We start from the raw sequence: 118,118 nt of genomic DNA on the forward strand, positions 1-118,118 counted from the left end.
ATCCTGTATAAGGCGCATAGTAAATGACTAAGAATTGATGAGGCCTATGAGATTAATAGATTAGAGAGATGTGCGTTAGTCAGCCTTCCCTCTCGCTTTCACAAAAAGAGTTGCAATATCTTGCTTTGTCGCGTTAATGCTTTTGATGTGCTGTGATATTGCCCTGTACACGTGTTCGGTTCAGCGATATAACCACTGATTGTCTATTGGTTGTTTCTGCTGTTTCCGCTCGCTCGGTATATATTATCGGTTCGAGCGAAAATAAAATCAGTTGAAAGTAGCGCTGTGTCCTTGTCTGTTTTCTTTCTTCGTCCCTGTCTAGTCGCGCTTACCACTCTTCATGGTGGATTACAGGCGTACCTTTTTTGTGTGCACGCTACAGCGACGTGCTGCCCAAGAATGGGTAACGCCCGCGGAATCTCAATATGAGCGATCAGTCATGTTTGCACCCCCAACTCTTCACGCAGCCAGACATCTTCACTTAAAATAAATGTTCGGGTTCGGGACATCGGAGAAGCAGCACGACGCCATGTCTTACTCAAGAAATTTACGTCCTTCCTCCTGGCAGTGGGGTAGAGGGGTGGTGGCTGGTCATAAAACGCTTGCCACTTGACGGCTGCTCCACCAACAACGGTTCAACAGCGGTTCGGTGCTTTCAACACCTTTGAAACTGATTGGGAGGGGGGGTAAAGACGGGACCTCGGAAGATGAGTACGCGTTTCGGCCTCTGCGGCCACCCTTTGTTAGTAAGTGGCTGTTACTTCCCCTCGTTCGGGCTCCCGGCATCGGTGGGCGGGCGCCCTTCAACATTCAGTCGGGAGCCATCGGGGAAAAACGCACCCGAATCAGATTCCACGGCGATGCCACAATGAGGAAGCAGCTGTCCTGTGATTCTTCGGACCTGATTGTTTTTACTTTTGACGAGCCATCCGCAGACGAGCACCAATGTGTTCTGACAACTCGCAAGCTTTCCGCCGGATTTTTTGTGTTGGTATCGTGTTCAGTAAGTCGTTTCTTTCCTTCATTGCATGTTACTTCCTGTGTTTTGCGTATGTGAAATATGTGCCGCGTTTATTGATGTCTACATTACCACGTATTTTCTTTCTATTTCTTCGTTTCTGAATACCCATGTGGTTGGATTTGTTGTGCGCGTCGATATAGGTTAGTTAAGTCCTCGCCCTTTGCGAAGTTGTCAGCATTTGCCGGTGTTATCTTCTTTTTCTGTCTCGTTTTGTCGTACCCAACTAAACATCTTCTTTTTCATTTGCTCTTCGCCGTTCGTTTGCGAAAGGATTGTAGTATCTTTACCATAGGTATACATGGAGAATAACTTGTGAAGAATACGTGCAGAATAAGCGAGGAATTGCAAAAGCATGCATTATGGCATACCTGTCAAGGTCCTGCCATGACCAGGTTGTGAGATTTTTGGTAACCGAGTTAACCGACTTAAGGCAGCAGGCTTTCCTGACCAGCAGGCTTTCCTGACTTCTTAAAGATTTGAAGCAGGGAAAGAATGCAAAACACCCACAACTCAGGACGAGCCCAAGCAGAAAGTTTCCGCCATATCTTATGTGCACAAGGTTTCGTGCTGCTTAAAACTATTGATGAAAAAGCAGGGGCGAAAGTTGTTTTCATGGTACGAAACAAGCTAGGGTTCCTATGCAAAGAGTGAACTCCGAATGTTCTTAAACTCTTGGGTCTAATATGAAGCATGCAAAAATGTTTGCAGAATGTATTATAGGAGCTGTGTGTTGCACTTATTTATCGTGTAGTTGATGCTACATCGGTCTGACGGGCGTTGTCTGAACGATTGCCTCAGGGAGCATGCAAATCTCATGCGCGGATCAGTGGGCAGTCACTTGGCAAGTCACTGTGTCAAGTGTGCGTGCACCCCCATGTTTTTATGATTGCCAAGTAATGGCAAGATATAGGGACAAGAGGTCACGTGAAATTTATGAAGCTTTTTTTTTATTCGTAAGGTAGGAACTGAGTGTGTAAGTGCCCCGTCTATCAACTTGTTGGACGACGATTACGAGTATATTCTTAGTTAAATATGATTTCAAGATGTGAAGAAGGTGTAGCACGTGCCTCCTCGCCCTCATGATTGTATAAGTTTTCGCGCCATCTGAGCAATAAACTGGTTGTAAGTGTGCGCTCTGTCCTATCGGACTTCTTTTCTCAAACGTTTTGCGCACACAGAACGTATTTTTCTTCTGAGAAAAAAAACGGTACATCGCTGTGCGGCGTCGGCCAGATGCTTGCGCTAGATCGTACTACTTCTGCGAAGGACGGAGTGCCACACCCCGTTCACACTGTCGGCGAACGTGGACTGGGAACTCGAACTCGCAGAGAGCAGAGAGTTCGCAATCTGTTTCACTCTGCCTTCAAGAAAAGAGTGGGCTTCGCAGTCAACTCTGCACTAGTTATAGAGCTGCTGTACTCTTGTAGCACTGACTCTTTTTGTGAGTGCATTGAATCTTACAAATCAATGAGCATTAGCCAGCATACACATGTGCTGACACTGATTCTGACAGCAAATGTATGACTCTAGTTACCGATTCAGGGCCACGCAACTGACGCTGTGATGCTCTCAGCCATGACGCCAAATATTTTGTAGCCTTTGGTTTACTTTGGGTTCGCCTTTGGTTTTCGCCTTTGGACCCTTGGTTTACTACATTATATGTATTGCAACTACCTTTTCATTGTAGAAGATGCTAAGAGAGCGAGTAATTTCAGAGATAAGAAAACACGCGCGCGCGTAAGTTCTCCAATTGTCAAATCCATTGCGTATAGTGTCCCCACAAGCAGCGCAAGCTACAGAGACGGGGAGAAGGAGAAAGACAAATTATCGCGAATGAGGGCTTCGGAGCCACGAACAACAGCGCCCGTAGGTGAAGGAGACGTTCGCGTACTCATTACAATAAACACCACGGCGTCTTGTACACATAAACAAGGACACATCTCACTCGGTGACTTCTAGCATTTGATTTCCCAGTGCTGGGGTCAAGGGGTCGCGAATCAAGCCCTTTTACGCGCAAGCGCTAACGCCAAATTAAATTTGTTAGGTCACCGCCGTGAAGCGCATGAAAGCTGTCCTAGTTAACGTAAAGTTGCATTCTATGCGCAACTGTCAAGGGTATAGAGCCAATTTTGTCGCGCGGCGCTTGCGTTCATGGGTTTAAACGTCACCGAATAGAGTTACACGTCACGTCACTTGTCGAAGTATATTTCAGTGCGTTACGTGCTACGTCTGCTGACCATGTTGTATTGCCTACAAGTGCAACGTGTCAAATTTCCCGGAATGTTCTCAATGGCTTTTAATATTCAGATAAAAATCACACATGCGTTTTTCTCATGGGGGCTTGTTTTTCTCTTTGTCGCGTCGGTCGCACATTCCAGGCTTTTTATCAAGCGAAACCACTTCTCATTCATCTAATGATGATCAAGGCACACGTATATATTTATACTATGGCTGCCCTAAGCAGTCGTTGTGAAAATAAAACTAATATACAGAGTGTTACGCGTAAATTAGTTTACATATAAGCGGCTAAAACGCGTCAAAATGTGCACGTTTCTATATGGATAATAATCTGCTATCAGCATCGAGTTCAGTTTCATGTTATAGCATATTCTGAATAAAATGCTTTAAAATATTCCATATTTTAAAGCATTCTACTTCAGTGAAGCGTAAATTCTGGTTGGACATATGATAGCTTCCAAAGACTGTGGAACAGCATTTATGGTATAAAAATAGTAATATATAGCTGGTAACTCGGTTTCCTTAATATTTACCAGACAGAGCAATCATATCGCGCGAAAACGAAGTAGTACATAGCAGAAAGAAAAATGTACATGCTCTTTGAAGGATGCGGGACTAAATGAAGATATTCGCAACCTCGTCGGTTTCTTTCTTTTTCGCCTTCGCGTGGGTTCGCTGTTTTATGACGAACCTCTACCAACTCGCCCAAACCACTACATCGGTCCAAATAAAAGAAGCTCTTAACGAACCCATAGCCAGCTTAAGAATCGCGCCCTGTTCATGGAGTAATTATGTAAAGTGCTTCGCGAACATCTTTTTTCTTACCTATGATTTTGAACTGACACAATGACACTTCCGGCCTTCCAATGCGCAGTAACCGTAAAGGTAACCCAGAACCTGGCAGTAAAAATCGCATGGACTCCTTGTTCTTGGACACCTGGAATCTGAAAATGAGCGATTGCAGATGTAGGGGCTCATAATAATAAGTAACAGCTCCTATTTTTTCACTGCGCTCTAAAGCTGTGTTTTGTAATCTACAGCCACACGTCTCGTGCTGCCTAATCAGCTGCACGTAATAAAATAGCTCTAAAACTAGCAATAATGTTAGTCGCCGCAATGAATTTTCTATAAATACCATTCATCATCGTTGTTGTACTATGCCGCTGCTTTAAATTAGTTTTAGTGTACAGGTTTATACAATACGAGTAGTCGAAGCTCGCATAGATGATTCTCATCGAGCCAAAAGTAATCTATCCATCTTGTGCGTGAGCGGCTTCGTTTTCTCTGACAGTTCACGTTTGCTAACATTAATTTGATTTCTACTCAAATCCAGGGGCCTTCATATCCTACGCCCGCACAACAGCTCAAAAGAACGTAGCTTTTTTTTAACGTCAACGTCTTGTATGTGTATGTTGTCATGCGTACTTTATATTTGAATATACTAAGAACCCGGAGGGCACAACATGGATGCGGGGGGGGGGGGGTGTAGGTTCGCGACGGACTGAAGAATATGTAGCGCACTAGTGCGGACTACAAGAATCCGACCAGGAAAGACGACGACTGCAAAGCTACCAGCACGAGACAGTCGCACGTGTTCTGTTCGTGCTGTGTAAAATGGTTCCACGCGAAATATATATTTTGTGGCCTCACAACATCATCTGTCTGCCTGTTCCCACAAATACATACAAAATTCAGCATAGAGCAAGTGAAATAACTACCACATATAAAATGCAAACATGAAAAGAAAGTATTATAATTCTAACAAGGACAGTACAACACCACATTTTTTTTCGAAGTTATACGCAACATTCCCCCTCCCTCCCCCAGCACACACATGATAACATGAAGAGGATAACCTTTAGGTTTGTTCGGCTTCTGAAGCGAGCGCAAACATCACATGCAGTAACAAATACAGTGAAGTTAATTATTAAAAGCACCATCTAATCGTCTATGGGGTGTGCAAATTCCAATATACGTCTTTACTCAGTCGGACATTTCACGGAACTTAGTAAGTAAGCGCGTAACGAGAGAGTGAAGACGGATACCACAGTCGTCACTCTCTTGACGCGCTTTACTGCTCGGCGCTGACCTCGCTTTAACTTGCATGTTACTTATAAATGACGCCCACTCTTCTACAAACATAGGCATGTGCACGAGGGGGTCGCCTCTCCTAATCATCTAAAAGGGGTCATCAATTCCGCTCCATGCATTTACTCGTCGGACCTTTTACTCTATTTTTATGCGATAGCAATTATATGGACACTCTCGGCTTCTTTTTGTCGTCGCCGTCACCGTCATGTCCTCGATGTGTATATGTATGTTATATAAATAAAAGCGACAAAGAAAAGTAAATTAGAAGAAAAAAGATAGTTGATCCCTCCGTCATGGGAATCGGAATAAAACGAAAGGAAAGCGTGCCCTTACAGAAGTAACTGAATGTTTACTGTACATTGACATAAGAGAGCTTGCACAATGTATATTTATGTCTAGCAGCTATAGCACCGTTTAACGTGGATGCACCCACTTTGATGATTGGTGGTACACCTCCATCCCGACGACTAACATCCATGTTAAATGATTACACAAACCTTGTGGTAGCTGTAGTAGTTAATGGTGAAAGCGTAATCAGAGAACGAGATGTGATAGCCAGAAGAGCGTCACATATTGGACGCAGACCTTGGTCGCCATCCTGCGGCATGTCAAGATGTGATTGAACACCACGGCCGCACTAGAGGGAAACGCAGAGCGCGTCGTGCCGCGCCGATAGCCCGGCCGCAATTTTTCTCGGGGCGAGCGCGTAGGCAGAGAACGCGGTGAGGCTGGCGCGCGTCGCAGAGCTGTTTATGGTTTGATTAGCGTGATGCTATGAGCGGGGCTGACGCTTTTACGACGCTTGCGTTAAGGTAGCGACCTCGCGGTGCGTTAAGGCATTCACAAAATTGCACTTCTATCGAAACGCGCCGAATGGGACGAACATGTAACGCGTTGCTGGTACTAATCGCGGAGGCCACAGTAATTATGAATTAGTTTACTTTGCCGTTCAGAGGTCAACACCACCCCGCCGACCGGGAGAGTGGTAGATAAAAAACGCGTTTGTTAAGCCCCTAGAGTCTGCGACCGTGGCGCAGTGGATAGCGTGCCCGGCATCTGTTGTTGCGGACCGAGCGGTCGTGGGTTCGATGCCCATTGACGGAACATTTTTCCTTGCCATCTAATCGTGTAAATTTCTTCGACGTCATTTCCGTGACGGAAATACGTCACTGAAGTCTTGGTGCACTCCAGCATAAACATTTTCGTGTTAAAATTCCGAAGCGCGCCACCGGGATTCGAACCTGCGACTCCTCACTCTGCAGTGCGCTGCCTTAAGCAATACGGCCACGCCCCACCGGCTGTTTAGCTAAACAACGGGAGCTATTATATACGCAATGTAACGCTAACGGCACGCAGAGCTCGGAGGTGCTTCAGTCTGTGTAGTATCACCTGCGAGATAGCCAGAAGGGTGCGCTTTAAAACAACGCTTCTGCATTTCCCTTCAGTTTAAAAGCTGCCCTTGAGACGTGCACTAAAAAGTAGCCCATTTCTGCACCCACTGACGATGTTGAACGCCGAGTAAACAATGCGTCGAACGCCACCGCGTGGCAGCAGCCAGGGAGGGGTTACTTCAAGCCCCGCCGTATTAAGGGCCCCACCGTATTAGTGCGTATATGAAGGAAATTATAGGAGCCTTGAAAGTGCGCCCTTCGGGCAATCTCGCGGGTGATCATAGACATACTGAAGCACCTCCGAGCTCTGTGTGCCGTTAGCGGTAAATGGTGTACATAAATAGCACGGCGTTGTTTTGCTGAACAGCCGGTTGCACGTGGCCGAGTTTTTAAAGCAGCGCGCTGCGGAGATCGGGGTCGAAGATTCGAATCCCGGTGGTGCGCTTCGTAGGTTTCTTTCTTTTGAGTTATTTTTTCTTCGTGTTTTTTATTTATATACATACATAACATATCTGGGACATGACGGCGGTGGCGATTGCAAAAACCAGCCGAAAGTGTCCATATAATAGTCACTTGCTACGTGTTGCTTAAAAAACGGAAAATGTGATCCTGGTGGCGTGCTTCGGAGTTTTTTTTTGCTAATTATTTTTTCTTTGTCTCTTTCTTATATGTACATATATATACTATCCGGGAAATAATGGCAACGGCGACGGCAAAAAGCAGCCGAGAGTGTCCATATAATTGCTATCTCAAAATAATACTGCTTTAATTTCTGAAGGAATGATTGTTAATTAACAAATATTATTCAACTATTCCAAAAAAATTCACATTATCCACGGGTGAATGATGAAGAGCTTGGGCGAAGCTCCTGAAGCAATCATGGTTACGCCGTGACATGTTCAGTGGTTTCGCCCAGTAATCAGTTATACGCCGCTTCGATGATTTTTCATTTTCCCTTTTTTCCTCTTTTTTTATTTTTTTATTATTTTTTATTTTTTTGTATTTTTTATTTTTATTATTTTATTTTATAACTTTTTCTATCTATGGGACCGCGCCATCTAGTATAGCGTCACCCAACTGCAGTTTGCATGCATCTCTATGGGACAGCACCATATATTGAATGATACGGGAGACGCGACGGCGGGGACACGCCGGATGGAGCGACGACCGACCAGGTGATGCTATAAGGAGCTCCGCTCCTATTATTCCCAAGCCCACGCTGGGTACGTGCCGCTGTGTCATGCCGCAGCATTTCATGCAATGCTTAATACGACTGGAATAGCTCCAAGTCGGCGCCCACATTTCTTTTTCTGTATTCTGTAGCAAATGAGTTTGGAACTCCTACACATTAGAAAACGCGCAACTCTCAGGAGGAAGAGTAGTTTTTCTAAATAAATACATTCCTTTAAATAACAGTATGCGTGAAGCTACTTACGAAGAAGTTCTTCCGATACGCTTGTGGTCGTTGTACTTAAGGAACCAGCTGCCGTGGCATTCCGAATACTATTCAATGCCGTGCCTGTTGATATTTTTAAGAACAATAATCATGAAGAACAATCTCAAGTTATCACCTACATGAAGCGCCCATATCGTTTACAATTATTAAGGCTCATTAATACATGTTTACGTGCCCAGTAGATAGCACAGCGGCATACGCTGGAGATGAATCACGTATTATATATCTTCTGTTTAAAAATAAGAGCCCCAAGGCACTGCAAATAAATTAACGTGCAATTCACGTTATGATGTGACCTGAAGAAATTGAACTTATTTATTTTAAGATAGCAAGACGCAGCTGAATCTCAGTGTTATGATCGATTCGACTGGCGATCGATCTGGTGTAGTCCTTCTGGTAATTTTTAGAACCCACAATGGAGCGAACACTGTGTGTGTACTTCCGGGCGCATAATCTGCACATTGGGAAAGCTGCCGACTTCTTTGGATACCGGGTCCAGGACGATAGCCGTTTAATAGCTGGAATGCTTGCTGCAAGGTATTCATTCTTGCAGGCGCGCCGGCTTTGTACCTCTCTCGCTCTCTTTATATATATATATATATATATATATATATATATATATATATATATATATATATATATAGACCTGATGAAGATCGGTCTCCGATCGCAACGTCGACAAATGAACAGTTTTTATGAAGCGTATACATTTTTCCTAATTATTGTACGGCAACCGAAGACAGACTCTTCATAATCTACGTATATATATATATATATATATATCTATATTATATATATATATATATATATATATATATATATATATATATACGTAAAGGGCGTTTCGGCACAGCGCCTCTTTAGGAGGAAGCAGTAGAAACCGACACTGCACGTCAAGGAGTAAAAGCAGAGCCGACGGGCGCGTTCCGATGCTTGTTTGTTTGTTTCTCCTCAAAATTATGTCACACACCCACTCTAGGCGAGTGGCCAAGACTGCGTATCATAAGATTTCGATGAAGACTACAATATTGCTTATTATTATAAAAAAGTGAAAAAAGTTAGAGAGAGGGAAATAAAGGAAATAACCGCTAATATAATAACGGAATTCTGCACTTTCGAGCAGACCAGACCGCTTTGTTGGCTAGAATAATCTGGATTCAGTATGTTATATTTAACACATTTTCAAAATTTCTTTACGAATTTTTATTGAGGTAGAGGTTAAAATGAAATACATTCAGTAGCTTGAATATACTTACAAGCCGCATCAAATACATCCATGTGGCATTGTCCCGAAACGGAGGCACCAAAATTTAGTACAATTTCTGTAGGTATACTTAGACCTACCTTCAAAAGCGGAAAAACTAGAAGTCTTTATCTAAGCAACGAATATATGCGGCATGACCAATTGTTCAAGAGTTTTTATTTCTTCGCAGAGTTGATGGAGGGGCGATACCACCAGACCAGCGGTGTGTAAGTATAAGTTTAATGAGGGGACAGGGCACGAAACCTGGTTATGATAACTGCAGATTGTCTAGACTGACACTACTTAGGTTTCATAGAAATTTTAGGTGTTGATATTCCGTCCATTTGGTGGTTGTCTATCTGTGCCAATTGCTAATTTTCTATATCTAATCGCTCCTTGATATTCCACTACTGGAAGTACCGAAACTATTGGGCCATCCAGCGATGCTCGGGCTAAGGAATCCGCCATTTCATTTAAATGTACCAACAGTGACAGTGATCTAACGCGATACGCCGAAACCGCCACCCTCCAGCGGCTACAGCGCGCGATGTTGCCTCCTTCCTGCTACACCGATTCATACTGCATCACGGTTCACCCCAGGAGCTTTTCAGCGATCGAGGCCGTTCTTGTCGGAAGACATCAAAGCCATTCTCAAAGAGTGCCATGCTGTTCACCGCAAAGCTACTGCTTACCACCCACAGACGAATGGCACACATTAGTGGTCGGTTGGTTCGTTGGCGAAACATTTATTTAATGCGATAGCATTAAAAAGCTCGTTTCACAGAAATTCCGGTGTCGTTGTCTGCGACGGCGTCGTTGGTTCTGAGCGAAAAATCATCATCTTGTCCTTGACCGAAAAATCGAGCCAAGATGCAAATATAATAAAAATAAAAATCTTCAGCTTCTAGTTCAAATCAAACCCAGGCCAACTCGTGGCAAGCAGGTGTTCTACTTCAGCGGCACGCTATTTCTTGAAGCTCCTTCGGAAGAAAAAAACACTATATGAAGGTCATGTAGTAGAAGGAGTCTCCTTAACGCATGTATATTGCGGGACAGAAGCGTAGAATCGCGCCACACGTCAAAACATTGTGACTTGCGCAACTAGTGGGCATTTAAAAGCCTACCGATTGTAAAGAGCTCAGACATATATAGTCATCATCATCAGCAGAACCATCAACAATGTGAACAGCTGCATAGGTTCGCATGTTGACTTACGGACGTGTGGTGGGCCCTTCGCTGATTTGCAAAAGGAATAATTATGGCGTAATGGCACTTAACAGCTGTACTTCCCGTAGGCATTCAAAGGATACTTTGAACGGCAAATATTACGAACAGAGTCGTTCCTTTCTTTACGGCATGGTTGAGGCATGCACCGAGAACCGAAGACATACTAGCAATTGAGAAGGCGATGCGCACGGGGCCCGATTGCGCTATCGCGTTGTACGCTTGACGGTGAAGGTCATGCGTCCTCCAAGTTTTTCAGAACGTACGCGACAGGATATTCACGTTATTCTTGTCATGACCATGAATCGCGTTCGTTGCATACACGTGTCCTACTACAGCAACTTTAACAGCGAATCTGTTTAAAGTCATGGTAAGTTGTCTGTCGGAAACAGAAATTATCATCATGCATCGGCACGCGCTCTCTCCATCTTCTTCTTCATTTTCGTTTCCTTCTGCTTCGCTCCCAGAAAAAAAAATCACAGCATATCCACGTGGTGAATGATGATGAGTGGGGCGAAGCGAACTCGCGCTGCAGCACAGCGATGGCATGGCGCGAGCGTGGTCCTTCTTGATGGAAGATATTGTGACTAGATTGTTTGAGAACCACATAATGTCGCACACACCCCAACTACGGGCCGAAACTGTTTTCAAGAAAGTCCCACTGAAGCGCGCGTCGGCGCCTTCGGGCAGAGCCGTCTGATGCGTTTTGCCAGCCACTTCACGTGCTCGCACAGCCGCGGGCTCTGCCTGCCGGTACGCGCGCTTTCTCGACGCTTCATGGTCCTTCCACATTTTGAAGATCCGATTCGCGTCGCAGCCGTGCAGCTTTCGGCCTCGCGGGCCTCGTACGCGGGGGTTTTCGCGCCGCAGCCCTGCAGCTTGTCGAGCAGCTTCGGCTTCGCGGGCTTGAACGGCGGAATCTGCTTCGCGCGGTCGACGTGCAGCTTCGGCCTCGCGGGCTCTCACCTCAGGATTTTGTCTGCGAGCGCGCTGCCGCCGCCTTCCGTGCCCTCCGTTCCGCAGCCTTGTCTTCCATTTTGGCTAATCCGAGCTAAAGAGAAAGCGTGCCAAGAGAAAGCCTCATGGCGCGTTTCTTCTGAAATGTCTTCGGGTGTCGTTGAAAACATGAGATGTAGTAAAGAAGAAAGAATGCCACACAGGCGAACACGCACGAGAGTCTCACTCGCCAACGTCGTCTTCTTCTTTTACTGCATACCAGAACGCGCGCTTCTCACGAGCTAGAGGTGGCTACTACAACGCTACAAACAAACGGAGGATGGACAGACCCACGGCATAAGGAGCTTCGCCCCTAAAATGCGCCGATTTCTCCAGCGTGGCCTGTAATAACCCTGATGGGTGAGAGAACGAGTAAGAGAGAGAGACATAACGTAGGTGATATAAAGAAAGAAAAGTGGATAAATTCTTGGCGAAAAAAAAACTCTTCACGATGCGACATTCGAACCTCGGTGCCCTCGATCCGAAGGTGCGCGTCCTATCCATTCGGCCATACATGCACACTAACGGCACATATCATAGCCTTGTGTAGTATAGTGTAGCAAAGGGGTATGAAAGGGGAGTGAGCGTGAGGAGGAGATATGTGATGGTGAGAAGCGGTGAAGGGAAGAGGGGAGAGCGTTAAAACATAGCATAGGAATAATGAGAAAGAAATAGAGTGGAAGAAATGCAAAGAGAGAAGGAAGGGAAATAGTGAGACACGAACAAAGAGAAAGAAAGAATAGAGTGAGAGATAGAGACAGAAAAGGATAGAAAGAAGGAGGAAGTAAGCGAAAAAGTCGAGAGGAGAGAGAGATATAAATAAATAGAAATAACAGAGAAAAAAGGCACATACAAAAACAGATAAGAGAGCGGCACACGGAAATACAAGTACAAAGACAAGTACAAAGAAAAAGAAACATTTCCAAAGCTTTCAGCTCCGCTGTCTTTTAGCATGGCGCCTCCAGTGCAATATATTAGAGAGTTTGAGGATTGGGGCCCCAGGGAGCTTGGAAACCCACGAAATTTGTGAGCCGCCAGGGCCAATGCGCAGAACCCAAGCCACTCTTGGGCTCTTGCGCTCGCGTTGACCGAACACCCAAATATCAAAAACTAGTGTGTGTTCCCCAAGACGTGTTGGGTCGCCAGCGAGACGACGTAGATGCAGCGCGGGCCAAGACGCAGTATTGCCCGCGTCTCCGATAATTTTAAACTTCGCCACGAGTGGCGCCCCGTGAGTGTGGCCCAGCGCCACCTGCGTTTGACCCACTTCTCAAACTCTGCTGATCCTCGGAACGCAAACGCGCCCTACCCAAGCAGCTTGGGTCCCCAATTTTCAGACTCTCTAATAATATATGTGGTTTTACGTCCCAAAATCACGATATGATTATGAGAGATCCCGTAGTGGAGGGCTCCGGAAATTTTGACCATCTGGTGTTTCTTTAAAGGTGCACCGACATCGCACAGTACATGGGCCTCTAGCATTTCGCCTCCACCGAAATGCAAGCTACGAAAATTTTCGTGTATGCCAAGTTAAGGAGACCGCCATGAGAGCACCCAGACGTAGCGGACTAGATAGATAGATAGATAGATAGATAGATAGATAGATAGATAGATAGATAGATAGATAGATAGATAGATAGATAGATAGATAGATAGATAGATAGATAGATAGATAGAGAAACGGTCAAAGTCCAGCACACTTCATTCTCTTCTCTTCTATCCCTCCTTTTCGTCGTCGCCACCAGCGGCAAAAACGTTGACAGCTGAGCACCAAGCGAGGATACGGCGGCAGCGAACCAGGGAGTGCATCTCCGATGTTGAGGTCTTCCTCGCACCTGCGTGCCTTAAAACACCTGATGTCTTGTAGGTTTCCGCAGGTCCTAAAACCATAGCGAGCGCAGACGGCGACACAGTCGCCGTCTGGGCTTCCATGTCTTGCTGTGTCTTGCCTTTCTGCAATGCCTCGCCGTGCGGCTCTTGCTCTTCTCGTCCTGGGTAACCAGCGCTCCGCCTCCTTTCTCATCATCTGCTTCCGTGTTTTATGGAACCTTGCCTGCGCTCCTTGGACGCCCACAGGACCACGTGCAACGCGATTCTATCCTGCTCCTTTTTCGCCGTCGGTCGGCTCACTACCGTTTCGTCGAGGCCTTCATCTAACTCGTTCTGCTCGTCTGTCTCAACCTGCATTTTTGCGGCGTCAGGAGTGACGTGTGGACTGCCACCGGCGTCACTAGAGACCGGCTTCATCGGATGTTCCGAGCCACCGTGTGCTACTGGCTTCATCGGCATGTGCGGCGGCAGCCATAGCCATTACTACCAACGCGCATTACTACCAGCTACTGGCATCGTCCACCGACAATCATGGAACCTCAAGGACGCACTAGTGAACACCCCAATTATTTCTTCTCCTCCTGTAGTTTCTGCAAACCTTTTCTCAATCCGCGATGTCACGTCGCGCAACGGAGAAGCAAAGCCACTAGCACACAACCTAAGATTACAGTATATAAAAAGGAAACCTAAGATGTCATTCTTCTAATTTGACATATCTAGTTGAGTGCAGGTGTGTCATATGCAATATATAGGCCAAGCCGAAACACCATTTCGGACTCGTTTTAATAATGACAAAGCCCACGCAAAAGCAGCCCAAACTTTAACACACTGGAAATGTATGGATGCCAGACTGCTGTTATGAAAAATTGTTCATATTATTCTTACAAACGCGACTGACACCACCTATACGCGAATCACACAGCGTGAATCACACCTTCTAACAGGTTTAACATCATTGGAAAAGCATAAAATGCGCACCGATACACACTTGCAACAAATAAATCACTATCGAAAAAGCGGTGATTTCACTGCATGTACTTGTAACAGTAATGGCCAATTGAGAGTGTATATTCTAAGAACAGTATTTTAAAGCAATAGCATTAAACAGGTCCTTGCGCAGAAATTGCGGTGTCGGCGTCAGTGTCAGAAATATTTGAAGAGGTCACTGTTGGGCTAGTTGCTTTCTTACATTCAATGAAGCCATAGCGCTAAAAACAGAGCGACCGAGGAAGATGACATGACATACGCTACTCACAACGGAATATTTGTTAAGTATATTGTACTTATACCAAAATGGAAGGCAGCAAAAAGTGCAGTCAAAAGTGCAAGCTAGCATTATCCAGATAGTGTCCCCCTCAATTACTCTGAGCGCAAGGAAATTGCATGACACACTTTTCTATTAAAAAACATGGAAATGTAGGCTGCATTAGAGCCGGCTATCCATCAACATGATAGTAGTAGTGCAGAAAAACATTAAAACAAGAAACTAGAACGAGTAAAAGAATAACAAACAGAAAATAAACAAAACACTAGGTACATATAAGATACGCGGTGTATAAATAATTAGCGAAGTCTAAGGGCTGAGTCCAATACACAGAGGGTGGTCTCATAGATTACCGCGGATAGTCTGTACAGATAACTATCTGTACACTTACGCAAGTCGTGCTTTAAAATATTAATTAAGGATGTTCTATGTTTATTAATAACGCTTCTATAGGTACAACGCGTTTCAGAAATAAAAATTCACTTGTGAGTAGCGCACATCCTGTCCTCTTCCTTGCTCCCTTTGTTTTTAGCGCAATGGCTTCATTGAATGGGTTCGAGGGAGAGTGAGCTATGCTATTGCAGTGGGTCGTAACGCGCCCCCTCCGCGCCCACGGGAAGACGCTGCACCACCGCAGTTCCGCCGCCGCCACCGACGCCATACCACCCACCTGTCGGCCACGCTACACCCTCAGAAGACAACGTTCGCGCGCCGCCGGCACTGCCCCCTCTGCTACCATTGCGGAGAAGCTGGTCACACCTGCCGCAACTGCCACCACTGACAGATTGGACTCGTGCTTTCGCCATCGACGCGCCGTGTGCACAGCGGGGTGACACACCAGCAACACGCAGACTACTCCTAGAACGCAGTGGACACCCCAACAACCTTCCTGATCACCGTCGCCAGGCCGCTACATCCCACAGCAACACCTAGAGTACACCGGCCATACTCGGTGCCAATTCGCGGCATCTATCAGAAAAACTTAGGGCAGCAACCAGGGAGGGTGCAGCTGCTGCAAAACACGATACCGAAGATCCTCCGCCGCCGACTACGCTGCGATGAACTCTTAAGAGCACGCCGCAAGCTGAACGGAACCGTGTCTACGAAACTTCACTGCCGGAAGAAGGCCTTACGACGCCCACGTATAAGGAGTGGAGCAAGACGACGTAGCCGTGATCCGACGCCGCGACCTAATGCCGACTCAAGACGACGAACTAGAGACGTCAACGCTCTCTCCGACGACACAATGTCACCGCTCTGGTCAACACTGGAGTCGAATACTCCGTCGTCAGTGGGCCATTCGCCGCGAAGTTGAATAGAGTTAGGAACCGCCTGGGAAGTCCCCAGAATCGGGACCGCTGGAGGCCATCTAATAAAGCCGTATGGAGTCTGCCCAGTGAGATTCGTCCTCAATAATAACACTTATCCTGAGAGATTCGTAATCCTGCAGCATTGATCCAGGGATGTCATACTTGGCATGGCCTTCTTAAACCATAACGGCGCCGTCATCTACTGCAGAACCAAGTCGATAACTCTAACATCGGATAAAGCTATGCAGCCGGATACGAGCCATGTCACCGTGCCTTAACGTCCTCAAGGATTAAGTAAATATTCAGCCTCGCTCCAGCGTCATAATGTCCGTCCGCAGCAAAAGATCTGAGGACACCGAAGGCGTGATCGAGAGCAATCAGGGTTTGTTCCTGGACCATGCAATTTGCGTCGGAAGTGGTATTATTGCACGGTTGCATATAGAAAAAGAATGAGTGATGCTCACGAACTTCAGCCAAGAATACAGACACCTGTTCCAGGGGGGCGACGATCGCATACATCGAGGAAACTGTGGCTGTCAGCGATGCGTTCGCCTTTTCAAATTCTGACAAAGCTACCACGACGACCCCAATACCTCAACCATGCTTCGATCGTCATCCCAAAGTCCTCCCGCCTGCCAAGAGCAGCAGCGCCGATGCCTTCTGCAGCAATACAAGGACACTTTCTCGTTGTCATTAAGGGTTCGACAAACGTCCCTTGCTAAGCACCGTATCATAAACGAAAAAAAATGCTTAACCACTGCGTCAGAGTCCCTACCAAATTTCGACGCGAGAACCAGAATCTATAAAGTGACAAGTCGACAAAATGCTGGAGGATGACATCATACAACCTTCGGAAGGTCTGTGGGCATGAACAGTAGTTCTGAAGAAGAAGAAGGATGGAACTTGACGTTTCTGTTTCAATTACCGTCACCAAGACAAGATCACGAAGGACGTATACCCACCCCCTCGGATATATGACTCTTTGGATCGACTTTGGAACGTATAGTCATTTTCTTCGATGGACCTCAAGACGGGCTATATGGCAAATGGAAGTCGACAAGAGAAAACCGTGAGAAGACAACCTTTATATGAGTGGACGGCCTGTTGAGTTTTAGGTCATGCCATTTAGTCTTTCCCTGGCGCGCGACGTTCCGGCGCGTTATGAACACAGTGCTGGCTGGCTTCAAGTCGCATACTTGTCTTGTCTACCTGAATAACCTCGTCGTCTTTGCTACCAGCATTGACGAACACCGCCGACGCCTTGGAACAGTTCTTCAGGCAATCGGTCATCAGGTCTAACACCCAAATCAGAAAAAACCGATTCGTGTACGAAGACCTCCTCTTCCGAGCACAACTCATCGGCAACTCTGGAGTCCGCCATGACCCACAGCAGACAGCCGCCATCGCTACATTCCCAGCACTCGCCGACAAAAGGCTGTGCGTCGATTTCTCGGCGTGTGTACCTATTACAGATGGTTTGTCAAAAGCTTTTCACTCATCGTTGAACCTACGAAACTGACAAAGACCGACGTCGAGTTTAAGCTGAAAATGGCGCAAGTTGACGCATTTGAAGGACTAAAACGACGCCTGCAAACACTGGCACATACCCCATTAGACCGCTTATTTTCTGCGTTTATTGCGTAATGCTTATCCGTTCCTTTGTTAAACTATAATGAAATCTAAAGTACTCTTTCGGTGGTATGCGATCAGTAGGGCCGCAGTGGGTGCCGCATAGTCTTACACCGTGCAGTAAAAGGAAACGCGAAAGTTACCGCTTTGTTGTGTACACTGCAAAAAAAAAACAAATAAGCACTGCACAATAGAGGCAAAGATTGAGGGGCGCTGTTGGGTATTTGGGACGAATTACCGTTTTTCCTGACAAAATTCTGCTCGACGCGCCTTTTTCCAAAGTTCGTCACGTGAGCTTTCCGGCATGTACGAACACAGATGACGCATTTCCTGCGCGCCCGGAGCGCTCATTTTCGGTACTGCGTGAATTGGAGCCCTCAATTTTGATTATTATTATCTGAAAATGTGTGTGTTTTTTGAGAGTCTTAAAAATGGGTTTGCTATAAATGGTCACGTCCTACAACTGTTGAATATCAACAACTGCCCTCAATTACTAATTAAAAAGTAATCATGAGTTTTTAGTAATTGCTCACTTCAGTGTATTTAGGTGTGCAAAGTATTCCTCCTCGGTGTATAGTTCGTTTGCAGAGACGACAGAGGCCTGGCAGTCGTATGAATACTGATAAAAAAATCTGCATTGTCTAAAAAAACATCCTGTATTTGATACCTGGCTTATGACAGAACTTTCACTAGCCTGTAGGGTACCAACTGCAGAGATATATTTGAACCACTTCCTATAAACGCCTTAATAGTGTGTGTTATTTGATATTTTTAAAGGAACTTACCATTTTATAGTAGCAATTACATGTGTCTGGGGTCCGGCCACCACACAGGGCAAATAGGCATCGAGTTTTAAGCACAACACATCACATACATGTATTCCTGTCGAACACTTCACTCCTTCAAAAAGGTTTGTGGTGATCACAGGAAAAGATTCGTTAGAGAACAGAGTAACTATTCGCAATTTATGTATTATAAAGGCATTCGACCATCAAAATAAATGATTCTGAGAGACTTCCTCCGGTAGTTACAGTAAAATGTACAGGGGCTGTGCTTTCACGACGTTTTCGTCAAGTGTAATAACCGTTATGTATTGAGTTTTGCTAGCACTGGAGCCTGGTGCATCATAGTCCGAAAAATTGGGCACATCGCTACGGGCACATTTAAGATAGTCCATGGACTCAGCTGAGCAGCTGTCGGTGCACTGATTTATTTATGTTAACGTAGCCCACTAGACTGCACAATATCGATACAGCCACCAAGTATACTAATGCATCACTCTCTGAACTTCTCTCCACATGTAGGCTTTCTTGATTGCGTATGTTCTATACTAACATGTGAGTATTTTCGTCGGGCGTTCAACAGCGTAATGTGTTGTCATTGCGCAACAGTATAGTGGGCAGGGATAATTGATAATATCAATGCAGTATGACGCGCAATCGCCAAGTTTGTCTACCTTGTTTAGAAACGGACACAATGCACTGTTATTAGATTTCGATGATAAATTGGGTTATGTTTTACTAAGCGTTTGTCTTCAGCTTCTGGCCTGTGTAATCTATACTGAATAGGTTGCACACGTTATATAGAATAAGAATCTATTGTCACGCACGATATTCACGTATAATTGTCAAGGTACCACGAGGGATGTCAAGGACGAATGTCTCTAAGCGGCTCGTGTCAAGGAGCCAAAATTCAAGCAAGCGCAAGCTAAGCTTGCGTGGCTACTCCTAACGTTTCGCTCGCATGCTTGGCTGTTTCGTCGTCACCTTGTACTGTTCACACATTGGCCCCAAGTGAATAGGGTAGCCGCCCTGGCCACATAAGGCGTTACCAGTATAGAGGAGGCATAAAAGGGCTTGAGCCGACTCACATGGACGATTTCTCTAATACGACGACATAAGTCTTGGGACGAAGAAAGGGGAAATAGACAACCACCCGTTTGTAGCACGAAGCCACAAGGAGCTTCGTGCTACAAACGGGTGGTTGTCTATTTTCCCTTTCTTAACCCTTCCGCCACCTTGCGCGATTCCGCAGAACTGATTTGCAATAAATCTTGGGACGGTGTCGAAAGCTCAACCTCATAATTGACTGGAGAAGTGCGAGGGAGAACGCGGCAGGGCCGGTGATGTCGGGCCAGCAATTTCTACGAAAGGCCAGGGCTTTTGAACAGAGTCCAAGAAAAAAGAGAGCCACCTGTCGCGGAGAGTAAGGAAAGGTCGGTCGATGTCATGCGACAGCTTCTGTTGGCCTTGGACCTCGGCGGTCAGCGAACGGGCCAATCGTCGGAAATCATGGGCGTACCTGGCAACCTCAGAAATTGCATTGTGTTCACATGAATCAGGCGTGTAGGGAAGCATAGTGTCCAGCGTGCATGATAGGTCGCATCCGTAGACGAAAAAAAAAAAAACAGACGTCACAGTTTCGCTGCAACGGCGAAGCAATGAATGCGATAGCAATAAATTGGAATGTAACGCGGAGAACGGAAAGCAGCTCGAAATTGCCAGCGCGTCGCTCGAGCCCAAAGGACGCACGAAGAGAACGCACACAGGACGAGCGCCAACTAATGCGTCACAGCTCTCGACACTTGAAGCGCACTGCTCAAACATAAAGCAGGACGCACGAAACGAACGAACAGGTACAGACAGGACGAGCGCGAACTGTCACAGTTGTTCCTTATTTCTGTTGAACAGCGCGCTCCTTTCGCAAACGCGGACGCTGCAGCGAGCGAAATGGCCTTCGTACGCTCTGTGACTTCAGCGCGGACATCGCGGGGAAGCACAAGACATATAAACCCCACTCCAACCCCCCGGCCGCCCCCTTCTTTCCTCCAGATAAGCGAAAAGGCGACCACGCCCTGTAGGGCGAAGAGCAACGGTGTTCGCAGGAGCGGGGCGACGATCTTTAAAGCGCGACACGCGCGCACGTCGCGCCATCTATGTGGTGACTAAGAAAGCATGCTGAAATAAATGGTATGTATAAATAGCTCGTCGTTAGCAGGCTGAAAGACGGTACTGTTCATGGCATAACCGTCTAACGCCGCGCGCTGCACAGCGAGAGGTCACCTGTTCGATTCCGCGTGTCGGAAAGCTTTTCTGAATTATTTTTTTTGTGGCTATATATATATATATATATAATATATATATATATTATTATTTATAATATATATATATATATATATATAATATGCAATACGGTGCATGAAGGCGGCGATGGGTACGGCAAAATCAGCCGAGACTGCCCATAATTGCTGTCGCAATAACAAAGAAATTCCCTGTGGTCGAGTGCGTAGCGGTGTTGTACGCGTACGTGATGAATAGAGGGACGATGTCCTAATTGGTCTAGTCCGATGTGGTTTACATTGTCAGCATATCACGGAGAACGCAATTATATCGTTCAGTGAGGTCATTTGTTTGCGGATGATATGCGGCCGTCTTGTGACGAACGATGTTGCACTGAACGAGCAAGGGTCGAATAGTGTCAGACCGAAAAACACGCGCTCTGGCGCTCGAAGTTCACGGAGAGTACCGTGGCGAAGAAAAATGTTGCGTAAGATAAGACACGCCATTCTCTAACGGTTGCTGTGGGCAGTCTCTGCGTAACGCCTGAGGTGGTCCAAGCCGACAGTCATCGACCTCTTTCCAGAGGAAGTCGAGAAAAGCGTTCCGTATAAGTGAATACCGACACGGTCAAATGGACGCTTCGGGCAAAGCAGACGCTGAAGTTTAGCGGCTGGGCTTTCAGGTAGGGTTTTATTCCGCTGACAGGCAGTACAAACACGTAGTACGTACTAGCGCACCAATGTATACATGCCGCGTCAGTAGCATCGGTCACGCAGGCGGTTGTAGGTTTTGAGAGCGCTGGCATGAGCGCTCTCGTGGATCGTTCTGGAAAGCAGCAAAGATTTCCGTTCGCATGTGGCGGGGGATCACTAGAAGCTATCTCCGACCGTCTGGCGCGTAATTCCGCCGATAGAGAAGATCGTCTCGAATTGTGAAATGCGTCGCTTGACGACGCAGAATTCTTGATGCCGGACAAGCTGATACATCAGTCAGAAATTCGGATTTGGGAAATGCAGCCATCGTTGCTTTGCTCCGACATGTCTGCGAAGTCAACTGGCTTCAAGACAGCCGAAGAAGCTGACGCAGAAGCTGCGTCAGCAAGCAGTGGCAAATACAAAAAAGTCGCGTACCATCAAGGTAGAATTTTAAGAAAGAACAGAAAAGTACATAAAAAAAATTCGGCAGATCCGACGTACCGTGGAGTCGATGTTATGCGAAGCATGCGGCGGGAAGGTGACTGTGGCGTAATTTTTTTACTGAGCGACACGTCACAAAATGACGCTAAAGATTTGTATAAATTTTATACCCACACATATTATGTTGAAAGCCGCATATGTGTTATAGTACCAGTTGTTTACGGTTGGGTAACGCTGCCAACGGAAACGTGGGTATTACCAACGTCACAAGCGGTAAGCTGATATGTAGTGCTTTACTTGTCCCTTATGATGGAGAACGCACGCACGTTTCACAATCCCGTGCGCATGTGTGGAAGAAGTTCCTGACATTCTTGAACAAGGTCATCATCACCGTGATCAGTGAGCACCAGCAGCTGGTCATGACTTGATATAGGATTCGGTCGTGATCGCGGTGAGGAGGGTCCATATGTAGTGAAGTATGTGGTATAGTAGAGCTGTTAGAATTCGTGGATGCCTCGGTCATTTCGTCAACAAATTGTGAGTCTATAGATCCGGCGACATGTCGGAACCTGAAACCACCCTTCTCATTGGTGGAATAGGCCGTCGAGGCTGTAAGTCTGGATAGTGCTACGTAGACCAACATCAGTGGATGACGCATGTCGTATTCGTAGACTAGCTCGGCGCATGTGGCCTACGTTGCCTAGTCTACAAAGTGGCTGTCAATTAATCTGGCATCATCCTCGGTCAGCATGAGGCCATCGCCCAGCCTCGTAAGAAATGAAGAGGACACTGCGTCGTTCTGGCGGACGAAGTGCACTTTACGGTGCGGTGATGTGGATATCATATGTAACTTTCGGTAATGTATTCCTCCAGGGTCGAGCACTGCTTCAATATAGCTTGCTGAATCATAGGAATACAAATGTAATGTTTATTAGACTGCTATAAAGCGGAGCCAACCTGAACCACATACGTTAATCTGATATGACGCCTGTATCGTGGGAGTACACATCGCAGCAGTATCATGTAGTGCTCATTGCTTTCTTGTAAGATTAAGCAAGCACCACAAACCACAATTGACGTTGCACCGTTATTACGCCTGCGTAGGCTGTTTTTCCAAACCAGTTTACATACCTGGCGTGGTCAGTGGTACAATACCTGACTGCCACGCAGAATGCTTGGGTTCGATTCTTGCTAGGATCGTAATTTTCATTCTTTCATTTGTTGAGTCAACGCTGCCGATGTTGGTTTTTCTTAACGCTCTTGCATTTAAATTACCACTGTCTCTTCTCGCAGTTCCTGGGTAGATATAAACTGTCAATCACCTGTGGCGCATACCCGTACACTGCGGCCCGTGGCAAACGGGTATGTGCCACACGTGTCTAGTGGAAAGGGTTTCACGACGTACGCGACAGGATTTTCACATTATTCATGTCATGACCCTATAATCATATTCGTCAAATCATCTTACCCCCCCATGCCAATTTTCGTCTACACTGGGTTAAGGAGGCGACCATGAGAGCTCCCAGACGTAGGCGGCTAGATAGATAGATAGATAGATAGATAGATAGATACGTAGATAGAAACGCTCAAAGTGCCAAAGGTTCGCTGAGAAATGCTTCGCATTTAATAAATCTTACTCGATGGTACGCGTCTTTTCATCATTTCAGTAAGCATGTGCCATCTAGCCCCAGAACAAGTTTTGCTAAGCAGCGGCGAGCGGGATAGCGCAGCAAAGGCGCAGTGCTTGCGGTCGGATCGGTACACAACACGAATGCCACATTCCGCAAGGCGGAGTGCCCAAGCCTGAGGCGTTCCGATGGATCTTTCAGCTATGACAGCCAACATACACCATTGCAGTCCGTGACGACTTCGAAAGGGTGGTCATAAACAAGCCTGGCCTCACACCCCGATAAAACTACGGACGAAATTTGTCCAAAGCACAGATTATGGCGGGGCACTCTCTTTCACTGTGGGTAGGAAAAAATCCGGCAGATTCCATGCACTGTGGCAGTCAATGTAATGCGAAGCAGCCAGCAAAGAGGAGCATACATCGCCTTGTCTGTTTTGAGGCAAATGAAGTCATTCATGCCGTGACAGCTAGTTACTATATATCACATGTTTTCCATTATCGCATGCATGCATGTACGCATGTGCAATCTGGTGTATAGCATGCTGATAAAACGTCTATTGTGTCATATAGAATGCATGACCTGTCATTTATGTTCCTCATACAGTCATGCCCTGTCATACTAATTTTCGCATATATCGAGTTAACAACACACCCGGAAGAGCGCCAAAACAGTGTAATATAAATTAAGCCGTACATGACATGCACGTAATGATGTGCATGTTAGGTCCTGTTATTTAGGTTCGTCATACAGTCAGGCCGTGCAATACCAATTTTGATGTATATCAAGCCAGTGAACCGGCCGCGAGTCACCTTGAGCGTGGCATGTAAATCATGCCTAACATCACATGCATACCATTATTTTCATGTTACCACCTGTCATTTATGTCTGTCATACAGTCACGTCACGCAATACCAATCTTGGTGTATCAAGCAATCGAATCGGCCGCGGGCGCTCCGTGAACGTGGCATGTAAATCATGCTGTACATGACATGCATGCCATTATTTCATGTTACCACCGCTCTTCTTCGTCGTACAGTGATGTCGTGCAATACAAGTCTTGGTTTTTATCAAGCTCGTGAACCGGCCGCTAGCCTACTATGACGTGGCATGTAAATGATGCCGTACATAATATATATGCCATAATATTGATGTTACCTGTCATTTATGTTTATACAGTGACGTTACACAATACCACTTTTGGTGTATGTCAAGCTACCGAACCAGTCGCGAGCGCACCGTGAGCATGGCAAGTAAGTCATGCCGTACATCACATGCATGTCAGGATTTTCATGTTACAACTTTTCATTTCTGTTCGTCATACAGTCACGTCACGCAATACCAGTCTTGGTGTATGCAACGCTAGCAAACCGTCCAGGAACGCACCAGGAGCGTTGCAAGAAATCATGCCGTACATGACATGCATGTTATGATTTCTTGTTACCACCTGTCATTTATGTTCGCCATACAGAAATATCTCGTCATACCAGTTTGGTATATGTCCGTTTATAAACCATGTCATGTATACGAAGCTGTTCATGACATTCGTGTCGTGATTTGCCCGTTAGGACCTGTCACTTATGTTCGTCATACACTCTTGTCACGCTTACTAATTGTGGTATAAAGTTAACTAGACGACCACAATAACACAAATACCGTGGCAAGTCAATCATGCCGTTCACGATATGCATGTCATAATTTTCATCTTGTGACCGGACATTTATATGCTGCATAAAGTCACGTTATGCAATACCGATTTCGGTACACATGTCATTGTCGAAAGAGCCAGGAGAGCACAAAGCCGTACGCGGATAGATAGATAGATAGATAGATAGATAGATAGATAGATAGATAGATAGATAGATAGATAGATAGATAGATAGATAGATAGATAGATAGATAGATATATATATAGATAGATAGATAGATAGATAGATAGAATGCTTCCCATTAAAGAAAACATTTTGTAGAAGACGGTTACACTCGTAAAGGTAATGCAGAGACAAGCCACTGAAAGCTGTTATGATGCAGTACAGCAATTATTTCTTTATATTGCGACTTCAAACAACAAGCTGCCGCTAAAGAAGGTGAGAAGCCGCAACCGAGGTGGCGCTGCCAGCCTAATGAATATCATAAAACATTGCTTTCTTTTGTAGCGCCTATGTGTGTAGCAACACATAAAAGAACTCGAGGAAAGTACATCTAGGTACTCAAATTTCCAGCGATACTATTTCGTTAAAGATAACACCTGCCTGCGTGGTGTAATCTATGTATTTTACGTCTAACAGTTATGTAGAACACCAATAGAGTGACTGACACGTTTTGAGAAGGTATTTTGCGAAGCGTAAAGAAAGCAGAGGGTAGAATGTGAGACTCGCTCGCTTGATAATGCTCAAGTTTCAACAATGTACATAACTAGTATAATTAAGAGTCAGTTAATAAATGCTTTGTAATTACTGATACCGTTGTTGCACATCCTATTCCGAAGTCATTGACGTTCTCTCATTAGAAAAATATCATCTTAACGTGTGATCTTCTACATAAAAGTCGAAGTGCCTGATATTGCTAAAGAGCATCAGCCACTTGTTCCAAAGGTGTAACTAGTATCTTAAGATACACGATTGTTCGTACGATGTACCGGAAATACAAATGAAATACCGGAAATACAAAGTGATACGGACTACGGACCACTGCTTCTCTTGTGCTTTCCTTGCATTTATCTTCAGTTTACCTGCTTTTTCCTGTTCTTTGTGTTGTTTTCTTGTATTTACTTGATTTTTTCTGCCCGTTTCAGTTCTTTACATGTGGTTGTGCGATACTTTATATCCTCTTCTGTTTCTTTTTTCTGATTATCATAGTTTTTTTGCGATTGTCTATTTTCTGTTAATTCGGCTCCTTTTTTCTACTGTTTACTGCTGCGAGCGCGGTGCTTCCAACTCCCGGTGCTGGCGTTTCACCTGCGTTTTTCTCTTCCGTATATCTTTGTCTTACTCCCGACGCTGGCGTTTCGCAGTCGCTTCGCCGGCTCGGATAGACGAATTAGCTCTTTGGCGGCCCTGCCCCTCACAGCAAAAGTGCGCTGGGGTTGCAAACGCGCAGCGTGCTCGGCTTACGTGTTTCACACTTGGGACCTGCGTGACGCCAACGTGAGGCATGAGACCATGACTGGGCGGACCCTTAAACTGCTCTGCTGTTAGAAACCACTTCATGAGTGCACGAACTGCCAAAACTCTGGGGTCAATAACAACACAAGTGAGTGAAAGAATCGCAACGTCCCTCGAACTAGCGCATTTTAAAAATTAATGTCAAATATTGGCTTCAAAGTTAGGCCCAGAAGACCACGGCGAACACTAAACCGGCCACTTCCACTTGCTCGGTGTCTGTATGCACCACATGCTACTCTTTAAAATAGGCTGTCGTCCTTAGCTACCCTCCCTCTCCCCCCCCCCCCCCACGCCCCCGGCGGGCAATCGCATTTCACAGCATCCCCCAACTTCTGTACTGGGTACCTCCTCCCTCTTCCGGGATTTGCATCTCCTACCGCTAGATGGCCTCTACTCATCGTCCCCATGTCCGTAAGCGCTTGCCCTGCTTTCTGCCATGCATGAATAGAACTAAATGCGACCACGCAAGTAATTATATTACATTCCCTCGTACTTCCCACGTTCAAAAGAGCAAATTGCGTGGTATGTTTTGAGTGTCGCAAATTTAATATACTTTTCTATGTGGAGCAGTTCCATTACGCACAAGCTCAACGTACGCGAGAAGTTTCTATAAGATACAGGAAACGCTATGATATCACGCAAATACTGTTCCAAAAAAAGTCATGCTTCAAATATCCTAATGGATCTCAGAAAAAATTGCGGACACTCATGTACGTAACTGCAATAATGAAGTATCATTATCATTAGCAGTAATACAGTTGATGCAGTGACAGTCAGCAAAGAAATATTCTTACTCACCAGGAAAAGTTACTTTTTCCAGGCCATTTCTTTTAAGAAAATTGTTCTTTAAAAGACCTTTTTTCAGTTCTGCGGAAAAATGAAGCTTCAAAGTAAGCGTAATGATACAGCACTTAGACATATTCTGCACAAAAGGCACGGTTATGCCGCAAGTTCTAAGCAATTAATTCGATGGCCAGAAATTGGAATTGCGATGGCTAGAATTCGAAATTAGAATTGGAACCGCCGGTGTTCTAGAGGCTAAGGTGCTCGACTGCTGACCTGCAGGTCACGGGATCGAATTCTGGGCGCGGCGGCCGCATTTTCGATGGAGGCGAAAATGCTAGAGGCCCGTGTACTTAGATTTAGGCGCGCGTTAAAGAACCCCTGGGGGTCAAAACTTCCGGAGCCCTCCCCTAGGTCTCTCATAATCGTATCCTGGTTTTGGGACGTTAAGCCCAACGATTATTATTATTATTATTATTATTATTATTATTATTATTATTATTATTATTATTATATATTATATATTGAAATTACAATGTACATAAAGAAAGGCGCAGCTCATTCCTCTAGCAAACACTGCCGCTGCAACAAGCGAAGTGACGGTCTTGTGGTATACGGTTTCAATGCAATTTGCGCCATGCAAGCACAACACGCACGAAGCTAAGAGCCTTCTGTCGAATTCCCTTAAGAGATATGCGCGCGAGCACGGGCGACAACACCCTGTAGGTAAAAGTAGAGGACCGGAGGCGCGCATCCCAACTCCGGCGAAAGACGAGTGCGGCGACGCCCTCTAAAACACGCCCTTCGGCATTTCGCGCCATCTCGCTACTGCTACTGAATACGCCTCTGCCACCCTAAAGCACCTCACAGATGTGCGTACAATCAACGAAAAAAATGGCCGCCATCACGCCTTGGGAAAGTCCAGCGAAGGTGTACAAACACCACACATGCTGATGGGGAGGGGATATGTTTTATTACTACTTAGAGTAATGGTATGATAATCGCTTTGCAGTCGCTGTGGTAGACCGTGATTGGTTCTGTGAGCATTTTCAGCAAGACGAATTACAGCGAAAGCTGTTATGAGATCATTTCACCGGCCGTTTTTGGCGCAGTAGTTGTCCGCCGCCGCGCCGCCGCGCCGCCGCCGCCGCCGCCGGTGTCCGTAACCAGTATCGCTCGAAATAAGAAAAAAAAACGAAATAAGAAAAAAAAATCACAGCATATCCACGGGGTGAATGATGAGTGGGGCGAAGCTACGGAGGGAATCATCTGTAAACCGTGAAATTCTTCCGTGAAATGCGCCCAGTACATAATATAAGAGTGTGAAACATCGTGTATATATTAAACATCAACTTTTATTGTACTGTTGGTTTACGTGGTCCCTTCATTATCACTTGTGATCGGTGAAATGCAAGGAAGAAGTCCGCTCCCGAGCGAAAGAGCGCCAAGAGCGACCGCATTCCCCGCTCGCCCGTGCGAATTAAAGGCAAGGCTAGAGGGAAGACAGGACGCGCGTTCCACGACGCGAGGTCGGTAGCATGCCCAACGAAAGCCAACGGAACGCGATCGTGCAAGTGCTCCGGCTTCGCATCGCCTCATGGTTCCATTTAGCGTCCCAAAACCAAACATATTGCTCAAGGTGTGCCTTGCGTTTTTCGTAGAAATAATTTCTTTATCATGTACATTAAGACGAAAAGTTGAAAGCTCACTAGAGTGTATCGCCCGCAAGTATGTCTTTTAGTGTGATTTAACTCTCGTACGGCAGGGTCCTCGCGCCGTTGCCGGTCCACCTCGCCCGTTGACGATCGGGCGAGGTGGCTACATGCAACTACTACTACTACACTTAAGAAAACATCTGGCGTTCTTTCGTTCTGCTTTTACAAACATCTGGCGTCTTTCGTTGGTTTATTTCATCAATCAACGGCGTTTTGAACAAAATTTTTATTGTTTAATCACGCACAGGAGAAATCTCACCAGGCACTACCTTGGAGGTAAACAATGGCTGCTAATGGCAATGAGAGACAGAAGAAGTCGGCTTTTAGCTAACACTTACACTTCTACTTCTACTAACGTTTCCTACTGGAACATGCCAATGGCTGCTAATGGGGAATGAGAGACAGAAGAATTCGGCTTTTAGTTAACGCGCACGCTGCGAATTTTTTATTGTTCAACAACGCACAGGAGAAATCTCCCACCGGCACCACCTTGGAGGTCAAAGCGTAAGACTTGTTACTCACTACTACGACCACGACGACTACGAGGGACGAACGGGTGCCGCCTTAAGGAGCTTCGCCCCTAAAACTCCAGGATGGACGAGGTTCGAACCTGGGCCCTCTGCGTGGGAGCCCAGTATTCAACCTCTGAGCCATGCCGGTGCTTGAAACTGCTTTGCAAAAAGGTCCTATACAGGCTTCATGTCGGAAAGGAACCACATTAGCATATGCAATATAGCGTGGTAGAAGAGTAAAATAAGCACCAAGTGTCGCACAACGCGAATTCTGTAACCAGGCGTTACACAATGCGAATTGCGCAACGAGTAGGTTGTTGAATGCTTCCAACCCATTACAAAGGACTCTGCCATAATTCTTCATCGTCATCAGGCACAGCATCAACAAAGTGCGCATAATGCCTTACATGCGTATAGCAGGTACCAACGCTCTCCGTAGAATGACGAAAAATGGCACAGTGCCTGCTGCCCTACATCTCAAAAATTACAATGATATAGCGTAGTGGGTTCCTCACAAGTGCACTTGTATTGGTTGCCAAGGAAGCCTATAAGCGCATGATCCACTTCCTCGGGGTCTCAGTAAAATTACACTGATTTATAGCGTAGTGGGTTCCTCGCAAATGCGCTTGTATTGGTTGCCAAGGAAGCCCATAAGCGCATGATCCATTTCCTCGGGGTCTCAGTAAAGTTCTTCGCCCCCCCCCCCCGTCTCTCTCCCACGTCAACGTATGTTATACAGCATGACGGGAGAGGGAAATAGTGACCGGGCGTCACCCAATGCAAATTACATAACTGGTGGGCCGTTTAAAGATCCAACCCATTGCAAAGGGCTGAGCCATAATTCTTCATCGTCATCAATCGTCGCGTCAACAAAGTGCACATGATGCCTTACTGACGTGTAGCTGGTGCCTCGCTTCTCCGCAGAATGACGAATAATGGCTTAGTAGGTGCTTCCCAACTTCACAAAAATTGTGATTTATGGCGTAGTGGGTACCTTTCTAGTGTACTTGTTTTGTAGCCCCAAGAGAGCTTAACGGGCTCTAGAAACGCTGCTCTTCCAGCTTTCGCTGTTACTGTGCTGCGGTTTCAGCGCAGGCCTGGCGTTTTTTGTTTCTTTCGAGCAGCATTGTATTCACGCTGTTCTTCTGGTCTCTTGAATTTCCGTGGTCTAACCATGACATGCTTAGGATTATCTGACTGTGGTGCTATACGGGCCACCCTTTATATGTGAGAGCGGGAAACACACGCGGGGATAAGGAAGGGCCGTTTGACGTCATTCGAAGTCCTCGAGTGAAGAGCGAAGCAGCTGTGATCTAATCTTTACGGGAATGCTTGGAAGAGTGTTCCATTGTACAGGCGGCTTACCATCCAGCACGCGGTTTTGATGCTTGTTTTGGGGTTTCCATTGTTGAAACGAATACTGACCTCTATGCTGTATGCCTGATTGCAACTAAAGATATGCGGTTTGCCTTGAATTGTTAAGGGCCCCTAAACAACCCAGAGGTCGTAATTCAGTTGTGGCTCTGCAGTTGTGCACAAGTCTACAGCGAACGCGTTCGACGGCTCGCCCCCACTCTCCGAATGCCTTTCTTCAGTATCCGAGGTGAAAACGCAAGGAGCACGCTAGCAGAGGAGCACGCGAGCGCGAGCGCCTGTTGGTCGTTTAGGGGTCTGGCGTTTCGCCGTAATGTTCTATATTGTGCCGAGAAACAACACATAGACACAACGCCTGTTCATAGGCCGGCTGTTCTTATTCTGAACCTTTCGTCTTTCTCTACTTCGCTCTCGATTCCGCGCGCCGGAGCCTCGGCGCCGCTCTTCATCATCACACTCGGCCATGACTGCAAGCATTGTCGGCTGGGCTGCCGACAATGTTTCTGGTGGGCGGTGCTGGCTGCATCGCGGTGGTCGGTCTGGGCCACGCTGCGACTTGGCTCGTGAATCTGTCATAAGTATGTCTGGTGGGCGGCACTGACTATTTCGGAGTGGCCTGGGTCGGCGATGCTCGAACTTCAGTTGGAAGTTTGCCAAGTATGATTCCGGCGGCCGACATTGGCTATGTCGCAGCGGTCGCAGGTCTCGGGCGCGGTGCAGTCTGGCTTGCAATACTGCCGATGACGATGGCTCTGGTTGATGGCGCTGACTGTATTGTTGTGGTCGCACGTTTACGCTGGCCGTATGCCATTTGCGGTGGCACGTATCATCTACTTTGTCTTCTTCCGGGCTTCCGTCTTGAGTCGGTAATGATGGCTCGACGAAGGATGCGAACGAGGTATCATTCAATAGATGGCGCTGTCCCATAGAGATGCATGCAAACTGCAGTTGGGTGACGATATAGTAGATTGCGCTGCCCCATATAGATGTGTGCAATATGTGTGCAAAAAAATTAAAAAAAAACAAAAAAAAGAAGAAAGAAAAAAGAAAAGAGAAAAGCAGCGGCACCCTGCACGCTAGATGGCGTGCAGTAATCAAAGCGGCGTATCACTTTGATTACTGCTGGGCGAAACCACTGAACATTTCACTGTGTAACCATGATTGCTTCAGGAGCTTCGCCCAAGCTCTTCATCATTCACCCGTGGATATGCTGTAATTTTTGCTTTATTGCCTGTTCTCAGACATGAACATCAAACAAGACCATGAAAGTAATGACAATTGTGTCAGTCCTAATGGAGGGACCCAATTTTAAAATTCATTGAGTGCTATCAAAGATTCTACCCTCGACACCCACTCAGGTACAAACTCCTGAGCTGTCTAGTTCCACAAACTTGGTCATATTCCGTCGTCCTCCACCTTCACCTGAGGCAGCGCCCTTCCAGCCACCGCCCGCTGCCGTGCCTTGGTGGCAACGGGATTCTGCGAGACGACCACCAGTTCGCAGAACCGACTAGTGGCGAACGGCTGACCGTCGACCCATCTGCTTCCATTACAGGGAACCAGGCCACATTTCGCTCTACTGCCATCATCGAGATGCTGGGTTTGGCAACTTTTCTCGTCCCGCTTCTTTTCGCTTTGAAGACCGTGCCGCCCATGATGGTGATCGCTTGTCGACCAGCCAAATAGCTTCACCAAGGAGTCGTTGGCAATCTCCGTCACCTGTGCCTCACACTTCCCCGAACCGCCAGAGCTACGCTGACGTCGCCAGAGGCCGTTCCCCTAGCCCGCGCCGGAGAAACTAACTGCTGCGACCTCCGTGGGCAAGGTTGCCAATCGTCCAGACGCCGAAAAGTCTCCACTACCACCGCAAGAAGACGATATGAAGACGACTACGACGACGACGGTCATGACGACGACGAATACCAATACTTGAACAGTTGTACGTGCCGATCTCAGCGTTGTCATAGACGGACATCACATGACAGCACTTGTTGACAGAGGCGCGGACTTCTCGATTATGCGGCTAGAACTCGCCAACCGCCTTCGGAAGGTCAAAATGCGGTGGACAGGGCAGCACATATGAAGTGCTGATGATCAGCTAATGACTCCAACGGCTAAATGCACCGCTCGGCTTGTAATCGGCGATTCCAGCTTCGTCGCCACTTTGGTCCTTTTAGCAGAATGTTGCAAAAAGCTCATTTTAGGCATGGATTTTCTGCGAGAGTACGACGCTGGCATCAACATTCTGGACCGTATGGGGACGTTTTCCGCACATCCGTATGTCGACACCACCACGACCAGCACTGACGACTGACACGAGCGTTTGCGAGTAGCCGACAATGTGACGCCCCCCGCCGAGATCCTGCTGCCTTGTGTCTGTATCATGTGAGAGGCCGTGTCATAAGGATTTGATAGCGGAGCAATTAGCTACGCTATTGCTTACGCAAGGTGTTTCCGTCGCGGGAGGCGTTCTGGCACTAGCTGACGGTCAGGCAGAAGTACTCCTCACCAGCATCAGCAACGAGCGCAGTCACATCCAGAAGGGTACCGCGATTGCCTACTACGACGGCATAGACCAAGCGAGGGATTGTTTCGTATTGTAACCTCACGACACGACCACGTTTGCCTTGACGCCTATGTCTGTCGACATCTGCTCTACCCTGTCCCCCTCTGCTAGGCGGCGCCTACTGGAACTGATACACCAATTCGAAGATTGTTTTGTGTACATCAAAGCTCAAACACCATTGACCAAGCACCGAATAGTTGTTGAAGATAACACGAGACCGATCCGACAAAATCTCTACCGTGTGGTTCCGAAAGAACGCGACGAGATCCAAAAGCAAGTACAGGAAATGCTCGAGGATGACGTCATGCAGCCTTCAAAATGTCCTTGGGCATCCCCCGTGGTATTGTGCAAAAAGCAAGAGGGCAGCTTGCGCTTCTGTATAGATTACCGCAAGTTAAACCAAGTCACGAAGAAAGACGTCTACCCGCTGCCACGCATAGACGATTCTCTTGATAGACTGCGGCATGCACGCTATTTCTCATCAATGGAACTGCCAAGCGGTGGCAGTTAAAAGTCGACGAGAGATATCGTCAGACAACTGCCTTCGTGACGCCCGACGGTGTTTATGAATTTAAAGTGCTTCCATTCGGCTTTTGCTCAGCGCCAGCCACTTTTCAGCGTTGAATGGACACCATGCTATCAGGCCTGAAATGGCAAACATGCTTGGTATATCTAGACGACGTTATTGTCTTCTCTGCTACATTTGAAGAACATCTAAGCCTGTTATTCACAGTTCCCCAAGCTATACGTTCGGCTGGCCTGTCGTTAAAACCAGAAAAAAATGCCATTTCGGTTTCAGTGAGCTTTGCTTCCTAGGCCACGTCGTAAGTCACGAAGGTGTTCGCCGTGACCCAGACAAAATAGACGCGGTTGCAAATTTTCCTGCACCACACGACAAAAAAATCACACCATCTCCCTGTAAAGGGGACCATGAGGCGATGCGAAGCAGCATTTCGGCATGTGGAGCGCTTCTCAGAGGGGGAGTGGAGAGGAGGTGTGTGGAGAGGGTTTGTGCATGCGCAGTAGGATGGTCATGCCGCACACCAGCATCACCGGTTTGAACTCCACCATAAGATGCGTCGCTTCTAAAAGCAGTGAGGCGCTTCTTAGAACTATGTGCTTATTACCGACGATTCATCGCGTACTTTTCGTCTGTTGTGGCACCTTTGACACAACTCACAAGAGAAGATGTTCTCTTTCTATGAGGCGAAAAGGAACAAATGGCATTTAACGGTTTATGTGAGCGCCTCCAAACACCTTCACTTTTTGCGCACTTTGACCAGAAGCGCCAAAGCACTTCACACGAACGCCAGCAATGTAGGCCTGGGCGCCGTACGGTACAGTGGCAAGACGGCACTGAAAAAGTGATAGCCTATGCCAGCAGAGCTCTCTCTCGCACCGAGGAGAACTATTCGAATAGCGAGAAGGATTGTCTCGCCGTGGTGTGGGCAGTTATCAAATTTTGTCCATATTTGTACGGCCGCTCATTCAAGTCGTCAGCGATCACCACTCGCCCTGCTGGCTCACTATCCTGAAAGACCAGTCTGGCCGTTTGGCGCGCTGTAGCCTTGGCTTCAAGAATTTGATATGACCGCAACTTATTCATCAGGAAAGAGGCATACTGACTCCGACTGCCTCTCGCGAGCGCCCGTGGAAGCCGGCCGCTATTTATGACGCATTCACGGGCGCCGCATTCTTGGGAGTCGTCAACACGGCCACTATTTCACAAGAGCAGTGAGGCGACCTAAAGCTGCTTCCGCTCATCACTTCTTGGAAGGATGACGTAAAGACGTGCCGCGAATTTTCGCCAGAGGACTGCCGTGTTTTGTTTATGGAACGACGTTCTCTACAAGAAGAACTTCCCTCCAACCGGCAGCGCGTACTTGCTCGTCGTGCCTTCATCGCTGCGAAAAGAAATTCTGGAAGCCTGCCATGATGAATCCACTTCCGGTCATCTAGGATTGTCCCGACTGCGACGCAAGTACTACTGGCCAAAAAATACCTGCTGCTGTAAAACATCACGTCCAGACTTGTGCTGACTGCCAAAGACGCAAAGTGCCCCCCCCCCCCCCAGTAAAACAGCAGGCCTATTACATTCTGTCGACGTACCAGCAAGGCCATTCGCCCAAATTAGAATGAATTTCCAGGGCCAATTCCCAACCTATACCAAGGGAACCGATGGATAATTGTAGCCACTGATTACCTGTCTCGCTACGCGGAGAATAAAGCTATGCAGAGGGCACAGCAGCAGAAGCGGCTCACTTCTTTATTGAAAACGTCGTCCTTTGGCACAGCGCCCGAAGAGTGGTCATCACAGACAGAGGAACGGCCTTCACGGCGGAACTTTCGGAGTCGGTTCTCAGGCTCAGCGGTACAGCTCACCGAAGGAGAACTGCGTTCCATCCCCCAAAAAACCGACTGACATGCTCTGCATATATATCGTCACGGAGCAGTCGACTACGTTTACAATAAAAACAGTTGTGGGTCTGCGCTCGTCTGTCACTTTCGTACTTTCTTTGTGTCCCGTCTGCTGCGCAGTATGCTAGAAGATGAAACCTTACCAACTCGCCCAGCTTCGACGCTTGTTACACATACTTCTTTAACGCTATCGCGTTAGAAGCGAAAGGTGGGAAATATTGTGTTCAGTGAGAAAATTGCCAGACCTTCGGTTAAGGAAGCAATGAGTCTTGGCCTAGTGCTGTTGTCAGTCACCGCCGACGTAGCGGAATTGTCGTGAAGAGGATCTTCGCCACGCGCTCACATGGCCCACAAACGTTGTGGTTGACTGTACATATGTAATATTATTTCGTTTTGCAACCCTGACTGACATTGCCCCGACATGACGCTCGTAATGGGCTCTTTATCGACGCCGCTTAAAGGATTGGCGTGGCTCTGTGGGAAATTATTCATCATCATCATCATCATCAGCAGCAGCAGCAGCAGCAGCATTACTGCGCGCACTTAAGGACAAAGGCCTAGCTCTCCTATGTTCCGCCCATCAACCCGGTCCTGTGCTTGCTGCGACCACGTTAAACCCGCAAACTTCCTAGTCTCATCTTCTCGCCCAACTATTTGTCTCTTCCTCTCCCGTTTGCTTCAATTGCGATCCAGTATGTTACGCTTAATCACCAGCGGCTATCCTGCCTACGGGCTACATGAGCTATTCATGCCCATTTCTTCTTGATTTCGACAAAGATATCCTTAAGCGCGTTGGTTCCCAGACCCGCCCTGCTTTCTTCTTGTCCCTTAAAGTTACACCTTTCATTTTCCTTGTCACTGCTCGCTGCATCATCCTCAATCTAAGTTGAACTCTCTTTGTAAGCCTCCAGGTTTCTGCTCCTTAGGTAAGTAGCGGTAAGATGTAGTTGTTTTATGCTTTCGTCTTAAGCGGCAGTGGTAAACTACCATTAATGATTTGAGGGTGCCTACCGAATGTGCTCACCCCATTCTTCTTGTTCTATTTACTACAGTCTCAAGGTTCGGCTCCGCGGTGACTACCTGTCCAAATTACACGTATTTCTGTACCATTTCCAGTACCCCGCTACCGATCCCAAAGCGCTGTTCTCTTGCGAGACTGTTGCACATTACATTACTTTCCTGTATTACAATAGTTTTCTGGACTTTCCTTTTCCAAATAACTAGACATGAGTTGCAATTCGTGCCCCGTGCGAATTGCATAGATCTTCCCAATCTAGGGCCATGTAAACCTCCAGTAAGCACGCGGCGAAGAGCATATCGTGTCTCCCTGCCTTGAACCCTTCTTTATTGGAATTGTGTTGCTTTTTTATGGAAGACTATGGTGGCTGTGGAGCCACCCTAATTTCTTCCAGTATTTTTATATATGGTTCCTCGACGCCGTCATTCCGCAGTGCCTGCATAACTGCTGACATCTTGACTGAATCAAATGCATTTTAACAATCGATGAAGGCTATATGTAGGGGTTAGTTACATCCCGCGCATTTCCCTATCACGTACAAAAAAGTTGTGTCTCTCTCTTTCTCCCCATCACCTGATTGATAGTGTGAATATGGTCTCTTGTCGAGCAGCCTTTACGAACTCCTGCTTGGACCTTTGGTTGGTTGAATTCGAAGGCGGTCTTAATTCTGTTAGCTCTTATCTTTGTAACTAGTTTGTAGACATCTGAGAGTAAGCATATCAGCCTGTTTTCTTTTTCAAGTCCTTGACGTCCCCTTATGGATTAAGATGACGTTAGCATTCTTCCAAGTAGCCTCACCGTCAAGAGACGCTTTGTATAGAGAGTGGCCAGGTTCTCTAGCATAATAAGTCCACTGTCTTTAAACAGATCTCATGTTATCTGATACTCAACAGCAGATTTGCTTTTTTATATGTCATCTAAGGCTTTATTTACTTCCGATGTCGTTACTGGTGCGATGTCCACTTCCATTGAGCTACTACTTCTTCTTACATTATCGTCCTGGTTGACCCCGGCTACTGTACAGATATCTGTAAAACTCGATGGCTAATTTAACTACCCTATCCATATTGGTAGTGTCGTTTCCTTATATTCCCTCAGTGCGTGCATCTCGTTTTCGCCTGTGCCCAACTTCCTCTTCATCGCTTTGAGGCTTCGTTTGTTCTTTAGAGAATGTTCAATTCTCTACTTGTCATAGCTTCTTATGTTGGCTACCTTACGCATATTGATTAACTTCGAAAGTTCTGCCTGTTTTATTTGGTTTGCTGCGTTTAAGGCTTTCATGCTCTGACCTTTCTAAATGAGGTTTTGTGTCCCATGAGAGAGCTTGTCAGTAGACTGTACCTCCAACCTGTCCTGTAAATATACTCTGTAACTCTGTCCTGTAAATGACTCTGTAAATATACTCGTCAGATTATCATTTATTGCGTCCACGGTAAGTTCGGTTTCCTTGGTTAGAGCCGAGTATCTATTGTGGAGCGACATGTTGAATTCCTGCACTTTCCCTCAACACTAGCTGATTATTTGGTTTTTGCATAACCGTTTCTCCCATTCCTTCCTCAAGCCTAGGCGAATTGGAAACCTTACCATCATATGGTCAATGCATCGTATCCTGTCCACCACTTCCACATCCTGCAACTTGCCAGGGTGTGCGCACATTACGAAGTGTATCTCTACCTTCTGAACATCTAAATAGCGCGAACTTCAGGGACGAAAGACAGGAGAATGCGACTCACACAAGCGCTCTATCTTCGTTTCGCCATTAGGGCTCCTCCACGTGCACTTGCGGTTCGCTTGTTTTCGGTGGAAGGTATTCAAGGTCACTAAGTCATTGCATTCTGGGAACTAGGCTAATAACACCCCACTCGCATTTCTCGAACCGATGCCATATACCCCCCCCTCTCCTGCCTGGTCTACAACCTGCTTCTTGCCTATCATGACATTACAGTCACCCGCCAGTACAGCATACTGTCTTGCTACTTTACTCATTACTGACTCCACGTCCTCAGAAAAGTTTTCAACTGAATTATCAGCAGGGCTTGTGTAGGTACCTAGGCCTGTAAATACTTCAATGACACGCTAAATGCCTGCACGAGGACGAGGAAAAGAAGCACCAACAGTCAGAATAGAGCGGGAGGCGCAACAACGGGCTCTCTCTATCTCTTTATTGTACACCCCCTCATATTATAATTATCTGAGCGTGTACACGCAAAAACTTCCCCAGTGCTCCAAAACACAATTTCCACTCAATTTCAGCGTCCTAATACATCAATGAATTCATAAATGATCTCCTATACACATCTACAGAAATAACAGTTTGATTCTTGTCTATGCATTGGTCATTATTGAAAATAGGGAAAATGCCGCCTTGTCTTTTATAGAGGAGAAGCTTAGGCTCGTTGGTTGATTGAAGTCTTTTTCTGTTAGTACGTGTTCACTACGCTGGTAAATACGACAATCTGTCAAACGTCCGACACAAAGCGGCACACTAGTAAAATGGCTGTGTATGTCATTCACATTGGTTAACAATTTTTCAGGCTATTTTTGGGATTGTTCATAATGCGTGTGTGTGTGTGCAGTATGTACGAAACAACGGAAATTATCGAGGGACTCGTTTCTATCTCACACACAGCCAACTCAGTACAACAATCATATTTATGCCACAGAAAACCTAGCGGACAGGAATTGTTGCCTTTACCTATACGGTAATAGATATGACGTAAATTTGAAGGAAGTGGGCGAAAAATCACCCTTTCCGCCGGTGGGATCAGAGCCCACAACATTCAAACTACGCGTCAGATGATCTACGACAGGGTTACCAGGTTGGCTGCATTGCGCCAATTTGGCTACTTTTATTGGCTGGTGGAGCAAGAGGAACGTCTGGCCTACTTGGCGACTTTCTGGCCCCTTTTTTGTTCCCTCGATTTGAGCTAAATTATCAATTTCTGGTAAAGTCGCAGGCACTGGCGTTCGAGTGTGCGGTGGGAAAACACGGCGACAAAGACACGTTTCCAGCTTTAAAAATAGAATTCGGCACTTGCATTAAACAAAACGAAAGGCTTTTGCATATGTCATTGGTATTGCGAAAATTTCTGCATGCGGCTGCATTCTGCTGACTACCAATACTGATGTACACGGCCTTAAATTGAATATATTTTATGGCAATGCCCATCCTACCAGACCTGACAACGTGCTCTAGGAGCCAAACTCGATCGTCTTGGTGTAAGACCGCTATCCGGAAAGAAGATCCTGGTACCCTGGCCCACGGTTTATTATTTTTTGTGCATGCACAAAGCCACGAAAGCCCTACTGAGCTAACTGAAGGCGACCGCGCTTCACAAGCGTCTGTGAGCTACCAGCGCGAGTTCTTATGTGTATTCGCACTAATTTTTCATTTACTTTTTTTTCTTTCTCATGTTCTTGGTTCAGTACATTATCTATTGTTCCACCACCCCACGTGTATGGTAGCCAGCCGAGCCAAGCCCGGTTAACCTCCCTGCTTTTCTGCTTCGTTCGTTCCTTGCTCTCTCTTCAACCCTAATTCGAAGTGAAGAAGACAATCGAAATAGCTGTGCATTTATCGACATTCCAAATCAGATATGCATTAAACTGCCTGTGTCATTTTCTAGGATTAGCTACTCATTGTGATTTAACAGTATTGACTGATGGGACTTTAACAACTGGGTCATTCCGAGTGAAACGTCCCAGCCCAAAATTAGATCACCAGCGATTCCATTGAAAAAAACTGAGCTAGAAGATAACTGTGTGAGAGTGATTTCGGCAAAGTATTTTCGTTTCAGAAAACTTATCTGCTCACGTGATGGCCCTTTGAATATTTCGGCGAGAAGGAAAAGTTGGGTGGGAATATATTATGCGTATTCACCCAAGAAACTGGGTACATTGGTACATTGTGTTCTAAACCATTACATGGTCATTGTTCTTTCACGTGACGTCACAAGTAAAACCATACCTCTGTCTATAAATGACATTTTTCTATCCGATGATGGTGTGCTGTCACTGTTGTTAAAATTGGACACAAAGAAAACGCCTGGAATTGACGGCATACCCAACACTCTTTTAGTCAGGTATGCTGAATGGTGCTCCAAGTACTTATGTTTATTATTTAACAAATCGCTATCAGAAGCTCAATTGCCAACAGAATGGAAGTACAGTAAAATTATTCCGATACCGAAAGTGGCGGCTCGCGCCAAGTAACTTGTTATAGGCCGATCTCCCTACTGTGTTCTTGTTTGAAGATACTGGAACACATAATTTTCACGCATATATCGACATTTCTTGAAAAGAACAACCTAATTGATAATAGGCAACATGGTTTTCGCCAAGCCAACAGAGACGGCACTCCTCGAAACGGTCCATGATTTTGCTGCTGCTATTGATGCTCACTCTCAAATAGACGTGATTTTCTTGGACTTCCACAAGGCGTTTGACTGTGTTTCGCATTCAAAACTGTTATTAAAGTTAGGACAATACTAAAAATACTGCATTAGTGTCATAGATAGAGGCCTACTTGTACCACAGGCAGCAATGTGTATCAGTTGATAATGTTTGCTCAACTCCTGCAGCTCTCGGGTCGGGCGTTCCACAAGGGTCGGTGTTGGGGCCGTTATTTTTCCTAATATTTATAAATGATATCGTTAATGCAATGTCTGTCAAAATTAAACTATTCGCAGACGACTGCGTAATTGATCACCGAATTGACAACCTTCACGACCACGACGAACTAAAAGAAGCTCTTCAACACGTTGAAAAATGGTGCGAAACCTGGCAGATGAAAATTAACCCCCAAAAGACAGTTCTTATGAGGATAACTAGAAAGCATTCACCAGTACAGCTTAGCTACTGCTTAAATGGAAACGTCGTGTCAGAAGTAAAATCTTTTAAATAATAGGTGTCATACTCACATCCGATCTTCGGTGGAACGAGCACGTGCCTTACATAAAGAAAAAAAACAATGATAAACTAGGATACTTAAGACGAACTTTGCGCCAAGCTCCTCAAGATATTAAGCTATTAGCTTATAAAACGTTTATCCGACCAACAATCGAATACGCATCAGTAGTACGGGACCCGCACACGAAAACAAACATTGCCCACTTAGAAAGCGTCCAAAGAAAATCGGTACGCTTTGTTTTTAATATCTACAGCTGGCACACATCGGCAAGTATGCTAGTGGAAAGGGCTGAACTGGAACCCCTGAAATTCCGGCGTCACACAGAAAGACTCGTGTACCTATACAAGATTTTTCACAACAAAATAGGAATAGAAAATGACCAGTTCATTCATCCTGTAAATGAGCGAGTTACACACTCTCATCACTAAAAAAACTACGGGACTATAACTGCCGAACAAAGGTATTTCAGAACACATTTTTCCCACGAGCGGTAAGGGAATGGAATCAGCTCCCAGCCTATGTCGTGGAACGCACGACCACGGCAGATTTCACTCATTTGTCGACTGTTTATATATTTGAATCTACTGATTTCTTCTATCAATGTCCGCTTGTGTATTTCTATCTGTATGTTATTTTTTTTCTGGTTTTTCTTTTCTTCTTTTGACGATACATAAATTCAGTATCAGTTACCTTACATGCGACAAAATGCGCATATTCTTTCATGCCATGTGCACTATGCCTTAGTAGTATTTCGAATATAATGGTTACAGTGCAGTTATGTAGTATTGTGATTATCGATGCAAGTGATGATATTATTGCTGTAAAAAGGTACTCAGTGTGTAGAATGGCGCTATCACTTTCTTGTTCGTTGCGTAGTATGTATGTATTCTTTTTGTATGTATTTGTATGTATTCATTTTTGTATCCCCACTCCTGCTTACAGCCTTCTTAGGCTAGCAGTACTTTACAAATAAATAAATAAATAAATAAATATATTATTTTCCGGCTTAAAGAGGCTTAGTAAAGAAGCAAGAAAATGTGCCAATTCTGACAATTTTTGTAAAGCCGGTGGCTATGTTACAGCCGCAAACTTTTTTAGCTATTTTAGCAGTCAACGTAGTATCTGCTAAAAATATTTTCAACGTTTGTAAACAAGCGTGTATTGTAAAAAATGCTTGCAATGTTGACAAAAATCATTTTCTGGCGAGATTCACTCGTAAATTAAGCATTTATGCCCTCGCGATAAAAAATATGTGAGTGTTTTTTATATTCTCCAACGTCTTATCTTGTGATGTGGAACTATTCATTCCTGTAAACTTTTTTTCAAGCGAAAACATAATTTTTAATGTTAACAACCAATGTCACTTGGAGGCCCTGGCAAACAGGAGCGTTTTCCGTGATTTTAGGTAAATTATTGCGATTGATTCTTTGTTAGTTCTGAAGTTCATAATATTGTAGACATCGTAAGCTTATTTGCACTGGTTTTCAGCATCACCAGCCTTGCTTTAGGTCTGTATTGACCACTGCGGGACCATGAGGCATCAGACATTAGATAGATGACAAGCCGGGCCCCTGAAGGTCTACACACCTAAAACTGAAATAACTTTTTGAACCTTTGCTACCACGAGGAGGACCACAACCTACCAGCAGAATGGAACTTCTTTGCCACTTCACATGACAAAAGCGCATGCCACGATGTTGGCGGCCCACGTTGGCCAACGACTGGCAGCAAGAGCAAGTCTAAGGAGGCCATAAAGATGGTCAGATTCCGACCCCACATGATTTATTTCGCTGGACGAAAATTAATGTAAAGGGCGTTACAGTGATTTGGGTGCCACATTCCACAATTCAAGAAAAGAGAAACCAGCTCATTCAGAGATTCGCCATGGTGTCCGAGGGACGCGAGAACTGTAGCATTGCAAACCGTCTACTCTTTGAGCACTGTCCGCCGAGGTGGTGTAGTGGTTACGGTGCTCGGCTTCTCAACCAAAGGTCGAGGGTTTGATCCCGGCCGCAGCGGTGGCGTTTCGATGGAGGCAAAATGCTAGAGGGCATGTACTGAGTGATGTCAGTGCATGTTAAAGAATACTAGACGGTTGCAATTTCCGGAGCCCTCCACTATGGCATGTCTCATAATCATGTCTTGGTTTTTGCACGTAAAACCCCAGATGCTGTTATCACTCTTTCAGCACTTCATGTTGGGATTACATTATTCTCTAACACTCATGAACTTTAACTGAGGAAGCAGGTGTGAATGACAAGGTAGCTTACGTTGACATTAATGATTAGGGTGTAGAAAATGTGATTAGAGGATGGCACATCGGAAAGCAAAATGCCATAATGACAAAAAATTTACGTGTTGAAGCCATAATTTACGTGTTGAAACCATGAAACGCTGTTCTTGTGCTAGTATGAAACACCCGAGAGCAAGGAATCATGTTATTCAAACATCCGTGTGGCATAAAATGAAGCAAAGTCAGCCACTGCCAAATGCTTATGCCCATGGTGTGCTCGTCTGCCTGACTTCCCCTAGTGCCAAGAAAGTCAGTCATGAAGGCACAAAAGTAAGCTACTTCCGATATATATATATATATATATATATATATATATATATATATATATATATACTGATGCGAAATCACGTTGCCAGAGTTTGCTTGAAAAACTAACTGAGTCGTCATGCAAGCCCAAAAAATCACCGAGAAAAAGCACGCGTTCTGAAGTAAAGACAGATATCGGTAGTGCCTACCGGTGACATTGGTTGTGGAAATCAAAAATCATTTTTCGCTTTAAAGAAAATTTACACGAATAAAAAATTTCCACACCACAAGAGAAGACGTTGGAGCATATGAAGATTCCGCTGCTATATTAAGCAAAGGGCCTCAATGCCTAATTTACGAGTGAATCTCCCCAAAACTAATTTTTTGTCAAATTTGCAAGCATTTTTCTCAATAAGCGTTTGTTTACATAGGTAGGAAATATTTTTTGCAGATGCTACGTTGACTGGTTAAAGAGCTATAAAATTTTTGCGGCTGAAACATAGCCGCTGGTTTTACGAAAATTGTCGGAATATGCACGTTTTCTTGTTTCTTTGCTAAGCTTATTTAAGCCGGAAAATTAATATAAGGTTTTACTTGTCACGTCACGTGGAAGAACAATCATAACAGAATTCTTTGCCCCGCCACGGTGGTCTAGTGGTTATGGCGCTCGACTGCTGACCCGAAGGTCGCGGGATCGAATCCCGGCCGCGGCGGCTGCATTTTCGATGGAGGCGAGAATGTTTGAGGCCCGTGTACTTAGATTTAGGTGCACGTTAAAGAACCCCAGGTGCTCGAAATTTCCGGAGCCCTCCACTACGGCATCTCTCATAATCATATCATGGTTTTGGGACGTTAAACCCCAGTTATTATTATTATTATAACAGAATTCTTTAAAACACAATGTGCCATTGTACCCATTTTCAAGGATGAATACGCATAATTTATTCCCACCTCACTTTGCCTTCTCGCCGGAACATTCAAGGGCGGCCACGTGACTAAATAATGTTTTTGACCGAAGATACTTTACCAAAATCGTTCTCACACAGTTACCTTCTAGCTCACGTTTTCTTCAATAGAATCGCTGGTGGTCGAATTTTGGGCTGGGACGTATCACTTGGAATGACCCAATAACAATAACCGGATTTTTGCGTGCCCATACCACAAGATTGTCAAGGGGTCGTGACGTCGATGAAAACAGCATTCGACGTGTTGAAGATGAAACTCTTTATATGGCCGAACTTGTGGCCGGGTAATGAAAACTCAAACTGCAGCAATACACGTTGTACACTGATAGTGGCGAACAGGGCGTCGACCATCGATAAAACTGCTCATGGCTGCGACGCGCCGTCTTTTATATATCACGCATCGCACTTTCCAGTCTTATTATTGGTGGTCCCGCAAACTCTGGAATAATCTAGACTATTCGCGTCCTGCGTGCAATCTTAACAAAGTGATCTACTACAATCGTGAAGCTTCTCGAACACTGAGGCGCGGTCAGCGTCCAGCGTTGCTAACCGTCCTTGCTGGCTAAACCCGACTACATCAAAATAAAGCAAGAAGGGGGCGTGCTAATATGAGTTCCAGGTACGCCCTAGTGGAGGGCTCCAAAAATGTCGTGTTCTAACTTCATTATCACACCCGAAATTACTGCTAAAATTGGTTAAACCTATACTTCCATCAAAGTTACTGTGATGTTGAGCACATTCATGTCGTATTCGTTATTATAGTAACCACAATGCTGTCACTTCTGGTCCCATTGAAAAGGTCCCCATACACGCGAAGAGGTCCATTTTTGCAACAGCGCTATGAGCTACGTCATCTAACGCATTATTACCGCTAAGGTGAACAATTTATGATTGAATCTGAGCAACTATGATTATTTTAAATGATTAATTATGTGCTTATTTACATTAACGCTGCAAGGCCGTTTTACATATAATTAAAAGCGTCTCAGTTCTTTTCACGCACCCGTGGGTACTTTTGGCTACTTTTACTGCCCTTGGCTCAAGTTGGCTACATTATGGTTAGTGTTTCCAATTGTTTGGGTCTGTCTTTTTCCCCGAACTCGCAACCCTGCTCCATGAATTGAGCTACGACGGATGGCTCATCCACGTCCTTTTCGTTGGACATTCATGCAAGTAAGTATAATCCCTGGGATTATTAGCCAGCGCCGCTCGTAGCCAAGGCAGTGTGTAATGAACACACTTTTTCCCGTAGCATGTGATCTTGGTATGAGGCGGCAGTTGGCCAGCAAACCCTCGCATGGTTACCTGAGCCACTGAGTCTGCCGGGGTGAAGCCCTCGCTATGAACGAACGACACGAGGGGAATTTATCGAGCCTAGTTTGGAAGCTCGGGCACAGTTAGTAGGTAAGCTACAAAGCCGCAGGCCTTCCAAGGAAACAGGCTACTAATAGTGACATGGCCCCAGTCATTGCATGAGCGCCTGCGTTGCAGAGGTGCGGATCCCCTTAAGACAGAACGACCGTCACGCGTTGCATTAGTTGAAAGAACTACCCGACCTGGTAATTTTCACATGCCTACACCATCGTTCTGAAAAAGAAAACCTTTTGTGCTACAGGTCACAAACACAGGGCTAGACTTGAACGTGTGTGAAGTTCTGCTCGCTTGATGTTCTACTTTGTAATGCCTACTGAGAGCGATCAAAACAAGCTTGGTTGAAGTGCGGCAATGCTGTATTCCTTTCTTATTTAGAGGGCTCAACCAGAGGCAAAAAAGACAGTAAAATGGGCTTTTGTGTTAAGAAATATTAAAAATTTACTAATTTCTTACCTACTTTGTCGAAACAGCGGCAACCGCCATTTTCTGTATTACCATTGCAGTAGCCAAAGACACTCCCATTAGATTTGCATAACAAGTTGCACATTGTGCTGTGACTCGGACAGCCCCAGTCTAAAGGAAATTTGACAGAAAATAGTTCACAGATAAGCACGGTCCTACAGTTCCTTGCTGGAGCAAATTTAAATATTGTGCCTAAGCAAAATACGCTTGCAAATCACCACATATCGAAGGTAACTTGTGTCACACTATTCAAAATTTAGCAGTTTATCTCGAAATCACAGCGTATCGACGGGGTGAATGATGATGAGTGGGGCGAAGCTCCGGAGGGAATCATCGGTAAACCGTGAAACTCTTCCGTGAAATTCGCCCGGTACATCATATAAAGAGTGTGAAGCACCATGTATATATTAAACATCAAACTTTTATTGTACTGTTGGTTTACGTGGTCCCTTCATTATCACCGCTTTGTGATCTGTGAAATGCAGGGAAGGTGCCCGCTCCCGAGCGAAAGAGAAAGCGCGCCAAGAGCGAGCGCCTTGTCTGCCTCCATCCGGCGACTCCGAGCGGAAGAGAAAGCGCGCCAAGAGCGAGCGCCTTTTACGATCGCAGGCATCCAAAGACATGCGCCATTCGCATTCTACAAACGCCATCTGTCATCTTTAAACAGCAGCTCTGAGAAATACATGAAACGCCATCTAGTGAGCAATTCCTTAAACTAGAGCTCTGGATGGATGGATGGATGCTATGAGCGTCCCCTTTATAACGGGGCGGTGACATGTCAGCCACCAGGCTCGAAGAAAAAAAGAAAGAAAAAAAACTTCATTCTTTCATGTTGGCCTAATACTTTATCTACATTGATTAAATCTATGTTATTATACGAAAAAAATATAAATTCACGGTCCATCTCTCTGCCTCTTAAGCCAGAATCACCTTATTTTTCCCCATTATTTATTTTTGTACTTTATCTCTACATTTCTGCCACCAATACTCTAACCGTCTCTTACTTATTTTTGTCGCGGACGCGTTCAGCTTTCCATTGTTGTCCCTAAAACCCAAGGCTTCATGTAGACTCGTGCCCACACGTATACCTGGGTGAATATCGCCACATTCAATCAGTACATGTTCCAGCGTTTCCTTAGTTCCCCCGCAGCATGTACATTGTTCTTCTTCGTTACTGAATCTCGCTTTATAACTACGCGTTCTAAGGCAGCCCGACCTTGCTTCAAACAGTCAAGCGCTTCCCCTTGAATTATCATAAAACCTTTCCCTCCTTATTTCGTTTTTTCCTTTTCGGTAGTTACTCAGAGCCGGCTTCTTTTCCATCGCTGCCATCCAATAAGTCCTCTCCGCCTCTCTGACCTTCCGCTTAATGCTCCTTGTTGCCATATCGCCCGCACTGCTAGCCGTATATTCACTGGTGAACCTCCTAGTTCTTTTTCTCCACTGCGTGTCAATGCTTTTTCTATACAAATACCTGAAAACCTTCTGCCCATCTACTCTTCATCATTTTCCTCAGCCTCTCTTCGAATCTCATTTTGCTCTGAGCTTCCCTCATTTCAAGGCCTGTCCATCCCATATCACCCTTTACAGCCTCATTTGTCGTCTTCCCGTGAGCGCCCAACGCGAGGCGGCCCACCGTCCTTTGATTTACATCCATTCCTGATTGTACCTCTGACTTCATGCACACCACTGAGTTCCCAACGTAAGCCCCGAGACCATCACACCCTTCCACAGCCCTCGAAGCACCTCGTACCTATTGTATCCACATAAAGCTCTGTGCTTCATAATTGCAGCATTCCTCTTTCCCTTTGCTACCGATGCTTTCTCTTGTACCTCCATATATCTATCCCCCTCATTTACCCATACTCCGAGGTTCTTGTACTCGCTTACCCTCGGTATTTTTTGGCCCTGCATTAAGACCGCATGGTTTTCGTGATCATTGAATACCATCAATCCACATTTTGTTGCACTAAATCCTAGTCCTAGAGCCTCACATTCCCTTCCGCATATATCTGCCAGTCGCTGTATATCATCTTGACTGTCCGCAAATAAGACAATATCATCAGCATAAGATAGACCTGGAAGCTTCTGCTCAACCATCGTGCCGACCTGTTTGTGTGACAAATTAAAGCCAATGTTGCTACCTTCTAGCGCTCTTTCCATCCTCACCATGTACAGCATGAGTAACAGCGGGGACAAAGGACATCCCTGTCTCAGCCCCTTGCTAGTTTCAATGCTGTCCTTGCTACTTATTCCTTCCCATTCTATACAAACTGTATTTTCTCGGTATATTTCCCTCAAAAGCTGTATACAGTCGTCCCCCATGCCCACTTCTTTTAATATATCCCACAAAAGTTCCTGATTAACGTTGTCATACGCCCCGGTGATATCTAGATAAGCTACGTATAAGGGCCTGTTTTCTATTTGCGATGTTTCTATACACTGGGTAAGAACAAACAGATTATCGTCAAACCGCCTGTCGATTCAAAATGCATTCTGAAGTTCTCCCAAGATATCATTTTGTTCTACCCACGCTTCTATTTTTAATTTTACTGCCTGCATCGCCAACCTGTATAGCACCGATTAATGGTTAGCGGTCTATACGAGCGAATGTTATCATTTTCTCCCCTACCTTTATAGATTAAGTTCATTCTACTTTTTCGCCAACTGTCTGGTATTTCCCTCTCCTGTAGGCACTTTTCTACGGGTTTCAGCAGTGCTTCTTTAGTGTTATGTCCGAGTTCGTTAATGAGGCTGACTGGAACCCCATCTAAGCCGGGAGTAGTGCGCTTAGGAATTTTTCCTTCGGCCTTCTTCCAATTGAAATTCTCTAGTACTACATCTTCGTCGGTTGCACTCCTTTGCGTACTTTTACTCACCGGGGGAATCTCCTGGGCGACCTTTTTAAACGAATCGGCTGTTATCTTTCGGCTGTAACCTAGCGCTTCATACCCTTCCAATTGATTTCCTCCTTCATCTACCAAACGTTGTTGCATTGTGACAGACTTCCTACCCAGCGCTTTTAGGTGGCTCCAAAATATCCTAGGCGCGGCCTTCTTCTTTTCGCGAATCTCTGTCATCCAGCGATCATTTTCACCTTTAATTTTTGCCTCTACTAATTTCTGCACAATGGATTTTTGCTCTAAATATATTTCCCATATTTGGCTGACTTCGTCCTGTGGCCGCTTCTCCTTTTTTGCTTGTCTGTGCTCCCGTGATGCCTCACGTCGCTTCTCGATCGCCTCCCGGATTTCTTTGTTCCACCAACTTTTTGGCTTTCTCTTTCCTTTCCAACAAATAGTTTTCTTCTCTTTTTCCATTTCTTTTGTGATTATATGTAGCAGCTCACTATACTTCCAGTCTTTACCTGGTAGTTCGTCTACTTTTTCCTCAACTCTTGCGGCTATATTTCTTATTTGTTTGTCATTTAGATACAAGCTGCCAAACTTTGATTCTATGTTCGTATTATCAGTTTTATATCCCATTTGTAATATTATGCGTTTATGATCACTACCCAAGCTGTTAATGCCTTCCTCGTCTATTCTCATCTCTCTAAGTTTGTTATAAATTCCTTCTGTCATGAGACAATAATCAATACTCGATTGCCGGTTTCCGACTTCCCACGTGATCTGCCCCTCACACTTAGGCCCCACGTTAACTGTCTCAAGACTATGTTGCTCGCAGAGATCTAGCAATAACTTGCCATTGGTGTCTGAATATCCGTCAAGGTCATGAATGTGAGCGTTCATGTCCCCTAGAAGGATTATTTCGGCATCAGGACCAAATTCTTTAATATCGGTGCTTATGCATTTCACTATCTCCATATTCTTTTCTCTGCAGTTATTCCCCGTCCACAAGTAAGCTACACCTAGCCACGTTTTCTTTCCACCAACTGTGCCCGAAACCCACATGTGCTCTGAACACGTTTGTTTCACTCTATCCAATTTTGTTCTGCTATGAATTAGCATTCCAACACCCCCACCTCTCCTTTCTGAGGTGATCCTGTTACATCCTTCCCAAATATAATTGTCAATATGTGGTGGCTCTCCCAAGTCTCTAAGGTGTGTTTCTGTAACCGCATAAACACCTATCTGTTCCTTGCTTAACTGCTCCTCAATCTCTAACCATTTTGCCTTTTTTCTGCCACCCTGCATGTTTATGTAACTAATTGCAACACGCGCCTTCTACCTTCTTTTACCTTTTCTCTGGTTTTCGCTATACTGCCTGTCAAAGAGTCCCCCTGGTTGTTTTCCTCATTACAAGCTACCGTGGGCACCGAAGGGCCCGCGTGCCCCCCAAAAAAGCTACTGCGCGACCTGCCAGTCGCCAACCCACCTCATGACCAAGCCTCTTATCGAAGTGAATTCTGTCTCTTTGGAAACCGCCCCACCTGTGCACCTCCCTGTTTATATCCACTACCTCGAAGCCCTTCTCACGACTAATTCGCCATATCTCTTTGTTTGCGTCGACAACCGCTCTTTGCAAGTTGATATTCCTCACTGGTACTTCCGGTATTGTGCATACCACTATCTGCACCTGAGGGGAAATGGCGCGCATGTCATCGACCCCTTTCGCCAATGTGGGCGCTAGTTCGGCTGATTCTTCATTCAAGACGTCGTTTAGACCTCCCGCGATTATCACGAGGTTACTTCCATTAGCCTTAGTTGCGAGTTTTGCGCTAGCTTGTCTCATCACTGATCCCAGCCTATGTCCCGGGAACTTCCCTATTAAAACTCGTTTGTCGCCTCTCACCCTTTCCTTGACTGCTTCTTCGCATCTAACTAAATTCGAGTCCCCGGCGATTATCACGTGCTCCGACTCTTCTGCTGGACCGTCCCGCACCTGGCCACTGCCTCGGTTATTATCCCGTGTCACTTCTGCTTTGTCCCCTCCCCGTCCCAAAACTACTTCGCGGAAGCCGGGTCCTGTGACCCTTGCACCTGTCTTTTCCAAACCTGTTTCCCCCTTCGCGTCTACCACTGTGGGGGTCGATGCCCCGCTGTCGCTTGCTTCTTTGTTCACCATTGCTACCTTTGCTAACTTCTCCTCGGCTGACTTAAGCCTTTCCCCCATGGCCATCGTTTTTTCCCGCTCTGTCGCCAACGCAATCTCCAGCTCGGCGATTCTTACCATGAGCTCATTCTGGGCAGCCATCATTATTTCCATTTTCGCCTCTAACTCGCATTGCTTACACTTGGCGTCAGCTCCCTCTGTCTTCTCATCCGTACAAACCTCTATTTTCCATCCCATTCCGCACCCTGTACACTTTACGGTCTTCTTGACCATGGCTAGATCGTTCACACGGCGGATTAGTTACACTTAAAGTCAAATGGTATCACAAAACTCCGCAAGTATGCTATACTTCAAAGCACATGTGTGCCTTTCAGCCACGTGGTGACCGAACAACAAAAAAAAGAGACCCAGGCGACTGTCACACAGGAAACAGTACAAAATTGTAAGCCCTATTAAGCTTCAATCTAGTGGCCTATGTACTCATATAACTAAAAAAAACAAGCTCGAATCATGCAAAAAAAAAACTTATCTGACGCTGTCATTCCGGAGCCCACGAAAAACACGTCCGTCCTCTCCCAAGTCCCAGCGCACCCTCCGACTAAGAAATACATGAAACGCCATCTAGTGAGCAATTCATTAAACTAGAGCTGGCTACATACATACATACTACAGAGGAGGAAGCGACGTACACCCTAAGGAGCTTCGCGCCTAAAGAATCATGGACTGTCCCCTCCGTAATAGGAATCGGTATAACACGAATGGGCAACGTGTCTTCGCAGAAGTAGTTGATTATTGTGCATTGATCTATGAGAGCTTGTAGAATGTAAATTGCGGCTCGGCAGCTATAACATAGTTTCACGTCGATGCACACACATTGACGCCTAGTGGCACGTCTCCATCCCGGCGACTGACGCTCATGATCCTGATTTAACCGCTGTGGTAGCTGAAGTTGTGAATATATACCTAGACACAGATATCGTGAATCCCCCTCAAAGATTGCATCAACAATCACCTAATAACCAGTGGTACCCGATACGCACTCCTTCAAAGCGTCGTTATTCAGGAGATAAATGACAAGGTGCGTGCTCCCCAGTAATAGGGTAACCTAAGCTTGTGCTCACGCATACACTAGCGCTCTGTGCTTCAGGAACACGTGAGGCAGAAGTGCGTAGCTTGAGCCGTGAATGCGCGAAGGCGCTCTGCTTCCGCTGGCACGTGTCTCTCGCTTCATCAAGGCGCGTCATTCGCCCGTCGACGTCGTTGCCTTTCTTCTGAGCTTATTGCAGCAGTTTTATTGGTCGGTGCGTTGGTTCACGTGGAAGCTGTACTACTCCGGCAGTGAGCCGTCACACGCTAACACGAATTGAAAGGCAAAGACCGTGACTGCATCTAGTGTGACTTCGATGCCAGCGCGGCCGGCGCTCCTCGCTGGTATTGAGACGCTCTAACTGCGTCGTCGGTAAACCGGTCTCTATCGGCGCTAGTTAGTGTCATGACGCAGTACTTCGCTTCCCTGTTCACAGACGGCGGCACCGGCCCGCGCGCTTAGCCTCCCCAGCCCAGCACCGTTCGAGAGAGAGTATTTGAGACATATAAAACGCGTTTGTGCAACCGCGTGCATCAGCGTCTTTGCCATAGTCGGTAGAGCAACTGACGCCTATCGTCGCGGACATCGAGGCCCTTGGTTCCATTTCTGGCGGCGTAACTTTTTCTTTAAGCTTATTCGCAATGCCCACGAACTATAGGTGGCGCGCCGTGCTTTTCAAGATGGCGCTAGGAGGAGGGTCAACCCGTTTGTTAGCATAGGAACAGATAGTACGAGCGGATGTACGACCCGTGCCGCTTTCACCGGATGAAGTCATGAGCTGTGCTGAATTGGATATGAGACTAAACTACTTTCCCAAACCATGGAAAGTGCTAAGTACTCGCCACCTAATTATTTGCTGTGGTGTGAAAGGTTATATTTCAGCTCCGTTACCGTGCATAACGATGCTTTGCGAAATCCTGTGCGTGCTATACATAAAACTGCATGAACTAAAATTGACGTATGAGCAGAACGGCACTCCGAGGTAGTACGTACCGAGCCAACGTTTATAGATACGTTGTACCGAGCCTGCTTTACGGATTTGCCGCAGTAGTAGGCCGCCAGCGAGTAGCGCCATCGCTGCTGCACGGGACCGCACGTTTAACGTGGTGATGGTTTGCAAACATAATACGCCGTCGTCATTACTTGTGCAGTCGGGAACGCGAAGTTACGTCTTCAACGGAACACAAGCATTTAACTTCCTATTCAGTAGCGCTGGTGTAGAGCCATGCTGAGACTCTAGCAGTGTGCAATTCACTTCACTCGCATGTTGCAGGCTCGATCAGCACGATCGAAACACGAATATCGAAAAGAATGCACACATATCCTTTTCGCAACGTCGAAGAAGTTAGCCGAGAGGCGTGGATTGTAGCTGTGGCTGCACGTTCAAACGCTTTAAGCATTTCGCTTCTCTGGTCGAGCTCGAGCGTGTTGGCGGCATGCGGCGCTCCATAATATCCACAATAATTGATACATGCAATGCACAAGAGGAACTATGCTTTTATTTTGATCTCGCTCAATGATATTATACATTAAATACAATCAAAGTGACTTACGAGCGTGAAAGAACATTAACGCACGAGGGGACGTGAAGTGCAACTCGCTCCTCGTGAGTTAGCAGCTGATCGTTCACCGTCGCTGTCACTCTCGGTGCGTTCACAGTCTTCTACGTCCAGTGAAAAATCCTCGTCGTCAAGATGGTTTCTTTCAACATCACTGCTGAAAGCAATCTGAAGAATTTCCTCCGCCGAACAACCTCGACCACTCCGCGTCACCACGTTTACAATTACAGAGACGTCTGGGCGCGGAGAACATTTCACTCTCAGATCGGTCAACGAGCAAATCGCTTGCAGTGTGCTGCCACCTATCAACAAACGTACAAAAACAAGCGGCACAGCGCTGGCTATGAAATCAACACACTGGCGAAGGACGGCATGGAAAGCGTTCGCTCCACGAAAGGCGTGGAGCAGACGCGTCCTCGAATGATTGAAACGTCGCTCGCACGATTAGTAACAGCGCTTTGCTGACAAAGGATTGAGGCATATTTTAATGTATCGACAACTTGAGATCGCTCAGTTTTACAAGAGCACATCGCGAGCCGGCGCGACCTCCCGCGCGTACAGTGTTATGGGATTCATGCACTACAACAAACACTGACCAATGCTATATACAAGTAAAACAGGGTGAGCTTCAACTGAGTATGTCAGACGATAACATTTAACTAACCTACATGGCAGAAAGCCTCGCGAAGCAGATAGTATGCGTACGCTGTGGGCTAGCATTGAAAGTGCGAGCCGCCACGTATTTTCACGAAAACTTCGCGCCTCGCAAGAACGAATCAGATTTCTCGTGTTACGGAGGGCCCGGTTTGTTCATTGATGCAGGGAACATGCCAAGTCGTAGTGTTCCTTCCTTGACAACGCGTTAACACTGAGGTTAGCACAGCCGAACAAGGGAGCGACTGCGTAGTGCTGCCATTTTGTCGTCTACTAACCCTCCTCGAGAGGACGCTCCTGAATTCCGCTTGGCGGCGCGACAGTCTATGGGCATTGCGAATAGATGCGACGCATCTCTTGCTCGGGGGTATGTAACGCGGCGTGGTAATCCGCACGCGCCGTTGTATTCCGCACTCACACTACGCATGCGCGCCTCTCCTCCTTCCCTCTCTCCGACAGCTGCGCGTTACTTTCTCCACTTCTCCACCAGCCCCTGCTTGCGCTTCCCCTGCGTTGCCGTTTTTGCTTACGCGGCGCATGCGCTACTCTCTGCGCTCGTCTTGACTACATTGGTGCTTCCGATGAAGCGTAATGTAAGCAACAGTGCCGTCAGTGAGTGGGCTGACGCAAGCACGCGACAGCATCAGCCCAATTGCGTCCACTCAAGACAAAGCTGCGAAGCGAAGGGCACGCGACGCTGAACGCAAACGCTTGAAGCGAGCGGCGGACCCTGAACTTCGTCAGCGCGAAGCAGCTTCGCAGCGTAATGTCGAGCAGCGGATCCTGAGCTTTTAGCACCTAGAGCAGCGTTGGAACTTGAACGTCGAGCAGCAGAACCTGAGGTTCGGGACCGTGACGTTCAACATGAACGTACGAAGCGAGCGGCGGAACCCGACCTTCGAGAACGGGAAGCCGCGTGCAAACGTCAACAACGAGAGGCTGCTCCCGATGCTGCACGCGGCCGCGAGCGCGGCGTCAGCATCAGCCCATTACGTCCACTCAAAACAAAGCTGCGAAGCGAAGGGCACGCGACGCTGAACGCAAACGCTTGAAGCGAGCGGCGGACCCTGAAGTTTTCAGTGCGAAGCAGGCTCGCAGTTAACCGTTTCACCTTCGTCTACAACGTTATTATCACCGTTAATAGCGATCCGAGGTCGGTAGCATGCCCAACGAACGCCAACGGAACGCGATCGTGCAAGTGACCCGGCTTCGCATCGCCTCATGGTCCCCTTTAGCGGGAGTTGGTGTAATTTTTTTTCGTTCTCACGCGTTAGTGTGCATTTTACCAACATGGCATCCGTGACTGATATACGTCAGTGAAGCCTTGATTGACTCCGGCATAAATCACTTTAGTGTTAAAACAACTCAATGAAAGCAAGGCCAGTATTTGCGATAAGGGTCTAAGCTATCTTTCGCCTTAACATAATTCATTTGACAGTATCCCACTGTCAGTAGAACTTGAAGTTATACGGGCTCATTTGATCTGGTAGTTCGTTATTAATTCCGTAAAAATGTACATTGCAGTCATAGCCTGCAAAAATATAATGGCACATATTTGCAAACGGCATGAAATAATTTGGTAGATAAGGTGGAAAACTTCACCCAAGACACATCTTCATTCAACACGAACATATTCGCGTGAGCGTATACATTGCCTCTATGAAAGAGCGCCGAAACCTAAATTGCTTATGCAATGCAGCGTACATAAGGAATTACTGGGGATTCCTATAAAAAGGATGTTACATTATTATAGGATTTGCTGGTCACATAAGCACGTAATTCCAAGCAATTAAAACAACAGCATTGATCTACCTGGTGTCTGGTCAGTCGCAAGCCAAGGCTGATACTCGTACGATATACTCGTCGCCGATGTGTCTAGAAATAGAAAAAAAAATACAGGAATTTCAAAACGCCTTACTTTTACATATTATGAACCTGTGGTGCTAAGCATGTCGCTAAAATATCTAAGGGTCATTGAAATGTAAGTTAATAAATGAAACTTATTATTTTACATAAGTACACTTGTGGGGTTGCTGCGTCGAATACCGTTGCTGTCTCCTTGAAAGCCCTTTGAGAAAGTTAATCAGATAGTGTGCACAAACCAAAAGTACAGTGCGGCGCAAGAAACCAGAGGGACCATAGTATAAGTATTTAAAACAGTGAAGGATGACAGATCTTGTTTACAAAACCAACGTTATTTATTCAAAGTGAACAGACTTGCAGGTATGTGAAGTTCAGGAAGCAGAGCATCAGTACTGCAATAGGCACGCATCATCTATCCCGAATTGTGAAGGAATGAAGATGCACTAGTTCATTTGACATTTTCTAAATTAGCTAGTTTGCGTAACTTCACTCTTAAATGCTTCACTTTAAATGCTTTAAATAAGGGTGAGCAAGGAGCTCCTTCGTTATGATATCGCACTTCCCTCCTGCGCATGCATTGAGACAGTGTTCAATGTAGCAGCTGACCTCTTAACGAGGAAATGTGGAAAAATCGGCGAAAACTTTTAAAAACTACTCCTGTTGCAAGTTAACAACGTGCAGCACTATAAACAGAAGCCACAGTAAGCCTCCCCGCCTCTCAGCAAACCTTCAGCCAGTGCTGGGCAGTATCGAAGATACAGGTATCTTAGATACTATCTTAGGTACTATTTGGGTGTCTTGTATCTGTATCGCGATACGTCTCGCAAAACGTGCATCAGTATCTGTATTTCCGATACATTGAAGCATGTATCGCGCATCTTAAGATACAAGATACTGCGGTCGCAACGCCACAGTGCGAAACAATAAACATTGCTTGAACTCGAATTCTGAAGCTGATATTGCTCGCACTAAACCACCAGATTTAAACTAAAGACAGTGACATTAATTCATCTTTCCGCCAGACTTTTCCAGCGAGGGCAGGCGATGAGTTCCGAGAGTCCCTATTGAGGGAGCAGAGTCACGTGGTGGTGCTCGCGTCGTCTCGGCAGAGAAACGCGCGAACGTCTACACCCCGACGACCTTTTGTTCTCACGGTTTCTTTTTTCTTTGTAATTGTGTCAGTGCTATAACACTTGGAACTTAGCCACTGACGTATGCCGCGTACTCCAATGCGTGCGGTGTCTTTGCACAAATTCTGATGCCGCTGTAGTGTCGTTACCGAAGTTTCTCTCGCGTTGTGCTTCGTTACGAAGACCGAAGATTGCAAGAAAAGGGATTGCTTTGCGTCTCATGGCTTTCACACGTCGGCTATTTGAAGGACCTCGTCAATGAAAGTTTGACTTACATGCAGTGAGATTGGCTCATATGCGAACAAGATTCGAACAGCTATAGGACCACCGGTACCGATGCTGGATCTAAGAGAAGAAGCATTCACATCTTGGCGTACGTCTTTTTTTCTTTTATTCAATCACTTTTCAAAATCATAATTTGATCGTTAGTACAAGTTCTTTCTAAGCTGTTCTTTTTCCATCTCATACATTTTCTAGGTCTCTGTATTGCTTTTTTTCAGGTCTGCTTACGAAAATATGTCTTTAACGTGTTGGCAAGGTAAGCTCTGTGCTTTATTCCTACTTTTAGTTGTCAGCATCTTTTGTGCTACTGTTTACAGGCGTGTACTCCACTTAGGTTTCGGTTCTGTCAAGGCGACGCTGAGAACAAATACATAATAACCTGCGCGTGCTTGGAGTATACAGTAACAAAAATTCTGCTGACTGCTTTTCATGATAATAACGTAATGTATTAGGAGCCATATCAAAGGTGTTAGCAAATGGATTGGAGAAACATTGTTTACAAAGTGCTCCGTTTTTCTAATGAGTGTCCCAACGACCGGTTTACGCTATTTTTCATGGGCACTGAATTTTCTGTGGTCTAACTTAAAGGTCTAATTGTCACAGCTATCAGGGGTTACCCGCCGCGGTGGTCTAGTGGTTATGGCGCTTGTATGCTGACCCGCAGGTCGCAGCGGCCGCATTTCGATGCCCGTGTGCTTATATTTAGGTTTTAGAACACCACGTGGTCGAATTTTCCGCAGCCCTCCAGTACGACATCTATCATTATCATATGTTTCTAGGACCTTAAACGCAACAATTGTTATTAGCTCTTGGGGATGCCGCATGTATCGGGCTTCTATACTTATTCACTGTGGATCATACGGAATCGCTTTTTTATTTTACGTACTTATATTTATTGTCTTCTTTAGTCTTCCCTAAATGCTTTTACTGTTACTAATCACCAAGTAATCGAAGCTATAAGTGGCGATATGGTGTAAATGCCAGCGGCGTCTTGCGACGCTTTGTCCAACTATAGAATACAACTGACACGTTTTCTGGGCGGCAGGTGATATCTCATAGAAGAAAAATTGTTAAAAGATCACGCATTACTGAGTACGTCGCTAACAAACGCTTTTAACCAGCAGATAAGTAGATTATAAAAGTCAATGCAATTTTATGTCCTCTACGTAAATATGGTGCGTCGCCAAGAATATCAATACTAGCGTTCCTGCTGATGTACACCTGTCCGGTGATCGGGTAATGCAAAATCCGTCGTACGTTTACGGTCAAGGTAGAACTCCACAGCGGTATTTGCACCATTTTGTGGAGGCTTCTTGCTGAAGTTCTTGTGATAAGACGGCAACCAGCTAGCTGGTCGGCAAGCATAGTGCCGACTCCACTCAATTACAACAGCGACAAGCAAAAACCGCTATCAGGGAAGTGTATAAAGAGCTGTCATGATAAGCAGCTAAAGCAACCCCAGTAAGTTGTTTCCGAACGAACGTAATAAAGCTTCAGAAAGAAATACAAAACTTTTGACATACCAACAGACATATCATATAAGTGAAAAAGGAAATGGTTGCATTTATTAAATTTTCAAACGAACAATATTGTGCGTGGGCATTTAGTGCTACAATACCGTATATTCAGATATATAATAACAAATTTCCGAATGTATCGGAGTATCGTAGGATACAATTTGAATGTATCGTATCGGATACAATCAGCGTTGTGGCATCTTGTATTTGTATCTCAAATACTTTTTCCCTGAGTATCTTGTATTGTATCGCGATACAATTTCAAAGTATCTTTGCGCAGCCCTGCCTTCAGCCTTCAGCATACAAGCCGCAGTAGTTCGAGTAAATTTGTGTCCTTGTCTTACGAGAATAAAACTTGGAAGCAGAGTAACGCATGAATAATCGATTGCATTTCTGTAATTGCTCAGTTACTTTCTGAGGCTGTAAATGACCACTGTAATCAATTACATTTTAAAGTAAGTAATTGTAATTGTGATCGGGTACCTATTTTCTGTAACGTCTACAAGTCTGCTTAAGTGCATACATGATTATGCTATGCTTTACTCGCTCCCTTCCTCCTTTCCATCCTCCTCATCCTCACTTTCCTTTACCGCCCCCTTCTATACATGGCTATGTGTTACATGGGTTTGTCAGCCTAACGCCATCCATAGCTGTGGTGTGCTTTACCCTCTCCATTCCTCATTTCCATCCTCCTCATCCTCATATCACTCCTCCTCCCCCTCATTTCCCTTTCCCGCCCTCTTGTTATTCATGGCTATGCTACAAATGGCCATGCTATACACGTGTCATAAACGAGAGCTTAAGTGACGCGCGTCCCCGGTTTAAAACGACGACACGAAATCCCGGCGTCGGCGGTCAGCTGCAATGGAGCGCGCGCAACGATAAAAACAAGTGTCAAGAGACGCCGCGCACGCGTCAGCGCGCCTCCCCCCCTCCCTCTCGAATCGGTCGCCGACAACTAGCAGTGTCGTAAAGTAGATAGGTGGGCGAGTTGGAAATGATGCATTTTGCAAACTTTTTTTAGACATCGATCGTCTTGTGTCCTCTTCTTTGTGATCTATCTTGTTCGCGCTGAAAAGTTTTCAAAATCCAGCAGTGTCGTTTCAGACGCCTGGCAAAGTCTGGAAACATCACGACAGAAAACGTGATGCGACGCCGAGTGACGCCACGGCGAGTGGAACCGGCAAGGAGAATCTAGCCCTGTCCTTAGCTTCGGCTGTGCTGCACACCGAAGAAGGCACCCGAAGAATCTGGAACCCGGGAGCGAGGAGATATAAGCGTGCAGTGACGGGGAGTCGGGGTAGTTGGTCCAGAGATGGTGGAGAAGTTCTGTTGAGTGCGGCTGGGTCAGCCAAAGAAGACGGGTTTTAAGATGTAGTGCCTGCAGTCAGTCGTCGATCTGAAAAAAATGGAGTGATGGCGCTGTGTGAGCGGTCAAAAGTTACGTGAGTGTTTCCTGAAAGAGAAACATTCGCGGCCGACGACGGAAGGGTACAACGACTATCAGCGCTGAAGTTTGCGTGACTGTTTCCTGGAAGAGACGCATTCAAGTTACGTTCCAAGAATTGAGGACTGGACATGTTTGATGAATATTAAAGATTTTAAGTGTTCTTGAATTTCGTGCAATGCATGAGATTGCATTTGTAGCTCGTGATCTGTTTGTTTATATTGTGAGTTGTAATTGATACCAGCCGAGTGTGCATGTTTGTGTGGTGCTTGTACTGCCTTAACTGAGAATATATTTTGTTTCTGTTATCACCTATTGGCTCTGACTCGGTCTTTGGACCACAAATGGCGTTCGCTGGCGCACTAAAAGGGCCTACTCTAAATCGCCCGCGCTTTCGTGGTGTGTTTCGGGGGGCCGATATGTTAGCCCTTGAAATCTGCCCGGCGATTGCCTCCATATTAACGTGACAAGTCACAACGCGGTTTTGCCTGCGTTACACCAAGGAACATGAGACTGCACTAGAAGAGAAACTTGGGCTAGTTGGTGATTCATCACTGTAAAGGAAAAAACAGCGCTACGAATGGACGAGAACCAAAGGAGAAAACACGACACAGGCGCTGAACTAGCAACTGAACTTTATTGGATAACATATGGAGTGTCACGTGACCGAGTCAGCTGCTGTATATATGTGTGCGTGTTTTATCCAATAAAGTTCAGTTGCGAGTTCAGCGCCTGTGTCGTGTTTTCTTCCTTAGTCCTCGTCTATTTGTAGCGTTGTTTTTTCCTTCACAATGAACATGAGACGACGACAACATGCGACAGCACACGACAGCCCAAGCCCCTAAAATCCTCTGCAGTTAAACAGCTCCTCACAAGCCCACATAGCAAATTTTAGTTAGACGCTGGAAGTTGTGCCGAATGAAGAGCATTATGCCGCAAGAATTTTTCATATCGGTTCATTAAGAGCTGAGAAAAACAATCACTTGTAGCGGCGCGACACCATGATATGAGGAGGCGAGCTTGAAACCCTTGCCACTCGCCCCGTGTAGCCTTCGGTAGCCAAATCTCTACCGTGCGTCTTCGGCATCGGAGCCGGAGGGTCACATGACGCATACCCATTAACACGTCATGCGCATGCAAGGCCACGTGCGCATGACGTGCCCGAGCCAGCCCCAGCACGCAAGCGGCGTTGTGTTCTCCGTGGTGTACTGCCTGTTTCTGTGGGACGGCCATGAAAGCTGCGACATTTGTACGGGCACGAGACTAGCGGTCTCAAGAGCGAGTGCCGCATGAACATTTGGGTAGACGCAGGAGGATAAATGAGCCTAGTGAGCGCTGGAGCGAGTCCAAGGGCTTCAAGCCGTGACCTGACGCCATCATGATCGACGGAGAGTGGGACGGTACAGGGGTTAATCCCCTCCTCCCCCCGCCTCGCCCAGACTTTTAATAAAGTTTATTCATTCATTCATTTTTCAGGGCTTGCGTCTGATCGACGCGCAAACCGCGAGAACACGAATGCGTGCGAAACGGAGGCAGATTAGTCCCGCAGCTCGCTGCGACTCGCAGAAAAAAAACAAGAAAAACGCGCACACGTTCCGTTTGTGTGTCATATTGGTTCGCTCAAATTTGATTCATCTATTCAAGCAACAAATTACACAAGCTACACATGTCAAGTTAGATAATTATCGCAGTGTCACATGCGGCTCTGAGGACGTCAGAGCACAGATGCCTATGTAGAGGAGCGACGTCAAAGCACCTACAACCACGTAGGCCCTTCCTTGTTTTCCGTCATCATTCCTTCTCCGGGCGCGCGCCCACGAGACCAAGGGAAAGTGGCCACTCAGCATGAAATAAGACCTATTTCCGCGGCGTGTAGCGTTGCAAATTAAGCCCACGTGATCGTCAACGCCCATTGTATGCATTGCGCTCGTCAGCTAAATATGATCAGACCTGGTGAGGGCCCTTTAGAGCTACTGTTCTCCGCAAAAAACCTCGCCGTGCCGTTGACTAGGAACCCCCGACGCCACAGCTGCGCACCACCTGGCCTCGCCTCGCATCGCTTACGCGCCAGCTGGAGTGACGTCATGCCAAGCCTCACATGCGCCGAAGCCGTAGCAACGGAGAAGCCGCCGGCAAGCCGCGCTCGGCAACGGAACCCGCCGTGCCTGCCTACCGCGACAGCTGATGTGGCGGCATGCTAAGCCGCGCATGCGCTATAGCAACAGCTGCGGAGGAGCCACGTCGAAACTACCGAAATGACTAAGTGGAACCGCGCCAATTTCAAATAAACGAGTTTCCTAGGAACCATTTACGTCAATAAATACGTCATTAATAGACGTACTGCGCATGCGCATATCTTCGTGATCTTTATAAAAGTGGCGCGCCTGGTCTTGCTGAGGTAGTTTGTACGGTTGTAGCCATGGGTCGTCAAATAAACAACCGTACACCTGAACAAGATTCCGCCTATCGCGAGACTCGATGGGCTGCAGAGCGAGAACGAGATGAGCGGCGGCGATCCGACACCCAGTCTACATGAACAAGAAAGCGGCTGACATAAAGATAAATAGGTGGTAGATCCAAGAGCCATAAAAAGCTGAAAAATAGGCTTGCTTAAACGAAGTTTGAAACCTAGCCTTAGCCAAGTGACCTACTAGCATTAGCCGATAATGCCCCCACTTGGTTCGTCAGCTTGGCTGTTATCAGGTCTTGCGCAGTCGAGTGCAGGCTTCTTCATTTGTTAACAGGAAAGTGTTTTATGCCGGGGTTTACCACGGCTCCACTGACATATTTCTGTCACGGATATGACGTCGTAAAATATAAATACTAACAGATGGCAAAGAAAAAGCTAGAAGAAAAAATGCCCCCACCTCCCCGAAGGGAATCGTGAGGAAATGCGAATGCATTTCTTGCGCCGAGAGTACACGGCGTAGTAATTTTAATGGCGTAAAGCTGGACAAATCGACGCGCTCAAGTGTCTCCCTTTTGAGCGCCTCTTTCAACGAACGCTTCCTACGTGCGTTCGTAATCACCTCAGGGATGGTGCCACCGCCTTCAATGCAGCACAAACGCGTTTAGAACGCGCTGTTTTCAGGCTGTGCCAAGGCAGCACAAACGCTACAAACGCGTTTCAAACGCACTGCATTGATGCGTTGGCGCAGGGAGGAGAGAGAGCGAATGGCGAGAGAAGGAGCGGCGAAGCACTGCACCTGCCCTCTCCTACACACTCTCCACACACGCGGGAGCTCGGATGCGAGCGCCCTCACACGCCAGAGCGCGCCCCTTCTCTCCACTCACTCTCCGCTACTCCGTCCGCACCAGCTGCTCCGGTTGCTAGGGGCGAGGATAAGCGCGCGCACCCGCAGCTGTTGCTATGGGAGAGGGAGCGAGAGCGGAGAGGCGCGCGGACAACGCCGGGTGCCTCACATAGCCCGACTTGTTACACGGACAGCCTAAACCTCGGTTAGTATAACTGCGGTTACGCGTAACCGCGGTTCGCTTATGTTACACGGTATGCGAAACCGCGGTTGTACCAAACCGAGCTTGGCGACCTCGGTTTGGCGGCTAACCGAGAAAATGGCGGCCTACATGGAGGACATGTGCACGCCGGCGAGCGTTCGTGAAAAACGAATTGGACTGCAAGAACCACGGAAAGCCTGATTAGGCTTTGGGAAAACAATGTGCATCATCTACGGAGCACCTCAAGGAATGCGAAAGTGGACGCGGCAATAACAGCCGAGTGGAACGCCGGACTGCCGCCAGACGCAGAGCCATTCACGCCAAAACAAGTCCGCTTTAACCGAGGACGCTTGTGCGCTGTGTAACATCGGCGAACCGTGGTTGGCGCTAACCGTGGTTCAACGCGGTCAACCGTGGTTGGTCGTAACTGCCGTTAGCTTGCCTGTGTAACAAGGGTATAAGAAATGCATTCGCATTTAAAGTTCCGCCACCGAGTGTCGAACTTGAGAGTCAAACCGAGAGTCGAAAAGCGTGGGGCGAAACGACTCGGCCACACACGGCACGTTCGTCGCTACACTAACAGCAAGCTATTTATATACACCATTTGCCGGTGGCGGTACTCGGAGATCATTGGTACATAAGCTTGTTTTTGTTATCACTAGTGAGATTGCGCGAATGGCTCGAAGGGCGCGCTTTAAAGATCGTCGCCCACGCGTTGCGATGAGCGCGCGCCTCTACAGGGCGTGGTTGCTCGGCGCGCGCGCTAATGTCGTGATGGCGGTGGTTTGTACGTCTTGTGCTCTCAACACAATTGTACGTCTTGTGCTCTCACCGCAAGTTTGCGATGCAGTTACAGCGAGCACAAAGGTCACTTCGCTCAATGCAGCGGCTGCGTTTGCGAAAGGAGGGTGCTGCTTGCACACAAATAAGTTACAACTGTGACAGTTAGTTCGCGCTCATGCTGTGTATACTTGCGCATTCATTTCATGCGTCTTCTGCATTTAAACAGCGCGCTTTACTGCCGTGGTGCGAAAGTTGTGCATGTTCGTTCCGCGCGTCCTTTGTGCTTGAGCAGCGCGTTGCAAGTTTCGAACTGCTTGCCGTTCTTCACGTGACATTACAACTTGTTGCTATAGCATTAATTCCTTCGCTCTTGCGACGAAACAGTTCACAAAAAACGCTAAACTACGTCTGTAAAGACACGTTTCCCTTTCGTGTGATACCGATTCTTATGACATAGAGATCAGCCACGTTTTTTGGAAGGTCGTTTCAATCTTCCCGATCGACCGCGTCCGCCCCGTGGCTCCGATGAGCTTCGCTATTGGTCCGGTGCTCTCGTCGCTGCAGCTATGTCCACGTGCTCTCCTCAGCACTAGCGTGTTAACGCAGGCGCTCTTTGCACCGTTGTGGATCGACAGTCTTAAATGCGCATCGATTTGGTAGCCTTATATAGCACAAAACTAGTCAAATTGGTTTCATAAGTCATATAAGTATCCCAGATGACTGTACATTTTAATGGTGCTGTCAAGCGATAATGTTGCACCATGCATAATCTTCCTGTACGTCACTTGCTGTACAACTAACTTGTTTTTCTTCCTACGTGTAGCAATATTCTTTTTTTGGCTTGTGTCAACTGCGGTACTTATCGTATTATATGATTAAAGGAAGGGAATTTTGAGGGCTCGTTTCTTCGTTTGACAGAACCTTATTTAAGCCCAGCAGATAATGAGGCCAAGGAAAGTACAGGTGACGTTAACTGTACTGTTTTAAGTGTATTGTAGTAATTGTGGTATAGTTTGTGAAAAAAATTGCACCATTTCCCGCTAACGGGGACCATGAGGCTATGCGAAGCCGGAACACTTGCACGATCGCGTTCCGTTGGCGTTCGCTGGGCATGCTACCGACCTCGCGTCTTGCAACGCGAAGAGGAACGCTACGCGCGTCTTGTCTTCTCTCTAGCCTGACCGTTAATTCTCACAGGGCGAGCGGGGAACGCGGTCGACAGGCGCGCGAAAGGGCGGCAGCGTAGGAGAGGAGAGAGAGGGGGAGGGTACGCACATGCCCTGGTGCTCATCGCGGCGTTGCGCAGGAGAGAATTTCGGCATGTCTAGCCTGCGTTTCAAAGATTGCAGAGGGGAGAGGGGAAACGGGAGAGGGGTAGTGGAGAGGAGATGGGGAGAGGAGGAGTGGAGAGGGAAAGTGGTGAGGGGAAATGGGATAGGGGAAGTTGAGAGGAGGAGTGGAGAGGAGGTGTGTGGTGAGGGTATGCGCATGCGCAGTAAGGGTGGTCACGCCGCACACCACCACCACCACCACCGGATTGAACTCCGCTATAAGATGCTTCACATCTAAAAAGTAAAGTGGACGAAAAGACAACTTTTCGCCGGCAGAAACTGAAACTGCCACCTTCCAATTACTCTTGCCAATTGAGCTACGACGGCGGTCGTCCGCTCTTCCACATTATCGGGTATTTATGTGTACGAAACACATAAATGGGAGTGTTAGTCGGCGCCACTCCTAGCTATGACTTCGAGTGTGGAACACGCTTTGTTTTTGCCAGATGGCGTCACGTAACTCGTGAACCTTTAGCGAGTGGACAGCTGACCAATACCTTTGCATACTAATGAGACCCTACCTATGAATGAGTGAAGGAATGGAATTTCGAGGGCTCGTTTCTTTATATTATATTATAAGTCGTTAGTAAAATATGCTATTAATTTCGCACTTGGACATCTGGCATTGAATTCACTCCGCAGTTAAAAATTAAATATTACAGCATCCTTAACATATTGACATTCTGCAACCCTCATCAGTACCCCGTGGTAAGACACCCGCCGTCGAATCGTCGTGGGTGCCCATGGCGCAAATCCGGCCGCCTGCGAAAATGTTTGTGTTATCAATTTATATTGATATGGTGACAATCGTCTTACATAACAAAAGGACGGATGGACAATTTCATCGAGGAGTCAGCATGCAAATGCTTACGGATTTATAAGTAAGGCGGCATGTGTACAGTTGTATATGAATTTCGCTCGCGTTGACCAATTAGAGGGGGCATTGCGCTGAGTTGATTCCGTTGAGGTTGAAGAAAATGGCGCGATTGTATTTCTCAAAGAAAAACAAAACACTGTAACCAGAAACTGAACATGAAAATTCTATACTAAGAACGGTTAAGTATTCCGAGACCTAAGGCTTAAACGTGGGTGGTTACCGCTGTGTGCCGACTGTATCGGGTACACTCAAGAAGTCCATTTGAAACGCGTATACCAATTGACTGTATTTTATTGAAATATTGATTGAGTCAAGACATTAATTTCTGGTTCTGTGGGTCCTGAAGCTTGATTGAATTATGACATAAAGGTTAAGTTCATCGAGTTTTAAATGCAAAGCATTTCTTAGTAAGCCTAAGGCACACTTACTGCTGGCGCAGTGTGGCTTTTTACACTACATGGATTTTGCACGCCGGAGGTTTGTGGCGGGCCTCTGTGACCCATTGCCTGGGGGCGCGGTAGTTGATCAAAGCTCATAGAACTGGTAGCCGGGCATGAACCGATTACAACCGGCAGGCATCCAAGGAAGAGTACTATTATGGTCGCTCCCGGCTAGTCAAATCCGGGTAGCGACAGGAACTATGCTAAAATGGCCGCGTGATTCTGGTAAGCACCTGTAATCCAACTTCAGGGAGGCCTAGTATGGGATTACATTCCTTGTGAGAGAGTTCAAGTTTCGTACCGCTATGCTTGGGGGAACTTGCGAGCCCCTCTAATCCAGCTAATTGAAGGCCGTGATGCGGAATGGGGACCTCGCTGCTGGTTCGGAGCGTATCCAGCTCCATTCATGATTCATTGGCGTCGGGACGGTGTGGGTCGTAGCGCGCCCATGTAATCCAGCTTGGGTAGAGCCACGGCCTTTGAATCATTGAGCTCTCTCCACCTCCACGTGGTGCGTCATGGGCAACGTGTGGTTGGCTTCGGATGCCCACACGGCTAAGAGGGGGAGCTCACGCTGCGCGGCCGGAAATAGGAGGGTCCGTGGCGAAGTAGGTGGAGGAAACAATGAGTGTACTTGTATGTCCTCGTGGCGCCCAGCCAAAAGCGCGTGGGCGTCTACCCCCGCCTACACTGCCCGTTCTCCCAGAGCCGCCCGCCAGAGACTTACCGGTTCCCGAAGGCCCTTGCACGTTCACGACCTGGACTTCTCACGGACCCTCTGGTCTCGCGATAGCAAAATTCTTGTATATACGCCCCCATCGTTTTTTTTCATTTCGGCTTCATTTCTGCGGGGGGGAGTAATCTGTAGCGTCATCATCATCATCGTCATTTTCCAACCACCGCGCCGCGTCTCTCGCGCAGCTCATGCCTAGCGCTCGAGGCGCGAGCAGTTAAGGAACGAGCTCACGCTCCTGGAGGCGGACGCCGGCAGCCGCTGCTGCTCTGCTAGTACTAGGGCCTTCGAATAAAAGTAGCGAGATTTCGGCACGGCCACGTCGGCCGCCTTCACGTCTACCTCTCTCGCTACAGTTAAGATATTGGGATCTGAGAGCGGAAGACAGGTCAGACACTTCAAGGATTGTCTGATGGTGGCCTGCTCGTCTGTTTCCGAGGGTCATCTCAATGTGAAGGCCTTTCGAGAGTGGCACCGGCAGGGAAATATCATGACTGAGGCTCTGTGGAACGACGTGCGTAGAAAATTGCCGAAGAAGAAGACAGGCGTACCGGAACGACGTCTTGTGATACTAGAAGGTGCAAAGGTGGACAATAGACATCAAGAGGTCCTCAAGTGTGGGTCAAAGTACTGCATGAAACCAACGCTCAGCATCGTCCACAAGTTGGCACTCACAAGAGACATTGCCAGGAGTGTGCATGAGAAAGAAAAGGGACCGTGTGTGGTGGAGTGTGTGGACGTGGTTGCCAAGCTTGAGGTGAGCGGTAGATCTACGGCTGATATTGAGAGGACCGCTAAGTATTTCGTTGATGAAAGACCACGTGCTATGCAGGCGGACAAAGAAGGTTTTCGTGGTTTCACCAAATGAGTGTTATTTAGATAAAGCTGTCCAAGCAGCTCACAAGTGCTTCAAAACAAGTGACATCAAGGTAGAAGATGCGAAAAAGAAGGCTGTTGAGCTACTAAAAAGATGTAACCAAGAAAAGCTCGCGCTAGAAGTAAAGAACTCCAAAGGAATGAAATTGGACATATTTTTTACCGCTAAAACCCACAAGGAATAAATTCCGTTCAGGCCAATTGTGTCGGAGAGATGGTCTTGGCAGGTCCTGGTTGCGGGATTCCTGCACAAAATGTTGAATTCTTTGGTAGTACAGGATCCATTTTTGTTTGACGGGCTTAAGTTTTTGGCATCAGACAGTATAAGCGGCTGCAACTGGGGATTTAGCTAGACGCACAGGACCTCTTCTATTCCTTGCTGCAAGGTCCTGTTATGAGCTCAGTTAACGTCAGCATTACAAAGGACAACGTTGAAGTTGCTTTCCGCAACACGTGTGGGATGACAGTTGAATCCTTCCTAGAACTTTTGCTTTTTTATTTACAGAACACGCACGTAGGATTCTGTGATGGAGAGAGAGAGAGAAGAAAAAAGGAAGGCCGGGAGGTTAACCAGATATTAGCATCTGGTTTGCTACCCAGCACTGAGGTGGGGAAATATGGGCAAGAAAAGGGATGTAGAGGGAGAGAGAAAGAAAAAAAAAGAAAAAAAAATGGACATACACACGCGCAGGATAAAACAACACACACAGGAAGGGCGTTCTGGTTACAGTCGTTCAGAAAGGCCGGTCGATCGCAAGAAGCGCAGTAGCGCTTGTTCGGCCTTCTTCTGCGACGTTGCGTCTTGTCGATGGCATAGAATTCTTTCCTCCGACAAAGGTAGACCATCTAACTTGCTCAGCGCATTGCAAAGAGATAGTCGCTGTGCACTGTACATTGGGCAGTCGCAAAAAATATATCCAATTGTTTCTTCATTGCCACAGTGGTCACAGGCTGCGGTGTCGGCCATCCCAATGCGGGAAGCATAGGCGTTGGTAAGCGCAACGCCCAACCACAGCCTACACAAAAGGGTCGCGTCTGCTCAGAGAAGCCTCGATGGGACTTGAAGACTTAAGTTTGGGTGAAATGAGTGCAATCGGACTTACATACAGGCCAAGGTGCATTGGTTCTAAGGTGGCTTCTATCCATAGCAGCATTTGTCTGGGAAGTATTGACAAAGAGCTCCAAAATGCTTTAGAAGGTATAACATACAATTTATACAGGTATGTTGATGACTATTTGATATTGGGCAGACGAGGGGACAAGGAAGGGTTCAAGAATAAGGTTGCTGATGCCTTCAATTCTCGGGGAAAAGGCTTGACATTTACGTCTGAAGTATCTGCAGGAAGCAAATTGCAGTTTCTTGATATATAGTTAGAATTTGGAATTTAGTGTGCTGGCATTTCTCGCCTAGTGCGGGGAAGCCGCTTTTTCATTTCGCACCTCACCATTCCCGACTTGTGAAGAATGGTATTGTCAGGTCTTGTTTCATATCAGCGTTAACAAAGTCATGTTTTCATAATGTGAACACCATGTTTCTACAGCAAGTTAATCGCTTGCGAGAAGCCGGGTATCCAATCGCCATTATGCAGGCTTCATGCACTAGGCAAATGAAGAAATTAAATAGGAAGAAGACTAATGTGGTGCTAATCCCAGAGAAAATGATCCAATTTCCAAGGTTTCAGTGATTCCCTATGTGCACGGCATGTCACACTGACTTAAAAAGGTGGCCGAAAATTACGTAGTGAAAGTGGTGTTTTCAGCCCATAACAAAATAGGAAAGGTATGTTCCAAGGTGAAAAAGATGTTCCAATGCAAGGAACGAACAAACAAGAATGCAGTATCAAACATCTGAGCAAGAACAAGTTTGTGGATTGCATGACTAATGCAGTGTATAACATTCGTATGACGTGTGGGCACACGTACGTGGGGCTGACTGGACGTTGCTGCAATACTATACTAAGCGAACATTTGTCCAGCCTGAAAGGTCGCCTTAGTACGCATATGGTCATGCACTGTAAAGAATGTGGGTGCATACCTCAGCCTGGAGGCACTGGCATTTTGTTCAAACATCCGAATAAGACTGCGAGAGAAATAGTTGAGGCCCTTTGGATTGATAGACTAAAAGACAAAAGCATCAGCCATCCTTCCGTTGCTTTATTAGATAAGGAGATTTCGCTGCTGTCTGCGTATCTTTAATGATGTTTTCTTTTCAGTTGCTCAGTGTACTTGCCTTTGATGTGTTTTTTTCGTCTGTGTGTATGTGTGTGGACGCCATGATCTGGGGCATTGTTGTCTAGAGTGATTGTTATATGCGCGGATGGTGTGTGCTCTCTGATGGAATAGCGCAGATTACGTTGGAGTTTTAAGCAAACATTTTTTCAAAAATAAATCAGTTCTTAGACTGCGCTTGTCCGTGTGTACACCTTTCTTCGTCCCCGTTTGGTTTCGCGCAAGTGCCACAATGAATGGCTTCTATATATCTACTAGCCGCCTACGTCTTGGCGCTCTCATGGACGTCTCTATAGCTTGGTACATACGAAAACTGGCATAGGAGGACGTGAATGAAGAACTAAGGTGCTTCACACGTGAAGACATGAATAATGTCAATGCACTGTCCCGTATGTCATAAAATCATTTCCATCAATCATGCACGCCAAATATCCCCATAGTGTGCTCGTATGGGCCACAGGTTATTCCCAGTCTGTGCCATCCCAGATTTTCGAAATCTTAATCCAAAAAGGTAAAGGCGCCCGGTCACAGAAAAATGGCTGGCGGGATTCTCAGTTTTGCCGATGGGTTAAATATTCCATTGGAAGCACTGAATTAATATCGCGACTCAAGCTGGAAGCGGCTCGAGCCATGATTTTACAATTACGCTCCTGTACAATTTTACAGTGGCCTGGTAAGACCAGGTCATTGGTCTATTATAAGGTAGCAATGCCTAAAGTTAACAAAATACAACGTATAAAATAATCCCAGCAGGCGGAACAAGGAAAAAGAAAGTACTCACGATGGAGTTGGTACCATGTAAGCCATATTAAGGTTTGGAAATAACGGTAAGTGATAGGATTCACCATGAGCATGTATTCCCACAGTCTCATGTCTCTGAAAGTGGAAATTCTTTACACGTGAATATATTGAACATTTATGGACGGTTAGAACAGCACAAAATATTGCTACTTGGCAAGGATTCATTGTTAGAAAATTAATGTGTGCATACACTGACACAAATTGAAGCATAATAGTAGACTCTGATGTTTCTTCCACCCCGTCTGTCAGCATCGCATTTAATACACGGTCCGTTGTAGGCGCTCTCCTAGCGAACCTTCATAGATGGCATTGTACCCGAAGGGGTTTCCCCTACAATGTCCAAGTGCAAAAAAATTTGCAGTGGCTTAGCTCGGCTATGCCAGGATATACGTAGCGTTAGCAAAGGTTCAGCTGATAATTGTTAGCTTTCCATATTGTCTAGAATTATTAGCCTTCTTCTGTTCATTCTTCGTAGCTGAAGCGCTAATTGCCAGGCAACTACTTTGAGATCCGATGAGATAAGCTTCTCGGCTCTTCTGCACCGTCGAGCAGCATTTGCGCTCTCTTTTCTGCGTGGCGTTACCCACGTGCAAACGCCAGTCAGAGGCGCTAATGAGCGGCCCCAGCGCAGTGTCAGACAGCGACTGCACAGCGAAGTCGAATAGCTGCGCGCGCGCCGCCGCCACTGTGTCTACGACGTCACTCCTCTCGAATGCGGCGCAGACCAACAGCAGCGAGCCGCGCGCGGCGGGGCGGAGTCTGCGCGCGCGCCGGCGCCAGCATGTCTACCGCGCCTACGACGCCACTCCTCCCAAAAGCGCAGACCAGCAGCGGCGAGCCGCGCGCGGCGGTGTCGGAAAGTGCGTGAGATGCCAGCACCGGTGACCCAGCTGCGTGACATCACTGATCCTCGCGCATGCGCAGCACGGCTCATGACCCTACACACGAAATCGGCTCCGGCTAGGCAAGTGTAGCTAACGCTACAATGAAATACTATAGTGCCTCGAGTGCTGAATGCCGTAGAACCAAGCGAAAGTAAAACAGACGGCGCTCCATTTTCTAGGGCACGGTGGAAGGGAATGGCGCTGAACGCCACTAGGTAGGGAAGATGATGGTTGAAGGACGGGCAAGCATCCACGGCACACTGGGGTGGGAGTGGTCATGTAATCGTCTGGCTGTCAGTTAGGCCGGCGTGTTTTCCCTACTCTTATGCGCGGTCGTTGGCTGTGCTCGCACACTATCACTCGTACGTGGAACACTACTCGCGGGCCGATGTTATCGATTTGGACTTTATGCGGAGCATAACGGTGGCGTCGAAAGTGACAGCGACAATGCGCCGGGGGTGTACATATAGTTGATATTACAATAAAAAAGGGTGTGCTACAGCTTCCATGAAATATTCGGCGGCTCAAAGATAATCGAATAGAGGTGATCAGTTTCTTTGTGTCATTGCGCAATTGCACTCATTACGTTTTTTTCAGTTCTGTTTATGCTTTATATTTCACCACCGTTGTGACAGGCAGTGTTTCTGTTATCGGATTGGATTCACTCATGCTTGCCTGCGAGCGAGGACACTGTGCTCGTTCTTTTAATTAGTACCATAATGTTTGCTAGACTGTACGGTACACGTTACATATTGTAATCCACTCCTCTGAATTCAAGATTCGAGTTTGCTTATTGAAATTTTACCTTGAGCAGTACGACCGGGAACACATGAACGCGAGGCGAATAGCCCTAAACCCGATCAACACTTGGATGGCGCTGTTAAAATTACGTGAATAAGGGCAACGCGCTTCCGCGCACTGTGGTCACCATCCACCGCGTGTCTGATTTTAATACACGCGCAACGTTTGATACATGAAACGGCTTCAAATTGCAGCGCCTGCTGTTGTACTCCAGTGCAGCAAAGAGGGGAACTTTGGTTGCCATTTTGCTTTGTCATGATTTTCTGTTGTTTCACATACGTACGCAGACACACACAAGCACGCATACATACGGGTGCTATAACCAACGAGTTCATAAGCATATAAACCGCGGTACTTTGCGAAGAGCTATACTGAGCACATCAGTGCGCTCTGCTTCGTTTTCCGGCCTTGTCATCGACAGAGGCCCGTGACAAGCAATCAGTGGCCGTTTTTTATCACTAGCAAGGCAGATAAGGAGGCCGAGGAAAGGCAAATACGCTATTTCTGCATCCCAGTATTTGGGAGCTAGTCTCAGCGTCTGCAGGGGAATGGGGAGAGGGCCATAAAACTTGAGGAGCAGAGTTGAAGAAGAGGAGATTGACGTCCATGGCCTTGGACCAGGTGGGCGGCTTCTACAGCCGGCTATCCAGTCCAGTGTCCCCCCCCCCCCCCAAAAAAAAAAAAAGTGACGAACCGCCTTGTAGACAAGTGTGTGACAGTGGGCAGGGAACAGGAGGTCCCTCTGTGTACCCGCGAGTAGACCCTGGAGACGGAGCCATTGATCCACATCAATCGTTCTTCACTTCTGTGCATATCGGCAGCCTGACAAAGTTACACGTGACTATGTATCTGGTCTGCGTCACGCGTACATCGGAAGCACCATGTTCGGGCCACCCTTTACGGAAAGGCGCAGGATGTCGCGTAGGATTTCACTATGATACAATTTTAGATTTCAAAGCACCGAACGATCAATTTTACGAACTTACCAATTAAACGAGCTAGTTCGAGTGTGGTCATCACTTCGCTAAATCGAGTTTCTATCGTAATGCTGCGCTAAGGTGATCAAGAGTTATTTATATTGCGGAACGAGACTATAACTACTTGGGCAAACGGATTAGGATGCATAAAGGTATAGGAAGCTTTCCATTCACGTGTTACTAATAATAACGCCTAGAAAGTATGTGTTTACTTTTTGAGCAGGCAACATTCTATTCGAGGAGAGTAACAAGGACGCATTGGAAGCTGGTGAAGAATATTTTTATGGCTGTTTCTGAACATACTTTATGGCTGATAATTGAGGATCATACGTGTTTTGCCCCCGAAAGGTGTAATATTCAATATTGTTACGAAGTGTCACCGCCAGAGGGAAACGAGAGAAGCGGGTGTAGAGTAGAGGACGACGACGCTGCTGCTGCGATCGCCACGGTCTTTTGCGCCTCGGTGCTCATTGAATACCCTTTAAAGGGACACTAAAGGCAAATAACCATTTATGTCAGAGTGAAAGCTCAATATATGACAACGCCTAAAACGGCAGTATTATCAACAGCAGTGCCCTACTTAACGAGAAATTAAGCTAAATGTATCACACGATGAGCGCCATGAGTGGGACATTTTGGAAGCGATCCCGATGACGTGGGGGAGTCTGAATACAAATAATCACAAGCAATCGAACTAGCTGCGATAAAAAAAGAACCTTCCGTACATCAAGAAACGTAACAAAATGTTGCTTGTTCGTTCATGTTTGATTCATGGAAAAAAGAACCTCTTTGGCGTTGCCGTGGGGAATGGCGCGCGTGGTTCAAAAGTTCCGTTTTCGCTGAACTGCGCTTCGCCCAGCGCCCTGCTTCGCTCACGCGGTCGCGTCTAAGTGCTAGTTTCGGTATCGCGTACAGCCGCGTGTATTTTGCACGCTCGTGAAAGTCGCTGTGACAGAAAGTTCGACAAAATACCGCATGCACATGATGTTGCCGGATGCCCGAATGATGCACGCCGCCGCGCAGTAAAGGCGGGCAACGTTGGGCACGGCAGCAGTGACGTAAAAATTACCGCTTTCAGGCGGGTGATTTGAAGTGCTCTAACTTGGTGCGGACCACTCAAACGTGATTTTATTTCAAAATAAGCACTTCCTTGACATAAAAGTAGCACTACGAGGTTTCTGGATTGCTACTTCAACCATCAACGTCGACCTAATATTTGCCTTTAGCGTCCCTTTAAACATTTCCTGTGCATGTAACAGTTTGGTGGAGGTGCTTGGTACGTCGAACCCAAGTACTGAAACACTACTACCCGGATTTCGCCGCAGCCGCAGCCTTGCCGGACTCCCGCCGCCGCCGAATGAGATGTCCGATAACCAGAGCACTGGTCATCGAGCGCGAGACCGATATGTTCCTGACCTTACTATTGAGTTCCGCCGAACTTTGGCGTGACCTCTGCAAATGACGTGCACGAGTGGCTGAAGAAATACAAGAGGCTGAGCAGAAGCAACGGCATGGGACACGTCAGAGCAGCTGAGTCATATTGTATTTTCACTGACTAACACAGCTCTCATGTGGTATGAGAACCACAAAGACATGATCACATCTTGCTATCGTTTTGTAGAGGATGTACAGAAGTGCTTCGGTGGTTCCAACGCGAAGAAGCGGGAAGGCAGAGCAGACATTGGCTCAGAGGGCACAGCTTCCAGGTGAGACGTGTACGACATACACTGAAGAACTTTTGAAGCTGTGCAACATAGTGGTTGCCAGGATGCCTGAAAGAGGTTAAGGCTGGGCACGTTCTGAAGGGGATAGCGGAAGACGTGTACAATTCCTTAATCGAAAAAAGAGCCTGACCTGCGTGTCCGACGTGACGGCACATTGTCGCACATTTGAAACGCTAAAGGTGCAAGGGATAGCGCCAAAATTTGGCCGTCTCTCTAACGTCCCGATGGTGGCTCGTGTCCGCACAATGACGCCCATTGACCTGCCGTCGACAGTACGGCAGAATGTGGGAGAAGAATTGCTTCGATGTCAGCAAATCTCCCATGGCCCAAGCGACGAATCCCGCACGATTCCCGGCTACCCTGACTCCACGGGTACCATCGGTTAATTCGGCAGATTTCGATGAATACAAAGGCACACGGCGTTCCTGGTTCTCGTATCGGCCACCCTCGAATGACGAACGACGTTTGCGGTCACCTCGTTTCCGTCAGCGAAAGTCGGCTGGCTGCGGTGCCCGTGAAAAGCGATGCTCCCATCCTACGCCTTCTCTTAGGGCTGGTTACTGTGAGCATCCGCGTGTGCCTCGACCTCTTCCGGTATGCTACACATGTGGCGTTCCGGGTCACACCTCACGTTTTTGCAACTACCGGCCTTCATGCATGAGAACTACCGCACTTCACGCATAAAAAATGCGTGAAGTTTGCACTAAGCCGCGCAAGGCTTGGAACAACGAAACGCGGACTCGTCGCCGCTCGCTGCGCAACCTATTTCTCTATATATCCGTACAGAGCTGGGCGGCGTTCTTTATTTCTGTTTAGATTTCTCTATCTCTCTGGCTGTCTTTCCTTTTCTCCCTTGTCTCTCTTTTTTCTGTGTGTTTTCCTCTGTTTATCTTTCTTCCTGTTCCTCTCTTGTTCCTTCTCTTTCTGTCTCTTTCTACGTGTCTTTTATACCTTTGCCCGACTCTTTATTTCTCGCTAGCTTATTCTTTCTTTCTCTATATTTGTTCTCGTCTATTTCCACTTCTTTACCTTTTCTCTCTCTTTCTACATTTCTGGATCTCTCTTTCGCTCGTCCTCATTCTTTAAACGTCATGCTTTACTCTCTCAATTCCACTTTTCACTCATTTACCTTCACATCCTCCATCCTCACCATCATTACTTTTTTTACCACCTTGCTATACGATGCTGTGCAAGGCTATACTATGTGGTCAGCGTGCCTGGGTGGACGAGTGGTAAGCCGTTCGCTTTTAGATCATGGGTGATCGGGTTCGAGTTCCGCCGTCTCAAGGAATTTTGTGTCTTTCTGTCTTTCTATTTCTTTCTCTCTTTCATTCTTTGCCATCCGCCTCACCCTCACATCTCTCCTTCGCTTTTTACAGCGCAAGCTGTTATGAGATCATTTCACCGGCCGCTTTTGGCGCCGTAGTTGTCCGCCGCCGCCGCCGGTGTCCGTAACCAGTATCGCTCGAAATAAGAAAAAAAACGAAATAAGAAAAAAATTCCAGGATGGAACGAGGCTTGAACGTGGGCCCTCTGCGTGGGAGCCCAGAATTCAACCTCTGAGCCATGCCGGTGCTTGAAGCTGCTTTGCAAAAAGGTCCTATACAGGCTTCATGTCGGGAAGGAACCACATTAGCATATGCAATATGGCGTGGTAGAAGAGTAAAATAAGTACCAAGCGTCGCACAACGCGAATTCTCTAACCAGGCGTCACACAATGCGAATGGCGCAACGAGTAGGTTGTTGAGTGCTTCCAACCCATTACAAAGGCCTCTGCAATAATTCTTCATCGTCATCAGCCACAGCATCAACAAAGCGCACATAATGCCTTACAGGTGTTTAGCGAGTACTAAGGTTATCCGCGGAATGACGAAAAATTGCATAGTGGCTGCTTCCCTACTTCACAAGAGTTACAATGATTTATAGCGTAGTGGTTTCCTGGAAAGTGCACTTGTATTGGTTGCCAAGGAAGCCCATAAGCGCATGATCCATTTCCTCGGGGTCTCAGTAAAATTACAATGATTCATAGCGTAGTGGGTTCCTCGCAAGTGCACTTGTATTGGTTGCCAAGGAAGCCCATAAGCGCATGATCTATTTCCTTGGGGTCTCAGTAAGTTCTTCGCCCCCCCCCCCCCTTCGTCTCTCTCCCACGTCAACGTATGCTATACAGCATGACGGGAGAGGGAAATAGCGACCGGGCGTCACCCAATGCAAATTACATAACTGGTGGGCCGTTTAAAGCTTCCAACCCATTACAAAGAGCTGAGCCATAATTCTTCATTGCCATCAGTCGTCGCGTCAACAAAGTGCACATAATGCCTTACAGACCTGTAGCGGGTGCCTCGCTTCTCCGCAGAATGATGAATAATGACTTAGTAGGTGCTTCCCAACTTCACAAAAATTGTGATTTATGGAGTAGTGGGTACCTTTCTAGTGTACTTGTATTGTAGCCCCAGAGAGCTTACAACGGGCTCTAGAAACGTCGCTCTTCCAGCTTTCGCTGTGACTGTGCTGCGGTTTCAGCGCAGGCCTGGCGTTTTTTTTCCTTCTCTCTTGCTGTACGCCGAACAAATAGGCGCACGTGTTATGGGAGCTAAGTTGAAGAGAACGAAAGGACAAAGAACGCGTGCGGGTTGATTATGATGGTAATTTGGGGTGACGACACATTACGCCGAGCTAGAACAGCCTTGCTGACAAAATAAAACTCGCCACTCCTGAAATCAGCTTGTGCAATTAGTACTCTATATAACACTTGCCTGCGCGAAAGGTTACACATCGCGTGAACGTTAATGTATGTAAATCACCCGTTTCTAGAGCACACCTGGAACTCAAGAAAGAAAGAACGCACGTATACCACTTCGCAGGAGAATTCTTGGAGTAATGATTAACTGTTTCGGGAACCAAAGACTGCAAGAGAGATAATGAGGAAGACTATTCTTTGGTGAGTCGCTGTTTCTTTGAACGCATCGGCTGCCTCACCCAGTATCGCAGAGACCATTTAGTTTCTTTGGTTTTAACCAAAATTCGTTTCCTCCAGTACGGTATCAAAGAGAAAATGCAACTATGGTTCTACATTTGTCGTTAGTTTATGTCTTCAGCACATAACATATATCAGAATGTACAGAATGAAAGGGCCAGTTATCTCTCGGCCAACGTAATAGCGCGATGAAAGTACTTTCGCACGTAAGAAAACTTGTTCAATAGCCAACGATTTCCACATATAATTTTTTCAGTAAGGTTGTAAAGAGCAAATTGGCTTTCCCATCGAGATACCTTGCTTCCTCTGGGGTGGCCTCTTCTTTCACCCTATTACCGACTTGAGGGGTGGATTAGCCCATTCTACCTGTTCTTCCCATGGTACTTGCACTTATAACATTATGAGAACCACTATTTGCGGTGCGCATTTTCGTCGAGTAATGTATCTTGTTGCATGAGCTTCCGCTGTGGATGACCAAGAATTGCCTGATGTTTAACGTTTGTATACCTAGTTATCACGAGGGAAAGGTAGGTTTTACTGGGTTTCGTAAAGACTATACCCGCCGTGCATAAACAAATTTAAGCTTCTTCTTCTTTTTGTTGTTGTTCATTTAGCTGAACGATGGCGGCGGCTGCAGTAGCTTCGATTCTGGCTCATCACCGCGCTTAGTAAAGTTCTCTGTTACGTGCTAATCTGGTATCCTCTTGCCGCGAAGTTTCAGCATGCAACGTTGTTTTTGCTTGAGATCTTGCAGCCTGCCATCTAGCTGAATCTACTGGATGATCGAATTCAATCTGTCGCTTGCGCTGAACCGCACGCGCAGGTGGCGTAGCCGGCGGTGTGTCCATTTTTTCGCGGTATGTTTGTATGTTTGTCCAGTATGTTTTTACTAGAACTGGGCGTATCTGAAATGTTTGATGCCTCTTTAAAATTGAGCCGGGGTGATTACAGCGGGTATTCTGTTTCCCGACAGGTGCAGAGCACGTTGTTCGCCGCCTCCGAAGCTAAGATGTACATTAGTTTCTCCTAGTGGGCGCAAGTACGCCTAATACACGGATTCACTTCTATTTCCCAAGCCTCCCAGTCTCTTGTCTTCGGACTGCCGTCACTGCTACGTGACAGTATGTAGCCGTCCTCTTATTGTTTGGATGTGTGGTAGCTGTTTGTAGCTATTGAGGGCGCGGATTTGGATAAGGTTATTGGGGACGGCAAAACCTTTGGTTTTGTAGGCAAAGAGCTGTGCAATTTTGCCGAAACAGAACGAAATAGACGTAAAGAGGAGCGCGAAACAGAACGCATTTGGTACATGCAACATGCGTTATCCCTGATGGAACAGGAACGAGAAAGATTAGGCTCATGATTCAGGAAGAGAAAGAGCGCTTGTGATTAGGACAGTGCACAACGCAGTCGGATCACAGCTCAGTCTCTGAGATGCCCAGTCGCCTTAACGACTCTGGCCCATACAAGTTGGTACAGAGGTACCTTGAGTATGTTAAAACATTCGGCCAGAAAATTGAAGGCAGACGAGAGCTTGAGGAATTAGATGTAGTGTATGAAATGTGCAAAGAGCCCCAATGCGCCGAACCGACGAGTGCCGCACAAAAACACAGTAGTTCTGATGCGATTAGCAGGTTTGTAAATGAACGAAATCTGTCAGCTGCTGAAAACGCCGTTGTGGTAGCAGAGGCCACTCAAGGCCACAGTAATGTTGACGAAGGTCTGTGCCGGCGTCGTCCGGTTAATACATAATTGCAATCGGTAAATGACATGTGCGTCGCAATGTTAGCTGGCAGTGAAGTTCGCCTTACTTCCGGCCGGACAAGTTAGAACCCCTGTGACAGCGGGCCACAGCCATGAAGGCATGCAGTGAGCAGCATTGGAGAGATTGTATCTCCTTGTGCGACCACTTTTTCGAACGCGACGTTATTCATCTCTTAGTGGAGAAGCATGGTAGCTGTGGAGTCTTTGTACATGTGAGCTAAGCTGTTTATGGGCGTTCAAAGCTCTGCTTGGTGACAACGCTTCTCAAGGGCGCTGATATCTCATATCAGTCGAATGCCTTTGAGTAGTCTATGAATGTTATACGAAGAAGATTGTCGTAATCACGGAATCTCTCTATTGATTGATTGATCACGTGGCTGTTAGCCGTTGCAGCGTATCCAACCCTGAAGCCGACCTGCTTGCTATGCTGGCTATTATTTTTTGCTGTCTTTTGTTGAGCTTACCTTCATAAAGTTCTTTCGGGACGTCAAACACCAACAATTATTATTCCTACCTTCGTAAAGGGCTGTTACGCCGTCATTAAATGGGCTGTTACGCCGTCATGTCTGGCAGCTTAAAGAATAATAATTGAAAACGGTTAGCAAAGAACAACGTTGTGAAAAATATGCCGAGCGTCCTAAACGGAGCTTCCTTAGGCCCTGGGAACTTGAAGTGCCTTTTATCCCACGTATTGCTAATTGCTTTGTCGTAGTGGGTAACGTTTCTCTATTGCATACTAGAACCCAAAGTTGAAGTTCACTGAAATATTCTCATGTATGTTTATTATGGCGAAAGCCTTATATGTCGCATGGGTTAACAAATTTGGCTTAGTCGGCGTCAACACAAGTTTGTGTAAAGCTACAAAGACGAATGTCAAGTGACTGCATAAATAAGGTCATGTTGTGTTTCAAGATAGCATATGCTTTCGCCTTCGCTCTGTCTAAACTGACTATAAAATTTTTATTATTTCATTGGAAACGACAACTGCGCCGCCACGAACCTCTCAATATTTCTCCTGCAGTTTTGCCGAGCCACCACTTCCAGCTATGCACAAGTCAGCAACCTTTCGTCAATTAAAGAGAATCTTGAGCATCTTGGTAAAGTAGTTCAAAAGCAAACGAAAAACACAAGCAAGAAGGAATCACCGAACAGCGCCTACACAAAACTTAGTTTATTGAACGAACACGCACCACTTGAGACTACAACGCACGCCCACGTACACATGCGTCGTGCTGGCTGTGTTTACTTCCTTCTCTTGCGTTTTGTTTCTTACAGCGCTAACTAACCAAGATGTTCAGGCGATACCACCTTCCTAATTCTTCAGTGAAGATTATTTTGACCGAAGTGTTCTATTGTTGAGACAATGAAGACATATTCGTGAAATTGCACTTTTCTGTGGCCGTAGTATTCTCGCTAAGTTTGCTTTCAATTCCCTATGAAAAGCCAGAAATCAAGGCGTGATTATAAAAATAATCAAAGAAAAAGATGGCGTAGACGTTCTCTGCTCATGTACCCCGTTGTCAGCATGTAGTATACAGACAAGTGCGGAGCGCCATCTTGCTGTCGCTCTCGTCAGAGTGAGGGAAGACCCATCTGATTCAAGCCTGGAGCTTTCCGGAATTATTTCGCATGCATTGAGATCACAAAACTCATATAAAATTTAATTGAATTCTTCAACAACAAAAATGCGTTTCTCCCGTTAACATTTCGCATATATCCAAAACCGAAAGTGGCATAGATATCACCGACAGAAAAAATTATTACATGGTGGATTAATAAAAATGCGCAGAAAGTCCTCCATTACAATTTATATCATTGTGCGTTTATATAGTCTGCATGTTTTCGAGCAAGCCCTAAGTCCACCAGTTCCTCTGCCATATGTGCTATATGGCAAGCTGCATTTTTAGTCGTTACAAGAGCGAAGATGTTAACTCAAAAGTCAAAACTGAAAACTCGCATGAAGAAATGCTTGTAATTTGGTCTACCGAGCTAATATTTATGCCAAGGAGTTATCGTGTGATTCCTGCCAGTAAAGTTTAAATTTATAAGCGCACATATACGTAGTCTAACGTATGGGGTAAATACATCATTATAATGTATACTATCATATGATGTATCCTATCATTACCATTATCATTAAGAATACTATCAATATGACTTACAACTAACCGAAGACTGCCGAGGCTGTATCTGCTTGCGTATTTTAAAATTTGGAGATCATCACAGGAGACGCTTTAGAGAACCAACACTCATATTTCCATTGCCCGGTAGTGTAGAATTTCGGTCAGCGATAGCACCTCATTCTAAAGCTTCACTCAGCTGAAGGATGGCAGTGCAATAAGTGGTTTGAAAAAATCAACAACCGTTAGTGTTAAAAATCCACCAGACAATACTGATCTACAGAGAAAATGGCGTACCTGATATTGCTGACTAGAATGTGCGCCAGAAAGAAACTTGCAGAGAGGAAGCTATACGCAATATATATACGAGCAATATTTCTACCTCAGCAACAATGGGCTCAGAAAACAAGAATACAAAGGTCGCTTTATACTCTGAAACGTAAAAAGAAACGTGCACTACCATTCCATAAAAGACAGATTGTTGCAGAATCAGCGTTTGTGCTTTGTGAACGAACAATAGGTCACAATAAACAGCCATTTGAGGCATCATTCGTTAACACCCCTGGAAGGAAACCTTCCGCGTAAGAGGCATAGCATTATATATTTTAAAACCAGTGCAGTGTAAGCAGACGTATGCGGTTTCAAAATGGAGGGCATATGATTTTGAATAATTAAAAGCACGCACGGATTTTCTTTACCTTGTTTTCATATTTATTCACCTGAAATGAAGTTAATAGACCACACAGGCTTGTTGAAACAGTGTCGATAGTGAGAGTCAATCCTTATAGTGCTATAGAAGGCTTTGCAGAAGAATAAACAATATTCGCAATATTCTTGACTTTTGGCTTCCCCTGAACGAAACTTTTGAAATATTTGATCTCTGCAAATATTTCTTCAGCTGCTGAGCCGGGCAATGGAAGTATGAGCGTTGGTTCTCTAAAGCGTCTCCTGTGATTATCTCCAATTTTACAGCGAAAGCTGTTATGAGATCATTTCACCGGCCGTTTTTGGCGCCGTAGTTGTCCGCCGTCGCCGCCGCCGCCGCCGCCGCCGCCGGTGTCCGTAACCAGTATCGCTCGAAATAAGAAAAAGAAAACGAAATAAGAAAAAAATTGCAGGATGGAACGAGGTTCGAACCTGGGCCCTCTGCGTGGGAGCCCAGTATTCAACCTCTGAGCCATGCCGGTGCTTGAAATGCTTTGCAAAAAGGTCCTATACAGGCTTCATGTAGGGATGGAACCAAATTAGCATATGCAATATAGCGTGGTAGAAGAGTAAAATAAGCACCAAGCGTCGCACAACGCGAATTCTGTAACCAGGCGTCACACAATGCGAATTGCGCAACGAGTAGGTTGTTGAATGCTTCCAACCCATTACAATGGGATCTGCCATAATTCTTCATCGTCATCAGGGAGAGCGTCACCAAAGTGCGCTTAATGCCTTACATGCGTTAAGCAGGTACCACGGCTCTCCGTAGAATGAACAAAAATGTCACGGTGCCTGCTGCCCTACTTCTCAAAAATTACAATGATTTATAGCGTAGTGGGCTCCTCGCAAGTGCACTTGTATTGGTTGCCAAGGAAGCCCATAAGCGCATGATCCATTTCCTCGGGGTCTCAGTAAAGTTCTTCGCCCCCCCCCCGTCTCTCTGCCACGTCAACGTATGTTATACAGCATGACGGGAGGGGGAAATAGCGATCGGGCGTCACCCAATGCAAATTACATAACTGATGGGCCGTTTAAAACTTCCAACCCATTACAAACGGCTGAGCCATAATTCTTCATCGTCATCAGTCGTCGCGTCAACAAAATACACATAATACCTTACAGATGTGTAGCTGGTGTCTCGCTTCTCTGCAGAATGAAGAATAATGGCTTAGTAGGTGCTTCCCAAGTTCACAAAAATTGTGATACATGGCGTAGTGGGTACCTTTCTAGTGTACTTGTATTGTAGCCCCAGGAGAGCTTACAACGGGCTCTAGAAACGCCGCTCTTCCAGCTTTCGCTGTGACTGTGCTGCGGTTTCAGCGCAGGCCTGGCGTTTTTTTTAAATACGCAAGCAGCTGTTGCTCAACTCAACAAGAGAACTGTGTAGTGCGGTTCCGCAGATTGCTGCCGCCACCACCTCGAACGAGTGAACAAAACATCCTCGGAGGCTTCCCGAGCCATGTTGCCAGACTGAATTTTCTAAAGCGTCTATTGCGAGCGCAAATGATTGGTCCGATCCCGTCACGTTAGCTCGCGGTTTGAACACTGCGGGGGTTCTTATAAAATTAGATTGGAATCTCGGCTGTGCTAAGCATTCACGAATTACTTTTGCTTTATTGAATTATCTAGGCCCTATCCAACTGTCACGTGGCTGTGACGGCGAAGAAGGCTGTAGCAAAACTGGAAAATACGCAGCTCTTTATCTGGGCGAACTTATGCCCGAAAAATTAAAAATCAAGGTACAAGCTATTCGCGTTGTACACTAATAGCGGCCACAACAGCCGTTATATAATAGCCACAACAGCCGTACACTAATAAGGCCACAGCAGCAAATTATTATCATTATATGTTAGAGTGCCGGACCGGTTTGCCGTACATGCGTATGCTTTTTACTTCACACATTCACCTGGAAAAATTAACACGAGGGCCTGAAATATTTGCGTCATCGTTGTGCTGCCGTGTGTCTACACGGTTGATCGGCAGTTAGTGTTCTGCAGCACCTTTTTTTACTGCAAGCTTACATGGAATCTGAATATAGCCCGACAATAGCGGCTGATCTTCTCGGACCTGTCATGGCTCTATGAAATATTGCTACGGAGGGAATTCATATGTTTGGCCAGAACGTTACATACGTTTCCAGACGACTACAATGGCTATTTCGGAGCTATGAATATCGCTTCACCTTTTTTTAAACAACGAAAAGGCATTGTCGGAGATGCAAAGTACGCATTTTATTTACAGGCTTTGAGATTTGAGAGCAGTTGGTTGGAGTCCATTTATTGCGCCGAATGTCTCAAGCCCAAAGTAGTCTTCATTTTGCTTAGCTGCACTGAATAATGGGCGTACGCAAGCATTCAGTGCTTGGGTGCACTGAATAATTTAAAAATCTATACGCTACTTGCAGCGAACATGTGCAGTGCTTGCGCAAACAGGTATGGAAGTGTTCGACTTTAAAATGCTAAGTCACCTGCATAGAAAACTGCGTCATAAAGCTTATCGCTAATTTTTGTAATTGCGACTTCAATGCCCGCTCCTGCGGCTCGGAAATATCTACCACGTACTATTAAAATGCCACAGGTCAACGGCATTGTTCAACTCAGACACCCATTTTATTGGACTAATGCTAGTGACGTGTGTGCAATTGCGAATGGCTGTTGACGCAAATGGCGGCGAAAGGGCCAGAGGGTGCCTACAGTAAACTACCCCTTTGTAGATAAATGAAGGCAGCAAAACTTGCAAGATTATTCCCATGGATGTCTATTCTGGGCTCTAGAACAGATACCTTATGTCACAACGATATTGTGACATAATCTTCAATATGCGGAATAAAACGCCCTTGACAATGCCTCTTGTTACTGAGCTCATGAAGACGGTTGGCGTATTATCCTTAAACAAGAAATAAAATAAGGATTTCCTGATTATTTTTCTTCTGTATAGAAACTTGGCGCGTGTAGAGTGTCGACTATTTGCACTTCGTCTCGTTTGTACACCATAATGTAGCAAAGCCTACGCAACCATGCTGTTCATCCCTGTTAGATAATACAGTTGCTCGTTCCCAGCGGTGGTGAACTATCTGCCGAAGTTTTGCTGGCGTGTCCCTCTCGCACTTACCGCCAAATGAAAAACGCCTGTTTTATTTACGTCGATCTATTCTTAAAGAATATCTTGCGAGGATAACAGGACAAGAAGTCTTTAAAGTAAGGTGATGTCTAAGTACAGTCATATCATAAGCAATGCTTCAATCTCCATAGAAAGCAAGTCCGATCAATACCGAACTAGTCTCGCCATGCTCCCAGGGAGCACATTGCAGAAAACTATGCATAGGCTTTCCGAATACCTGTTTCTTGCGCCCTAGCGATAGAAACATTTAAAGAAACACGAAGACACAAATAATGCTCTTGAAATAACTTAAAGTTAAGAAAACTCGAAATTTGATTGCGGCATCACCACCTCGAAGGCTAAATGGAAAGAAGCAGCGAACGGCTTCGATATTTTTCCTGCTAAGCGACAACACCAATATCTTCCGCTATTTGAAATCATCTACTTCTGTACAGCTCATTACAAAAAGATGTTCAGAGCTGCGCGGAGCACATTACACAGTGAATGATTAACCAGGAGGAGCAGCTGCAGGAGCCCGTCGCAAATTGTTTGCTGACTCATTGCAATTACTGAGCACCGAAAAGTAGTCGTTCCTCACGCACCTATTCGGCTTAACACATAACTGTATAGGCTTAAATTTTATGTGAGCTATCTGCACGCGTGGCTAGACAATAAGCAAGCAAATTTATTGCCCTCAATAGTTTGCCTTTCTACAGAAGCCCAAAATACTTTGCCCAAGCCTTCGATCGTACGTGTTAGTTGTCGCCATCACTGCTGGTATTGGGCGTTCTGAACGTTCAGCTATATACAGATTGTGCTAGAGAGAAAAAAAAAAAACACCAGGCCTGCGCGGAAAGCGCAGCACAGGAACAGCGAAAGCTGGAAGAGCGGCATTTCTAGAGCCCGTTGTAAACTCTCTTGCGGCTACTAATACAAGAACATTAGCCACGTACCCACTACGCCACAAATCATAATTTTTGGGAAGTTGGGAAGCACCCACCACGACATTATTCGTTATTCTGCGGAAAAGCGAGGAACCATCCGTGAGGCATTATGTGCACTTTGTTATTGCGGTGGTTGATGACGACGAAGAATTATGGCTGAGCCCTTTATAATGGGTTGAAAGCTTAAACGACCCACTAGTTACGTAATTCATATTGTGTGACGCCAGGTCGTTATTTAACTGTCCCACCACGCTTTGTAACATAAGTTAACCGGAGAAACGGAGAGCGAGAGACAGAAGGAATTAACTTTATTGAGAGCCTGAGGAAATGGATCATGGGAGCCGTATGGGCTTCCTTGGCATGCAATAGAAGTGCACTTGCCAGGAGACCACTACGCTATAAATCATCATACCTTTTGTGAAGTAGGGAAGCAGCCACTATGCAATTTTTCGTCATTCCGCGGAGAACCGTGGTACTCGCTAAACACATGTAAGGCATTATGTGCACTTTGTTGATGCTGTGGCTGATGACGATGAAGAATTATTGCAGAGGCCTTTGTAATGGGTTGGAAGTACTCAACAACCAACTCGTTGCGCAATTTGCATTGTGTGACGGCCGGTTACAGAATTCGCGTTTGTGTGAAGCTTCGTTGTTATTTTACTCTCCTACCACAATACATTACATATGTTAATGTGGTTCCTTCCCGACATCATGCCTGTATAGGGTCTTTTTGCAACGCAGTTTCAAGCACCGGCGTGGCCCTGAGGTAGAACAATGGGCTCCCACGCAGAGGGCCCAGGTTCGAACCTCGTTCCATCGCGGAAATTATTTCTTATTTTCTTTTTTTTCTTATTTCGTGCGATAGTGGTTACGGACACCGGCGGCGGCGGCGGACAACTACGGCGCCAAAAACGGCCGTTGTAATGATCTCATAACAGCTATCGCTGTAAAATACGATGCAAAGAGGACACGGCAACACCATCGTGATTACGTCGCTATGTCACCCACTATTCCTTTGTAAGTGCAGGTGCTTACGAAATGGCTCTTCTTCTCGAGCTCTGCGGCCTACTGTGCATAAAATGTCGATCTTGGGATACTGTGCTGTTCACTGCTCAGCTTTTGGTACCAATGGAAAACTTTTTTGCATCCTTCGACGAACCCCTGTGACCGCAGCTTGAACACGTATACATCTACACTACTGCGCACCTTTGTTGGGCACCTCAACGTCAGCGCCTCGCAGCGAAACCGCCTGTCCTCCAGCTATAGGAGGCCGGGCAGGTTCGGTCGGTGCCAGTGGACACGGCGACACCGTCGCGACTATGTCACCCACTCTTCCGTTGTCGTGCCGGTTATTTATGCGCAGGATATGTTGTTTGCGTAGTGATAATCAATTTCGTCTTGTGTTGTCGTGTCCATAATGTGCGAAAAACAGCGCGCAGACGGATGGAAGGTAAGAAAAAGATACACAAAACAAGCGCTGACTCTGAACTGTGATGTATTTGGCATATGCAGATTATTTATACACAAACGATAAGCATAGAGAACATGCGCATAAAAGCGGGCAGGGGACCTTAACAAGGCAAGTTATAAAATGCTTTTATACCGTGAAGAGACTGTGCAAGAGCGACAAAAGATCAAAGAAACATACCACTGAATAAGTTTACTTCTTTTTCGTGTAAAGAAACCGATGTTTCGCTGACGCAGGACTCTCATTCTTTTTTATTGTAGAAAACTTCCACAAGTTCCCGTGTCATTTGATCACTGTGTCTAAAGAGCACTGTCGTATCACTGAACAATGTCTTGCTCCCACACGTGTTGCAGTGCGAAGGCAGGTTGGCATACGTGCAGGCCTTGAAGGTTCCAGAATGTTCTTTTACCCGTACATAGAGGCAGCGCCCCGTTTGCCCGATGTACTCTTTTTTACGGGTTAGGGGTATTTAATTTGTACACTACCCCTTGTGCACCGGGCATGGTGATCAAAAAAGCATATTACAGTGAAACCTCGGTGATACGAATCTCACGGGACCACCAAAAATATTCGTATCATCCTAAATTCGTACCACCACAAAGCAAGGAGAATTAGCATGCGACAAATGAAAGCTGGCGTACATTTTCATTTATTGTTTTTCAGGGCCGCAGCAACGTCAGAAAGAAACCTGAATGATTGTCACTTAATCTTTTAGATGTCGGTAATCATACCAGCACTCGTAAATAAATTACACCATGGAGAATGGTGAGGGGGAGTGGAGAGGAGGTGTGTGGAGAGGGTATGCGCATGCGCAGTAAGGGTGGTCACGCCGCACACCACCGCCACCACTACCACCACCGGATTGTGCTCCGCCTTAAGATACTTCGCATCTAATACAGCCCGTACGCGTGTATTTAATTAATGAACCAGGTGCGTTGTGACCCGCGACAGCAGCAGCCCCTTCCAAATTTTAGTATGCTTTTTTTGCATCACACCGGAGTACTGCAGCCAAAGTAACAAAAGAGGCGCTTTGACGCGATGAATCGAGGCCGCAAAATTACAGAATCACGGCCCTGTATTTTGATATCGCGGAGATGTTGGGATGTTTTTTGGGAGGTTTAAAGCCGTACCCGCACAAGTGCTACCTCAACGGTCGCGCATGTCGACGTTGTGAGGCCTGGCTCCTTCACCAAGACTGTGCTCGCGTTCTTTCGGTCCTCGTCCACCTTTCATAGGATGTCTGATGCACGAGGCAGGCACGTGTAAACACAGTACAACGAGAGCAGCCCGTGTTGACGCGTTAGAAAAAAAGTATGGCGCTAATGTCCTCTGTAATCTAAACGCGAAGGCACATATGGAGGCACATAAGAGCCTCAAAGATTCGCGCACACATTCTCGGAGGCGATGACAGGTTTATTCTGACTGTAAGAAAAGTGTTTTTCCTACAACGTGATTTTGACGATTTGGCGGTGCGGCGCGCATGCCCACACTTGCGTTCCCAGGCTGGCACTTGCTTGGCGCGTCTTCAGCGACAGCGCGGACAGGACCTCTTTGTACCTGGACGGTAGCGTACGCTCGTATCAAACGTCGGTGGGTGAAAATCGGTTCTCAACAACCGTACTCTTCATGTTGAAACTTTTTTAGCGCGCACAAAAGACGGAGGAGACAGAAAGAAGGTACAAAACGAGCGCTTTCTGTGTCCTCCGTCTTTTGTGCGCGCTAAAAAAGTTTCAACATGAATTCATACCAACTCGCCCAGCTCTCAGTTTTACTGCAAACCGTACTCTATTACATTGCAGGCCAATGGGACTTGGCCGGGACCAACGAAAAATTCGTATCACCCCGAAATTCGTATGAACTGTGATCGTATCACCGAGGTTTCACTGTAAACTGAGGTCTAGCCAAATTAAACGTGGTGTGAAGCATAGGGACACAGCAATGTACTATCTATCTATCTATCTATCTATCTATCTATCTATCTATCTATCTATCTATCTATCTATCTATCTATCTATCTATCTATCTATCTATCTATCTATCTATCTATCTATCTATCTATCTATCTATCTATCTATCTATCTATCTATCTATCTATCTATCTATCTATCTATCTATCTATCTATCTATCTATCTATCTGCTTACGTCTGGGTGCGCTCATGATCGCCTCCCTAACTTGTTGTAGACCAAAATGGGCATGGCAGGGTGGGAGGATTTGACGAATATGACTGTCGGGTCATGACACGAATAACATGATAATCCTGTCGCGTAAGTCGTCGAACCCTTTCCGCCAGACACGTGTGCCACATACACGTTTACCCCGGGTCACGGTGTACGGCCATGCGTAATAACACCCAATAACTTTCCGCGGTTTGATGGGTTGGCCTTGTGATGGCAAGTGCTCACGTTGATTCCTCATCCTGTTCAATAAATATTGTCAGCATCGGCAGTGTATGCTTTCAACAAAACGTGGCAAGCATAGCGGTGATCCAACGGCTATGTAATGTTCGCACCATAATTTATGAACCCGCATCAATGTTAAGCTACTCAACTGAAGCCAGGAGTGCGTCACGAAAGGTGGGAGAGAGAAGAGGAGGACTAACTCGTTGTACAAAGATGAAACGCAACACCAAAACGTTAAGTACAACAAATGACACGCGCAAATGCGTAACCAAGTTGCCTTGGTACACGTCATACCGATATAGGTGATGCAGGCTCAGGTTTATGTGTACGCGCCAATAGGCAGTTTTAGAATAGCGTACGCAAAGATAGCAGCCGTTGCAGGCGCCTGCTATTTCCGTCATTTAGGGGGGGGGGGGGCGCAAGAGGTTAGCGTATGACGCATGCGAATGGCAACAAATGCTAACACAAAGCTTTTTGTGCACTATTCTAAAACTGCCTAATGTTACACCCGTGTGACACTAACTGAGGACTGTGGAAATAAATGTACGTGCTTTACTTGCCCTAAAATCAAAGCGTGCCATTCTGTGAGAACTACGCCTTCCCATCACGTGAAGGGAGCAGGCCAAATTAAATGAACATGCGTTGGTGTTCTTAGAAGGAGTGCGCCATATTCCGGCGTCTACTAAAGGTTGCAACACCTTTAGCATACGCCTGAATATGGCGTCTGCTAGCGTTTGCGCTGCAAAACTACAGCGCAAATGATAAATGAATTCCCCACACATAGCACTGTGGTGTCACTTCTAATGCGCAAGAATGTCTGCCTGTAGCCTATTTTTGTGTGACGGCATGTGACTGATGAACGCCTTGGAGACACGGCAGCCTTCGCCAAGGATCACAAACACTCGAAAACAGGTGAATTATGGAGATTGTAGATCGCAGATCGCAGATCGATTGTATACTTTGATTAGCGACGTCGGCTACAAAGGGATAGCAGGGCACAGTAATATGAGGCTGCTGAAGTGTCTCCCAGTAACCTTAAAATTTCCCCGACAAACTATGGACATGTACTTGCCAGCACAAACGTCCACATACCAAGGCACACTCTAGCACCCCGACTCAAGCCTCAAACATGGACACCAACCAAGTGGAAAGGGGTAGCTGTGGCCAATAAATGGAGCCAACTCCCTGAGTTAATTTTTATTTAAATAAAAAAAAAAACGGTCCCGTGAAACAAAATTATCCATTTACAACAAGCCCTCCTGAGACTATGCTGATTCAAGGTAATGCAATTGTTGCTTTTAGGCGAAAGATTTTGCAGATACCGGCTGAAGTGTAGCGCCTTTTGCGGCGATACGGCATTTTCGCGCCTTCCCAGAGGGTTACCAATTGGAGCACCGCGTCTGTTTGAGGCAAGCGATTTGTATACGACGCCAGCATTATAGGTTGATGGGCATTGGAACCTGTTAGAGTGATGGTAGCCGTATCACATATATTTTACTGTTTTTATCGTGGACGCTCGACCTGAACTTGCAGAATCGCAGGTGTTTTGTTCCAAAGAAGAAATCGAGAAGCTTAATCGAGAAATATATCGATCGTTTTATCCGCAAAACTTGGTATTATAGATTGGTAACTAATACGTTGGTGCCAAACTCAAGAGAGTATTCGTTGGATGGGTTGGTGCATACCTTAACAATAGATTTGCGATTGAAACTAAGAATCAAGGAAAAAAACAAGAAGCACGATATGAAGCGACAAGATAGCATAGGAGAGGATAGGCGTTCTATCCTGTCTTGTATTTTTTTCCTTAATTTTAAGTTTGTGTCATAACTCTTCCGTTAAACCAAAGGCAACGGCATACAGTCCACGGTGAAATACAGAAAAAAACCCTCTATACTGCGGCGAAGAAGCGTTGACATCAGCGTATCATGATCACCAATGTCGCGCAAGTACAATTCAACGTCTGCTGTGAAAAATAAAGCGCCAGGAAGAGATATATGTTGGGAGAAAAGGACAAAAAAATTCTGCAGGGGACGCACGCGCGCTGTTTCCGAGATCGTCATCATTCCTTGGCGTGAAAAAAATATTCAAGTCCAGTTGGGCTGTTTGAGCCTGCTGTGTAGGACGACAGGCGCTTGCTGCAATGATGGGTGCAGCTTTCTCTTAAAGCGAGAAGTAGCGGAACGAGCCCCAAAAGTGACTATCCATGGCGATGTGCCAGTAATTATTCAAAGAATGCTTCGCAATGTCAACTAAATCGGAAGCTAAACAGCGCCTATCAAGTGGTTTTATAAATATCTCATCGCTAGATAAATCTATCGGCATGGTAATAGTGCGCCTACAATAATAGCAGACAGTGGACGAAACCTGAAATCAGACCAAACGAAAAAAAAGATAAAGAAAAGAAAAAAAAATGTGGGCCGAACGCCTTATCGATCGAAGCTGTGCGCAGCGTTCAGCCTTCTTTTGTTGGCAGTATTCGTCGTTTCTGTGAAGATTACAGGTAAATAAACGGAGAATAAAGAACAACTTTAAATACACGTAACTCGTAGGCAATCTGATAAAATGAGGGTTTGTGCTAGATACTGTTGAAGAAACAAAGCACGTATTCATAAAACTCAACCCCTGTACACACTGTGAAAATGATCGACCTGCGAAGCTGTGTAGACCACGGCACATAGATGGCAGTGAATTTCGATAAAAGACACAGAAAGGTAAAGGAAAGTCCCTTTTAAATGTAGCGCATGCTTCTTGCAAGTTTTTCACGTCGATATCATGCGTCTTTCTTGAAGCGACATATGTCGTGTTGTCCGGCTTGCCGCATGCGCTTGGCTTTCGCGCACGATATTGAGCCATTTCAGCAGCATGCGTATTTTTCAACGAGAACGGGCGAACCAAAGTACTGTTCATTGCGCCTATTAAAATTAAAAGGAGGAGTGTTTGGTAATGCTCTCCACAGAACATACCATGCACACTCCGCATTCGCATTGGCGCGAACAGCGTGGCCCCTTATTTCTTTTTATGAAGATTATACATCTGGCTACTCAAGACAGGACAGGAAATTTGCAACGCCTGCAAGCAAACGATAAAGTGCAAGCAAGGGTGTCTCGAGAATGTATTAACATGCAGTCTTTAAGCAGGTCAAGGTCCTTAACAAAGGTTGAGAAAATTCCCGGTAAGCTCTGTCTAAGATATTATTCATTGTTTTTCCAACAACGGACTACATTTCCTATATGGCCTTTATATCTGCGCTATTGTATGCCACATTTTCTAAATCTGTGACCTATTTAATCCTCTTTTTGTTTTTCTTTCCAGAAGCGTAAAAACTGACACAAAACGGTTTTTTGTGGCTCTAGATAGAGTAACAACATCGCAGTTTGTTAGGTATATTCCCTCTAAGTCAAATGAGGTGAACGAAAACTTCATATCAGGGCCAAGAAATGGCCGTACGACTAATTGCAGTTTATCTATTCAAGTACCTTCTCGGGTCTTAGATGTGGTAATCACGATACTTATTATAAAGAACGCCGCAGTGATGAACTTCAGATTTTTGCCATATTGTTTAACGTGCAGCTAATTATAAAAGGGAACAGCGCGCAAAAGACGAAAGGCGCCGGCGAGGGACCAACAAGAGCGCTGCTGTTTGTCCCTCATATTTGTCTTTCGTATTCGCGCTGTTCCCCTTACAAGTAAGTGCCAAACTTCTCCAAGTCCTCTAAGGAGTGCGATCCCGGCTGCGGCGGTTGCATTTCGATGGAGGCGAAATGCTAGAGGCCCGTGTAATGTGCGATATCAGCGCACGTTGAAGAACACCAGATGGTCTAAACTTCTATATAGCCATATGGTATAAAATAAACATATAGTAGTTGTGGCATTTAAAAGCCCATATATTATTATCAATCCAAGTTCACGCTCTGTTTCGCCTAATTCTGCTTCACAGCTGAGTGTTATGACAGAATGAACAAGTACAGGTAAAGTGACACTAAATGCATGACCCATAGTTCTCTGTTAACCGCTTCATACCTTTGTGTGTCGCATTTCTCTAGACTACGGTCAGAAGTATGACGCGCTTTCAGCAATGAAGTTACACCAGCTAAGAGGGCTTGCAGATTGTGATAAAAATTACACCATCTCCCGCTAAAGGGGACCATGAGCCGATGCGAAGCCGGAGCACTTGCACGATCGCGTTCCGTTGGCGTTCGTTGGGCATGGTACGACCTCGCGTCGTGGAACGCGAAGAGGGACGCTACGCGCGTCGTATCTTCCATCTAGCCTGGCCGTTAATTCTCACAGGGCGAGCGGGGAACGCGGTCGACAGGCGGGCGAGAGGGGGCAGCGTAGGAGAGGAGAGAGAAGCAGAGGGGCGCGCATGCACTCGAGCTCATCCCGGCGTTGCGCAGGAGAGAATTTCGGCATGTCTAGCCCGCGTTTCAGAGGAAGAGTGGAAAGGGGGAGGGGAGAGGGGAGGGGAGAGGGAAAGGGAGAAGGAAATGGGAGAGGGTGAGTGGAGAGAGGAAATGGGAGTGGGGTAGAGGACAGGAGGAATGGTGAGGGGGAGTGGAGAGGAGGTGTGTGGGGAGGGTATGCGCATGCGCAGTAAGGGTGGTCACGCCGCACACCACCACCACCACCACCACCGGATTGAGCTCCGCCTCAAGATACTTCGCATCTAATAAGGCTGAATACAAGGGTGTTTTTGCATTTCAACCTTAACAAAACACAGCTTGCATCTGCGAGGTTTGTAGCATAGCACCTCCGCCCTTAACTGCCACGAACAGTTGAATATCGGTGGAACTGGTGGTTCAGCCCAACATATTTATACACACCAGAATGATGTACATACATACACCTGATATTTCAATGAAGATCGCTGCCTTCTGAGTCCCTTTAACCATAACAATTACGGTATAAAATACCACAGGTAGAACACTAGCGTTGGTCCATACTACAGCTGAAAGCGTGGTAGTTAAGTCAATATGGGGTGTCTGGGTTGTACGTTCATTTGTCTTAACCTTGCCTTACGACAATGTGACTGTAGCACACATTGTAAAAGACGAAAAAAAAGAAGAAAAAACATTCAGAATATTTAGGAGTTCAGCTCAATATCCCTAGGGGCTCACTCGCAGAGTGGCCTTTTCCTGCGCTAAATTTAGTCAAGCTCTCCTAATCAACTAAACCTGACGCAACTTGTACTTTGTCGTAATACCAAAATCTTGAAACGGCAAGCTTCATTTCATTACAGCTACGACCTTTCTGAGTACAGTCGAAATCATTTAAACAGCATACACGGCAGCGCATGCCCGTGAGGTGGTGTGCTTTCAACGTTCCTGGTTACACATATATTCTGCCACTCGCAATACGCTGATCACTCTGGAGAATGAGTGTTAAGAGAATATAAGAGTACCGAATTTTAGAGAATATAAGAGTACCGACTCCTAAAGCACTTATCAATATGCAGTGACGGAAGGAAAGGCGTACGATGTTCACCCGGATAGTAGGCGATAGCAGACGGCGTGCAAGCGCTAAGTTGATCTTCAGTGAAATTGCGCCAGCTATTCGACAGACAGTGCTACATGTGGCCATTGCGGCAATGAGGAAACCATTGAACATACTTTATGTGAGTGCCCATAGTACAGCTTTTGGAGACAGTCCCTCTCAGGTGTGTTTGCACGCCTCGACGACCAGCCGCTTTGTGAGCAATCAATCTTGGAAAGCCAAAAAGATCGAGCTTCACGCCAGAAAGCAAGGAAGGCGCTGTTGAAGTTCGTGCGAGCGACTCGCCTCGTTGGACGATTGTGACACTCCTGTGTGTTTGTGCTTCCCTATGTAAAGAGTAAGGTGCGGACCGTCACTTTTATTCATGTGCGGTGCGGTGAAGGAAGGAGCCGTGCCCGATAAGGCTGGTAAGCAACATATATTATCAAGCAGAAGCACCCTTCGAAGACAATACACGCATAACAGATATCCCCCAAATAAACTTCAAACGAAAAGGTCAGTAAGCGTGGAATGTCCTAGAGTGATGCGCTCACATTCGTTGACGTCCTGCTCACGTCCCGGGTAAACGTCTGCAGCACAGCAGGCCGACGGTCGACCGTCTCAGCAGATAGACGGGACGTAGCGGCGCGGCTAGGTGAGCAGCAGGGTGAGTGGTGGTGGACCACGCGTTCAGGCAGGCAGACCGGAACCAGCAAGCGCAGGAAAGAAGCAGGCAGGAACCGGCCAGGTACCGGGCAGGACTCGGACACCTTGGTCACCAGCGCCCGCAGGAGCTCGACCCGTCAGGAGGCTACCCAGCGGTTGTCCCGGGTAGCCCTCACGAAACGTGGCCTCTCGAACGCTGTCTTGTTCTTGTTCTTGTTTGCCTTCAACTATGGCTCACACCCACTGCGGGGGATTGGCGAAGAAGTGAGTGGTTTTATAACATGTTAGAATACTTTAGAAAGGAGGTTACAGAATAGAAACTTTACAAGTTTGGTAGAAAATTTTGGCGCTCGATCAAATATGAATATATATAGTAATAATGAAATAAAAAAAAACTCAATGGCCGAATCTTTAAAAATATATCCATGTCTCGACACACAAGGATAATAATATAGATTATCTAGTTAACCGATTGGTTTCATTGAGGTAATCCCGCACAGGCACGCAAACCTTCGCATTGGATAACCCAGAAATAGAGGCTCCAAAAGACAAAATCACAGGCACAGATAAATTCAATCCTATAGCACGTAAAGGTGTCTTCCGTGGCCACTACTGCCAGCTACTTGCTTCTTCTTCCTTTTCTTTCTTCGCCGCCGCCACCACCGCGCGCTCCATTTTTGTCCGCAACGTGTCGCATTCCTCGCTGCTGTCCTCGTCGTCTTCACTATTTCACCACACCCTACCTCCCTATCCCATTCCTCCCTTCCTTACTTTTCTGTCTCCCCTTACCCCTTCCCCAGTGCAGGGTAGCAAACCAGATATTTGTTTTCTTGTTAACCTCCTCGCCTTTCCGCATTGCATTTATCTCTCTCTCTCTCTCTACTCGGTGGGAAGGTTTTGAGCTAAACGGCGCGCGCTGCCGCGCTATAAGTATTGGTGGTTGACTACGCGAACTAAAAGCGCTGAAATCAACCTTTCCGCGCGATTCGGTGCCCTCAAATTAGCTGAACGTGGAATTGGGTTACTAGCCATTCCGGGTTTTGCGGGACTGTCCGGACCTTTCATACAGCGTCCCACGCGTCCCTGTCGAGACAGCTATATGTCCCGAATTGGTTCCGGACCGTTCAGTTAGAAATATTTGTGATCCAGCGCACGCCCAACAATGCTCGTCACGCTACGCAACACGAAGTTCGAATGAATTGCGCGCATGAAGCAATGTTGCGGCAGCTAGCGGTGGCTTCGAGGGGCTTTAGCCACTCTAGCTGAAGTGGCTGAACTTCCGAAGTGCGACCACTTTTAAGAGTACATTCTCTAGCAAGAGGAAGTGTTGCGAGCTGCGTGTAGTAAGCTCAAGTACCATTCTTGAGGACGCTTCAATAAACAAAACTGATTTCGCTGGCTTTCTATTTAAGGTACGCACCCCCCCCCCACTCGCCCCCCTGTTCCCCCCCCCCCCCCGTTCCGACTCTCTTCATTCAAGCGTTGGCAACCTTAACGAGGAACGTTTTAAAATGTTCCACATGATCATGGTCACGTATAAAAAGTTTCAGCTTCAGAGAACGTGTTTTTTCGCCCTGTTACTTCTGGGTTTCAGCAGTACTATATATATTTTCTTATTTATTTACCCTCCATGTTAATAGAGATTACAAAGGCGAGTGGTTATACGTGTAAGAGTCAATCAATCAATCAATTAATCAATCAATCCATCAATCAATCAATCAGGTTTTATTCATAACAAAATTGAGTACAGTGCGTAATATTTATGCAGTTGGGACCCCAGAACTCGACGTGAGTTGTGGAAGGGGTCCCTATGACAGATGGTGCTATCATTTTTATTTATAGAATAGTAGCATAACATCACATTGCACAATGTCATAATCAGGGGCGTAACCAAGGGGGGGGGGGGGGGGGTCGACCCCCCCCCCGAATTTTTTCAATTTTGCTTGCGCATATATACACGCACACATACAAACGCACGCACGAACATACCTAATGTATGGTTGAACCCCCCTCCCCCGAAAAAAATTTCTGGCTACGCCCCTGGTCATAATATACACATATATATACAACCTAACACAACATGTAAACCAATAAATAATATCATACAAATGCATTTGAAAAATAGAAAAAACAACAAAATTAAAATAAAAACATGGAAGACACTACAGCTTCGCCTTCAAGAGTAGAACGCGACAGCGTAATCGGGCCCCGTGCGCATCGCCTTGCCAATTGCTAGCCTGCCTTCGGTACTTGGTGGATGCCTCAACCATGCCGGAAGGAAATGAACGTATGTGCGCGTAATATTGCCCTATTGGAAAACCCAGTAGCACTGTCGCAGTGCCATACATGATTATTGGACCAGTGTGGCGCTCGGTACTGGGACGCTGGCACGCTGCACGAGTCACGCTGGACGCTGGCGCGCTGCACACTGCGACACCCGTCATGGGCCTAAATCGGGCTTTGAAATTGTTTTTTTAAACTGTGGCCATGCCCAGATCATAATTGGGGCTGAAACACGAGCACTTGGACAAAAAATAAAAAAAAGAGAAACCACCCAGCGGGAATCGAACCCACCACCTCGACTCACCGTACATTCCGAGTCTGACATGTTTTCGTCGTGTTATAACTACTTCCGGTAGCCAGTATATTCATTTTTCTCGTTTAGAAAGGCAGATTTCAGTCTCTTCGTGCTCGCGAGAACTTCATAGAAGATAGTTAATTTGTTATGTGCTGCCTAGGATCAGGATGTCTACCTGGCACGTTTTGCCGCATGACATAGCATAACCGAAGATGTCTTGCGGCAATCACACTGAATCGCTAAGCAGTTAGTCATGCCTGTGTAGAAAACAATGTGCATTTAAACTGCAGACTGAACAGATTAGCTTTCGCCACCCTTTTGGACATATTTGTTGTCCTTCTTGTTTACGTTCCACCTACTGTGGGAAAAGCTATATTGGTCAAACGGGCAGATGCCTAAATGATCGCTTGCGCGAACACCACAATAACGTCTTCAATACGATCCAGGGTCACATCAGCATTCATTGCCTCGACCGCGGGTGTACACCCCGCTTCAATCAGAGCAAATTGATGGCGAGGCATAGGGATCAGCTAACTCGCGAAGTTATTGAAGCTGATTTGATATATATAGGCTAGGAGATAAGTGCGTTAGTGCTCCCTCTATTTCCCTTCTAAATAAAGAAATTGATTACCCGGCTGGGCTTTAGGGCACAAGTGGTAATATGCGCGTTGTATTGGAGATGATGAGGCAACGATTGCAGCACCTGTACATCCTTTTTTTTTTCTTGTCTAGCACCCTCTCCCTTGCCATGTATATATGCACTTCTTATCGAAATAAAAAGAGTTGAAAGTCAGCGCTCTTTACCTCTGTTGTCTCGTTCCTTCCTAATCGTTCTATGCGCTGTTAACATTTTGAAACTGAGCCTACTATACAGCTGCAGTAGTTCACTCTAGCCGAACCGACCATTAGGCTTCGGGCTGTACACCGTGCGCCACGATCGCTGTGAAGAACGTGGATATTCAATTACGAAGCTTCTAACAATGGTTCAAATGTAGGCTCGATCATACCTGACTCAAGCGAGGCCATATTTACACATTCTACTACACAGTATATAAGAAGCTAAAAACGCCGAGAGTGAGCGTTACATTGGCTCACTGTTGCCGGTGACGTGCGGTTTTCAGCGGTACGAGCCCATATGGAAGAACTAACTGCTAGAGTACGTTGATGTTGATTATCAGACTAATACTAATGTCTCATTGTGTTGCGAATGATAAATTCTTTTGATGCTGTTATATGAACTACATTCACGACACAAGAGCACACACTTCAGTGAAAGCACACGTGCGCTCGCTCGACAGATGATTGCTTTAGCTTATACGTACGTCCGTCGCTTAACTAAAACTAAAGCTAGATATGTGTAGGACACACAATAGAATAATATTTTGAAAATATTCGACATGTTTTTCTTTCGACTTCTCGCGATCCAATACCAAATCTTATACGAATTCCACCCAGCGCGCCCAGTTTATTCTAATGTGCCGCCAGTGTTCCAAGTGCGCGGGCAGACACTGTACAGCGTGACCAGTGCCTCCCAGTGCGCTGTAAGACACTGTACAGTATTCCCAGCGTCTTTCAGCGCACAGGGTGACACTGGCCACACTGTACAGTGTGTTCCAGTGCCTCCCAGCGCGCTGTATTACACTCGGACACACTGCACAGCGTTTCCACTGCCAACCAGTGCGCTGAAAGGCACCGGGAGGCACTGGAAACGCTGTTTTTTCTGATAGGGGGGCCGTTACAAACTATCCTAGGATGCCTACTGCGAGAACAGTTGCCAAGTGTACACTACGCCATAATTCTTCCTTTTATGAATCGGCGAAGGGCCCACTACACATCCGTACGGCAACGCGAGAACCTACGCGGCCTCTCACTTTGTTGATGCTTTTGCTGTTGATGATAATTAAATACGTCTGAGCGCTTTGTAATGGGTGGACCTTTAAAACGCCCACTCGTTGCACAATGAACATGTTTTGACGCCTGGCGCGATCCTACGCTTCTGCCACGTTTAAGAAGACTCCTCCCTTTACAGTACATCCATATTTTTAGGCAGATTCAAGCAACGGCGTGGCCCTGTGGTAGAACAACTGCTTGGCACGCAGAAAGCCTGGGTTCGGTTCTCACGCGAGCGGAATATATTTTTTAGTTATTTTATTTGCATCTTTCTCGTTATTTTGCTCACGCACAACGTTGATTTTTCGCTCGCAACGAACGACACCGACGCCAGAGTTTCTCCGAAATGAGCTCTTTAATACTATTGGGCTAACACAATGACGTAGTGCAAACGTCAAATAACGCCGTACACAATGTAAAAAAAAAATGTTAAGGCCACATCGCACGAGGGGTGCCAAGCGTGAAGGAATTGCGTAGCTGGGCGGCCTACTTTGATTTTCTCTAATTTTCTGTTTCTTCGCTCCTCTGTTTCTCTCCTTTTCACTCATCTCTTTTATGCCATGCTTGTCTCTGTATATTTCTATCTCTTTTTTTCTCTCTCTATGAATTTCTTTGTCTTCCTCGCTGTTTGTTTCTCTTTCTCGCCTTTTTTTCTCCCTTTCTCTATTCCTTGCGCCCCTTTTATTTCTCTTCCTCTCTCTCTTTATTTCTTTCTCTTCCTAACTTTCTTTTTCTGTCTTTCTTCCGTTTCTTTCTCTCTGTTTCTCTTTCTTTCTATGCTATTGTTTACTCTCTCCCCTCCCGTGCCTGGAAAGCCGAGCGGTTAAGGCGCTCGTCATCGCATCGCGGGTAGGCGGGTTCGAATCCTGCCTCGCCAAGAATTTCTCTCTTTCTCTTTCTTTCACTCACAGTGTGCTCGGTCACTCAGCCATCAGAGTTATTCCATGCCGCGTCGGAAAAATCGGCGCATGTGTTTTGCGAGCGAAGCAGAAGATAAAGAAGAGGACTGAGTGAAAGAAAGAAGAGGACGAAGAGAGCGCGTGTCGATTCATGATGATGACCGTTTGTTTTCTCACTAAGCATCGCAACGAAAAGCTTAAAGCGTGCCGCTCTTAAAAAACATAGCGCTTACACATTTTGTGGGATTGTGAACAGAATCCGAGGGAGGCAAGGACAGTGGCGACGATCTCGCCGTGGCTTGCTGCCGCCTCGGGAAGCGACCAACGGGAAGAGCAGACACGGGCCGTGCTGTGTATTTCGGCTGCCCTCGAAAAGCAGCGCCCGAGCGAAAGCGACAGGTGCTCGTTACCATCCCAGCACAGGGGCAGACGCGGGTGCCAGAAGAAGGTTGGAGTAGCGAGGGCTGCTCGTCGAGTAGAGGTCGTCACGCCGAAATGATGTGTGGCCGCATCGCGATAACCCTACCTTGGCGGGGCTAGTTTTATATATATATATATATATATATATATATATATATATATATATATAATGTATGATAATAAAATGCAGTCTCTTCGCTCGATCACTCACCCTGTGCACACTAAAGGCACTAAATAAAGAGTTACAACGTCACCGGCAAAGCACGAGAGAACAATGCAGAATATTTCATTCCGGTCGTTAATGCGGAAAGGCAGTTCCGCTCTTTCGATCTACGCGGTATCAATGAAATAGGAACGCATGAGTTCTACATGATGGAATTCTGACTTTATGAATATCGTCTAGTGTATTTGAATCATATCGGGGAACTGAAATCAGTTCGTTATGCAAGTGTGCATGGTAGTAGAGCTTATGAAAAGAACTAAACGATGTATTTTACGTCGCAATGCGAAAGAAAGTAGACTAAGGATAGGCCTCATTGCTGTTGTGTTGCAGGCGTGGCAAATAAAACGAATGGAATTTTTCAGCAATATTTAGACTGCGTGCGCCAGATTTTTCTGAAAATAGTCCCGTATTGATGCAGCATATTCAAGTTTAGGTCTAATTGGCGATTTTTGCAAGAGAATCTGTAAGGAAGAAGATTATCTAGAAAAACTTAGACGAACGTACCCGACCATACTATTTGCTTCATTTGTGACATATTACACACGCGTATATGCCTGAAGGCTAAAAAAATATTACGGCGACACGTTGCATGCCCGAAGCGTTACAGTACCGCAAAGAAAGGCCTTGTAGACAACATGCAGATTATATCGCATGGAAATACTAGTACGTACAAGGACGTGTCATGATGATGATTATTATTATTATTATTATTTCCTTTATGCATGGCTCACACCCACTCTGGGGGATTGGCCAAGAAACGATTAATTTAAAGTAGAAGTGGCCACATATGATTTCTAAGACTAATGAATTATAGAGTAGTTAGAAAAAATGCATAATGCTAATTTAAATTCAGAGTTAAAACCGCCCTGATTCAATTAAGAAGTTTTGTACAGCGGAACAGACATCCCGGTGGCAATGACCTAATGAGGAGGCTCCCAAGGATAGCATATTAGAAGTAATGAAATCCAATCTAATTCGATTAAACGCTGCTATGAGAATATTTTTCCTTAGTAGATTGAAACGGTTACATGATAAGAAATAATGTTCAACTGTTTCGTCCTGGTTACAAAACGAGCAAAGAGGGGAAGGAGCCAGACCAGATGTATGCATATAAAAGTTTAGTTTTGGAACGCGACATCGTAATTGAGTAAAAATAACTTCTTTTCTTGTTGAGCAGAAATTCCTAGGCCAAGGGAACAAGAGGTGTCGGTATTCGTTTAGATGAGTGATTAATGTTTTGCCGGAGTCTTGAATTATGGCACGCCATCTAAATCTGTCACGAATTAGGAGTGCTGTTATGGGAATAATTGAGAATATGGGACCACTGAGAGCGGCTTTCGCCAGAGAGTTCGCCATTTCATTCATTTTTGTCCCGTTGTGTCCCGGTACCCAGATTAATCTAATTAATGTTACGTGGGTGGGAACAAAAAAAAGAAACGTACGTGATAATTGAGATTCGCTATTTGCAGCGAGTGCTGAACACAAAGATAATGAATCTGTAATTATTGCTACTCTTGATGTTGATGGGGTCAGCTTTCGTAAAGCCATAATTACCGCTAGAAATCGTGTCATGCAGAGGCGCTTCTTCTTCACCTCCTTCTTCGCTCTCGTCTTTCCATACACTTTAAGTCTCATGATATCATTCCAACAAGTCTAGCAATCTAAATTACTTGTAGCGAGATTTGTTACCATGCATTCCAAAGCCGCTGGTGGCCATGCGAATGTTTATCAGGCCCTGATAAAATTAACTACGCACTGGAATTTGACGAGCCAGAAGCACTGTATAATGAAGCTGGCCTGAGCTCCGTGCCCCGTAGTAATTTCGACCACGTAGATTTTTTTGCTCTTTCACCTAGATCTAAGAACACGGACAACCTACGTTTCACCTTGTCGAAATGTCGCCGCCGTTACCGCAAACCGTACCCTTTCCCTCCTGCCTAAATGCGCAGCGTCATAGTCTCTGAATTCCCACATCTAAAGCCACAAAACGCCAAGGCGCTTAACCGAACGTTACCGTACGAACATTACTACAAGGCTGAGTTCCCCAGCATTCGATCAAGGATATGTATGCCTGAGCATTTATGAGACTGTTTTGTGCGCAGCGGGGAACAGTTGCCTTACCGTGAATAAAAAAAATTACACCATCTCCCACTAAAGGGAAACATGTGGGGATGCGAAGCACCGCAGGGTGTTCACTTGTGTTACCATTGCTGTTCCATTTGTATGTTTCCGTGTATGTTACACTTGTATATGGATTTGTGTGTGGAGTTTACGTGTTGTGTACCGCTTATGTTACACCCCCCCCCCCCCCCAGCTCGATGTTTCCGATGCGCTTCGCTTCGCGTAGCCTCACAGCTTCGAGATTCGCTTGCCGGCGTTGCATGTTACGTTCAGCTTCGCGAGCGTCCATAGCGCCGTTACGAAGGAGAGTGCAACGTGTGCCGGCGTTGCCTGTTACGTTCAGCTTCGCGAGCGTCCATAGCGCCGTTGCGAAGGAGAGTGCAACGCGTGCCGGCGTTGCCTGTTACGTTCAGCTTCGCGACTGTCCATAGCGCCGTGCGAAGGAGAGTGCAACGGGAGCGAGCGCCCGCCACATGATATACGAGCGCACAGCTGCGGCGGACAGAGAGAAACGGGAGGAGAAACGAAGCGGAGGGAGCGCTCACGCCACTTCCTCCCACCTCCTCGCACTCACGCGAAGAGAGGGGGAAGAGTTGGCGCATGCGCAGTGGGGAGTGGACGCGTGAGGTAAGGACGGACACAGTCCCGAGCAAAAGCTCCTTCGCATCTAAAGAAAACGTACCATTACACCACAGACAGGTGTAGTACAAGAATAACGTACACCAGCTAAGCATCAAAGTACACGGCTTCCGATTCGAGTCCCTTCTGGAAATATCATGAAAAAAATGACTGTTCGTTCACCTAACTCTAAGGATATTACAGGAACAAGCCTATACTCTAGCGTACGATTCGCTGTTCATTTTCAATATATCGTTTACCATGAATGCAATTTACATCACTGGAACACGTGATTTCCTGTTACTTCACATTCGATACACAAGTAACTTCAACTCACATGTGATTGATACGGATTTAAGCTTTGGTGTCTTTAAGTTCACATCGATTCACTTTTGATTCGACTTATGCATTACAAATATATATGTCGGAGTTTTAAGTCCCAAAACCCCAATAGGATTATGAAAGATGCCGTAGTTGAGGGCTCCCGAAATCACGACCATCTGGGGTTCAATAACGTGTATTTCAATCTAAGCACACGGGCCTCTAGCATTTCCCTTCCGTCAAAATGCGCCCGCCGCGGCCGGGATTCGATCCCGCGCTCAGCATTCAAGCACCACAACCACTATACCGCCGCCACTGGTGACTCGTCTTATGCACTTCATCAATTATATTTATTTGGCTTACACTTGCTATATTATTTCAGTTATTTCACTGTCAACTTTCGTTTACTTCATTCTCAGCTGGTAAATGTGAATATGCGCCACTCTCGACTTTTGGTTCTGCCACATTCGTAATGTCAACGCCGACGCCAAACGTTTTTCACTGATTGGCCATACAAGTCTATTGCATTATAACAAATGTAACTGGCGTAACACCTTGCCGTCACCTCAATGCCTACTATAATATGACACCGACAGTAAAGACCAGCCAAAAAAAAAAAAAACATGGCTGATTCCTCTATCTTAGGAACTGGTATAACATGAAAGTGAAAGATGTCTTCACAGACGTAGTTGAGCGATTGTTGTGCATTGTTTCGCCCCAACGGCAAAGGAATGAATGCTACAGCAACAAATTGTAACGTCACGCGAAGAACAGCAAGCAGCTCGAAACTTGTAACGCCCTGCTCAAGCAGAAAGGACGCACGGAGCGAACATATAGAGGATGAGCGCGAACAGCTGTCACAAATCGAGAGTTAAAGCTCGCTGGTCAAATACATAGCAGGACGCATGAAACGAACGCACAAGAATACGCAGAATGAGCACGAGCTAACTGCCCCCGTTGTAACTTATTTGTTTGTGATTAGCGCGCTCTTTTCGCAAAAGCGGCCGCTTCAGTGAGCGAAGTGACCTTCGTGCTCTCTGTCACTTCAACACAAACGTACGGTGAGGGCACAAGACGTACAAACAAGAGCCACCACGAGATAAGCGCCCGCGCACGAGCGACCACGCCGTGTAGATGCGCGCGCTCATCTCAATGCGTAGGGCGACGACCTTCAAAGCGCGCCCCGATAACGAAAACACGCTGATGTACCACCAATCTTTGAATACCGCCATCGGCAAATCGCGCATATACAGTAAAACCTCGGTGATACGATCACGGCTCGTACGAATTTCGGGGTGATACGAATTTTTCTGTGGTCCCGACCAAGGCCCCTTAGCCTGCAATGTATTGGAGTACGGTTGTTGCGAACAGATTTGCACCCCGCGACGTTTGATACGAACGTACTCTTGCGCACATGTACGAACAGGTGCGTCAGCGCTGTCGCGGAAGAGGACGCGGCAGTCACACGCGGGCGAGGGCATGCGCGCTGCGCGACAATCAACGGTGCGTTGCCGAGATAGTGCGCGCGAACATTGGAGGCCTTTAGGCGCCTTCGCCTTTAGGTTACAGATGACGTTCACGTCGCGCTTTTTGTAGCGTTAGCTACACTTGCCTAGCCGGAACAGGTTTCGCGTGGGTCATCATGAGCCGTGCTGCGCATGCGCGAGGATGAGTGCGGAGCAGGCATCTCACGAGCTCTCCGCCATCGACGCGCGCGGCTTGCCACGGCTGGTGGCGGAGAGCGGGAGGAGTGGCGTCGTATCCGGGCAGACATATTGGCGCCGGCGCGCGCGACTCGCCGCTGCTGCTCTGCGCATTCGAGAGGGGTGACGTCGTAGCCATGGCGCGCAGCTATTCGCTTTCGCTGTGCAGTCGCCGTCTGACAATGCGCTGGTGCCGCTTGATAGCGCATCTGACTGGCGTTTGCAGGCGGGTAACGCCATGGAGAAAGAGCGCAAATGCTGCTCAACGGCGCAGAAGAGCCGAGAAGCTTATGTCATCGGATCCCGAAGTAGTTGCCTGGCAATTAGCGGTTCAGCGTACGAAGAATGAACAGAGGAAGGCTAAACGTGCTGCGGAGACACTGGAGGAAAGGGAGGAACGTCTAGCAAAGCGGCATCGCCAGGATGCTGAGCGACGTGCCCGACCATCTCTGCAGCAGCAACAACAAGACGCCGTCGATGACGTCAAGGCTCGCCGATCGACTGCCTATACTGTGAAACTTAGCGAAAGCGCCAGTGCGACTCGGAACTATCGAGACGGACTTCGTAAACAATCCGTTTGGATACGTGTGCGACGTGTGTGAAAGACTATGGCACATGAAAGACTTGACGCCGCTAAGTAGTGCTATGCGTGAAACGTTGAGTTTAGTGGCGGCGCCTGAGTGGGGTGAAACCGTGGCGCGGGTTTGTACAACGTGCAAGAACTTTCTCATTAAGCAGAACATTCCGCTCTTTAGCGTTACCAATGGGTATCGTTACCCGGCCATGCCGCCAGGTCTACTGGTTCTGAACGATGTGGCCGAATATGTGTCATTAGAGAAGCAGTAAGCATGACAATCAAGCTAATCCTAGAGAATCTGGAAAGCTGAAAATAATCAGCTGAACCTTTGCTAACGCTACGTATATCCTGGCATAGCCGAGCTAAGCCACTGCAATTTTTTTTTTCGACGCGTTGACGCGCGCTCTTGTGCTTGCGGGTGCAGCGTCTTTGTACTGTGTTAACACGTGACTGCCACGTTGATACAAGCCATGTCCCCGCAATCAGACGTTCTATGAAACAAGACTGAAACTTGGGCTGCAGGTCCGCCATAAAGTCTCATTAAAGGTGGACGGAGACCCCAAGAAATGTTGGGTCTTGGCGAAGGAGCTTCGCCTCCAGCTATCATGTGCAAGCTCTTCTTAAGTCAATTTCGCCGCACTACTATGAAGTAATGCAGAAAAGCGTAGCGAGATTAGGAAGGGGGCTACTAGCGGTCACGGGGCACAACACATCTGGTTCATAACTACAGAAGCGCGCATGCACCTTATATACGAGTACAAGTATGATCATTGCCGTTTAAAAACTTTGATGGCAATCATTCAGAGCTCTTCATGACGTCGCTGCGGCCCTGAAAAACACTGAATCAAAACCTACGCCAACTTTATTTTGTCGCATACTAATTTTCCATGTTTTCTGGTGATACGAATTTCGGATGATACGAATATTTTTGCTAACCCCGCAAGATTCGTATTACCGAGGTTTCACTGTAAACAGCTCGCCGTTAGTACGGTGAAGAATGTGCCGTCTGTGGCCGAGTCGTTTAGCGCCGCGTGCTACGGAGCGAGGGGTCGTAAGTTCGACTCCCGCTGTCAGAACTTTTTTTGCTAGTTTCTTTTTCGCCATCTGTTAGTCTTTATAATTTACAACGTCATATCCGTGACGGCAATACGTCAGCGGAGCCGTGCTGGACCCCGGAATAAAACACTTTCGTGTTAATATTGAACTTACTGTTCGGGAACGAGGCGGACGTGGCCCGACGCCGTTCCATGTAAAACAGTTTGCGTGCTCCTATTAAAATCCTGCTGACACAAACGCGCTATAAAACCGAAGCAAGCTGTCGTGGCCGAAACTACGATTTGCGGCTGCAGTGGCTGCGGTATGAAGGAACGAGTGAAATGATTGCGGGAATGTTGGGCACTGCCAGGGCTTGTGCGTAGACGTTTTTGTTAGGACGACTGATGTAATCATTGGTTTATCTAGTTCATCTGCCTGCACTCAAGGTGCTACTAGCGCGCTGGAAAGGCTCCAAATACCATGCTCAAGACTTCCAGTACTCCCTCCTTTGTGGTTCCTTTTGACTGCACAAGAGCTACTTTTATGTTTCAACGTGTAACGCTTTTCGCCTAAGATCTTCGTTTCTGCACAATCACTAAGGTTCACAGCAACCATATATGCAGACAAACGACTTTATAACAAAGTTATCTGGACCTCAAAATAGTTCTTTCTGCACTGAAATCTTGTTAAAAGTGGATGTGACGCTCCCACTACAGGTGGAATTTAAAGGACCACTGAACCACTTTTCGGAGTACTTGTCGAATTACCTCGTCATCTGAGCTTATTGGCTCACGAATCGATTGCCACAAAAATTTTTCGAATCCACCAGGATGAGAGCTGAACTAGGTAGATTTATTCCTCGCTTTAGGCTTTTTCCTCCCATCTCTCGAGTGCGCTGGAAGGAGCGGGGTAACAAGGGACAAAGAAGTTACACCAGTGCACGTCAGCACCTTTAGACCGCGTGATGCAGCGCGATCTCTCTCTCCCGTTGTAATTCCTGAGTGCACACGTGTGTAACGTTAGACTAAGCAGAGTGGTGCCGGCACGTGGCGGAACTCCGTAGCAAGAAGCGCATCTGATCCAAATGACACTCTTGCTTTACGTCAGCTATTGGCCAATAGCATGCTGCCTTGAATGACGCCAAACAGCAGGCGCCGGCAGCTCCAAAGAGATTGAGCACAGGCCACTCTATGGAAGGAAGGCGATTGAGGAAATGGCAACATTGCGCTCCGCTTCTCAGCTCTCCTTCTATTTATCTCTGGGGTTTAACGTCCCAAAACCACGATATGCTTATGAGAGACGCCATAGTGGAGGGCTCCGGAAATTTCGACCACCTAGGGCTCTTTAACGTGCACCTAAATCTAAGATGCACGGACCTCAAACATTTTCGCCTCCATCTAAAATGCAGCCGCCGCGGCCGAGATTCGATCCCGCTACCTTCGGGTCAGCAGTCGCGTGCAATAACCCCTAGACCACCGTGGCGGGGCTCTCAGCTCTCCTTATCGCGCACGACTGGAACATTTAGCTGAGTTGTTAATAGTGGTGCCTGCTTTTCGCGTGGCGTGCTTTCTTACAAAGCCTGATGGATGGTTCATGGCCTCTTTTGTCCCTTCTTCTTCATAGAGACCATTTTGTTGTATAGAAGCGTTCCTTGTAGCGGTGTTTGGAATAATCTCGACCCCGTTTCTCAGCTATCAGCATGACCGACACCGGGGCCGTGTATTTATTTTTAGGACAAATGATAGAGAGCGAACGCTGTCCTCGGGCGTCTCTGGGCCTATATCTTCCTTGTTTAGGTATAGAACACCTATAAAAAGTCACAGTTTCGCCGCAACGGCGAAGCAATGAATGCGATAGCAACAAATTGGAATGTAACGCGAAGAACGGAAAGCAGCTCGAAATTTCCAGCGTGTCGCTCAAGCGCAAAGGAAGCACGGAAACAACACACACAGGACGAGCGCGAACTGTCATGCGTCACAGCTCGACACTACGAAGCGCACTGCTCAAACAAAGCAGGATGCACGAAACCACTGAATAGGTACACACAGGACGAGCGCGAACTAACTGCCGCAATTTTTGCTTATTTCTGTTTGAACAGCGCGCTCCTTTCGCAAACGCGGCCGCTGTAGCGAGCGAAATGACCTTCGTCCGCTCTGTGACTTCAGCGCGAACATCGCGGGGAAAGCACGAGACATACTACCCCTCGCTCCACTCCCCCGCCTGCCCCCTTCTTTCCTCGAGATAGCGCACGATGGCGACCACGCCCTGTAGTGCGAAGAGCAACGGCGTTACCCGGCAGCTACTACCGCGCGAGCAGACAGCGGAAGCTCAAGGTTCTCCCTGCGCAAATATTGCGCTCCTGGCGCCATCTCGCTGGTAATGAAGAAACTCTTATAAGCGCCTGCCGTCTCTGAGTACTGCGGTGAAGGGTGTGTATATAACGCTCGCCGTTAGCTACCTGAAGGATCTGGCTTTGGTGACCTAGTGGTTAGCGCCATGCGCTGCGGAATGAGAAGTCGCTGGTTTGATTCCGTGCTTGGGAAGCTTTTTTCGGAATTATTTTTCTTTGGGATATACACACACACATATATATATATATATATATATATATATATATATATATATTCACTTACACATATATGCAGCATGACGGCGGCGACGGCAAAAACCAGCCGAGATTGTCCATATAATTGCTATCACAATAAAATTCACCATCTTCATGGTGCAACAAACTTCGCTGTGCTATCAAAATAGCGGTAATTCATCAGTTGGTAACTATGCGAGTTCTGCGGAGTACTGCTTGCGCCGTGTTATTATTTCCCCTTGCAATCACGGCGCGCAAGTGGGAATCCACGTGGTATATTTTTGTATTTCGAATTCATCTGTAGTAAGCAGAAAAGACACTTATACTGAATTGATGAAAACTTAGAAACTGTCTAACCAGACGTTTTGCAAGCTGATCGACAACGTTTTCGTTGAACTGCGTTAGCCTAGACTCGTTGCTTCAAACGGTAACACAGTCATCTTGCGTAACTAAGCAATTAAGCAGAGCACAATTAATATTGCGACTTACTACATGCAATAGTCTGCAACGTGTATCTGGCCGCGTCGTCTTAGAGTGCGTTGGCATATTTTTAAACTTTGGCTCGAGTTAGCTGGGCTACCTTGAAAAACATCATTTGAAGAACAATAATTAGGAATCTCTGAAATATTATGATAGAATTGTATTCGTTTATGTTTTCTCTTTTATTCTGCGGAGAAAGATACCATTGTGAACTCTGAAGTATTACTCAATGAACATGAGAATTTGTTAAAATGAAATATACAAACGACGTCCTTCATTTAGTATTACTTGTTGCTTTTTTTATATCTACAAGAATACAAATTTCGAATGTCATAGAAGTCTTGAAACCGTTTTGGACATCTTATTGTGTGGAAATATTTTTGTGTGGTTGTATTCTTTTGCATCACCATGACCACCATTTGTGAGCACCCTTAACTGTACACATGCTTGCCATGACTGCAACAACGTGCTGATCTGTTCCAGCAATCTTTCTACTTCCGTACGCACCTAAGCAAAGCCCTGCGTGAATAACTCAGAACAGTAACGCAATGAATAACACGGACGGCGACAGGTAATGAGGGACAAAATCACACCGTCCGTGTGGTTCTTTGCACTACTGTTCTGAGTTATGCAATACCAACTAGCCCATCAGTCGGTTCTTTTGAAACCTGCGTAAAATGATGCGACGTGGCTCACAGGCATAAAATATATTCCTCCCACATCCCAAACTCACGAGAGACAAAGTTGCCGACTACAGGCGACTTCAAAGCAGTACGTTTACTCACTGCATCCTTTCTCAGCATATGGGACTGTCACACAAGTCGCATAGGCTTAACATTTCTTGCGCATAATGTCATAAGGTATGCCATGAAAGGGGTTCTTTCCACTAGCATGAAGGGCGAACGTGCTATAATTCTTCTCTAAGAATGGTGTGCCGTGAGCGTACGTGCACCACATGGTTTGTGTTAGCGTTTGCCGTAGGAGATATGACACCTCTATGTCCTAACATGGCTTGACCATATAAGCACTGTAGTGCATCGTGTCTTGCGTAATTTTAAGACTGTTGGCTCGGAAAGGTGACCGCCTGAGAATATGACCCTTAACACGTGCATCTGAGGTACGTGTCAGATCGTGTGCTTTTGTTTTTTATATGACTGAACTTCTCGCCGTGAAGGTGACCCACAGCCGTGAAGGTAAACCACAGGACGTTGTATCCGAGCTACGTGTGCCTACGTAACCGGTGTTTTGTGTGTCAGTTCATGATTCACCCGTGAACGACACCGAAAGTGAAGCTTGAACTACGGCAGCAACCAGTGTGTACGTGACCGTTTCAAGGATGCATCGAGACTACACTGGGAGTTGAGACTGGCGCCTAGGGAAGCGTATAAAAACGGCCCGACCCTATACCTCGACTGTGAATGTGTGCTTAGCGCCGGAGAAGTGATCCACGCTTGGCAACTCCCAGGACACCACGCAGCGTGCAGCACGTCCGGAAACCTAACACCCCCAGTCATCCTGGAGCCGCCGCCGACCCCTATCGCCAGCTTCGAGCGTCACTTATGAACGACGCCGGTGTTGAAGGACTCTGCTGCGCCCGGTTTTTTATGTCATTCGCTTGATTTTACTGCGAGCTCTAATCATTAGTTCGGCACTCGCTGCTTGGTCACCCATCCGATATTGCTCATTGTCGCTACATATTTCAACTTTCATGCATGCTGCACTCATTCGCCTTAATTGTGGAATGTATAACTATCCACCTTTGTTTTGAATATAACTGTTTTGTTCTTTACGAGATATCTACCTTTGTCTGAACACATTATTAAAGCTTGTTGTTCTGTGACTGGAGAAGGCCCTTGACTCCTTCATACCGGCGTTCGGCGCAAGCCATACACCAGACGCCCAACTCCCATGCCACATCTTGGGAGGAGCTTGTGCTTCGGCCCCGAGTCGCGATAGCGACCAACGTTATACGGCTACGTCTTCCCACATTGCAATGTGGCAGACACTGTGGCACACCTTATGCTGCAGTAGAAAGCAAGCATCCTTAGCACTACAAGAAGCAGGAACAGGTACTGCCCCAAACTTCCTCAGTGGAGCGTCGGAGGCTGCGATCTCCAGACCAGACCTATAGTCGACAAGCGACAACTCGTCTCCCGAGCCCGGCGCGTGGTCCAGGCCAGAGGGTTCCAGGAATTAGGGACCCTCCCACATTCACAACTAGCCACTCTTCAATAAATGTTTTGTTGCTCTCTCTTGGTTTTCGTAATTTAACTTTTTCAGACAATTGTCACGGCATTGAATACTTGACTAAATGAAACAAATTGTGGCAGCAGCTACCTTGAAATATAACAATACAGTCGGTGCGCAAGGACACAGCTGGTTTCGATGCCATTTTGCGCGTCTGATTTCTCAAGCATCGTTGCCAGTGTAGCAAGCACAGGCACGCACAGAACTTTTCAGCACGGACCTGGTATAATTATCAAATGCGAATCAATTATTAGCGAAGCAAGGGCACTTTCATTTCTTCTGTCGATCGGGTCGTCTAGGTCTGGTTGTTCTCGTGGTCACCTCTTTAACTTGGTATATGCGGAAGTTGTAACTTACAGGTCATAACTATCTGGTACTGACATGAATAACCTGGCATACCTGTCGCTTACGTCACGAAACTTCCCAAGCCAGGCGTGGCGCACACCGGTATACCGCGGCCGACGGTGCGCGGGTAATGACACAGGGGATTCGCAGTCTAAATCAACCCAGGACAACAAAAGCGCTCATTGAAGATTTTGCGTGGATTTAACGCGAGGAACACATACCGTTTGTCATAGCTGGCAATTTAATGGAGCACACAAATGTTTACATGCCCACTCACATGAGTTAGCAAGCTGTATTCTCGCTCCTCATCCATGCAGAAATATACCATCCACCACTGCCTAAATTAAGCTGCGCTGAAAGTGACGTCTACACTGCTACGGAAGTGTCTGTTTTAAGTCAGTCTATGAGGTATCGTTTAGACACCAGTGTAGTCAACGTACCTCCTGGTTAGCCCACGACATGTACTCAGTTACTCAAGTTACACAAAGATGTCGATACACTGCACAAGAGTGGACTAAAAGTGTGACGTAAGCAGCTACCATATGTACTGCAAAATTGGTCGAGCAGGGATATAGGTTGACTCCTGAATATTGCGCGCTCCGATAAATGAAAATTATTGGAATATAGGTCGGCTCACATCTTTGAGAAACTGAAAAATCGGAACATAACTCACATTTACAAT

At 46.4% G+C, this 118,118-nt stretch overlaps 1 protein-coding gene across 1 annotated transcript; it reads right to left on the reverse strand.

Annotated features, from left to right (window-relative positions):
• Nucleotides 1–13,682: 13,682 nt before the first annotated feature.
• On the reverse strand, nucleotides 13,683–84,980 carry LOC119403486 (uncharacterized). Its single transcript, XM_049418345.1, has 8 exons — nucleotides 84,935–84,980; nucleotides 73,374–73,468; nucleotides 57,441–57,503; nucleotides 47,307–47,426; nucleotides 27,479–27,547; nucleotides 18,479–18,593; nucleotides 17,395–17,527; nucleotides 13,683–13,841 (listed from the first exon to the last, which is right to left on the reverse strand). Exons 2-8 carry the CDS (start codon nucleotides 73,462–73,464, stop codon nucleotides 13,683–13,685), a joined length of 750 nt encoding a protein of 249 aa, XP_049274302.1. The 5' UTR covers nucleotides 73,465–73,468; nucleotides 84,935–84,980.
• Between the last annotated feature and the right edge of the window lie 33,138 nt (nucleotides 84,981–118,118).

The sequence above is a fragment of the Rhipicephalus sanguineus genome, chromosome 8 (genome assembly GCF_013339695.2).
Source record: "Rhipicephalus sanguineus isolate Rsan-2018 chromosome 8, BIME_Rsan_1.4, whole genome shotgun sequence".
Classification (NCBI taxonomy): domain Eukaryota; kingdom Metazoa; phylum Arthropoda; class Arachnida; order Ixodida; family Ixodidae; genus Rhipicephalus; species Rhipicephalus sanguineus.

Coding starts and splice junctions, on each gene's coding strand:
- LOC119403486 (XM_049418345.1), bottom strand. CDS start 73,464: ATGAGACTGTGGGAATACATGCTCATGGTGAATCCTATCACTTACCGT. Junction 57,504..73,373: donor TACATGGTACCAACTCCATC/GTGAGTACTTTC, acceptor TTCTATTTCTAG/ACACATCGGCGACGAGTATA. Junction 27,548..47,306: donor CCGCTGTTTCGACAAAGTAG/GTAAGAAATTAG, acceptor ATTTTTCCGCAG/AACTGAAAAAAGGTCTTTTA.